Genomic DNA, 144,179 nt, shown 5'->3' on the forward strand with positions numbered 1-144,179 from the left:
TGCTCACTGACATGGCAAAAGTGGGTGGCAGCCTATTTTTCAGATTTTTACTGCACATTTTTGGATGATCTCTGGCGAGCAGCATGCTTTCCGGTGGCCATTATGATGTTTCCGCTGCCAGTAATGCATAGTTCTGTTGTAGGGCTTGGATGAGTGGGTTAAAACATCCCACAGCACACACAAGCACAATTCTACCCATTTTCACTGGGCTGTAGAGCAGTGATCCTCCAGATCTGCTCAAGCAGCGGAACCTGGCCTTCAGTAGGCCAAATGTCCTCTCAATTATGCCACGTGTGCGGACGTGTGCCCTGTTGTACGCCTCCTCATGCCTGTTCCTTGGCCTGCGTACAGGTGTCATAAACCATGGCGTGAGTGCATATCCAGCATCACCTACATGGGATGTAAATGTGTGGGACATGTCAGTGTTTGTGGTTCATCTCACGATCTGATGCAATGCAATATTGTGTCATCATACATTCATCCATATCGGAAGTGCGGGTGATTGCCATCCATGGGTAATTGTTGTAGATGGTGGAATTTGGACATTGCACTATTACTTGCTGTGCATATGAAGTGGACCTTATACACAATAGTGGTTGGTAAGTAAGGCACTGTGCAATGACAAGCACACATGGGGGAGTCATTCCATGGCCTGGGATGATTTGGCTGTTGCAGGATGTCTCATGTGCAGCCGTCATGTGCATTGGGGGGAAGTGGTCCTAAGTGTGGGTGGCTGGATTGAGTGGATCAACTTGTATGGCCTTGTGGTAGGATTGGTCGTATGTCTCCTTAGGCAGGGTGTGTACTGTGGCAAACTGTCATGTGTCGATATGTGATGTGTGGGTTATGCTGACCGTCCATTACATGGGCCAGGGGGTGATGCATGTGCAGTTGTAGCAGCCCACTTACACAGGTCATTGGCCTGGGCACTCAACACACTTCATGCATTGGCAGTTGTACTCACCCAATAGCCATGTGCTTTGTCCAGCGTAGCGTTCCATGTAGCGTGGCAATGTGGAATTCCGCAGGACCATTGAGTCATGTGTTGACCCCGGAAAACGTGCGCAGCAATGTGTAATCAGCAGTCTGGCATCACATACCATCTGTACATTCAGTGAGTGGTACTGTTTCCTATTGCGGTACACCATCTCCATTGCACGTGGTACTGCCAGCTCTATGTGGGTGCAGTCTAATGCACCTATGCAATTTGGCATGGCTACAATGGCCTGGAATGCCAACTTGATTGCAATGACCTCTGCAAGTGTACAGGGTAGGGCCATGTGTTCCGACACATGGCGCAGCTGAGCGTCCAGTACCTGTCCCAATATTTTTGAAAAACAGGGTTGTGAGAGCATGTGCAGCTCACCAACTGTGTGCTGATAAGTTCCAGTGCCTAGGAAATGCAGTACTGACACCACCTTCAGGAGGGGGGGGGTTCCGGCCGAAATGGCAATGTGGCTGCTGATGTCGTCCTCAATCATGGCAGTGATGTACATGATTGTTGGACAGTCCAGCCGGTATAATGTGTGGATCTGTCCTGGGGTCAGGTTCCAGAGTGAGGCCCTGATGCGGGGCATTGCAGGCTGCCTGCGGGGTCGTGCCGGCTGCGCATTTGGGTTTGGCATGGGTGCAGGGTTTGCTAACTGACACCTGTGCCTCCTCCGCCTCTGCCTCATCCTCCTCTGCACCATTGCTGCCATCATGTGCACTGCTGCCTGTAGGTTCAATAGTCCCAGTCCCAATGCTGCTGCTGCCTGCATTGTTGTGTTTGGAGTTGGCCTGGGAGTGGGTGTGGCCCTTTTGTAGCCTCCCAGTGACCTGCTGGGTCCGGCTGGACTCATATGGGGCACCTGTGGCCTGATTCACCTCACCTGGTACTGTTTAACATCACGTTTGCAGTGACGTTGATACCGCCGACGTGACAATGGTTTTTCCGCCATTTTTGTGGCGGTGTTTCCATGTCTGTGGTACTCGTGATGCCCATGGTGTTTTGTGTTGCCGGTAACTGGGTGGTTTCGCCACTGTCACATTCTATGGATCCCTGAACTCCCTGGCAGCGGTTTGTGCTGATGGTTTTTCCGGGTCCGTGGATCGTGATTGCACGGTCACGGAAACGACGCCGGTATGGTTTTACCAGTGGTGTTAAGTCCGGGTCGGCGGACTCGTAATGAGGCCCAATGACTACCTACACATGCCAACACGTGTTTCACACAAAACATGCATATGCCAATCCTAAAGGTTCGGACGAACAATTACCATCTTGACACGTGTTGTACATCGAGATGGTCCTCTGCATACTTTTTCTATATTATTAAATTAGAATGAATTTGAAAAATCCATTTGAATATATTGGAAGACACTTCAGTTATTAATTGACATAGTGACAATCTATTTTTAACCAGATACAAAACTGAAACTGCAGTGCAGAATGCATTGTGGAGGCTGGTGTTCTTATCCGAGTGTTCCTTCTGTACGGAGACCCATGTACTGGTGCGCTCATGGTTTGCTTATATTGCTGTATTCCAACATCTGCCGTGACTCCCTTCTACGGTGGCTGTCCCCTCCCCCACATAAAGAGCCAGCCCAGACCCAATGTCACAGTCATCATGGCGCAATCGTTGGAATTCGAGTGCTGGGCGGCTGATTATGAAAAGCAACATGCTTCCATCAAGGCGGCTCCTAAATGCGAACTAAGGGGTAGAAGAGAGGCTGTTTCCTGATGGCTTTCTCTCTCCTTATTTACGGGTTGTATGTGTGTATATTTAAGAGACGTACAGAGTATTTACGTTATTTAGCATAAAGTGCCACATGTGTCAGTAGGCAGCTTTCATGTTGATTGTGGAAGTTGTCAATTGTTTAGGAATGCAGCAAGGTTAAATAATATTGAGTGATGCTGGGGGATCAATAGTTAAACAGTCTCTGTAAGCTCATTGACTGTGGAGTCTGTGGAGTCTGTGGTCCTACTGTGTGTATTTCCCCGAAACGAGAACAAACTTTGCTTGGAACTCTCTCCCAAAATTCAAACATTGTGGGATAAAGAACGCCTACGGTCCATGTAAGGTTTTATAAATGGTGTTTTTAATGAAAGTGCGATTCGAAATGTAATGTTTGAAGAACGACATCATTTCTTTAGTTTAAACTGAATTTACTCTGCCTCTTTTACTAACAGTACTCTTGTATCATTATTTATGTATGCAATGTTTTTGTTTTGAGTTTTATATATCACTTTGGAGGCCGCATATACGTAGTTTGGTCACAGGAGTGAAACGACGAATAGCACATAAGTAAACAACACGTACAGAGAAGGCAAGCTGAAGCATAAACCCCCTTGTTCTTTGTTAGTGCATGGATGAACCCATTCTGAATAAACACATTTCATGAAGTGAACTGAATCGTGAAGATAAGCAAATAATACATCAACCGTGGTCACAATAGAAATAAACAAAAGCTAAGCAATTACCAGAGGACTGGCCAAAAGACATGGCTTTTTATGGGGAATTATGCTGTTTCCATTTTGATGGGTGAAAAGTGTGTGTGTGTGGGTGTGTGTGTGTGTGTATGCGCGTGTGTGTGTGATGATTCTCCTTAATATTACAGATCATTTACCTTTGACTGAAAACCAATGCTCCAATTGACTGCTTCAGAACTGGAAAGAATAATCTAGATGAGGTATCCACAATATTCAAGATATGGCCTTGAAACCAGGAAAAAACAATGGATTTGATCACCAGGTGTTCACATACATAAATCAGACCTTAAACAATCCCGAAAATGAACATTGCATAAGATATAGTAGGGGCTGTGTCAAAGTTCAGATACATGCAGAGTACATGGATATATGAATACATGGGTGTGGAAGGACGTGCGTCGTGCGGATCTGTGTGATTTGACCGTGTCAGGATTGTTTGCGGGGATTTGACCATAGAAAACTTCGACGCAAATACAATTTTACCGCGGCCATACCCTGCAACTCTATGCCCTTGCCACCCCCCCATACAAGTGCAACCTAATTTACCAGCAACTTCATAATTTCTCTTCACAAACTTAAATATCTTTCTCCCCTGAGCCACTGAGACATAATAGCTCTAACATCCAAGGAGTATCGCCAGTCCGCGGATGTACATGAGGACAGGTGACAATGATAATACTCAAAATCACAGGCACACAATATTCTTTTTTGGCTTAGTAGAAAAATGATACATAGAGCAACAATCCATCCAATCATTACAACCATATTTTACATCCATTATAACTTTGGAAAATTAACTACTGTTTTAAAAATGATAACACAATAATAGCAACCTGCGAGGGGAGCCAGCCAATCAGGAGGCTAGGATTGGGGTCGAAAATTGGCTATCTCAGCCTGCGTTCCAAGCCGCCCGGTAACAGAAATGGTAAACACTCTGGATTGGCTAGCGCTAAATTTCCCAAAATATCATATATTTGAAGAAGAACATACTAATGGTAATTCTTTTATATGTTTTACAAAACAATACAATTCTGTTATGTATAAATATACGATTAAACACCATCTATTACATATCTCGTATACCTCACAATCTAGAACAAGAAGAAGAAGAAACTAATCATGACAAAAAAAAGAAAAACACTTTAAAAATGCATTATCTAATATTGAAACTAAGGTTAACAAATTGTGTGTACATATGAATCAAGTTTCAAGTCAAATTACAGAACTATGTACATAACATTCAAAATATTGATATCCATTGCCCTACCTTTACCTGTGACCCTTTCCCCCATCAATCATCCCAATCATTTCAAGAAGATATCACCAATCAATGGTTTGCTGAGATTTCTATCCCCAATTCACCCAATCATGAACATATACCACCCCCAAATTCCCCTATTTTGGTTTCCCACAGTGATATTCCCATGTATCATAATATATTTGAAGTTAAATGTGATGTAACTATGTGTTCATTTTTTTTTAATCCACTATTTAAAGTCTGCGGTCTATATGAATGATCCTGTAGGCACCATCGTATTCAATGGCGTCACATGGCGTGCCAACGGTCTCGAATATACCGCCACATCTGCAGTGACAATGACGCACTTTTAATTCATTCAGTCATCGCAAGGCTCCCAGGTGATGTCACCAGGGTGCACTAATGCATGCGAACACCATAACGTGATTATGGACATCCCTAAAAGTCATGACATCGCCGTGCCTGTGCAGCGTGATGATGCGTCCACCGTCGATGTCGATGCTTCGTGGACATTTTGAAATGCAATTGGTGCCCATCCTACCGACTCTCAAGTTGAAACGTTATCCTTCCACAACTGATACTAAGTTTCTTAGTTCTTTTAACTTTGTATGCCCTTATTTTGCCTCTGAAGTTCATGGATGGGAAAACAGACCGTGGCTGGGTCCTCCAAGGGGCCCCACCCAGTTGTTATACTCATTCACAATCTGGCAGACCAGAAGAGAGACGCAACCTTTTGGGAGCTGTCAACAGCACACGTAAGATCAGTTGACAATAGCATCTGTCATGGCCATCCAACCCCTTCAGAGGCCACCACCACCATCACTAACACCGCCTGGAGGACCTGGAGAATAAACAGGGGCACCACAGCACTGCTGAAGGAAGAGGAGGATGAGTACACAGTGGAAGAGGTACCTTCTACATCTGGTGATTGGAGGAGTGCTTAAGACTCAGACAGCTATATGGATCACACTCATTTCTGGCCAGAAAGGGAAGTACCCCTTCGATACCACCTCCATGCATCACCACACCCAGGCATTTCACACGACTAATCTCAGAAAAACAGTTCCTTTCACAGGACATAGATGCACCTCTTCTACTGCACCCTCATCTTCCACTCCTGTAAACACATCTTCCATCTCAGTGGGGCAGAGGATTCCTGCTGCTGCATCACAGGCCATACAGGAGGAAGTTGATTCCTACCATCAGAGGACAGTTGTCTGATGTGTGTATTGTCTTGCACTCATCTGCAGAGGGAGCAATTCAGCAGCACCTTCAGGGCTGTGGTGAAGGCCCATTAAAGGAATTGTCCCCCTACCTTAATTTTATGACCAGTGCTCAACACCTTCCATTCTTCACCTATCCCTCCTTTACAGTGGTTGGTGCTCCTCCCCTCAAACACCCTACCCACCGCTCTTCTTTGTGCCCTAGTTTGGCCAAAAAAGGAAAATAAAATAGGTTCCACTGGGAACCACTGTTCAAAGTTTAAAAATAGAAGTTTAAAACAGGTGTACAATAGACCCGTATGGACTCCATCTGTTTTATATCTGTGGATAAAGCAGGCAGACGCCATAACAATCCATAAGAATATCCAGAATTTTCAACAGCATTGAAATCCATGCTGGTGCAAATACTAGAGCATTTGAGGAAAGAAGGACACAGAAATGAAATTCTGTTCCACCCTCTTCTCTGCTATGTAAATAATAACAAATCCAGTGTGACGTGAATAGAGGGTGTTAAAGCTGGACTCAATGCTTGTATACCTTCCATTCTCATTACACCACCATGTGCTCCCTTTCTGTGTTTTTTCACCTTTGATGTCTGCGGACAGGAGAATATCCCAAAAATAGTCCATAGGCACCCCTCTGCGAAAACGATCACGGCTAAATGATCTGGAGAACAGGGAGAATGGAAGCTGTATGAACTATGACTCATTTTTTTGTGCTCTTCAATTTTCGCTCTCAAAAGAGCCTTTTCCTCTTTTGATCGTAATATGTACATATATAATGTGAACTAATACATGTTTTCATTACATTCTTTTCTTCTTTCCGATTTTGTTTCTTTCACAAAAGGCAAGTCACTGCATTCCAAATATTGCAAAGAAAATGGTAATTTCTAACACTTGTAAAATGTGCTCCATCTCTTTTGAAAATGTTCACTTCATTTTGTTGCATATTAGATTTCTCAAAAGATGACATTCCAAAATATTGCTGAAATGCCCATACAATGTTATTTACATTCCACCTTGTTTTTTTTTTCCATTTGTGGACAAAGAAACTTGAATCTTCCACACTTGTCTGATTAGTGAAAAAATAAACATTGTAGAAAAAGCTTCATCAGACTTTTGAAAGTATTTTTCATGACAAACTACAAAGATACACCAGTTACATACAATAACCTATTACCTCCACTATGAACTACAATAATTTCTGGATGTTTCAAACCAACCATATCTTCACACATGTGTAATAGTGTACTCCATTTCATGTCACAAACTCCATTCCATACCACTTCCAATTTTTTGAAGACAAGATTATGAAAGATACCAAGCTTCTCTGCATACATCTGCAGCCAATGAATCCACAAATCTCCTATAATATAAAAAGTCTACTTTTTGAGCTCTATGCTTTCAGCAATTCAAACAAGAAATGAATCACATGCTGCCCTATTCTCCTCTGTAGTTCAACTACTCCTCCTCAAAGAGAAGGCCTGATTGGTTGGACTTTCTGACATCTGCGGTGTCCGTGATCTCCACAGTCCTCTTTCCCTGCAGGGCATGGAAAAAGGACCGGGATGGCACGTGTGATCCTTCCGCGAACCATTGTAAATGTTTGCGGATGTCAGGGCACAGTCCAGACTGTCATCCCTTTTTAACCTTATCTCAGCAACACTCTCTAATTCAAACAGTCACACATCCATCCATCAATCACATCCACAAACTCTTCATCTTACCCTCTCACCTTAGTTCAACATTTCAGAAGAATCTTTCAACTCTGAGAGTGCATTTGGGCCGTGATTCAGAACCTCCTCTATCACAACCTAAAGTCCAAACATTTACAGAATGCTTTCTCCAAAATCAACAGGATCTACGTGCCACAATTTACATTTAAGAAGACATACTAGATGTATGCTTTGATTTTCAAATGAGATATTTCTGTCCACCCTTTTTATAATATAACTTCAAGAATAAATGATGCTCTGTACTGCAAAACATACTTGAGTGCAACACGTATCCGAATACCTCATTAGTGCTTTTAAAAGTATTTCTGCATACATAGTGACTCACATGTACTACTGCTTATAGCACTGTCAAATTCCATAGTTGCCAGCGTGAGCCACTCTAATCTGTAGGTGCATATCCAGTCCTTTTTCTCCTTTGCATTCTGGAACTTGTAGTTCTGTATTTCCCTGTAGAAACCTCAGACTAAATCATCTAGACCGCAACACAAAACAGGACAGGATAAGCACAAACAGCTTGAATGGAAGATGTTGGCAACTATGCAATTCTATAAAAAAAATACCCCAATTGTCAAGCTACAGTACAACAAATAACATCTTGATTTAAAGAAAAATTACCTGCCTTCTGTCAAAGATATAACAGACAACCTTATATTACATACATTTACCTTTTACTTCACTCCACTTTAACAGTTTTTCTGTGCTACAAAACATGCTTCACTGCAGGACCTATCCCAATAGCTCATTACTGATTTTAAAAGGTCTTCTGCTTCCATAGTGACTGGTACATGTGATACTACTTATACCAGTGCAAAATTCGATAATATAAATACCTCAATTATCAAGCTACAGCACAACAAATAATAACATATTTTTAAAATAAATGTCCTGTCTTCTGTCACAACTATAGCAGACCTTCATATTGCACATCATACAACCTTGGCTTTAACTTCACTTCAACTGTCACTGTTTTTCTGTACTACAAATCATGCTTCACTTGTGCACCTATCCCAGTACTTCATTATTGCTTTTTAAACTACTTCTTCTTGCATAGTGACTGGTATCTGTAATACTATGTATACCAGGGAACAATTCCACAATAGAAAATATCTTAATAATCAACCTACAATACAAAAAATAATGACATCTTTTTAAAATAATGATCTACCTTCTGTCAAATCTACAGGACACCTTCATATTACAATGTATTATATAACCTTCCCTTTAACTTCACTTCAACTGGAAGTGGTTTTCTATGTTGCAAAACATGCTTCACAGCAGTAGCCATCACAATACTTTAATATTGTTTTTACAATTATTTCTGCTTCCATAGTGAATGTCATGTTCTACTAATTGTTCAAGTTGCCAACCTCTGGAACTCCCTATCTCCCACCATCAGACTAGAACCATCATTCAATGCCTTCAAAACCAGCATTAAATTCTGGCTTACTGACTAAACTATTAACTGCTGAGTCCAAGTGAACCCACACCACTGCGTCATTATTTGATTAGTATTCAGCTGTTCTCTCATCCTATTTGTACCTACTTTGAAGGCTAGACCAATATGTAACCCGGGTTGACCCATTCGCCTTTGCTTTGTATATGTATATCGTATTATGTAGATCCTATTATGTATTTATGCCTTTGTCTGTAACATGTCAAGTTTCCAGCGCCCAGTTACCACAGGGTTAGGTGTGAAATATAAATAATAAACAAACAAACAAACAAAATTATAGCAGTGCAACATTTTCAAAGTTGCCAACAATCTTTCTTTTACATTTCAGAAAAAAGATGACTAAAGAAACCTACTGAAGAAAGAGAACTCTTCCATTTCTACAAACTAAGGGGCCGATTCATGGAACCAACGTGCGCCGAAAATCTAGGCGCAAGCATGCGCAAGCATGCGCAAGCGGAAAAAAACAGGCGCACGCGCACGCGTGCGATTCATGGAAGTCCCTGCGCGTGTTCACCGCGGGATGTGCGCCAAACCCGTGCATGGCGCACAAGTCACTGCAACATCGCGAAAGGCGTGCGCGACGGTGCGCGACGCGCACAGTGAAAGCGCACAACCTCAGCGCACACAGCAGAAAGTGGGCGGGACATGGGGCGTAACGCGCGGAATGGGGAACAACACGCGAAAATAAGGGCGTAACTGGGGATGCACTGCACGGAAGCAGAGGTAACGCCCACACGCACACGAACCACACGTATTCATGGAATGGAATAGGGCAAACCCACGCACAGCCAAAGCCGCGCACAAGCTGAAACACGTCCGCCACACGAAGGCAGGCGGTAGAGTCCCAGCGCATCAAAAAAGTGGCGCCGCGGGAAGTAAAATACGCGATTGAGCGGGGTACGTGTATTCCGGGTGTGTGCGGGAAGTGACACACGCGATTGAGCGGGGTACGTGTATTCCGGGGGTGCGCGGGAAGTTACACACGCGAATGAGCGGGGTACGTGTATTACGGGGGTGCGCGGGAAGTTCCACACGCGATTTGGCCGGGTACGTGGATTCCAGGGGTGCGCGGGAAGTTCCACACGCGATTTGGGCGGGTACGTGTATTTCGGGGGTGCGCGGGAAGTTCCACACGCGATTTGGCCGGATACGTGGATTCCAGGGGTGCGCGGGAAGTTCCACACGCGATTTGGCCGGGTACGTGGATTCCAGGGGTGCGCGGGAAGTTCCACACGCGATTTGGCCGGGTACGTGGATTTCGGGGGTGCGCGGGAAGTTCCACACGCGACTTGGCCGGGTACGTGGATTCCAGGGGTGCGCGGGAAGTTCCACACGTGAGTTGGCCGGGTACGTGGATTTCAGGGGTGCGCGGGAAGTTCCACACGCGATTGAGCGGGGTACGTGTATTTCGGGGGTGCGCGGGAAGTTCCACACGCGATTGAGCGGGGTACGTGTATTTCGGGGGTGCGCGGGAAGTGACACACGCGATTTGGCCGGGTACGTGGATTCCAGGGGTGCGCGGGAAGTTCCACACGCGATTGAGCGGGGTACGTGTATTTCGGGGGTGCGCGGGAAGTTCCACACGCGATTGAGCGGGGTACGTGTATTTCGGGGGTGCGCGGGAAGTTCCACACGCGATTGAGCGGGGTACGTGGATTTCGGGGGTGCGCGGGAAGTTCCACACGCGATTGAGCGGGGTACGTGTATTTCGGGGGTGCGCGGGAAGTTCCACACGCGATTGAGCGGGGTACGTGTATTTCGGGGGTGCGCGGGAAGTTCCACACGCGATTGAGCGGGGTACGTGTATTTCGGGGGTGCGCGGGAAGTGACACACGCGATTTGGCCGGGTACGTGGATTCCAGGGGTGCGCGGGAAGTTCCACACGCGATTGAGCGGGGTACGTGTATTTCGGGGGTGCGCGGGGAGTAGCACACGTGAATTGCACGTGTGGGTCCTCCCAGGTGTACCCTCTACACCCTCCACGGCCCCTGCAGGTGGCTCACACCACAGGGGCCTACCCAGCACATGTCCTGCAGGCACCCCATCCACCATGGCCATGCCCACCAGCCAACCCACATATCAACTAGCACTACTGCCCACCAACGCATGTCCCCCTGCACCCCCAGCCACCAGGGGCAGCCTCCAGCAGGCCCCCACCCATGTCTCCCCCCACCCCCACCCCCCACCAGTGCAGGGGCAGCCTCAAACAGGCCCCCACTCATGTCCCCCTGCACCCCCACCCCCTAGCATCCAGGGGCACCCTCCACCAGGCCCCCACTCATGTCTCCCACCACCCCCACCCCCCAGCATCCAGGGGCACCCTCCACCAGGCCCCCACACATGTCTCCCACCACCCCCACCCCCCAGCAGTGCAGGGGCACCCTCCACCAGGCCCCCACACATGTCCCCCTGCACCCTCACCCCCCAGCATCCAGGGGCACCCTCCACCAGACCCCCACACATGTCTCCCACCACCCCCACCCCCCAGCAGTGCAGGGGCAGCCTCAAACAGGCCCCCACTCATGTCCCCCTGCACCCCCACCCCCTAGCATCCAGGGGCACCCTCCACCAGGCCCCCACTCATGTCTCCCACCACCCCCACCCCCCAGCATCCAGGGGCACCCTCCACCAGGCCCCCACACATGTCTCCCACCACCCCCACCCCCCAGCAGTGCAGGGGCACCCTCCACCAGGCCCCCACACATGTCCCCCTGCACCCTCACCCCCCAGCATCCAGGGGCACCCTCCACCAGACCCCCACTCATGTCACCCATCACCCCCACCCACCAGCAGTGCAGGGCACCCTCCACCAGGCCCCCACACATGTCTCCCACCACCCCCACCCCCCAGCAGTGCAGGGGCACCCTCCACCAGGCCCCCACACATGTCCCCCTGCACCCTCACCCCCCAGCATCCAGGGGCACCCTCCACCAGACCCCCACACATGTCTCCCACCACCCCCACCCCCCAGCAGTGCAGGGGCACCCTCCACCAGGCCCCCACACATGTCTCCCACCACCGCCACCCCCCAGCAGTGCAGGGGCACCCTCCACCAGGCCCCCACACATGTCCCCCTGCACCCTCACCCCCCAGCATCCAGGGGCACCCTCCACCAGACCCCCACTCATGTCACCCATCACCCCCACCCACCAGCAGTGCAGGGCACCCTCCACCAGGCCCCCACACATGTCTCCAACCACCCCCACCCCCCAGCAGTGCAGGGGCACCCTCCACCAGGCCCCCACACATGTCCCCCTGCACCCTCACCCCCCAGCATCCAGGGGCACCCTCCACCAGACCCCCACACATGTCTCCCACCACCCCCACCCCCCAGCAGTGCAGGGGCACCCTCCACCAGGCCCCCACACATGTCCCCCTGCACCCCCACCCCCCAGCATCCAGGGGAACCCTCCACCAGGCCCCCACCCATGTCTCCCACCACCCCCAACCCCCAGCCACCAGGGGCAGCCTCCAGCAGGCCCCCACCCATGTCCAACTCATGTTCCCCACCCAACATGTCATCACAGTCCAGATCCCTGGTCTCTATGGTCAGCCCCCAAATGCAAAACACCCACCCGAGTATTGCATCCACCCACTCATATTCTGCAATTACATCACAGAACACCAATTGCAAGTTCCAAAACAAACACATGTCCCTCACATACACCCAATGGGTGTCAGTGATTCTCTAAACACATAACATGAAATGCATGAAAACAATGAGACACCACACATTGAAGTGCAACAAATAAATAATGTATTAAAGGAAAGATGAATAGAAACAAAAATGAAGAAACAGAAATGTGAATGGAAAAAAATGAAAAGAAGCATGTCCGTTCAAAAAAAGAAAAAAATTAAAGAATATAGAAATCCAAAGTAATGTAGTACAAAGTCAATGTCCACCAAACAAAATCCAATGTGAAAAAAAAATTATAAGCCATTGATCCATGGATAATGTCAAAAAAGAAAGTATGTACAAGTCCACAACTATGTACAATGCAAGAAGCCAGGGTCCATCATCCCAACAAAATAAAGGAAACCTAACTAACTACACTAACTAATAAAAAAAACTATATACAAAAATGTGGCCAATGTCCAAAAGGTCCAAATGAAATAAAAACAAAAATGAAACTTAACACTACCTACATAACTATGTACAAGGGCAGCGGGCTAGTTCCACGGCTCACTTCTGGATGTGCCGGGCCAGGGCATCATCGAACTCCTCCTCAATGTCCCGGAGGCGGTCCTCCTCCATGGCCCCGAGGGTCCGCAGGGCCGTCGACGTGTCCACCTCCAAAGCCCTGCGGATTGCCTCGAGGCACTCGACCCGCCTCAGGGCCCTCTGCATGGAGTTCTCCGCCCTGACCATTGAGAGCCGTGCCTCTTCCGCCCGCTGCCGCTCCGCATCTATGGCGTGGCCCAACCGCTGCCACACGGAAGACACTTTTTGTCCTGGGTCCTCCTGCCCTCCGGCCGATGCCTGCCCCTCCGATGTCGAAGGCCCCGAGCCTTCATGGCTCCCACCATGGTGCTGCTGCTGCTGTGCCTCTGCCCCTGCACTGCCTCCTGCTGCCTGCACATCCTCCGCCGGCTGGGGTGCAGTCGTTGACGTGGCCACCCCTGCTGGACGTCCGACTCCCGACTGTGGCAGGGATGCCTCCTCCACCAGCCTGGCCGCACCGTCAGAGGCAGCTCCACAGGGCACCCAGGTGACTGATGGGTGGGAAGATGGCACAGAGGACGACTGGCGCGTAGGGGGTCCAGCTGAGGAGGGGGTCGTGGCAAGCCCCATCAGACGGAGGAATCCGGCCTGGGTGACCTGTCCCAGCAGGCTGACGTGGTCAACGAGCCATTCGAGATGACCTGCAGTCTCTTCATGAAAAGACTGCAGGTCACCTCGCATGGCCCGTTGACGCAACGCCACTCCAGCCAGGACAGGCTCAACCCGGGCCTGGATAGCCACGTCCGCAGGCAGAGGAAGGCCAGTTGACGTCAGCTCATCCCCTGCCTGAAAACTGGTCTGGACATGGGCATCCCTGCTGGTGCAAGATGATGCAGGGACAGGATCAGGGACAGGATTGCACACAGGCACCTCCGCTGCGGCCTGTGCTGCCTCCTGTCCCTGGTCCTGCACTGCACCACTAGCACCAGTGGGATCCCCACCCCCAGACCCGGTCTCCGGTGCTTGCACGGCCTCCTCCTCCACCAAACCCCCCACCAACCTGGATGACTCTGTGCCATCTTCCCCCGTTGGGCCCTGTGGGGTCCCAGCTGCCCCTTCTGCTGCCGAGGAGTCCAACTGCAACCTCCGCCTCTTGGACCTCCCCCCGGCAGCTGCGGCCTGGGACGCGGCACCGGACTCCTCACTCCCCGACGAGATGACAACCTGGGAGGGGAGCCGGGCCTTGCGTCTCCGGCTGGCGGTGGGATCCCCGCCGCTGTGCTCCACAGCACCTTCTCCGCCCTCTTCATCAGTTGACGCTGCAGACAGGGAGAAACAAAACACAGGCATCAGGGCACTGTACAATGTACACATACACACATGACAGTTGTACATGAGTGGCATTGGCAAACCTCTGACATGTCATCACAATCCCCAACACACATGTCATTACAACTTGCACACACGAGCCATACCACAGCCATGTTGCAACTGCCAACACCATCCATACACATACAACAGCATCAGCAGCCAAAGGTGAGCCAGACATCACATGCAACACAGGAAGTGCACCACACATGTACACACACCACCACACTTGCATGCATGTGTACACCTCTGCTAAGTGTCGCAGTGTTCAGACGGGCATCCATGTCACATCTGCCCATCAGGCTTCCACATACCGCTGTCACATGCATCCATGTTGCATCACTGTTGCACCCTTGTCAAATACACACACATGCACATGTACACAGCGCTGATACAATCAGCTGAAAACAACATACATGCGTGACATCACGGACATGTCTACTCACATACACATTCATACAAACTTGTGTGCCCACACAACTGCATTTGGCATGCAAGCCCACACACACAGGCACCATCCATGTCTCACACATTACAGCCCTCGCATGTGTCAGCCCCACGGCCCTGTACACCCGCACCCATACTCGACCCCATACAAACAGATGTGCAACCTGCACACTACTGAACAATCACCACACGCACTGCTCACAATCAGGATGCATGTACACTCACCGCTCGACTCCAGACGGGTCTGCCTCTCAAGGACCTGGACGTGGAGCGCTGGGGATATGTGTTCCAGGACCCTCATCTGTTCTTCCGACAAGTGGCCCCGGCGCCCCTTGGCATCCGCTGCCTTCAAGAGGCGCCGGGCCTTGGTCAGGGTCCTGGACCTGAAGTCCTCCCAGCGCTTCTTGACATGTTGGAAGTCGCGGACTGCCACCCCCTCCGCGTTGATGGCAGTCACGATGTCAGTCCAGATCCGAGTCCGTCCTTCCTTGTCGGCGCGGCAACTTCCGAAGAGGGCATCATACTGCCCCAGGACTTGCTCCACCAGGACACCAACTTCGGTGGCACTGAAGCTGGTGCCCCTCTGCCTCTCTGGCCGGGGGTTGTCAGTGGTCACAGATGGAGTTTGCCCCGACATGACAACCCCAGAGGCAGGAGTGGGTGGGCAACTGGGTCCTGGGGCTGGGCTGTGGAGCGATGGAATCCCAGTCGGGAGTCTTTGGTTCCAGCAGGGGTGGTCACACCAACAGCACCCCTGGCTGATGTGCAGGCAGCAAATGGCAGGGCACGTGGGCAGCAGGCAGTCAGGCAGCAGCAGATGGCAGGTGGGAGCGTGCTCGGGGCTCTGGGGGGCAGTAGTTCGGCCTTCTGGGCAGGAGCGTGGTCTTCCGTGTGCTTACGCGTGGCCAGCTTGATACGGAGTGATTTGGCACGTGAAAATTCTGCACGTCAGCGTGTAATTCGAGGAAAGGCCCTTAGCGCATAAGCGCGTCTGCACGCATACGCATTTTCATTGGACCAAAGGCCCTCAGCGCGTGAGCGCGTCTGTGACGTGACGTGCGAGGGAGTATCCCTCATTGCACGTGATGACAGTACACACGTGGATCCCAACCAATCGCGTGTGAAAGTTCACGGGACCCCGGAACACACGTACCCCGGCCAATCGCGTGTGGAACTTCCCGCGCACCCCGAAACACACGTACCCAGGCCAATCGCGTGTGGAACTACCCGCGCACCCCTGAAATACACGCGCCCAGGCTATTCGCGTGTGGAACTTCCCGCGCACCCCTGAAATACACGTACCCTGCTGAAATCGCATGTGAAACTTCCCGCGAACCCCTGAAATACACGCGCCCAGGCTATTCGCGTGTGGAACTTCCCGCGCACCCCTGAAATACACGCGCCCAGGCTATTCGCGTGTGGAACTTCCCGCGCACCCCTGAAATACACGTACCCTGCTGAAATCGCGTGTGAAACTTCCCGCGAACCCCTGGAATACACGCGCCCAGGCTATTCGCGTGTGGAAATTCCCGCGAACCCCTGAAATACACGCGCCCAGGCTATTCGCGTGTGGAACTTCCCGCGCACCCCTGAAATACACGCGCCCAGGCTATTCGCGTGTGGAACTTCCCGCGCACCCCTGAAATACACGCGCCCAGGCTATTCGCGTGTGGAACTTCCCGCGCACCCCTGAAATACACGCGCCCAGGCTATTCGCGTGTGGAACTTCCCGCGCACCCCTGAAATACACGCGCCCAGGCTATTCGCGTGTGGAACTTCCCGCGCACCCCTGAAATACACGTACCCTGCTGAAATCGCGTGTGAAACTTCCCGCGAACCCCTGAAATACACGCGCCCAGGCTATTCGCGTGTGGAACTTGCCGCGCACCCCTGCAATACACGCGCGCAGGCTATTCGCGTGTGGAACTTCCCGCGCACCCCTGAAATACACGCGCCCAGGCTATTCGCGTGTGGAACTTCCCGCGCACCCCTGAAATACACGCGCCCAGGCTATTCGCGTGTGGAACTTCCCGCGCACCCCTGAAATACACGCGCCCAGGCTATTCGCGTGTGGAACTTCCCGCGCACCCCTGAAATACACGTACCCTGCTGAAATCGCGTGTGAAACTTCCCGCGAACCCCTGGAATACACGTAGCCCGCTTGCCGTGCTGGTACAGGGTTAGCGCAGCCCTTTGCGCTGGATTGGGGATTTTGATGGCTTTTCCCTGCGCGGAAGGCGTTCTTGGGGGCGTAACTGGCGCTGCTGCAAGGTCGCTGCGCCACTGTGCGCCACGGCTGGTTTTGGTGGCTGGAATCCATGAATACGCTGTGCGCGGAAATGTGTTTCGGCGCACGCGGCTGGCGCAGACTACCGCACGCGCACACTGTGCGCCAGCCGCGTGCGCCACTTGTGCGCCGAATTCTATGAATTGGCCCCTAAGTATCTTTATATGGCATGTATGATATAACAATTATAATAACATAACTATTTTGTGTATTATCCTAAACTATCCATTTATACTATGACATTTCCCACTTCCTCATTCCATTGCAGCAGTCACACTCGTTTCCACTACAGCACAACATTCCTCCTTATAATATTCCACCACCACTCTCCAACCCATACCACTGCAAATACTTGATCACACAACACCCATCAACAATGCATACTTCTTCCACAAACCTCTTTCCAATTACAATCCATATCGTTTACCCAACACTCACAGTTCTACAACCTCTCACTCTACATATCCTTTCTACCACACCTGCTATCACCTACATATCACTCTGCCTCATTTTACTTACACAACAACCCTCTTTTTCATCCCACTACCCAACATTCATCTTTGTCTTTATGCTTACACCACTCTCTCTCATGTGGCTTTAGTAACAACAATTCATTCATTGCTGTATTTCCCCTTCCTCATACCATTACTCAAATCACATAATGTTGCATTCTCCCCACATCCCTCTTACTCATACAACTACACCAGAGGTCTACACTCTTTTTTTCTACAAATGTTTTACTCCATAGCTCCCGTTATCTACACATTACTATGGCACATCCTACTGCACAATTCTAATCTGTATTAATACTCCAACATCCCTCTTCCTCATCTCAATACCCAACATTAAGCTATATATTTATGCTTACAACACTCACCCTCATGTGAATTCAATAACAATGATACAATGCTTAATGCTTATCCCCTATCCTTATCCCATTACTGAAATTACATTATTTTACATTATCCTCACATCTCTCTTCCTCATACCACTACACCAGAGATCAAAAACCTCTTCATCTACAAATATTTTACTTCGTACCTCCAGTATCTATGCATTCCTCTTCCACATTGTACTGACAAATTATAATCTATATCATTATTCCATCATGCCTCTTCCTAATCCCAGTATCCAACATTAATATATATTGTTATGCTTACACCGCTCTCCCTCATGTGACTTCACTAACAAACTAACAACAATACATATATTCCTGTAATTCACTCTTCATCATACCATTACTAAAATCATATTATTTAACATTTTCCACATTCCTCTTCCTCATACCACTACACCAGAAGTCTAAAACCTCTTTCTTTACAAATATTTTAGCCACTACTCCCATTGTCTATACATTCACATCCTACTGCACAATTATATTCTATATTATTACTCTAATACCCCTCTTCCTCATCCCAGTATCCAACATTAATCTATGTATTTATACTTACTCTACTCCCACTCACATAACTTCAATAACACAAATGCATTCATTTGTATATTTCCCCCTTGATCATGACAATAGTGAAATCCCATGATCCGCATTATCTCCACATCCCTCTTGTGCATAACACTACACCACAGGTATAGAACATTTTCCCCTAATCATAATTTAGTCCATGCTCTCATTATCTAAACATTCCTCTTCCACATCCTACAGCACAATTATAATCAATATTATTACTCCAACACCCTTTTTACTCCATTATATCCACAGCCATGTTCTGCATATGACTTCAGAATTATAACTTATAGCATGACTCCATCACCCCTCCTCCTTGTTCCAGTACCCAATATTAAACCATATTATTACCCATACAACACACTTCCTCATCAATGACCAATAACACCCACAGAACCCTTTTGTAACATTAAAATACACACTTTCTTTTCTCCAACCGATACAAAACAATGCCTACTAAAACTAAGTTATAGATACAGTACAAGTGATCAGGGCAGACTGGAATATACTCTGACCCAAAGAGAATTTTTAATGAGTTTACCTAATTTTGAAACAGTAAACATACAAAGTTTAATTAATGAGTCTGGTACAAGACATTCAAAAACAATTATTGAGCAAAATGCAACACAGGAAAACAATATATAATAAACATATATTACAAACACAGACACAGAATTATACCATCTGCATAAATTAGTTTATACAAATACAGGCTGGTCCCTTTACATTTTCTTGGAACCAAAGAACATTGTTTCTGCTGAATAAGTCAGCATGGTGAGCAGTGTGAGCAATAAACACTGTGTTGTAATTTAGTTGTCGACACAATTGTGTTTCGGCCAAATGTAGTGGTTGAAATGTGCTGTGGATGAAATGGCCTTCATAAGGACAGTCAATTTGGATGTGCTTTCACTAAATGGGTTCTCATGTGTAGGTCTACAATAAACAAAAAAATGTCTGTAAGTGGAAGGGGTCTATATTCAGGTTACTTTCTAAGAACATAAAGCTTTAACTGCTTATTGATTTCTTCAAAGATTTGTCCCAGTTGGGCATAATGGGTTTACCGTGCAAGGACAATTTGTGCACGATGGACGATGATTCACAAGTACTTTATGTCGAGAATCTGTAAATGTACATGGATAATGCTTTAGGAAAGGTCTCTTTCTCATTCCCACTAGATAAGCAAATGTGTGAGTGAATACTTATCTAGATGGTGGAGAGGGCTGAATAACTGGGTCACCACCTAACAGTTTGGATCCTTGTTTCTGGTAATACGTTGCTGTAGGGGTAGGCCACTGCTGGAGTATATCTCAACCTGGTGGTCAAAAGGACAGTAATCAGACTCATACTCTGATTACTGCACATGCACATAAGAGTTCCGAATTCTAGAGGCTTCTGAATGACCCCTTGTTCTAAGTGTCCATTCGAAATCCTATGTGTGTGAGCTTCATGTATAGATCTTGAGTAAAGAGGATCATTGACACCAATGGAGCTGTCCATCTGGGACACTATGTGCGGTTGGGCGTGAATCTAAGTGAGCGATTGTATCCCCCTACATGCATATTAATGTACACACAATAAGTGGCCAACATTAATGATGGTCTTGTGTGCCAGAGTCCATGTGGAGCTATAGGAAACACATTGAATGTGCTGGCAGATACGTTACATTCCACCGCCGGAGGACTGAGTGCGTTCATGTCATCATGAGTGGATGGTGTATTAATAGAACCACAGCATATGCCCAGATCAGATACGTTTTGGCACAATTGCCTGCCCAATCATATGTAAATAAGGAACAGGGACCCCTTGTGCTGGGTGTGACTGCAGCTGCTACAGCCATGTCTGCCTGGCAGGGCTGGCAGAGAATGCAACCCCATAAACCTGGGCATGGGCTCTCTCAATCAGCAAGCCTGGAGTCGCACTCACCGAGATGGTGAGGTTCTCCGCGTTGAATGCAATGTTTTATGGTTGCTATGGCAATGGCTGAATGCCGATTCGCGTAGACTGATGGCCATCTCGGAGAGGCAAACAAACACTGTTTATTATAGCCTGAGTGGACATGAAAAGTAATGTTACTTACTAACATAAGATGTAAATTGTGTGCTATATGGGGCCAAGGAAAGAGTGAGGCCACACATGTCTACCATTGCAGTATCACAGCCATGGACGTACAGCCACTAATAAAGCAGTATGATTATTAAAAACCTGCACACACCGGTCAGGTGTGTCCCGTGTGCAGCAGAGGGAGAGTGGACACAGCTATTATTTCCCTATCGCTGGATGGTGTGCTTGCACTGCTAAAGCATTGTAACAGCCCTTTGATGCTCTGGTGCACCAGTGAAATGCCAGAACCCATAAAATAATGAATCTTCGAATAATCAGTGTAGAGATGGCAACCAGGGAGCATAGAAATGCCAGCCTGGTGCACTATTCGTCCATACTGATAATGTTCATGCTGTATGTGTCAGTATCGCTGGAGGTGGGTGTGTGTACACTAATTAGTTTTATGTTCCAGGGGCCCATAATGTGGTAGATCATATTCTTTATATAATAAACTGGACAGCATGGTCAGTTGGCACTGTGAGCAGAGAAGTGCCAGGGCGAGTGCATGCATATTGTTCTGTCATGAAGCTAACAGGCTGTTTCACTCGATTGAGATGTTCAGACAGCTTCTGGCAGTGTCCAATCGGTATATCCATTTTTGCTCGAGTTTCCTCAGTTGTTTGTCTGCATCTCCGTCTCTCCTTTGTGGTGTCAGCATCTATATGACATACCATTTCAGGTCTTTGTCTGAATATTTCTTTCGAGTGTAGTGATCAACTAATGTGTTTTCCTGGACTTCGTTGCGTATGCAGGAACGATGTTCAGAGATGCGTTTTTTAACTGCTCGTATCGTTTTACCTGCATACTTTAACCAGCACGGACACGCTATAATGTAGATTACCATTTTACGGTTGCAGTTGATATGCATCTTGAGAAACCAATGGATATTTCTGTGGTCGAAAGTCTGCAGGGTGTCTGTGAATTCACAGGCCATGCAGTGGCCACATTTATAATGCCCCCTAACTGGAGGGAGTCCCCAAAGTCTCTGGATGGATTGTGGATTTGCTGGTTCTTGGTAGGTAGGGACAAGGCTCTCGTGAAGGTTCTGGTTTTTTTAATGTGAAAACTGGTTTCTTGGCAGAGACCCAATGTTCTTTATTAGGTGCCAGTTTTTGTTAATGACACTTTTGAAGATTGAATATGCGGCGTAGGTGGTCACACATATCAGTCTTTCCAATGGTTCTTTCACATTGGGTATCAGACAGATTTCTCTGGATGTGTTGGCTGCTCTTTTTTTGGTTTGTTTACTCTAGCTACCCTCGAGCACTTTATACATCTATCCCCCAATTTGAATGATTAGACGTATTACGGACTGTCCTCAACAATAAACCAACCAATCCGATGGTACCCACCGACTTCATACTCAAATGTATCAGGTTGGCCATGACTGAGAATATTTTCTCATTCAAACATCAAATGTACAATCAGATAAAAACGCGTTTATAGACCACTAACAAAAGTATTGCTCCTGCATTTAAAAAAAAGCAACCGAATATGTAGCAAAAAAATACAACGGAAAATGAACCTCAAACTATATATAGCAATGCCATTGTAGTCACTGTAAAAAATTTAAAACATCAGTTTTACAAAAAAAAATGCAGATGCAGAGTTCTTATAAATCTCATAAAAAGATCTGTAAAGTGACATCCACACTTAAAAATTACCAAGGAAAACTGATACTTGAATCTCTGATTGACAGCACATTCAAACTAGAAAGAACATGTTGTATATGAGTTTTAAACAGAATAAAACTAACAAAATGAATTGGTAAACTACAAAAAAAATCTAAACATGTGCAATGTGAACATAAGTTACATTTATATCTTCTGTGCAGGGGAATTGTTTCACACCAGCCACAAAGAACCATAGTTCAATTAAGAAGCCTATAACCAACAACAAACAAACCCAATTGCCATAGTCACTAATGGAAGAGGTTATGTAATAGTAACTGTTACTATTGGGGAGAGAATCCCACTGGCCAAAAGGGAAGAATCTATCCACAACGGCAGTGGGGAGAGAAACTCATTGGCCAGGGCAGGTGAGTCATTTCTCCTAGCCTTGTGTTGAACTCTGTCAAAATCTACCAAGAAAAGGGAGGCATTCTCTAAGCCCTGAACTAAGAATGAATGTAAAGTAGCCAGGGGAAGGAAGTCCTTACCCCTGTCCTTGTTGCACATTGTATCAAGAGATACCAGGGTACTGGAGTAATTACCTCTGGTTTTACTGGAGGTTATGCAGAACCACACCAGGTGAAGGGAGCCGTTCTCCTGGAGAGAACATTATGTAAAGAATGTTTTGAAACACACAAAGCAGGGGAAGGGAGTCATTCCCCCTGGGTATTTTTGTTTTGAAGGAACATTTTGGTAGATGCCATCCAAGAGGCAGGAGAAAGGAGTCACTCTCCTTAAAGAAGGAACTGTATGTTAGTTTACTTTGTAGCTATATAGTGTGAGGAATAGAAGTACATTTTGACACAGGACAGGGAATTTACTTTGATGGACATCCTGACAGGCCCTTTTAGTTTTACTTTTGAGGCAGGGAAACTCCTCTTCGAAGTTAGGGATAGTGAGACCTCTTTTCCATTTCTAATTCTAAAATAAAAGTCTATAACCAAAATGATGCCACCTTTGCATCAGTCTCCTTCTTTGACACCCTTATAATATGCGGTTACCATTCCCAAGTCACAAGGCCTAACCCTTGTACAGGCACTTGTAGACATTGGCAGCACAGTCTTCAAAGAAGGTATGTGTTACGTGGCAGTTTCACATCTTTGTATACTTATTGGTCTATTCTTAGATAAAGGGTACATTGTCTCAGGAATTGTATTGGCCCAATGGACCAGGCATGTATTTCTCAGCATACATTGATTTATCACAAATTGTTTTCAAATCAATCTTAGTTTCTATTTTCTCACAATTAGACATGTGAAACTCACAGGTCTGAAACAACCATCTTCTGATCATTCTTTCCATTGATCCATCGCCCTAAGATCACATGGCCTCACAGCAGTAAATCAGACCATGCGCCCCTCAAGAAGACATCATTAGAAGATTACACCCCTTGTCACAACGCCAGTGCACGTCTCATTTGATCATCCTCTGTATGCAATCTATTGATATGTCTTCATGGACATTCCAAGACACTTATTTCCTTGATAAGTATCAACAAACCATTTCTGATCAGACAACATTGGAGTTTCTGCTGCCTTAGTGTCTGGGCTTCTTCAGGGGTAAGGCGGAGGAGCAGAAATGTGGCAGTAACACTATTACCACGCATTACCACTCCACCCAATACTGAGTTTGAGCAGAAAGTAGCAGATTTAACTCTAGCTTTGAGCTGGAGGTAAATCATGCCATTTTCTGCCCATTTGTGGCAATATTAGCTCTAGAAGTAATAGCGCCCAACATGCACCATAGAGTGCTACGGACACTTAAAAAAAATGGGACATCCCTCCTTAGTGCAATTTAGGATCCGGCACTAATAGCAAAAGACCAAGTGGCGGTAATGCTAGTTGCATTGGACAGTATCCCGGCAGATTCACCGCCAGGATACAGCCCAACTTGTGATGAGGCCCTCTGTCGATTTCATTATGAGCCTCCAAAACCTCTTTTTGATCTGTTCAACTACCTACCAACTATGACAAATTAAACTGAATTAAATACTTAAACTAGCTCAAGTGAATTTACTCTTAAGTGGTTTAAATTTCAATAATTATTAAATAATTGACAAATGTCCTTACCAAACTATATTTACATTGTATATTTAAGTCAGTTCTTTTTTCTATCTGCCAATGAGAACTTTCCAACTAGCCTATTCCTGTTGTCTTTGCACTATGGGTTTTTATAACATTTTGTTTCTTCTCTTTGTTTTCTTTTATTTGGCATTTTAAAATAAAACCTCAATTCATTCCTTAATCAAAATTTCTCATTTTCTATTTTTCTCCCACTGTTGATTTTCTACTTATTCAATACTCAATAATTGTGGCATCTATTCAGCCATACTTTTACGAGTCAGAGTATACCGAAGAGGGAATAGTTTAGAGGGAACGTATCCTAAAAGATGGTGAATTGAGTGAAAGTCATGATTATCGCTCCCAGGATCTTGATCCTCATTACATGGAAGACAATTCCATGTGGTGTTGTGTGGCCTTTGATGTGAGGTAATGCCAACATTGTGGGAGAACTGTTGTTGCTGAGAAAACTCTGGCTGCTTGACCTACATAGCCTCTACAACTATGTGTTAGCCAGGCGCCTGATTTCAGGGCAGCATGCCTTACAAGATCTGTGTTGCTAATGATGATGGTGCAGATGTATGAACTTAGAGAAACCGTTTGCACTTGTGCTCAAAGGAATTAGTAAGTTTTGTGTTTTTAATTTTGTGACAACCTCACACTGTAACCTTTTATGTTGTTCTCCTAGTACATTGTGATATCATGAGTAAACTCACAATACATAGTTTGATATATTAGAAAATGTATTGTTCTTTGTTCTTGTCAAACTATCCATATTCTATTTAGGGAGTTAACAATCCAATTTTAATTACTTTCAAACTATTCAAAAATCATTTTCCTATCTTTTTTTTTCTCAAAATGGCATATACATCATTATATTGCCCTTGAATCCAGATTATTGGACTGTGACTATTTTACCCACAAAGTATGTTTTTGGATTCATACCAATACCTTTTATTTTACAAGATAGGCCAAGCAAGATAAATTCAATTATTGGATTCATTAAAGAAAACTACACAGATGGTACATGCCTGTGACCTACTAAGCATTTAAATGCTGGATTCATGGAAGGCTGGGATTCTGTGTTTGATGAGTCATACATGCCTGTGTAGTTCGAGCAATCCGTGAGCAATTTCCTAGTTCCTCTGGAGAACACAGATGATGTTTTCAGATAGCACCACTACAAGATAATTATAATTTGTGGTTAGTATATAACATAAACCTTTTTTTTAAATGTGTATTTTATTAAAATATTTTACTTTCAATAAAAAACATATTTATCTAATCATTTTGCATTGCTTACTTTCTAATTATTTCAATTTTGTGTTTTTAATTACAGGTTTTTACTTTTCCTTGCACATTTAAAGTGTTCTCATATTTTCAACAGCAAAATACAAGGCACAAACCCTGGAGTCAAAATACAAAATACTCAATACTTGCATTTCTAAGGGCAATTGCATTTCTTATTCGTATTATATCTTTTCATGTTATTTCTTGGCTTCAGGTAGTCTAGATTCAATTCGATTTGATTTAGGAATACACAACTCTTTTATTAAATGTTAACAATGATCACACTTTGACCATCATAGGAAATAAAAGCAATGAAGTGATATAATAACACATGATTGAAAATGATTGTTCAAGTCACCACCACCATTAAATATACTAATAGAAATAGTATGCTATACCATCAAGATTGACACAGATTATTGCTACTGCCAATCAATACGTTTTCAATATCATTCTCACTTGATCATAATCTATTCAAGTACTTCTCTCTTTTAAATGCACTATCCACACACACCCAGTTTCATAACCCCTTCATCAACATGAGCACTCTTGGGCAGTCATATATTTGGGCATAGCCTCAGCAACATCAGAGTGCTTTCTCCTTACATCACACCTTGGGTAATGCTCTCATTCTTTATTCTGAAGCTACCACATCCATCTCCCCTTTTCCAGGTTTTTACCACTACTGCCACTCTGCTGTGTACCCTCCCCATCTCTTTCCAGTATTCAGTCCATTGGTGGAGAGTCCCATGATTTGTTCCCACTGATCTCCTTTCTTTACTGGTCCCTGTCGTATACTCATCCTCAAATACATTTTTAGTTTATGACATCTAATCGCATGATCCGGGTGGAGAGTATAAAATCTCCAACCATCAACTTGGATTTCATTGTGACAGTACTTCAGAGTTTCCAAGACTGAGGTGAATAATTTCTGTTCCTCTGTTTTATCCAGGGTTAATTAGCCTTGTTTGTGCCATCAAATAAGACCCTCGCATGAATATAGGTGGTGTTTAAGGGATTTTTTCTGGGTGGCTGCAAGTCTATAAGAGTGGCCTTCATAACATATAGGTAAATGAAAAGGATGAACTACCTTTTTTGAGTCTTGAACTCTTTGAACCGCTGTTGGGATTGTCAGTAGATTCGCTGGGATATTGTTATTTTATTGATCTTGTAGTATGTACTAATGTGAGATAAATCTACCTCAGAGTCGGTCAGAAGGTCACTTTGGTAGTAGAATTAGCTGGAACATTTTGCATGTTATTTCCCTGCATACCTATTCCCAAAGTAATTCTTCATGTCATTGATTGGTATGACTTTTAAAATCATTGGAACTAGTGCCAGAAACATTGCTTGCTGCAGCTTTAGAATTATTAATTCCACATCAATTGTATATTACACGTGTGTCAGTCTTTTGAGACCAGTTCACTGTCGAAGGGTTATATGTTTCGCCCATCCCGCGGAGAGCATCTCTTTACTGCTCCAAGCAAGACTGTAGCCCTTGAGGTTTGACTTTCTGAGTTTCTTTGTAATGGCGGGTTACCCCCTCCACAGGGAGACAGCCACACCAGGAAGGTGTAATGGGAAAATATTTCAAAGGGCACACTCATTCACAAAAGGAGTAGCCTTGCATTAGCATGCTGCATACCAAAAGGGTTTATGAATCTTTTGAGAAGGGAAGGGGATTGGGTTAGTATTGACAGAGTGATCACCTTACAGCTGTAGGAAGGTTAAGCCATCTTGTTTGTCTCTGCCTCTACCTTTCGTTCCTGTCCCCTCCATTACTTGTAACACAAATCACTGTGGGTGTTATGTCTGAGGGCAATGTGCACTTGTTCCAAGATCAGGGATTGGACCCTTAAAGCAGGTTTGCTTTTGTCCAATCACATGAAGAAGTTTTTCATTTCACTTCTTTGAATCATCTATGGATTTTAAATCTTCAATAATATTCCATTGGATCCTGTTGGGTAAGCAGTGCTTTCCAACATGCTGCAGTTGTGAGGAGAAGGCAGGTAGTCCCTTAACCATCCCCAGGGCACATTGGGGATGGCCTACTGAGGGAGCAAGACCTGTACTCCGGCCAACCACATTGCTGTCCAGGACAAAACCATGTTGAAGCACCCCTAAAGGGGTGCGACAGCCTCCCCTGTATTTGGGAGCCTGAGAGGAGGACTATTCTTGCCCCTGAGATACTGGAGTGGGCCTCTTGAGAGCCAATACAGCCTTGATTTCTGTTTTTTACTGTCAAACCACTGCAAACAGTGATTCAAGCTCAGTTAACATCAGTTTGAACAAACTGGACCTCCAGAGTTGTCTTTGTCACTCACCAACTTTCAAACTACAGTTCTGCCCACTAGAGTGAGTTTTCCGCAACACCACAGCAACGAAGGTCATCATTGCCTTGGCTCGAACAAAGAAGCATTGCTGCACTTGAATCATTCAAACTGCTGTTCAAACTGCCTGTCTCTTCATCACCACTTCAGTCGACGATCGAACCAACCCTAATATTCTTCCTAAACTACCTTCTTCAAGCACCCACACACATTGAACCGACTCAAGTGCATCATCTCGACAGCTGTCAAACCTCGACCACTGTACCAAACTTGAGTAATACTTCAAACCACAGCATTCCATTCAACCTCACCTGGACATCTGCTTGCTGCTGAACTATTGCACTTGCTGCCTTTTGACCCAAATCGAACCACCGAACAGCACTGAGAAGGCTGGTTCTCTGTGTTGTACTGCCAAATTATTTCAAATGTGTTTGTGATGAATTGCCATCTGGCAAGGGTATAAAGGCTCTGTTTTTTTTATTTGTATGAAATAATAAAATAATGCGGGTAATTCCATCTCTGAAAGGGAACTCTGCTAATGAGATGCCACTTTCATAGGCTCCATGCCAAAGGCTTAGTATGCACTTGTGCCCTGCTGCATCAGTATCCTAATTCACAGAACCTGCTCTATCAGTGGCACAGGTGAGGTCACAGGCGCCCTCTAGACAGCTCCTGTGTCATCCAAGTCTCTGGAGCACAGTGGCTGCCTAGTATGCACCCCTGTTCCAAAAACTAAATAACTCTGAAGGTCATATCCTGGTGTCATGCTAAACTGTAGGGTAGTCACAGGAACTCTCTTCAAGGGAAGGAGACTTCCACCATTTTGAATCTCTCTGCCTCTCTTTCTCTTTCCTGTGAATTTTTGTTTTTTCTAAGGGGATGGGTTTTTATAGTATTTTCTGATTAATTGGTATCGTACATAGTGTCTGATTGAAGTATATACTTTTAGATAACTTTGATTGTACATTCCTTTATTTTGGGCTGTTATATTTTGCTTTGTGGGTTTCTATTGAACCACAATCACATTCCATGTAAGAGCATAACTATCTCTCAGCCCATGTTACCACAAAAGGTGTAAGAGGTATATCTCTTAGCTGTGTCTGTTTTTATCTTCATGATTATGGTGAACAATAGACAGAAAGAAAGATACATGTCCTTTTGTATGTGCTCACAATGTTTTCTTTCTTGGTGTTCATAATCTTATAATTTTGTCGGTTGACAAATAATAATAATAATACAAAAAAATAAAATAAGGTTTGTGTGCTCACAATCACATAATTTTGCAAACATTCTGTGACACTTTAGCAAACTACTCATATTTGTCCTATGGGAGTAAATTATTGAACAATATGTATGGTTGCGCTGCATGTTCAACCTTGTGTGAGAGCCTAATCTGGAGATCTGGGATTCACGTACTCGACAAAAGCACTTAATCATTTTGGATGCAAATCTGATAATAGAATTAGAATAAAACACACATTCTTCTAAAATTAAATCTTCTTTATTCAAGGGTTCCTCAGAAAAGTACCATAGGCTCACAAAGAGGAATATACGATGATTAATCCACATGGAGAAAAAAAAAACGTGCACTGTATGTCGGTCCCACTGCCATCATCTTTCTCTTACGCTGGCTCTCTCAGTGGACCAGCTGCAAAGTCAGCAGCAAAAATGAGACAGACTGGATAGGGGGAAAGCTGGGTACCTGAATTCTTGTCTGTCCTACTGGAATGCCTGTCCCTTTGGCCTGGGAAAATGGACTGTCAAGGGGACCATCGGAATGATCATTTGTTGTACACTTTTCTTTCTTAGCATGCTCTCTAAGCTGTGCCCCCAAACCCTTGCCTCTGCACCAGTTCCTCTTCTGCCTATAGCGTGCACAGGGAGCAGGCAAGGATGTTATCATTTTTCTTTTATAACACGCTTAATACCAGGGATTGGTTTCTGAGCAAGGGATCGGCATTCAAACCTGTGTTCAAACCCTTGAGCTATCCCCCCTTCCATTGGCAAGTGTACTTCTTCAACCCCACTTTTGGGTGCTCCATAGAGGGACATGAGTAGAGTCTACAAATAGAGACCCTCATGACCGTCTATACGCACGCTCACTGAGGCCTTAATATGGATATTACAAAGAAGACTGCAGGGCTCCCTTCCTGAAAGTGCTTAGGGGGATGTTCTATCAGGAACAGCACTCTTCAGGAGGAGAGTTTTCAGTGTCAATCTGTAGATAATGACTCGTGCTATTACCCACCATCTATTAGACACCAGTGGATACTAGAAGGGACATGATGTGAGCACCTGCCAATTCATTGCCAGACATTGGCATTTCATGTGAGTAGCTAGCATTTGAAACCAATACCTAGCAGATAATATGATTAGCTGGTATATGATAATAATATCTGACATGTAATGCAAATATCTAACAATTATGACAAGGCAAGGTATATGATATAAAAAACCTGGCAATTGATGACAATACCATTCTTTAAAGTGCTGTTATTGGATGACAATACATTCAATTTAATGTGAGAGCCTGCCATTTGTGTGAAAGGCTAGGTATTGTGGGATGCATTGACCCACTAGGCTCTGCCCTGCGACTTCACTGTGTGCTGGTGGCACCAGAACCAGCGAAATGGCCGCAAAAAGCCCTATGCGCGCTAAATTGCACAGTGAAACCGGAAAAGTTGGCTGCCAATCTACTTTGCCTGTGTCAGTGGTGGAACAGGAGAACACACTGCTAAAACCTGTCATTGGGCTGCCCAAAGTATGAAAATGGAAACTACATGAAAGGCAGTGCATCATTGCAAGGAAACCCAGGAGTGCTCTGAAATCCATTTTTCCTTGGTTGCTGAAATTACAAAATAATGATTCCAAGCATCAGAAAATATCCAACATCCTTGCTGGGTGTTACCCGTCACTTTATTTAAAGAATCCACATACGCACACAATGTCAGGGAAAGCAGATTCCATCACAAGAATATCCACATACAAAAGTGTGCTTGTCTGTCAAAATCTGTCAGAAAATGGGCGCAGTACCGCCGGCTGCCTGTGTGACAGCTGCCAATTAATTGCATTGTAAGTTTAACTTGTGCAGTTAAAATCACATGGTTGAAATTAAGTGACTTGCTATTAAAAGCAATATAGGTTGCAACTATTTAATCTCTATGTTTGAAAAACTGGAATTAGAGATCTGTTTGCCTATTTTGAAAATGTAAGTTTATTTTATGAAAGACAATTTTAAACAAGGTAACCTCTGATGCCAGCCACATAACTTCAACGCAAATTCCACAGCGTGCCTCAAACAAAAGGCACCTTCCTTCTGCTCTCTGCCCCAGGAACTCCCATTCAGGTGTTATTGGAGAGGGGAGGAGATTTTGGGCCTGCTGCACTGGGGAGAGACAAAGGGTTTCCTGGATTGAAAAGAATATGCAGATGCAAGTGTCAACAGAAACTCCTGCCAAAGGAAAGAGGTGGGATTGCTCTTGACCCACCAAAACATTGGGGGCGGGACAGTCAGTGTTGTATATTCTAAAGCACAAGAAAAGTATATTTATGAAAAGGACTGACACAGAACGGTGCGAAATTGTAAGAATTGTAAAAAGACAGTATTGTTAATATGAAAATTCTGGTCACGTTTTAAAACTACTCAGAACTCTATACTATGTTCAGGGACAAGACTAGAGTATTTGTGGTTTTGTAGCAATTGTGGTGATGCCAGAAACATGAAACTTCAGATGATTATGCCCGGATATCATGCGCACATATGTGTAACAATGTGGACAAATCTGACATTCGGTACCAGATCAAAAGTGTGAAAAATTGCCAAAGCTAGACTAAAGCTCTCACTGAGATGGGGCGCAGATGAATACTTGCTCCACTAAATATGGGATATAAATATGCTAGTGCTAGCAAGTTTGTAAAATTGTAAATATGTCTTGTATGAAAAATAGATTTTCTGTGCAGAAACAAAGGGGAGGTTCTCCCTGGATCTATCCGGTCAAGTGGCATCGCGAGTAGAGCACTCGCTTTGACATCTGTGCAGAGCCTGCCAACGCAGGTTCGAATCCCGGCAGGGCCAAACTCAGCCTTTCATCCTTCCGAGGTCGATAAATGAGCACCACACACTGTGGGTAATAATAAGCAGCGCTCAGATACCTGAGGGTTCGTAGCGCTATATAAATGCCAAATTATTATTATTATTATTATAAAACACAGCGTCATGATGACATCAGGTTTTCTTCTCAAATCAAGCGAGAGGAAAGACCCTAACAAATAGAATACCTAGCGGTGTGCCTAGCATAATTCAGCATACCCACCCCTTTCGGAAATACATAAACAGAGATAGCTTAGGACCTAGACACACACACATTCACCTGCCAACCGATTGCTGGCAGATCACTTTGCAAGAGAAATCCATATCCAAGACTCCAGACCCCAGAATTTTGAAAGCAGAAGATTGTCGCTAGCATATGTATTTTCCATAAGTAATCCTATTCAAACCCATTCTATTATATCCAGAACTGCATTGTAGAAAATCTTTTGTCTTACCTGAACTCTTTCTCTCATCCCTATAGTCCTTTGTAAAAGTAGTGTTAGTAGTGTTAAAATCATCTTTGCGCCAATATATTGTCTGAAGAAAGGCAAGCGTCTTGGCAGCCTAAACCAACCAGTGATATCTTGGGCTGGGCCCCCTCCACCCTGCTCTCACATCAGTAGAGTACCTCAAGGACTATGGGCTCCTTCCTGCTATATACAGCCCAGTGATCCGGACTTTTATGGCCTTCCATTATGGCAACTGACCGTTCTGCGACCTAGGGAGTCCTCCATTTAGGCACCTGACAGCCTCAGTTCTTTTGCGACTCTATTCCCCTTAGATCTCTGTAGGTTGTCCGTGGTCCACATTATGTCACCCAACCCCTGACCCCACCATGACAGCTTTTCAACTATGTGCATTTATTTCTTTTGTGAATCTTTTACCCTGATTGGTGTGTAAGTAGCCTCAAAGAATCGATTTACTTGACCCCTTGTCTCACCAGGATAGCCCTTCAATTATGTATCTTCATTTCTGTTGTGAATCTTTCCCTCAGTTTTGTGTGGATGCAGCTTCCATGTTTGATTAAATGCTCATTTCAACTGACGCTCACTCGCACGATACTTTATCCCATCTTACATTTATGGGCAGCATTCGCACATCACGACTTCTTTCATACAGTTCGGCCACACTATAATTTTTTGGCCGGCTCTTCCTAGACACATCTGCATAACTACTGCCAGCAAATTCTTTTGCCGGTGACACCCACGTTCCCTTGACTACGTGACGCGAGCCGGTACCATCGTGGTTCCCCGCCCCCCGCACACATGCGCACAGGGGTTTTGCAAAACACTGCTCCCATGCGCATGTGTGCCATGCAAGGACTAGTGTAGCCCACAATCCACCATGCGCACTGGGACATTGCCAAACACTACTCCCCGGGCGCATGCGTGACACGCACGGAACCGTACAGCTCTGTGTTAACTACAGACAGCTCTCCTGCTGCCTCATTGTACTACGGCTTCGATAGGATTTAGACCTCCGGTCCACAGCAGGTATATCCCTTTGTAATCTCCTGATACATGCACCACTTACCATCCAGTGATTGCAGACTCTATAGTTAAGCCTGTGCTGTGCTCTTTTTCTGTCTCCTTCCCTTAAGATAGCGTCCATCTTTGGGCAACTAAGCTCCCACTCCATCGGACGCACTTCCCAGACTAATTACTGGTGGGATCCCCATTACCACCAGCACCTCACAGACATGCTTGACAGCAAGCATGCTTTGTAAGGTGAGCCCTATGTGTTTTTTAAGGTCCTTTGCACCTTTTCCTTTCAGAATGAGCATGTTGATCTCTTAGATACACAGTGCTTTAATACAACCCATAGGATGTTATTTATCCAACAGCAGCCTGTTGCTGCATTGAACAACTTTTGAAAAACTATGGACCATTCACTCAATACTTGACTCTGGTGGACCGCCTTCTGCAGGATCCACACAGCGATACTACCCCCAAGGTCAGTCCCGTGCCTACCTCTGGTTTTTAACTTCACTTGTGGTGTACCATAATTATGGAATTCTTTTAACTGCCATGTTCAATAGCCTCTCACCATCTCAGGCATTAATAGAGTCCCCTCCACTCTCTTTTTTTAGGGAGACCTATTCCAGGCCCTAGATGAAGGCACCTCACCGAAACGTCTGAGGACCAGCACCCCAGTGTGCACCCTTTGCCCCTTCCAACTACCTGATTTACATCCAGACATCAACCATGTGTTAGGTGACCCTCTAGCCGCCTGGCTAAATACAACCAATTGTGACACTATTAACTATGTTCCTTTGTATGGTTGTATTATGTATTTTAGCTATCACTTGTCACTATAGGTGGTGGTTAGACACAAAATTCTAAAGCACAAATCTGCTCTAGTTATACAAATTAAATTGTGTTATCATTTCAGTTGCTACAAAGGATTTGTAAATGTTAAGAAACGAATTACACTTGGTAAACTGAATTTTTATATAAAAAATCTATTAAAAAAAAGTTTAAATGCATGACTACGAAATGCATGAACAGCTAAATAAATAAAAGCTGTATTTAGTCTCTATCTTTGTCTGTACTATCAATTGATTGGTTGAGTACTACTACATACAAAAGAAATTTGAATGTATGTTACATGACAGAACAATTTTGCGTTTACAGTAATAAGAAAGTAGACCGTTTAAACACAGTCGTCAGGAGATCTCCTTTTGTACCACATATCCTGGGCTGGTGGCTGTGCTGTCGTGTAGTTGGCATCTTCATAGTCTCCCTAGTGTAAGGAAATCTTGTTTGTTAATTTTAAAAAGCGCAACTTTCTTTTGCTATTTTGACTCTATCTGAAAAAAATCTATCTCTACAAAAACCTTCATAACTTCTTCACCGTGTATGCTTAAAATGAAATGTGTGAAATAGCTGTTCATTGCATCTGACCTCAGAAGTAAGTGTTCAACCTGCTAGTTACTCAATAATCATTGCCAGCGTTTATCTGAAACCATACAAAGCGGCTCCCACTAGTATTGAAATAATATCAGTGAATTAAAATCCATTTTCAGTGTTTTTACCATTCATGCAAAGCCAACTTTGACCCATTTTTGACAAGTTGAAATCATTCCAGTTTTTCTTTGTGTTTGCTGGGGAAATTCAGATTCATACTATTTTATTGAATTCTGTATTCCTGAAACCTGTTTTTTCTCCTTCCATCTCTTTATATTCCATATTGGGGGGATTGAGAAGTGTGCAGGGGGAAAGAGTGATCACATTGCATTTTGATTGAACCCACCCAAAAGTATTATTCTATGCTGCATTATTTTTCCTATCATTACTCCTTCTGATTAAAGAGATTGTTTATTGTGATATCACCCCATTGGTGATCATTGTATAACCATTAAAGTAGTATGATATATATATTGTGCAAATCCATAAAATAAATATTTTTAACTTTGCAAAACAGCCTGCTTCCTGGTTCAGTGTGACCGGGGGGGATTCAAAGAGAGGGGTGAAGCCGACTAGACATAGAAAAAGGAGAGAATAATAAACTAATTCTGATAAACCTGGACACCCAGGCAGAATTTGATGAAGAGCACCAGAAAGCTGGTGCACTCCAAAGACAGAGGGATGACCTGGCTGCACAGAGGCATACTCTTGCTCAGGAAAGGGACACTTTAGGCCAGGAAGTCTGTTATTTAAATGAGAAGATAGAAGAAAATCACTTGGCCCTTCAGGGACTGGGTGATCTCCAGAAAGACCATGAAAAATTGTTAGAGCACACCAGGAGGGTGGAAGATGCTCTAGCAACGAAGGACCAGGCCAGTATGTACAGGACTCAGGAGGTAACCCTCCTGCAGCAAAAACTCGCCCAGTACTCTAATTTGACCCAGGAAACACAGAAAGACAATGAGGCTCTCTTTGAGAAAAATAACAGGCTCCACAGACAGGTAGCTATGCAAGAGCAATTGATAGAAACTAGCAAGGCCTTGACAGAGGAACAGAAAGCTCTGGTTTTTGCATGACAACAGGGAGCAGGGGCTGAGAGAGATGAGGTGCGCTGGGAAAGGGAAACACCTGAGCATAACTTCAGGAACCCTAGTACCAGAGGCCTTCATCTCTTCCAATCCCTGGACTCTGCCACCCCCATGTCCACTGGCAGAGATGAGCCAAGGGCCACGGGGATGACAGACTGCATTCCAATAAGGAACATGGGGCTCATGGATCAGCACCTCCCAGGAATGGATGGGCGGGCATCTGGGTATGGGTTCCCAAGTAATGTCAAATTTAGTGGTATAGGCCCACTAAGGGCATCCTGAAAATCTCTGCCCAGCTAGGACAGTGGGGAGTAGGGGTACTCATCGAATCCGGGGAGTAAGGAGGAATCAGAAGACTCCTCTGAGCACCCAGGACACAGGAAACTAGGCCCCCACATTCTGCCAGCCATTACCAGGCTCGCAGAATCCGGGAGAGCCTAGAAGATCAGACGGCCACCTCTGGTAGCAGTGCCTCTGAGTCAGAGGAAAAGTGGACCAGGGTCACCCGAACCAAAAAAGCAAACAAGGTCAGAAGGGCCTTGCTCAAGGATCCCCTAAAGCAAATCAAAGCGATAAGGAGTGTCATCATGCCCTATCATAAAAACGCAAAGTATTCAGTTTGGGAAGACCTAGAGCTCTTTGAACAGATGATGGAAACTTTCCATTTGAAGGACAGCAAAAGCTGTATTCAATATGTGAAATGGACCTTCTCTCCAAAGTACTCCAGCTTCTTTGCGGGGCTGGAGGACCAGAATCATTCTAGGTGGTCCAACTATAAGACAGCCATCTTGAAACATTTTTCTGTGCACAGGAATCCGCAGGAGGCTCGCAAGGCAGCCTACAACTTGCAACGTGGGGAAGATCAGGCCCCACAAGAATTTGTTCAAGAATTAAAGCGTGCGTTTGCACAGACCACCAGAAGGTTGCGCACTGACAGCAAAGAGTTTGTGAATACTTTTATCCATGCTCTCCCCAAGTACATCACTACCCAGGTAGTGAGAGACTTTCACGAGAAAAGATCACTAGACTGGGTCATTGAACAAGCCACACGAATTTATGAGGTGCAAAAGCCAGTAGAAAACAAAAATAATCCAAAAAGCCCAAAACCAACCAACACACCTGCTGCTGCTATGGTGGCAGAGGTGAAGGTTGCCCCCATTTTAGATTTAGAGATGGGGGGGGCCTAAAAACCTGCCTGCACAGAATCAAAGCAACCCCAAGCCCAGACGGCCCTCGGACCAGTCACAAACAGGGAGCCAGGGAGGAAATCCCACAAATGGGACCCCTAACTGTCCTGACTACATCAGCCCCCGCTACAAGGGGAATAGACCCATCCTGGGTTATGTGTGGATTGCTCCAGACCAAGGGGGGGATCCAACCAAACAGCAGCTAACCCAGGAAACTTCCCTCCTCACTTCCCCCAGTAGGGCAGTAATTCCCCAAATACTGGACAGAACTTCTTCCCCTGGTACCTGCAAAACTTTCAACCCCAGAACCATCCATCCTTCTTTCCCCAATTTCCTGAGCCCAGACAAACTAATCCGGGAGAGGGGAGGCCAAGGGTGGAAGGGTACCCAAACTTCACTAACCCGTAGTATTTTCGGAGAAGGGATAGCTACCCTTCCCGGGATCAGCCCAGGGGAGAAATGAAAACCCTGTATGAGCCTGAGCGGGTGCCACAACTAGAGCATCAGGTCCAAAACATGGCACAGGATCTGGGTCGCATGCTGAGGGCTCCACAGAGCCCTCAGTTGAGCTTGGCGGCACAGAATGCCTGAAACACAGGACCTGGTGCTCCAGAGCAATGAAGGGGGAAGAACTCCGACAGCCCACCGGTTCCCAGGGAGGAGGAACACGGGGAAGGGGGGTGTAAAGCCATGGAGGAAGCTTCCTTCCCCACTTCTAAAAAGCCCCTGGAAACCAGGAACCAGAACCAAAATCTCCTGCCCCTGAAAGTCTGCCACCCAAGGAGCAGAGAGGGGGTAGGAGAAATCAAGAACCCAAAAAGACCCATTTTAAGGAGGAAGTACAAATCTTCCAATTTGAAGGAGGGGGATCCTCAGAGGATCCTGGGAAAAGGATCTTCTCCTTCCGAGAAAAATGGGTCCCAACAGATTCAACTCCAGACTGGATAGATGTGGTGACTGAGTTAGCACCACCCATCATCCAACCCCAGAATCAACAGCATGAAAATCCCTTGGTTGAAACCCACCCTGGTCTCTGCCTCCAAAAAGGGTGGGGCAGCCCAGTATCAGAGTCAGGGCAACCCAAAACCTCCCCCGTATCTAGCTGTCACCTTTTCTTTTCAGATTCCCAAGACTACAAACAGAATTCTGCCCAAATCTCTTCTCTATTAGTGTCCAAAACTAAGAAACTAACCCACCAGCTATCCAAAAATGTACATTATCTGTGCCCCCTTGAGGAGAAGGAGGGAAGATTCTATGCCCCGGTCCAGATGCAGGGGCAGTGTACAATTTTGGCACTGGTGGACACTGTATCCCAAGCTACCCTTCTGTCAAAAAGGGACTTTGACCAACTGAATTCGGGAAGGGGGCAGAAATACCAAATTCCTCTCACCCCTCTTCCTGGACAACTTCAGAACTTCGACGGGAAGGAAATTCCTGTCAAGGCGACTGCGGATTTGGACATAAAAATTGGTTGACACAAGGTGAAGCACCCGGTCATAGTTGTAAATCCAGAGGGCACCCCTTGTTTGCTAGGGAATGACCACCTGCGAAGGTTGTCACCCCTAATAGATTGTGTAAACAAGGTCCTATGGACCCAGACTAACCGACTGATAAAATTGAAACAACCATATTAATTTAAACGGCACATGCCAACAGGTTGAACACAAATCTGACCAAGTAGAATTTCACTTCCAGAACAACCAAATCCCAGACGTCAAAGTAATAGCAGTAGGACAACAAACTGGTGATAGGGGGTCTTTTCTATTTCTGAAAATCAACCTTCCTCTGAAATTCTTTACAAATTCGCAATCAGAAATTCCCACTCCTATAGTCCAGAAAGATGAAAAATCAGCTCAAATCCTGGCTGATATTCAGCAAGTTGGAGAGCAGTTGTTCATCCCTATTCAGTTAAATGAAGGGAAGGACTCTGTTGTCGCCCGTGTGTGAACAACGGTAAGAGCTTCATCAGCCATGTTCCGCAAACATCTCCTGCCAAGCAGGTGTATGCTCAACATCTCCATAGGCAACAAGAGCATAGTCCATAATTGTTGGGTCGTGCGAGACGTCACTGCCAACTTTTACTTAGGCAGTGACATTCTCAATCGCTTTGCCATTAGTTTGGACCTAATAAAGTTCAAAGCTTGGTCCCGATTAGCAGATAATCCCATGAGCTTTGATGACCCAGAGAAGGCATTTAGTTCAGCTCAACTGCTGCCTTATGCAGTTGAAATTCAGATTGGAGAGGAAGTCACCATCCCAGAAAAGACCCGACAATTCTCCCTTGAAGTGAAAGTTAAAAGAGGACATACATTGAAAAACCCTGATGCCTATATTCATCTAAATGATTCTCTCCAACAGCAAAGGTTGGGGGCAAACCCAACACCACTAGTCAACATAGAACATGACACCATTCCAATATAGGTGGATCACAGCGACTTAAAGAGTATCACTCTAGCCGCAGGCACCATTATTGGATTGGTGGTTGATGACCGATATTTTTCCATAGATCTAGGCAATGAACTGTTAGGACCAATCCCCAAGGACTGTTTTGACAGTGATAGTGATGACAACATGACACCAGACAGGATCTTTACCAGGCATGGGGGGAATTTCCTGGTGTACACTTCCTGCCCTTATGGTAAGGGAGATGTGACTTGTGACTTTAGGAGGGATGAGGTGTTTTTCCAGGTCCACGAGGACTGCCTTCCCCACCTGAAGCCACCAGTCCAAATCAGCACTCTGACCAGGGACTTCTCCACCCAGCTGGAGGAGGCCGCTAAGATAGCAAAACCAGAAGTCTTTCCAGGCTTCAGGCAGATGGTTGAAGAGAGAGTCAACCTAGCTGATGCCTGTGAGACTCTGGAGCAGAAGCAAAAATTGAAACAAGTTTTCTTGGGTTTTTGCGGTGGACTCATATGACTGTGGTCGAACCGTCATACACACAACAACAATTTCCACGGACCCTGGCATGACTCCAGTGTTGGTGAAGCAATATTGCTTGCCTCTCGCATCAATGGAGTCCCTTACTGAAATAATTAAGAAGCTTGAGTCACGTGGGATAATCCGTCCAGTCCACAACACCTTCAATAATCCGGTGCTGGGGATTTTGAAGCCAAACGGCCAGTGGAGACTCTGCGCCGTCCTTAGGGAGCTCAACAAACGGGTCCATATGTCCCGATGGCCTCTTCCCTACATTGACCAAGAGCTGGCCCAGATCCAGGGGTCACAGGTATTCACTGCAATAGACCTGACCAATGGGCACTGGACTGTACCTGTCAGTAGGGAGGACTAATACAAGCTGGCCTTTACCTTCAGGGGGCAGCAGTACACTTGGACTCGGACACCCTTCGGATACATCAACTCCAGCAATGAATTTAACATTTTTCTACATAAGGCCACGCCCGACCTGGGTGAAAGGGGTAACCTGGCCTATGTAGATGGTGTTTTAGTCAAAAGCTCAACTGTGGAGGAACGCATAGCAGAGATCCGTTATCTTCTGACACAGTTGAGGGCTGCCGGAGCAAAACTCTCCTTTCAAAAGGCACAGTGGTGCAGAACCCGTGTCAATTTCTTGGGGCAGGAGATTACTCCTGAGGGTCTCTACCCCCAGGACAAGAAAGTGGAAGCACTCCAGAAGTTAAAAGACCCCCCAACTCTGCGGGAACTAAGGAGCCTCCTTGGACTGACTAATTATAGCAGAAAGTTCATTGAGGAATACACAGAGATCACAAGACTCCTGATCCATCTTTTGAAGGGGGGTCAAGAGGGAGTGGGGTCCAGAACAGGCTGAGGCAGAAAGACAACTCAAAAGAAGCCTCTCACAAGCGCCTTGCCTAGCTTACCCTGTCAAAAACAATGAGTTCTTCTTGGAGACAGGGTTCTCAAATACATGCTTGACTGCAGTATTATATCAAAAGCATGACAAAGTCAATAAAGTAATCTCCTATGTGAGTAAAACCTTATCCTCTCTGGAGGAAAAATTCAACGATTGTGAGAAGGCACTACTGGCAAAAGTGTGGGCATTGAAGAATTACCACCCGTTTATCCAGGGGGAACACATCATAGTGGAGACTCCACACCACCCTCTGCAATATCTTCAAAGTGACAGAAACCGGCCAGAAATTTGAGTAATTCCTGAATTACTTCCTGGATTCTGTCAATGCAAGGCTTTCCTGTGGAGCTCAGATATGACCAAAACAAGAAGAGTCCCCTCATGCAAGGTCTGGCTGACTTGCATGATTGTGCCAGAGAAAACTGTCTTGCGGACGAAAATCTGAAATCAAGGACAACATCGAGGCATACCTTAATTCCCCACACAAAGTCTTTGAAGAAGACAAGTGTGAGGGAATGCCCACTGTCTATGTGGATGGATGCTCCTACCATGTTGACAACAACGGGGAAAAAGAACTTGTGGCCGGCGTAGGGAATGCCTGGGGGAATGATGCCCCAGAACCTTCCGCTCGGTACAAGATTGGAGCCCGAAGTAGTCAAGTGGCACAGTTGATGGGTGTCCATCAAGCCATCCTCACTGCTGTCCAACACCAACTCCACGAACTGGTCATAATCACTAATTCGGATTATGTACGGAACGGGTTCGTGGAGCACCTGGTCAACTGGAAAACCAGAGGCATGCTATGTGCTAATAACAAACCATTGAAACATGGGAAATGAATCTAAAACATTAGGTGCCTTCCTGCTTCCCGCTCTTTTTCACCACTTAGCAACCCCTGCCCACCTGGTACCTTCCTGCTTGCCGCTCTTTTTCACCACTTAGCAACCCCCGCCCACCTGGTGCCTTCCTGCTTAACGCTCTTTTTCACCACTTAGCAAGCCACGCCCACCTGGTGCCTTTCTGCTTGCCGCTCTGTTTCCCTACTTAAGGAGCCCTCCAGCTTCTTTTCCTTTGCAGATGGGGAGCAGGTGCAAGTGGATCTAGGTTACCTGGCCTAAGCCCTGCCCACCTGGTGCCTTTCTGCCTGCCGCTCTTTTTCACCACTTAGCGAGCCCTGCCCAACTGGTGCCTTCCTGCTTGCCGCTCTTTTTCACCACTTAGCAAGCCCACCCACCTGGTGCCTTCCTGCTTCCCGCTCTTTTTCACCACTTAGCAAGCCATGCCCACCTGGTGCCTTCCTGCTTGCCACTCTGTTTCCCTACTCAAGGAGCCCTCCAGCTTCTTTTCCTTTGCAGATGGGGAGCAGGTGCAAGTGGATCTAGGTCACCTGGCCTAAGCCCCGCCCACCTGGTACCTTCCTGCCTGCTGCTCTTTTTCACCACTTGGCAAGCCCTGCCCACCTGGTGACTTCCTTCACCATCACTGTCTTGTGGCCAATGCTGGATTTGACTTTTATGGACTTCATTCATTCACAGTGTGTCACTCTTTCTCAACTCTCATGCTGGACTTCCTTTGCATCTTGTACTCATGGTGACCCTGAATCATGCTGTTCCCATCTTCATCTTGTATCCTGGCTTGCAACATTATGTGTTACTACTGACTTCTGCAATTGTATTCGCTCTCCACGCTTGCTTCTCCACTCTTGTTGACTGCTTAATCTCTTTTCTCTCCTCCTTTCCCTTCTCCCTTTTCCTATCTCCTCCCCTTACCTTCTTCTATGCACTTACTCTATCAGAATTGTCCCTGGACCTATTATGATAGCAACCTTGTCTGTTTCCTCCACCCTCCCATTACTGTTTTTTTCCTCCCCAACACTCCTCCAGCACTATCTGATTTATCGTCAGGCCTAGTATGATAGTTGTGTGTTTTGTTCCTCCCCTCCCTTCTGCACCCCTCTCCCTCACCTTTTGTTTTTCTCCGGCTCTAGCAGAAATGTCGTCAGGCCTAGTACGGTAGTCTCCTGTCTGTTTCCATTTCCTTCCCACTCTCCCCCTCCCTTCCTTATCTATGTCTTAGCTCTTGCACTATCTGAAATATCATCAGGCCGAGTACGATAGTTACTTTCACATCCTTACTGTTCATGGCCTTTAAGAATGTGGTTGTATTTTCCTTTGTTCCCTCCCTTGCCGTGAAGCGCTTTGACACACATTGTGTATATGCGCTATATAAATAAACAATCATATCATATCATATCATGATCTGGTCACCTCGATTGGGATGACCATCTACTGGAAAAAGATCAAGGGTCATTCTAAAGTAGAGGGACCAGACAAAACTGGGAATGCCCTAGCTGATCAGCTGGCCAAAACCAGAGCCATCCAAGGGGATCTACTTGAGATAGAGTCCTTGTTGGGGGAAATCCAGGTCACTGCTATCACTAGGTCCCAGACAAATGCTCACATGAACTCTCAACTGCACAATGGAGTAAGGAGACCCCAGATGCTGATTTGATTACGGCTCAAAGAGGGGATCCAATAATTGGTACATTTTATCAACACATTGAGGACCCTGAGAACTTTCCTCTGACGGATACCGATTACATAGGGAAAGAGGACCTTATAGTGTTGATGAAATGTCCAAAAATGTTCCAAATCCAAGGCGGTTTGTTGGTGAGGAGATCCCTAGCTGGCCATGATCAGTGGGTGGTTCCTACCTCATTTCGAAGCCTGATGTTAAGTCACACCCATGATGCGGCCACAGCCGGTCATAGGGGGTTTCATTCAACACTTGAAATCTTAAGAGAGGTTGCATACTGGCCACACATGGGGCAGGACCTTGACCAATACTTGAACGGGAGTCTTGTGTGTGCACAATTTCAGCCAACATCCCTCACACACCGTGCGCCTCTACAAAAGAGGGGGATGACACTGCCATGGCCAGATTTGCAAGTCGATTTTATCAGGCCCATGATTCACTCCTCTGGGGGAAACAAGTACATGTTGACCGTGAAATGCTTGTTCACTAAATGGGTGGAATGTCTCCCGGCCCCAAATTGCAAGGCGAAACAGCAGCTGACCTGACGATCAACTGCATCTTCTCGCATCTTGGACTACCCTAAAAGGATCGAGTCAGACCAAGGTAACCACTTCACTAGCGAAGTAATGACAAAGATGTGGGAGAGACTTGGGGTCAAAAGGAAATTACACATTGCCTACCAACCAGCCTCTAGTGGTGCGGTAGAGAGATACAACAAGATAATTGTGAGCATATTAAAAAGGTTTGTGGCAGATTCTGGGCCAAGTTGGGATATTTGATTACCTATTGTCCTAATGGCCATCAGATCTACTCCTTCATCTGCAACTAAACTGTCACCGTTCGAGCTCATGACTGGACGCAGTATGGTGCTTCCCCAGAATCTGCTCTACAGAACCCAAGAGCAGATATTGATCAATGCCTCCACAACTTATGAGTATGTTACAAATCTGAGAAAACACCTTCAACATGCTTTTGCCTATGCTCAGTGAAATCTATAGAGATCTGCAGACAACATGAAGACCCATTATGACTTAAAGACGACTAAGAAAGAATACCATGTAGGAGACCGGGTCTACTTAAACAATTTCCAAAGGAACCAGGCCAAACAGTGCAAATATTTGCCTAACTGGAGGGGTCCTTTTGAAATTGTAGACAAAATCTCACCAGTCGCCTACAAAATCCGAATCCCCAAAGGAAGTTTGGCAGAGGGGGAAGATAAGTGGGTCTATATCAACCAACTGAAGTGTTGCCATCCTAGGCACACTCTGCAGCAACCATAGGGGGTCACTCCAGCTGCCTAGATTCCCAACTAGAAAAATGATTCCACCTGTATAAGCAATAAATTGCAAATAGAGAAAATTGTCCTCATATGTTAAAATGCATGTGTCTGCCCCACTACACAAATAGTGGTGGGGAAATGTCTACAAATATGCTTTTGCTTTGTCATCCTAGAATTGGAAAACATGGAGACTAAAACCATGGAGTACTACCCAAGGACCGGAAGGAAAGATCCAAGGGGCCGGGGGTATCCCTCCATACTCTCATCAGGAATCGGCGAGGAGAACCAGTCGATACACCACTGATGGGAGAAGCTGATGAATTTTGACATTTGGACCAGAAAGAAAAGAAACTGATCATCCCAATCTCGCGACTTCCCCTTACGGGCGGTCAAAGCCAAATCGCGAAAAACTGGAATTAGAGATATGTTTGCCTATTTTCAAAATGTAAGTTTATTTTATCAAAGACAATTTTAAACAAATTGAGTTTTAAAGTAACCTATGATGCCAGCCACAGAACTTCAAACCAAATTCCATAGCGTGCCCCAAACAAGGCACCTTCCTTCTGCTCTCTGCCCCAGGAACTCCAATTCAGGTGTTAATGGAGAGGGGAGGAGATTTTGGGCCTGTTGCACTGGGGAGAGACAAAGGGCTTCCTGGATTGAAAAGAATATGCAGATGCAAGTGTCAACAGAAACTCCTGCCAGAGGAAAGAGGCGGGGATAGCTCTTGTCTCACCAACACTTTGGGGGTGGGACAGACAGTGTTGTATATTCTAAAGAACAAGAAAAGTATATTTATGAAAAGTACTGACACAGAACTGTGCGAAATTGTAGGAATTGTAAAAAGACTGTATTGTTAATATGAAAATTCTGGTCACATTTTAAAACTACTCAGAACTGCCAGAAACATGAAACTTCATATGATTATGCCCAGATATCATGCGCACATATGTGTAAAAATGTGGACAAATATGACATTGGGTACCAGACCAAAAGTGCAAAAATTGCCAAAGCTAGACCTAAGCTCTCTCCGAGACGGGGCTTGGATGAATACTTGCTATAAATATAATATAAATATGGGATATAAATATCCTAGTGCTAGCAAGTTTGTAAAATTGTAAATTGATCTTGTACGATCAATAGATTTTCTGTGCAGATACAAAGGGGAGGTTCTCCCTGGATCATAAAACACAGCGTCATTATGGCACCAGGTTTTCTCAAATCAAGGGAGAGGAAAGACCCTAAGCAAAAGAATACCTAGCGGTGTGCCTAGCATAATTCAGCATACCCACCCCTTTTCGGAAATACATAAATAGAGATAGCTTTGGACCTAGACACACACACATTCACCCACCAACGATTGCTGACGGAGCACTTTGCAAGAGAAATCCATATCCAAGACTCCAGACTCCAGAATTTTGAAAGCAGAAAGGCGCATTTCAAAAGCTGAACCATTCTCAGCTTGGCCTTTAATAAATCCTGAAACCAGATTTTACCCCAGACCTCCAAGCAGAACCAAAAAGAACAGCCTGGCTGTGCTGTTACTGCTTTCTTGCTAAGAATTCTTGCCTGAATCCAGGGATCCAACCCAGTAGAGCAGAGCAGTGACCAGATAGCTATGAACCAGAACCCGTCAGATCCAGACCTATCCCACCGTGCATTGTCCAGAGTACCTTGCTGATTGCAGAATCAGAGCGCTTTAAGTCCAGTCCGGTGTGCTAGCAGAATTCCAGTCCAGAAATCTTTGTCCAGATCCCTGACGGGTCCATTTTGAACATTGGTAGTGAGTATCCATTGCATAGGATTGTCGCTAGAATATGTATTGTCCATAAGTAATCCTATCCAAACCCATTCTATGATATCCAGAACTGCATTGTAGAAAATCTTTTGTCTTACCTGAACTCTTTCTCTCATCCCTACAGTCCTTTTTAATAGTAGTGTTCAAATCATCTTTGCCCTAATATATTGTCTGAAGAAAGGTGAGCGTCTCGTCAGGATAAACCAACCAGTGATATCCTGTGCTGGTGGCTGACCTGTCGCGTAGTTAGCATCTTCATAGTCTCCCTAGTGTAGGAAATCTTGTTTGTTAATTTTAAAAAGCGCATCTTTCTTTTGCTATTTTGACTCTTTCTGAAAAAAAATCGACCTCTACAAATACCTTCATATTTTCTTCACCGTGAATGCTAGAAAAGAAATTTAAGTGTCAAATTGAAGCTAACATCCTCCGCTTTCCAACGACCCCAAAACCACATCCCAACTTCTAGTTGTTCCGCAATCGCGCTTACAGCGCACGGAAAAGTTTGCCACAAATTTTTCATTTGCCTCAAATCTATCACGTGTGAAATAGCTGTTCATTGATCCGACCTCAGAATTAAGTGTTCAACCTGCTAGTTACTCAATAATCATTGCCAGCGTTTATCTGAAACCATACAAAGTGGCTCCCGCTAGTATTGAAATAATATCAGTGAATTAAAATCAATTTTCAGTGTTTTTACCATTCATGCAAAGTCAACTTTAACCAATTTTTGACAAGTTTGCAATCATTCCAGTTTTTCTCTGTGTTTGCTGGAGAAATTCCGATTGATACTATTTTATTGAATTCTGTATTCCTGAAACCTGTTTTCTCTCCTTCCATCTATTTATATTGCATATTGGGTGGATTGAGTAGTGTGCAGGGGGAAAGAGTGATCACATTGCATTTTGATTGAACCCACCCAAAAGTATTATTCTATGCTGCATTATTTTTTCTATCATTACTCCTTCTGATTAAAGAGATTATTTATTGCGATATCACCCCATTGGCGATCATTGTATAACCATTAAAGTAATGTGGTATATATATTGTGCAAATCCATAAAATAAATAGCACAAGCACAGAATAAGAGACAACCCAGATATTTTGCATATGTGGATTGTTCATTCCGCCTTTGATTCGGTATCAAGACCAAAACTCATGGATAAATTAATCAAGGCGGGGTGTCCTTCCACTCTTGTTGACATTATTTTTGCTCTCCACTTAAAATCTAAGGTCTACATAAGATTAAATGCAGAGGGCCTCTTATCTTCCCCAATTCTCACGTTTAGAGGGCTAAAACAGGGGTGTATTCTAGTGTCAGCCTTGTTCAATTTTTTTATTAATGATGTACACTGGATCTTTGACAAAATAATAACTGAGGCGCCTAAACTGAATGGTGTGAAAATTAGTGCTTTGTGGTACACGAATGATCTTGTCTTAGTATCAAAAACACCTAGTGGCTTACGCAATCTTCTGTCAGCACTTTGTTACTACTGAAAATGAATTGGTAGTAAATACTGGTAAAACACAGATTGTCACGTTTGTCCCTAAAGGTTTACGCAAGCACTTGCTAGAATGGCAAATTGAGGGTATCCCCATAAAGATGGTTCCATGTTATGTTTATTTGGGCCTTATTTTTTATGGTTGTCCTACATTAGATTTGCATCTGAAAAAAATCAAACAGAAGCTAACTATGGCGATCTGTCAAACACGGTTGATTGTTTCCAAATTTGGTAAATTTTCAATCAAGGCTGCCATTACATATTGGAATCAGAATGTTGTAGCAACTATCCATTATGGTCTTGAAACGCAAATCATTCCCACAGCCTTCCTCAATTTATTAGAAGCCAAGTTCTGGCGTGCCATTTTACATCTACCACAATGTATTCCTGGTGTGTTGTTGCTCTATGAATTAGGCTTAATTTCATTAATGACCTTACATAATTGGCGACTATGTGCCTTATTTCATAAATGCTTGCTATCTACACATGATAACTTTACATTATCTTCCATTTCTAGTTATTTACTTAACTCATCAGAAGTATTTCCAAAAAACTGTTCCACAAATATTTTAACAATTATGGTGAATGCTGATATATCATTTGACCTTCTCGTGTTTCACCCGGAGCAAGCAAAGAAGAAAGTGTATATGATGGACTGGATTGACACTAGAGCTCAATGCTTAACTTACAAAGATTTTGACTCTGCAATATTTGGACCTAAACGATACAGAGATACTGCTTCCTATTTATGCTTGTCTCCATCTGCTGCTATTAGAACTGCTACCCTACGGTTGCGATTCAACATCTGGCCCACTAGTGAGGTTAAAACAAGAAGGAAGCAAATTCCCTCGGACCTCAATTGGTGTAGGTTTTGTAAAAATGCAGCGATTGTCGAAACACTGCAACATATAATATTGGACTGTCCAGCCCTCACGAGCTTGAGAAGTTCTCATTTTGTTAATCATTTTGCGTACTTTGCACAAATTGACCCGAGAAATAGATGGGCCGCCTTGGCAGCAGCTGAATGCATGAGCATAAGAATTGCCACCATTAATTTTTTAAAGGCTTTGAACATGGAATGAAAATTGTGTCACACTGTTTATCTTCATAATGTTAAATTTGTCTGTAATCATTTTATCATGAAAATATTTTGTCAACTCATGAATTTATCTGAATGTGTTTTCTATCGTGAATATGAATGACCTTTTCTTGTTTTATGTTCATGAAATTTTTACTATGCATAAATTGAAAAAGTTGATGTAATTTCAAATATATTCAATAAAAAAAAATTAAAAAAAATATATATATTTTTAACTTTGCAAAACAGCCAACTTCCTGGTTCAGTGTGACCTGGGTGGGGGGGATTCAAAGAGAGGGGTGTGATATAAGGGTACATCATTCAGAAATAAAAGAACTTATAGACATAAATAAATAATTAAGGGTTTCAATTGTGCATCCCATGCTAGGCATTGACCTAGGTGAAGTGCCGGGTTGAAATCACTTACAGTATATATTTCAAGTACTACTAATACTACTACTACTACTACTTACTACTATTTTTACACTACTAATAGTACTACTATTAATACTACTACTACTACTAGTAATACTAATACTAATAATAATAATATAATAACAATAATAATAAGAATAAGAATAAGAATAATAATAGTGATCATAATCTTAATAACTTATTTTTGGGACATTCATGAAGTGCAACCTCGCCAAAAACTTCACAGCACATGTGTATCGTGCAATAACCAGCAATACCTGGGATGTCGTATACATCTGGCATTTACTACATGCCAATGGCATGAGATGGCAAATTGTGTGATAGAGTACATGCCATTTGAACATGATACCTAGCATCATGTGAGAGCTTAAAAAACTAGTGGCATCCCTAACATATAAGAAGTCAATTGATTAAAATTGCAATTGCGTGTAAGGCACAACCATTACCAATGTTCACACCTATGTACTGTAGGATCTACTGCATTAAACGATTAACTTTCAGAAAAAGAAGTGCAAATGGCAAGTGTAATTACAAGGTAAATCCCTGTACACTTTAATTTAATGTTGTGATAAATATAAATGCTGCCAGCTAAAAAATACATTTAAAGAAAAGTATGCTTTGTAAGTAAGAATTACAATGGATTCTTATGGAATTCACCTGCTTTTAGCTGGTGCTCAGTGCGGGTGGTGTCCTTAGGAATCAATTTGTTTTATGCCAGCATAGCTGTGGCATGCTGGTGCAATAAAACTGGGAGTGTTTGCAGGTGGACACAAAATATGAAGAGGAAACCTATTTGCCCTTCTCTCTCCCTCTCCACCTTCAAAGCATGTGAACAATCTCCTGGAGCGGTATATACACAAGCAAACTAATGTACACCTTGATGTCATGCTTTGCTATACTGCTCAGTCTGTTATACAATTACCCCAGTAGGCAAGCACCTAGCGTTTTCCATGACCTGAAATGTGCTGTGTGTACAGGCTTTTGATGGCAATACATGGCGTGTGCTGAAAGTAAATGGCATTTGATGGCATAACTTGACAGACGATCTAAGTACCTCGGATTTTAAGTTCAATATCTGTCATTTGCTATTTCCATATTGTACTTGATGGTAATATCTAGTATGGTGTGAAATTTGACAATAATACCCGGAAAATGATATGATAACCAGTTATAGCATGTTACTGTTTAGTATATAATGTGATTGTCCAGACACATGATGGGAATATCCGGCAAAATATAATTCTATGACAAGACAGGAGGCTTGCATTATGCTTTTCTTTCTTTAATACTGCCATAATAGCATTTCAAAAATCTAACTTTTAAACTTTAGTATTTGTACCTTTCTGTCACAACAAAGAAAAATAGCTAATCTGAGGCTTAAAAGTCCAACCACAGTGTCCATTTTCTTGAGATGAACATAAACTAAAACTCCCATAAAACCTATGGAGTGCTGTAGTCCTGACCCTAACTCCTGCTCCAATCAGCTCCCAGGTCAGTCTATAAGAACCTTGATCCCCAGGTCCTTTCCTCTTTCTTTTTTGCTGCCAAAAAGATAAGTACCTCAGGTTATATGTCTCGACAAAATTAGAATGATTGTAAGTGTATATTTATAGATTTAAACACTGCGTGTAAGCAGCGCGTATAATTGTATTTATTTAATTCATTACCATTATGATTTACCTACTCATAATTCGATCACAGCTCTAAGGCTTGCCGTGCACCGTGGCATTCGGTCGTTGTTCCGTATCAGAGTATTTCATTAGGCCTTCAGAAGAGGCGGGCCGGCGCCGTGAGCGAACGCGCTCACCTCAGGCACCCGACCCTGCTCCTTGGAACGAAAAGCCACGCCGGTGAACACGTTGGGAGGTAGGACCCAGGGGAGCGGGAGGAAGCCGAATCTCCCGGCATCCACTGAGGGCGTTCCTTGCTCGCGCGCGCAATTGTTTTTCATTGTGATCGCGGCGAGCAGAAAGAAAGCTACATCCCAATACCAGCACAAAGCATTAAAAAAAGAAAAGAAAAGGATATACTTACACCGGAGCGTGCTTGAAGGGGATAACTGTTTTTTTCAAGAAGCTTACATTACTTCTTCCTGAAGCAGCACCTTACAAACCTTGTCAGTAAACATATAACTGAAGAAAGGTGCCTAGCTGCATTTGTTCCCCTGCCGGCAGCCTAGAAGTTGGTTCTACCAAAACCAAAGATGGCACAATGCAACAGCCCCGGTGCTACACCTTCCACCTCACCAGAGTGGTCAGAGGAAGAGTGGGAAGAGAGCCCTTACCAACAAGACACTAATCTCTCTCAAAGTTTTAAAATGGTATTGGGAGATTCCTTATCAAAAGCGGTATCGCAAGGAGTGCAGCCTATTGCACAGAGGCTTGACATACTAGAATCCATGATTCAAGACCAGCAAGCTCAGCTTGCCAAGAAGAGAAAGGCAGAAGAATCTGAAGAACAGCTGTCAGCTAGACATCCATCTGATGGGGTTGAGCATAAGGGACAGACAGCATCTCGGAGGAGTAAACACTCTTTGACCCCCTGAGCAACTTGGAAAGGGAGGATACTGCTCCCCAAAGACCAGACAACCCTGTCGCTAGGCTAAAAAGAGCCTTCCTGGAAAAGTAAAAGCAAAGCCAGGACAGACCCCCTACCCCAGGGGTGAACAATTCAGGGGACAATGATGAAGGCTATATGCCAGATGACAAAGGTGGGGACGAGATTGACTCTGCTCAACACGCAGTGGATGAGATCAACCCGCAAGAGATAGACAACATCACTGATATTTTTGACCCAGAAGCGATCAGACACCCGAAATCTTCGGATTGGCTCCCATCGCCCAGAGTAGCGGCCTATATGGCACAACATATAAGGAAACCTCTGGACAGAGAGGTACAGTCCAGAATGCGCTCAGGGTGTCCTATGCCAGAGTTGCCATTTAAGCTAGCAGAGACACCAGAGCTCGACCCCAAAATGGTCACCTTTGTGACGAAAACAGCGCGGGATATCCGGAAAGGAATCGACCGTGCCTGGCGAGGATGCCAAGATAAGCTCCTTGACGTTGCAGGTCCCTTAGCGAAAATAATGGACCTTGCGGAAAAATCTAAGGACACTGGAACTCCAGTAGACGCTTCTGCCCTGGCTAACTGGGCGCAAAGGGCAACACTAACTGTGCAATGTCTTCTGAACGAAGAAGGGGAGTTCTTCTGAAAATTGACAATAAGCTAAGTGACTTAGCTTTATATGAAGCTGGAGAAGGTGCCAGAGGTCTGCTGTTCGGCGAGGCGTTCGCAAAAGAAATGTCACAATTTGTAGGTACATATTAGTCTCTGGAGAGAGCTCAAAGCTCGATCAAAAAGATCTTCCCTGGACGAGTTTTTTCCGGGACCGGACGTTGCAGGGGTCATACGTCCGGTCGCTTCAACTATCACTGTAGACCCCAGGGGCCGCACGCCAATACTGGGAAGGGAAGCAACAAGACACCTTAATCAAGTCCAGAGCCAGGTTTCCCAGAGGTCGTAGAGGGAGAGGCTCCTATCGACAACCGTATGCCTCAGGAGGTGAGTGTAATGAGCTTAAAAGTAGGAGGGAGAACCCTTCAGTTTCTGAGCGCATAGCAGCGTTATCACGTGATGCATGAGTATTGCAGGCATTAGCAAGGTTACGACTAGAGTTCATAGGGGACCCCACACAGAGCTCAGAACCCCATCCCATCCAGGTGTCCCGAGAAGAGGAAACGTGGTTACACAATGAGATACTCAGCCTATTAGACAAGAATGCTATAGAGAAAGATACACAAGGAGGACCAAGATTCCTCAGCAATATGTTGCTAGTTCACAGAGGGGACAAAATACGACCAGTAATAAACTTAAAAAGTTTGAACAAATGGGTTATTTACAACCACTTCAAGATGGAAGGCATCCATCTACTCCGAGACCTCCTTCGAACAGGAGACTGGTTGGCGAGATTAGATCTCAAAGACGCTTACCTTATGATTCCTATAGCTCAGGAGTATCGGAGATATCTGCAGTTCCGTTGGGACGGGGAGATATGGTGTTTCACATGTCTACCGTTCAGTCTGGCATCAGCGCCTTGGGCATTTACCAAACATATGAGGCCCGTAGCAGCAGCTATACGAGAAAGAGGAATCCGCATGATCGTTTACCTAGACGACATTCTTATCCTGGGCACAGACAAGATGACTCTTTCCAAGAACGTGCAATGGATATTCACGCTCTTGTCCTCTCTAGGTTTCCTAGTGATCTTGGACAAATCCCAGCTGATACCAGTCCAGAATATGGAGTTCCTGGGATTCAATATAGACGCAATCAAAGCTACCCTCGAGCTTCCGCACCACAAAGTGAGAGCGATAAAGAAAGAGCTCAGAATAGTGATAGCGAAGAAGATTATCTCTAAGCAATTTTTCTGGGCCCGCTCCATTATCGAGCGTTACAGAGGCTCAAAATAAAACACCCACAGGGAGGGCTCGGTTATCCCTAGCTTATAACTCTGGATCAAGAAGCGCTTTTGGAACTTCATTGGTGGCTCCACAACATGGAAGCCTGGAATGGCCGAGCGATCTTCTGAGACATCCCGGACATCATTATGGAATCAGACGCTAGCAGATCTGGATGGGGGGCCAGATGCGAGAATGTAGAGACAGGAGGAAAGTGGTCAGAGCAAGAGTTGCAACTACACATGAACTGTCTCGAACTACTAGCAGGTTCCTTCGCAGTACGTGCCTTTACGAAAGACAAAGTACAATGTTACGTGCTGCTCAAGATGGACAACATCTCAGCAGTACGGTACATAAACAAACTAGGAGGGACAAAATCACGGATGCTAGCAGAGTTAGCAAAAGACTTCTGCCATTATTGCCTGCAGAATCAGATAGCAGTCACAGCAGAATACCTGTCAGGAACTCTGAACGAAGTAGCGGACTGGAACTCACGATATCTAGTGGATTACAGCGATTGGAGAATACATCCAAGAGTGTTCAAAATGTTACTAGACCTCTGGGGTCCCATACACATAGATCTGTTTGCGTCCAGACTGAACGCTCAGACACAGACATACTTCAGTTGGAGGATAGACCCAGGTGCAGTTGGCACAGACGCGTTTCTACAATCATGGAAAGGAGTGCTGCATTATGCTTTCCCTCCATTTCTCATGATCACGAGAGCACTAGCAAAAGTTTGCAGGTAACAAGCAAACCTAATAATAGTGCTCCCCATCTGGAAATCTCAGCCCTGGTTTCCAGTAGTGATGGAATTTTCTACGGATTTTCCGAGGATGTTCCTCATCCTCCGGACCTTATACTCAACCCAGCCGGGAGAATGCACCCGCTGATCTTAGCGGGCACATTACGACTGATGGCCTGCAAGATTTCAGGAGAAAATGGGAGTTGCCTGGCATTTTGCAACTCACCGCAGACTGCATCAGAGATTCATGGGCGCCTTCCACCATTAGGAGCTATAACGCTGCATGGAACGGTTGGGTTCACTGGTGTTCAGAACAGGGTGTGTATCCCGTTTCTGCCCTTTTAGCGCAATTGCTAAACTTCCTAGCAATGAGATTTCAAGAAGGCAACGCCTTTAGAACTACAGGAGTATTATGGTCCGTGATATCGGCAGGGCATGATCAAGTAGAGGGTAACGCCATTGGCAAACACCCCACAGTTCTGCGACTCCTAAGGGGCATGAAATTGAAGAAGCCCCCAGAACCGAAATATACAACATTATGGGATGTTAAAGAAGTCTTTCTACTTTTTCTAGAGTGGCCAGATAACAGTAGTCTATCCTGATCGCAGCTTTCAGGCAAGCTAGCAATGTTATTGTGTTTTACAGCATGCTGAATTAGATAGGAAGATATCCTATCCAGAAGGAGTAGCCTTTACGATAACCAAGCGAACAAAATCAGATTCACAAGTTATTTCATACCCCTATTTTGCTGAGAATGAAAAGTTATGTGTTGCACAATGTATCAAAGATTACGAGACCGCCACAGCGCAGTACAGACCGCTAGGCGTTACACAGCTGCTAATAGCGTGTAGGAAGCCTTATCATGCAGCAGCATCAGCAACAATCGCTAGATGGGTACGCAAAGTTATGCAATGGGCAGGAATTGAATTATCTCAGTTTGGCGCACATTCTGCTAGGGGCGCAATGGCTTCTAGAGCTTTCTCCGCCGGAGTGCCACTTCAGGATATAATGAAAGCAGCAGATTGGTCCTCTGAGTCGACCTTTAAGACATTTAATTTTAAACCTTATCCGACATAACAAATAGAGTGGTGGCGAGCTTTGAACAAGCATAATGCAAGCCGCCTGTCTTGCCATAGAATAAAGATTGCCCACGCTAACAGCTCAGGAAGTCTTCATTCTATTAAAGACAAGGAGGCAAGCATTATATCCCACCCAGAGGAAGACGAAAGATGAATTTATGTGTGATTTATCAAAATTTTCAACTTTGTCTTGACACCCACCCTGATGCATTGTTCTCCGTTTCATCATAGAAGATGACCAGAAAGCAGCCTGATCACGAGCAATGAGACATCGGAACAGAGACACGTTATATTCGCCCAGCAATTCCAGGCAGTTACAGTTCATGGACACTGGTTGCAGTTATGTTGATGATTCTTGGTTGATCGTTCATAAGACTGCTGAGTGTGTTATTGGAGATCTGGATCGCAAAAAGAAAGAGGAAAGGACCTGGGGATCAAGGTTCTCATAGACTTACCTGGGAGCTGATTGGAGCAGGAGTTAGGGTCAGGACTACAGCACTTCATAGGTTTTATGGGAGTTTTAGTTTATGTTCATCTCAAGAAAATGGACACTGTGGTTGGACTTTTAAAACTCAGATTAGCTATTTTTCTTTATTGTGACAGAAAAGTACAAATACTAAAGTTTAAAAGTTATATTTTTGTAATGTTATTATGGCAGTATTAAAGAAAGAAAAGCATAATGCTCGCCTCCTTGTCTTTAATAGAATGGAGACTTCCTGAGCTGTTAGCATGGGTAATCTTTATTGGGCAAATTTGTGGCTCTGTTCCAGTATGTTCAAATCGTAATTAAGGTTCTTTCTGCATAAACGTGTGATTTCCCTCAAATATGCAATTACACATTCAGTGACAATAAATAAATTATACATTAAAAAGTAGGTACTCTCTTCAGATTTTGTAACTGATGTACAAAGAAAGAAGTGCACACTTTGGAGCTCATATTGATGCTCTGCGTATTTGGCGACGGGCCGTGGTACATTTGCCCTCTGGCATAGCAGGTTCCCCACTGCAAAATATTTCTCATTTGCAGGATGGGGTGCAAAGGGGAGGGCAAAATGTGGTGTACATACCTGCACCTGGCCTTTTGCCCTTCCCTTTTTCACTCTGCCGGGGAAAAAACGCTGACTTCCATCTATGCCAATGGATTCCTATGGAGTCTGCAGGCTTTTTGCCGGTGTAAAAAGCTGCCGGAACCGATAAGGATCCCCAGGATTTGCTGAAAATGCATGCTGGTGCAATTGCTGGAGTATTTATAGGGCAGAAAAGAAAGGAGCAGCGGAAGCGCAAAATGCGTTCCAGCCCTTCGCTCTAACATACACGTGCAGGAAAATGAGTTGTGATGGGAATTAACAGTGTGAAAGACTTATCCATGCCTTTTACATTGTTGATTCTGTTATACTGGGGTGGAAAATCGCCCCTTTTATGTTAAGATGTGTAACTGTTTCATACACTGAAGAAAATGGACAGAAACGGGACCATCCGCTACAGTTTCCATTTCCATCCAGTGGTGGACCCAACATACGCAACAGGGGAGGGGGACGTCCCCACTTGGCTCGCCCCTGGTGCCCAGTACGTCCCCAGCCTACTGCTGGCACCCTATTATCCGCCCCCCTCTGGCACCAGAAGCTGCCTCTGCTACTGGGTTCATCCATCTGTAAAAACAGATTGGATACATCTATTTATGATTCCCAATTAGAACGTTTTCCATGTTTCCCTCTGGGCAGATTGTTCTGTGTTTAAAAACGCATCCATTGACGTGTTTTCATAAGGCAGTCATGGCACGTACTACTTCCGTTTGAAGTTATCTGATTTATACATCAGTGTGTTGGCAGTCTGAGTCAGAGCGGCAATGGAATAAAAATCAAGTACCCTGAATATTAGCATGGGCCTTAAGGCAAATGCAGTCTGACTGAATAAACCATACCTCTTGTTTTTGCAGATACGTTTTAGATTGAAGATGATGTTGCTAGGCAACGCTGAATGGTCATTGACCAGTCGTAGCCACACAAACTTGAAATGAATGATGACTCACTTTTAAGGCAAGGAAAACTTAGAACGACAAGTACGAATGACATTTTATAAATGACTGTTGATATTCACGTAATATGATTCAGTTCATATATATATTCAGTGAAAACTTTATTTAAGAGAGAGTTAAGGAGATCTGATTTATTGCAAAGAAACCCTTGAAATTCAGCTGTTGTGGGAAATGATGAGCTTCTTAACTCGACTTCTCTCCTGGTGATGTCCTCCACAATGTCATTTTGTATGTAATTTTGAATTCCTTCTGTGATATCATGAATGTGATCATAGACTTTACAACAGATTGACGGGATGCACATGAAAACAAGTTTCACAAATGTCACCTTAATGTGAGCACCATTGATGGCAGGGTCAAACTGGTATTTCTATCCAATTTGAATTGCACAGAAAATATAAACATTGCCCTGATCCTGTTCAGAACAAGGATAGGGGGGAGGGAACCTGGCATCATGGTTGGGAGGGTTCTCATGACCATAATATGCAAACATGAAAATGCTCTGTGTTTTTAGAGAATCTTGCCCCATATGCATTTAAGTTCAAGATGACAAAATGAAGATTAAGAACCAAAAGTATATTATGTGCATATGTCATCATCAATAAAACATCTCTGGAAGTTGGAGTTGTTGAAATAAAAAATGCCAATAGTTGTTACCACCCAGTAATGTCCCGATAAGGGCAACAATATTGCTATCAGCACCTTGGTAATAGCCCCTGTGATTCAAATGGCAGGAATCTATTTTAAAGCCGGGGGATACAGCAATCTTCCACCAAATCCTCAAAAACAAGCACAAATAACAAATAAAACAAATGCAGAGGCTGTGCTTTTTTCAAAAACATTTGTGTGAGGACATTCGAAGATAACCTTACTCTGAAAGATGACTTGTGCATTTCAGGGGTGTTGGCCAGCAGCACACATGATGTGCTGGCCAATCAACATGTATAAATCACTTTCGGGAGCCTGCAGGCTCAAAACGGCTGCATGGGTGCTATCATTAATTTTCATATATTTTGTATTTGTATTTTGGGTTTATCAAATGTGAATTTAGATAGTAATTAACAGATTGCTGTGCAAGGGTAGCACATGTTTTAGCAGGGAAAACATCTGATCTTAGACTGTGAAAAACAAAATCCAAAAGCATTTCAGAAGCATAGTTTTACAATGATGCTAGTAGCTTTGTGCAATCTCACCCATTTGGTGTCTCCATGTCAACATGGCTTCCTACTTTAGAAAATGGAAAGTATGGATAATGAATGGCCTTTACAGTACACTTTACTATGTGTATGCATGCAGTACACATTTCACATCCAAAAACCACCCATCTCAAATCAGGAATGCATGTGTCGTATTTCTTTAATAACGTTTTTATGAACCTAGAGCTGCTATTTTTTTTTAACAATATGGATTGCCTACAACCTCCCTCACCTTTAGGTACAAGAAACAGAGTTGCACAGAATGTTTATTTATTTATAAAAATAGAAAAAGTAAACCACTCAGATTTGAGTGGTTCTTTAATTTGAGTAGTATCTCAATCTTCTTTTTCCGGAAATTGATTAATGTACCAGAATGTTTCTTTGGTTCTGCAATATTGGTCTTTCTGGAAAGATAATTTTGCACAGCCTTTTTGCAAGTGGGCTTGAACATTTCTTATTTCCACCAGATCTTCTTCCACAGTTGAGCTTTTCATCAACAGATATCCACATAGGCTGCATCTGATGTTCCACTCAGATCAGGCATAGCTTTGCAAATGAAAATGTTGAACTCATTTGCCTAATTGATGTATTCAATCTACACACAGGTCCAAGTATATTGTTGCTCCCCGATTGTAAAGGCAAGCTTATTCTGATTTTCTCTATTCAGTGGTACTGTCCAATAACAGTTTGTCAAGTCAAGGGGTGAGTACACTTTGGATCCCTAGATATGTGCCAGTCCTCAGACAATATAGGCAAGAGGCCACCTTCACATGTGGACCTGTTTAATCAAATCCCTCAGCTCAGTGCAAAGTCTCCACTGTACATTTGTTTTTAGGATCCACAGTACTGGATTGTTAAAGGTGCTGTGGATTGGGAAAATTATGCCATGAGATTTCACATTTTGGATCATCTCTGTGATTCCATGGATGCGAGAGTCAACCGGTATTGTTTTACAAACACAAGACACATTGCAGAGATAAATGCCCACAATCATAGGAGTCAAATGAGAAGATACTTTGGAAATCCAGGAATTCCTGTCTCAGTTCTCATTGTTCATTAGTCTCACAGGCATCAGTCAGATCGATTTGTTCTTCGACCATCTGCTGGAAACACAGAAATAACTCTTGTTTTGACTTTTCAGAGTTAAACTCCAGTTGGCTGTAGAGATCTATTTTTTGGTGTTGAACTGGATAGGGGGTTCAGTGGATTCAAGATGGTCATTATTAACTCTAAATACTACTTCATTTTCAAAGAGGTCACATGTAGCATCTTCTACCTCGCAATGGCACAAATAATACTCCAAGAAATCCTCCTCTAACCAGTAATCATTTTTGGTTGCATACTCTCAGTCTTGTTGTAGCACCTTGTTGTCGGCCTTCTGGGGCCTGGGACCAACATATATCCAGCGTTCTCTTCTGAAGTATCTTCCTACTCGAGCCCAATGCTCCTCCACCTCCAACTCCTTCAGGGTCAGGCGCTTTTCCAAGCAATGAGCTGGGGCAGATCCCTCTCCTCGGCGGGCACCTCCCTCTGGAACAGCCTCCTTCTCTCTCTGAAACTTGAGCACCACCATCACCGATTCCGGAAGCAGCTCAAGACTTTCCTCTTTGCTTATGCCTTCTCTCTTCTTCTTCCCTGCTGACCTCCTGTGTGATACTACAATGGTTACCTGGCTACCCTCTGAACCACGGTCGCAGGACCATGCCCTCTCAGTTGCACACCTGCACTGCCTCCTGGCAAACCTGCACTTTGGCCTGTATCTGTAACTTTACAGTCCCCTTACCTGCACTATCTATCACTTGCTGTTTGGCAGGCAAACTTGCACTGCCACTTGCTGGATGCACTTGCTCCTCATCGCGTTCGCTCTGCACTTTTCCCCTTTCCTCTACCCTGCACTTGCCCAATCTCAATGTGACTGGGCCTGATAAGATAATTTTCTTGTTCCCTGTTCCACTCCCCTGCCTCGTAGCACTTTGAAAAACTTAATCACAGGCATGCTATTAATAAAATATATCATATCATAGTAATCTTCAGGATTTTGACCTATAATTTCATTTTCTAAATCAATAAAGTAGTTTGGGAATCAACCATCATTCCAATAGAGGTGTCTAAACCAAAGTAGCACATTGAGAATCACCATCATCCACCAATATTCAAATGGTCTTCCCGTTTAGATTGACTTAATGTGTTGGGTGCAGTGTAAAAGTATATTTTGCATGAATAACGCCTGATAGTAAGCAATAGGCCTAAGCATATTCACATTGCACTATAAATTGCATTGAATGAACCCGAAACAGGCTGACTACACCGCCATGTTGAGTTATCTGCCATTTTGATTGCCTCTTGCTTTCTGTCCCTTGTTTAGAATTGTGTTTTTGGCTCCAGCAGAGCAAAATGAACTTTGTTCTGTTTCCATGATGTCAACGTAGATAAGAATGTTGAAGCTGCTAAAGTGGATTGTTTGTCCTACACTGAGAAACCTTGGAGTTAAACAAATGTCGTACTAATCAGTAATTTAGATACCATCTGTTCCAATAGGGCCTTCTCCGTTCGAACAGCAAAGTAGAATGATGAATAGTTGAACGTGCTCTTCTTGCAGAAATCTTTGTTTCCGCTCCTTGAAACTAAGGTGACTTTAAACTCAAGAACAAATAATAAACAAATATAAGCGAGCAAAATCAGAAATGTTACCTGTGTGTCTTATATTTGGAAAAATATGTGAAATGTTTAAAGGAAAACAACAAACTATTCAAAGATGTTTAAGCATGACTTAGTTATGTGGATAGGCCATGAACCCAAGGTAAATGTATGACACAAAGAGGGACTGGACGATTGTGGAAAATCTAGATAAATGTACATGTAGTTCAAATGCCCAGCACACTCTCATCTCACGGTGTCTGCTTGCACACATTGCAGGGTGTTGAGAGCCAGACAGCTTCCTGTTAATAAATGTACATTATACTTTGACATTGTGACCGGCATATTTCTCTTATGTGGTATTAAACCTCGATATTTTTAATCTTTCAGATGGCGCCCGAATAGGGACCCTCAAGATTGATGTCACATCGCTATGAAGACGAGGCTGCCGGACCGGGATCAGAGAGTGACGGGGCACCCTGCAAAGTGAGAAGCGATTCCTACGCAGTACTGCACGCCTGATCCCTGGACGGTGAGCAGCATTTAGTGGGCATTATGACGAGGGTCCCCGTATCGAGGCATGTTTTTCGAAAACGCCAGCCATGGTGATTTAATGTCCAATCAGAGCCTTTGATTTGAAATCAGGTGAGTGTCTCTGCAGAAACAAACGTAGCCAGGTAAGATCACGATTTAACTATGCCTGGGAAATTGTCATCCTGTTTCAGGGTATTATTCCACAGGGAAAGACAATCTTTGAAACAAGGCTAACCAGCGCCACCTGAAGGGTCACCGGCTTATTTAATGTATTGTAAGTATGGCCTGGGAGCTCAAATTTGGTACAGAAAGACCAGACATGTTTCTGAGCTTCAGTGGCCAGTTTGTGGTAGTTTTGAAATTTCCTGCCTAGAGCATTTAGCATCTGTATTGTTGAGAAAAAAGGCTAGGCCTGCAGCATTTGATGCAGTTAGAGATTGGAGGAAGGAAGCTATGCAGCAACTCAAAAGAAGAGAACAGCATGTGTGTAGACACTTGACAAATGCTGAGAAAGTATTATTGCATGATCAGTAGAATCAGTCAGAGTCGATTAGAGGTATGGACAGGGCTTTTCAACTAGATGTGCATAAGATATATGCCTCTCAGGATGTTCATACATCAGACAAATGAATTAATACATTATTGAATGAACGTAGGACTGTTTAATGCACCACCTCCTTATGTGCCTCCTCCCATTGTTGTTCCTCCTCTTCATGTTGTTGTTCCTCTTCCTCCCATTGTTGTTCCCCATCCTGCACCTCAACCCGTGCCAACAGTTGCCATCCCCATAATTCCATCTGCACCGTCAGCGGTATTGCCTCTGCTACCTATTGTACAAGATTTGTATGAACTCTCTTTGCCAGGTGGTTCTGCTCCACCTGTAGTGGTTGAAGGGGTTAGAGCTGATCCAAGAATAATGGCTTGTGGCACAGTATCTAAAGACAGAAAGAGAAAATTATACACGTGGGCTGAAAAGTACATAGAAGAGGGTGATGAATTGGCTGTTTTAGTGTGATTTCTGACTAAGGAGTTATTCCTGAACAGAATATATTGATAGAATGGATGGGAACGTATTTAGTTGATATATGGAGTGATTTGATGAACATAAATGTCCTACAGGGGTTGAGGGATTTGAATGTCCTTGCCCGCTCAAGGGACACTGTGGCGAAAGTATATGAGCATGTAGAGAAGGTATTTGAGTTTAAAAGGGAGCTAGATCGATTACAGGAAGATGAGATGGATGTAAATGGACGGCAGGCTTCATATGTGCAAGAGTGATTTTTTCCTCCATTGAAATCAATGAGTGAAGAAATGCGCATTTGAACAAGAGATGCCCTTAGATGGATTTCAGATGTTTCAATTTCTCCCATTGAAGTGAATGACACATTTAGTCTGTATGCTCCGGCAATGCAAAGGAAAGTGTTACAGGTGATGTTTGAGTATTTACAAGATGAATTTATGAAGAAAAAGGTATGCTGTCCCGCAGATTTGATGGTTATTTATAAAATAACATTGTCGGCCGATACTGCTTTGACTACTTTGTCACTCGATTTGGCCTTGTTGCTTAACAGATGCTCAGATTTGCCTACTTTACAATTGCTGATGAGGGAAGTTCCTCTGACATTTGTTCCGAAAGTAGAGATTCCAGCTAATGCTGCAGCAGCAACACCTGCCACTACTATTGAAGCACACTATGTCTCACAGTTTGTCCATGTCCCGTTTTCTAGACTGGAAGTGAACACCATTAGGCAATCAACTCCAGATATTAGGAAGAATCCAACTGGATTTTATAAAGAAATTGAATCTGTCTTGCATTCGTCAGTTTTCACGATGGGTGACATAGATTTGTTGTTTCGTGTGATCTTTCCTGCTGATTTATGGAAACTGATTAGAACTGTAGATGATAAGGCAGAGATGGGTTATACATGGGATGCCTTAGTATGAGCAGATGGGGAAAGGAATGCCGGTGAAAACCTCCACAGGTGATATTGATGTTGCCAGACAGAATAGTGACTAAATTAAAAACTCTGTTCATGAAAAAATAATTATTATGGATGAGCTTACGGCTTGCATGCAAGGGAAGTCAGAAGGTGTGACAGAGTATTTTAACAGATTTGAGCAAGTATTTTCGGATTTTAGTGGTCAAGATATAAGTATGGAGCCAGGAAAGAGGCTGTTCATTGATAAATTTATGCGTGGATTATTGCCTGAAATTCAATCACATATTATGACTTCTGAGAGTGCTCGGCAAGTGAAATCACAATCTGAAGTGTTACATATGGCTCAGTACTATGAAAATAGTGTTAATACATAGAAAGAGAAGGTGGAAAAGAAGAAGGGAGCCATGAAGACTAGGGTGTTATTGCAGCAGATAACTAGAGGAGCCAGAGTTGGGAATACACCGTTCAGAGGCCAATTTACACCACAGGGTGGCACACAACTGGGTCCTGTACACATAAACCAGTGTGCATATTGTAGACAGGAGGGTCATTGGCGAGCACAATGCTCGATCCTTCAGCAGAGAGCAAATAGCATGTATGATGCCATGAGTAGGCGATCCAGAGGCTGTCCTGGGATTGTGGGTCCTGGTATAAATCAGTTTGCACAGAACAAACAGACACCATCACAAAATAGGCAGCAACAGAGTGTTAATAGTGGGAATATTTTTGTTAATACTTAGAATGTCTACTTTTCTGAAGAGTTCCCCTCTGACGATATACTGTTCCGTTAGGACAGCCCGAAGCAGGGTCTGCAACCAGTACCTATTCCTGTCAATCAGAAAGGGCCCTATGTTGAAATGAAGGCAGGGAATAGGGAGCATCTCTTCTTGCTAGATACAGGAGCACAGAGGTGTTCTATTGATTATTCAAAGGTTCCAGATATTCCACTATCAGGGCAGAGCAACATTTCTGTATGGTTCTCTGCTACGCCAGTGGTTATTCTGGACTCTCAGCCGGTACCAATAGCACTGTGACCATTCACTGATTCTTGTCCATTTCTATTGACGATAAATTGTGATGAAAATTTGTTGTGATTACATTTATTAAAGAAATTGAATGCTGTGATTTACTGTTCTTCAGATGGAGTCTATTTAACTTTTTCGCCCCAACAAACTTTTGTCCCACAATTTCTGTCTATGCCTTTACCATCTGAATTGAATAAGGTTCCGACATGTTTATGGGCAGTTAATGATAATGAGGTTGGAATTTGACAAATTGAGCCAGTTAAAATTGTGTTGAAACCAGGTGTTAAATTGCTGCGTATACCGCAATATAAAGTTTCGATTGAAGGTGAACAGGCTTTGAAGAGTATTATTTCTGATTTCGTACACCAAAGTATAATTGAGGAAATTGCGGGGAGCGTGTGTAATAATCCGATTTTACCAGTTTCCAAAAAAGGAAACAATGCGATTCCTTTTCGTTTTAGTATTAATAAGGTTGTTGCTCCACAGTTTCCGATTGTACCTGATGTCATCACAATTCTAACTATGATTCCAGCCATGGCTACACATTTTAGTGTTGTGGATTTGAAAAACGCTTTCTTTAGTATTCCTGTGCATGTTGAAAGCAGATATTTGTTCTCGTTCACCCTAGGGGGACGCTCGTTCACATTCACTCGTGTGAAACAAGGTTACAGTGAGAGTCCAAGTATCTATAGTAGAGTGTTGAAGAAACAGCTTGATATGCTTGAGTTACCTTCCACTTGCACGTTTGCTGCTTATTCATTTAGTAGAGCATGGACATAAGGCTTCATTGAAGAAGTTTCAGTATTGCCGACAGGAGGTCGCCTGTTTGGGCTATCTCCTGTCGAAGGAGGGAAGAAGATTGACACCTGAATGGGTACAAAGCATCTCTGATATGCCTGTTCGAAATACACAGAAGGAGGTCAGAACTTTAATAGGCACGGCCTCAAATTGTATGTTGGCACTGACAAAGAAGGACATTTCTTTGCCTTTAGCATGGAACAGGATTGCCAGAACGCTTTTGATTTGCTTAAGGCTGCGTTGTGTTCAGCACCAGTTTTGGGCAGACCAAATTACGATAAAGGCTTTGTTTTATATGTGCATGAACGTGATGGATGTGCTTTGGCTGTTTTGACCAAGGAACATGGGGGCAAGAATAGGCTGTGCAGCTATTTTTACTCCACGTTAGACCCTGTTGCATGCACTTTGCTGAGAGGTTTGAGAGCTGTAGCTGCTGCTGCTGCATCCGTGAAACAAAGAGAGTGTATGGTTTTAGGTCACTCTTTAACCATGATGGTACCCCACTCCGTAGATGTTCTATTAAACAGAACGCAGACGCAATATCTCACATCAGCTCGACTAACAAGGTACGAGCTGATTCTATTTGCACTGCATATCCAAATTAAGAGATGTTGTTCATTGAATCCGGCTGAACTATTGCCTTCTCCACAAGAGACAGATTGCAGTGACAATATGTCACATGATTGTCTCTATAATACAGAACAAGAAACTATGGGCAGAATTGATTTAAATGATATACGCTTAAAAAATCTGCAAGGGGAGCTGTTCTGTGATGGCTCCTGTTTTAAACTTCCGGGCTGAGAGAGGATTATTGACCTCACATGGAACAAAAATTGAACATGGCACTCTGATAGTCCGGTTGCTGTCAGCACTTGCGCTTCCTACACAACTAGCAATAATGAAGTGCGCCGCACACCTGAAGTGACAGATGATGTAGGAAAAGGAAACACTGTTGCTGACAGAATAGCCAAACAGACTGCTACTAATTTGCACTCAAAAATGTATGTGCTCGGTCCAGCAAGATGTGTCACTGACACTTGTATGATGGACGAGGGGATTAGCTGTATAAAAGAAATTCAGGCTGGAGCTACTCCAGAAAAAATTAAACAATGGGCTGAGGGTCCAGCGGGTCTAGATGATGAGGGTTGTTGGGTGGATAATGAGAGGCAAAGATGGATGCTACACAATGCCTATGTTACTGCTTTGGTCACCATGTCTCATGGCCCAACACACATATGCGCTAAAAAGATTTGTCAACAGTTAGATCCCATCTGGTACAACACTAATATCCAGAAAACTGCTGAATGTTTGGTCCAGAGTTACATGATATGTTTGCAACATAACATTGGGAAGGGAACACTGACACCGAAAGGCAGTTTTGGACCCCCCCTCCGTGCCTTTTGAGGTGATCCATTTTGATTTCATTGAGATGGAACGTTGCCAAAATTATAAATAAGTCTTAGTTGTGATCTGTGCCTTTAGCAAATGGGTTGAGGCTTTCCCACTAAAAGACGCCACAGCAATGTCAATGGCAAAGGCCATGCTTAGGGCATATTTCCCTAGGTTTGGCTTGCTGAGAGTAATTTGGGCTGATAATGGCCCACATTTTATCGCTGCTGTCATCCTGGAAGTATGTGCGCGATTACAGATTAATAACCGGTTCCACTCTGCCAGACATGCTCAGAGTGCCGGCCTTGTGGAACTCCATAACGGAATTCTGAAGAACAAAATTCCTAAAGTGTGTGCACACTGCAATTTGAAATGGCCTGACACTTTGCCAATAGCCTTACTATCAATGCGGACGTCCGCACAATCAAAGACAGGGCTCTCCCCCTATCAGATTGGAAGATTGCATCTTCTTCTTCAATTTCTTCTTCACCGTCAATCGATCTTGTTTCTGCATCTTCATCTTCTTCAGGAAACAACAATGCTTTGTTCACTGATCATTCTGGAGTTTTAAGGTACAATCTGCGATCACAGAACATGATTTAGATTTAGGGACTGCTGACATTAGAATAGGAAAGTTCAGCTAGGGTTCTGTACCCACAAGAAACCCACAAGAAACCAACATTGAGCCAGTCCCTCGTCATCCCTCTGCTGCATATGATAAGAGGAAGGGACCAGCAAAGTTACCTTCAATCAAGAAAGGCCACGTTTTCAAGTGCCACCCACGGAGGAACTAAAAGAGCCTAACAGTGAGGCTTCTTAACGGACACTGAGAAACTATGCCTGGGTTTGGGGCCACTCATAGTAATAAGGAGACTGACTGTTTTGCTGATAAGGAGTCCACCCATCGAAGGGCATGGTCCCCTATGACCAAATGGACACTGATCACAATAACAGCTTGTATTGTAATTACATTGACACTTGTATTTTGGTATCTGGAGAGTGCACATCTGCTTGATATTGTATTGCCAACTGCACGTGTCTCCACTGTGTCTCCACCTTATGTGCATAGAGACCTCCAACACAGAGGGGGTTATCATAACAACACCCTCTTGATGATTATGAACGCCACACATGCCATTCTAAATAAGACCAATTGTTGGATATGTTCACATCTGCCACAACATGCCGAAAAAGGATTGGGCACGTATATACATCCTCTCCCTCTAACTACTGCTTGTTATGCTTCACTTAGGGCATTATGCTTTGGCAATAGTGCCACTGGGAATTTTGATGGGACTAAGTGAAACGAGCTTGAAAAACGAGTTTTAGCACCTTTAGGCTGTTCTCTGTTTGCTAATAGGAGCAAGCTAAACATTGCTTCTATTAGGCCTTCTGATAGACTCTCCAGACCGTTCCAATCTATGATTACCTTTAAAATGGCTCCTGTAGGTAATAGGGATGCCATGCATCCTTCCTATACCATTAACCATAGTCCAAACTCTGTTCCAATTTGCATACGAAGAGAGGGTTCCCAGCCAATGGGTACATCTGACGGAAGTATGACTACTGCCGTACTAACCAGTGAGGATAGGCCTCTGTATGTAGGAGATCCTGTTTACTTTGTTTGCTGTAATGAAGCATATCCATAGTTGCCAAGAGACTGGGAGGGTACTTGTTATTTAGGAATACTGTTACCAGGTGTATATATGGCGCCACCACTGCTGTAATTTCTAGAATTCATCCCAGGCGGGATGAGGATGGTGACACTCCCTCACAGATTCTGGGTGATGTTGCTAAATCCTTTGTGCCATTTTGGGGGCACTGAAAAACTCTCAAGATATTAGAACATTGGCAAGGGTTTTAGAAAAAAACATCAATGAAACTACTGACATCCTATATAACATGACATTAGAGCAAAAAGCTATCAGATTAGTGGCTCTCCAAAATAGGATGGTGCTAGACATTCTAGCTGAGCATAGTGGGGTGTGCAAAATGGTGGGATCCACGTATTGTGTTTTTGTACCCAATTCCTTCCCCACCATATTTAAGGCAATTAAGAAATTGCACACCTTAAGTACGGAAGTAGACTTCAAGAGGGAAACCCGGATATTGGCGCATGGTTCTGGGACTTGTTACGATCTTGAGGCTGGAAAATCTTTACAGTTCTGATGTTGATCCTTGGCATTGTACTGTTTTGCTGCTGTTGCATACAGTGTCTTCCTGTCATTTGTTCAATGACAGGGGGAAGATGTACACAAGTTGTTGGTAAATTAGAACCTAAGACACATAGGCCGGGAAAAATGACTAATGCCTTGGTAATGCAGGACATCGCCATAAAGGAATTAATGGCGATCAATATTTTTGAAGATAGCGATTCAGGATGCTCTGATGATGATACATGGTTTTCGGGTGATGCTAATGTTTGAGTAATGCTCTTGGCTTAGGTCAAAAGGGGGTTTTGTGAAAGTTTATTTTGCATTAATACCACCTAATAGTAAACGATTAGCCTAAGCACATTCGCATCACACTATAAATTGCATTGAATTAACCTGAAACAGGCTGACTATCCCACCACTTTGAGTTATCTGCCATTTTGATCGCCTCTTGCTTTCTGTCCCATGTTTAGAATTGTGTTTTTGGCTCCAGCAGAGCAAAATGAACTTTGTACTGTTTCCGTGATGTCAACGTATATAAGAATGTTGAAGCTGCTAAAGTGGATTGCGTGGATTGTGCGGCTCCTACACTGAGAAACATTGGATTTAAACAAAAGCCATACTAATCAATGATCTAGATACCATCTGTTCCAATAGTGCCTTCCCTGTTCAAACAGCAAAGTAGAATGATGAATAGTTGAACATGCTCTTCTTTCAGAAATATTTGCTTTCGCTCCTTGAAACTAAGCTGACTTTAAACTCAAGAACAAATGATAAACAAATATAAGCGAGCAAAATAAGGAATGCTACCTCTGTGTCTTACATTTGGGAAAACATGTGAAATGTTTAATGGAAAACAACAAACTATTTAAAGATGTTTAAGCATGACTTAGTTATGTGCATAGCCCATGAACCCTAGGTAAATGTATGACATGGAGAGGGGCTGGACGATGTGTCCGGGATTGTGGAAAATCTGTATAAATGTACATGTATTTGAAATGTCCAGCACTCTCTCATCTCACGGTGTCTGCTTGCACACATTGCGGGGTGTTGAAAGCCAGACAGCTGCTTTTTGTTAAATGTACATTATACTTTGACCTTGTGACTGGAGTATTTCTATTATGTGGTATTAAGCCTCAATATTTTTAATCTTTCAGCAGGGACAATCGTTGTTTAGGAAGCCATGTTTTAAATTTACAAACACTTCCTGATTTATCAGGCGTTCCCCTCCTTTTATTTTTATTGGTTTTGTAAACTATTGCACCTATCCTGGGATAGCAACCTTTTCTTTTACTTGGACTTCAACAGTAAACAAACTTAATGAAACACGTTCTCAACATCGTCAAATCCATTGGGTTACCCTACAGTCTTGACCAAACTTTATTATTAATTAAATCCAAATTAATTTCAAATCGATGGAGGATTTCACTATCTAGATAAAATTCAGAAGTGACATCTCGAATGATCCAACAATTTTCGCCAGTTTTAACGCCAATTGAACTTTTTGACATACACCTACCTGCTAGGTAGTATGTGCTGCGTATCTTGATTTTCCAAACATAATTCACTTTTATTTATCACATTAAAAGAGGCAATGGTCTGATCATTTTGGAGTTGCCATAACAGTAATTTTCTTATGAAGATTTTCTATTGTTTGGACAGATTCTGGAGAGCAAAGGATAGTTCCCTTAAATTTTCTAAATGGTGGCAAATGTTTGTTCACTCTTTTATGAATGCCGGTCCTATTATGAATATATTTTCTGGACTCTTTTCAGCAGAATTTTTGATTTGGGATTCTCCTGAGTGTAGAACTTCAAAGTATCTCTGTCCAATGTCGAAGACCATTTTATATTTGAGGCAAATTAATTGTCATGTGTTGAGATGATGTCCTTTCACTACTCTGTTCTCCTACTTAGATAATGGTGATCTCTGGAACATGATTATTATGAAAATGTAAATTAATTTGGTTGAGGTATTGTACATTCAAGTGGCAAGTGCCATTCAGGCTAACATAATTAGTACTCCACATCAGCTTATTTGTTTGGGTTCAGAGAACCTGATTCTTCACACAAGCAATCAGAGGGAAAAGCCTTAAAGGGAATCGCCCTCTATTGAACGGGGTCTGATATGATATGATATTTATAACGCACCTGTACACAAGTATTTCTAGGCGTCACAAGACAAGAAAGGAAAACAGAGAGAAGACAAGACAAACAATCCTACTAGGCCTTGAGACATTCGGATCTTGCAAATGTGACTGCAAGACGTGCAGGGGGAGGCACAGGGGGAATTGCAGAGGAAAGGAAGGGGGAAGAGTGATCAGGGCAGCATGGCTCTGAGTAAGTGCAGCCAGGGCATCATGGTTCTTGGTAAGTGTGCAGAGGCAGGGTGGCGTTAGGGTTAACAGTTATAGCCCCAAAGTGTGAGGTAGGCCAGGAGGCAGTGCAGGAAGACTGGTCATGGAGGTGCCTGGTACCCCGTAAGACTCTGAGGTTACCAAGCAAACCAGTCAGCATCACAGACAGGAAGTTAGCAAGGAATCAGGGCAGAGAGAAGCAGAGGAGAAAAGTAAGGCCTTGAGCTGCTTCCAGAACTTCAAGTGGTCCAGCTCATGTTTGAGAGGAACAGGGAGGCTGTTGCAGAGGAAGGCACCTGCAGAGGAGAGAGATCTAGCAGCCACTCTCTGCTTGGAGAAGCATCTGACCCTCAGAGAGTTAGAAGTAGCTGAGTGAAGGGCTCTAGAAGGAAGGTACTTATGCAGAGAGAGTTGGATTTAGTGAGGCCCCAGTCCCAGAAAGCCTTGTGAACAATGCAGAGGTTCTTGAACTTGATCCTTGCCGGTAAAGGGAACCTGTGGAGAGATTTCAGGGCAGGAGAGATGTGGTCCATGGGATTGAGGCCAAGGATAAGTCTTGCAATACTGTTAAGGATTAATTTCAGAGGGTGAGGAGTACAGTTAGGAAGATTGAGTAAGAGGCTGTTGCAGTAGTCCAGCCTGGAGAGAATCAGGGGTCTGGAAACAGTGAGCTTCTGGGGGAAGGTGAGAAAAGGTAGAATACCTCTGAAGAGTTGTGATGAGGCTCACACACAGAGATCACATCACTGCGGCAAGACATACTCTTTACTGGCTACCAGTTGAGTCCATAATTCTTTTCTGAATCTTGGCTATCATACAGAAATGCAGATATGGAAAAATGCCAGTATACCTCCAGCAATCAATTTCTGGCTACAAGAAGCTGTGGCAGATCACTGAGATCAAACAAACAGAATGTTTTCGCTGTCCCTAAATGTAGAACTGTAAAGGTCACTAAGGGAGCCTATTTTGCAATTGCTCCTAAGGCTTGGAATGATCTCCCTCTGGAGCTAAGAGTCATTGAATCCATATATATTTTCAAAAGGAAACAGGAGACCCACCTGTTTGCTTAGGAAATAAAAATGATTACCTCTACATGAATCTACAATCCTTATATTTCTAAGGATCCTAATTTGTTGTTAGTTGTTTTGTCTTGTTGCGCCCTTAAGCCCCAGGGTCCATGGCTGTGCATAATACATTTATTAAATTAAATAAAGTAAAGTAAAGGAGGTGCAGCTGGAAGTGGGCCATCTTGACAAGTTCTGTGATGTGAGGAGAGAACCAAGGTTTTTTACCTTACAGGGAGACGAGGGAAGAGAGCCCAAGGAGGGCAGCAAGAGAGAGAGAAAGGGATAGTGGGTTCAGGTGTCACAATGAGAAGGATCTCAGTCTTACTGGCATTAAGGCAGAGATCATTAGAGGTGCACCAATCCCGAATAGTGGATAGACAGTCAGGAATGAGCGAGGAAGGAGAGGAGGCTGAGGGAATCCTGATAGAGAGCTGAGTTTCATCCGCATAACATTGGAAGTTAGAAGAGAAGGTGAAGATCAGGTGGGTCAAAGGGGCAAGATAGACATTGAAGAGCCATGGAAAGAGGATAGAGCCCTCGGGGAAACAAATTGTGGAGAGAGAGGTGGTGGTGAGAAAGGACCCAAGTTGGACCTGGGGGGGTTGGTCCAGGAGGAGTGGGGAGGTCAGCCCTGACAGGGCCTGATCCGTGATGCATAGGTTTTCACAGAGCTGATTGATCAGGGTGGCATTATTGAATGTATCAAAAGCAGAGGAAAGATCAAGAAGGAGGAGGACAGAGCTGCAGTTAAGATTGGGGAACAGATATTCACAGGTGTTCAGGAGAGCTGTTTATGTGCCTCTGGCTGCTCTGAAGTCACACTGATGATCATGCAGACTACCAACAGATTCAGTTTGTAGAGTAAGCTGGGAGATGGGCAGATTTTCCATGGGTTTGCCCAGGAAAGGAGTGAAAGAAATTGGGCAATAGTTTGCTGGACAGGTAGGATCCACAGAAGACCTTTTTAGGAGGGGGTGCACAAGAGAGTGCTTGAGGAGAGAAGGGAAGATCGTGTGGTGAAAAAATTCTTACAGAAATCAGCCAAGGCTAGTGCAAGGGTGAAAATGTGGTTCTCAATCGTTCTAGAGGAGCAGGGGAGCACCTCTTGTTCAGAGAGAAGGTGGAGATAGGAAGAGAAGAGGGAAAGGTGGAAAAAAGGAAGCCTGGAAGAGGTAGATAGAGAGAGAGAAGAGGAGTAAAGCAAGGACAGGATGTCCTGAGTTTTAGTGGTGAAAGGAGACACCAAGGACATGCAAATGGCCTGGGAGGGTACTGGAGATGTGGAGACTGCAGTAAGGTTTCCCAGCTCCCTGCAGATTTTAAAGATTTCAGCCATGTTGTTAGTGGCCGTAGAGATAAAAGGTTGAATATGGACCCTCTTCTTGGAGACAGAGAGTCTGTACTGCCTTTGGAGCTTGCAGCAGGCCAGTTTATCAGAGGATGCACCCGAAGCCCTCAACTTCCTCTCAGCCACCCTGCACTTTCATTTCAGGTTGACGAGGTAGGAGTCAAACCAAGAGTTGCACTTGCAGGTAGGCTTTAGACGGATTCTTGTGAGAGGGGCATGGATATCCAAGGTGTTGGAGATGGGAAGATGCAGGTTAGAGAGGGCTGTCTCAAGGTGGGATTTAGCTCCAGGAGCAGACAGAGCAGAGAACATTGAGGCAAAGGCAGCCACTGACACTCGCTTCATGGGCCGAATGACTGAGAGGAGGGTAGTAGTGCTGGGGAGGGCTTTTTCTGGTGGGCAAGAAGTTTCGGGAGGGAGGAGATAATAAAGTGGTCAGTCCAAGAGAGAGAGGTAGTAAGGGGGTAAGAGAGGAGGATGTCTGAGGAGCTGAGAATATACAAGGTGTGTCTGGCAGAGTGTTTCAGACCAGAGGGTAGAATGGAAAAGGAGAGAGTCGCAAAGGTTGCAGAGAGCTTGATGGAAGGATTAGATGCATCGAAGTGGATGTTGAGGTCTCTGAGGAGGAGGAGTTGAGAGGTAGAGGCAAGGAGAGAAGAGGAGAGGTCAGCCCATTCTGAGAGGAAGAGGGTGATCTGTATCAATGCCATGTAGATGGTGGTCACAGTCAGAGAGCAGCCAGGAGAGACAGAGAGCCTGCAGGTCAGGCATTAAAAGGAGCAATTGGGCTGCATAGGAATGACAGAAGCAGGGACCCACTCTGGAAAGATCAGAGCCACTCCCCCTCTGGGACAGTTCGTTTTGGGCTTGTAGAGGATCATGTAGCTCTCAGGGAGGAGAGTGTCAAAACTTGTGACAGAGCTGGCTGTGAACCAAGTCTCGGTGAGTGTGTGGACATCCAGGTCAAGGTCTTCGAGGAGGTGTCAGATGTCAGAGGAGTGTTTGACAGCAGAGCAAGTGTTGAGAGTAGAAACATGGAGCAGGTTGCCAATTTTGAAAGACATCCGCGGTGTGGTACAGGAGTGAGGTACACGCAAAGGAAGTGGCAGAGGGGCCCGAGAGTGGGCGGAGGGAGTAGACCGAGGTGGAATAGGGTCCAGGGAAGGGGGTGCCGGAGTGGAGGCAGAGAAGGAGGATGAAGGTTGCAGAGTAGACAGTGAGGTGGTAGAAGGAGTAGTGGGAGAAGGGAGGAAGTTGATAAGATGCATGAGATGCCTATCAAGAAGGAAGAGATTACAGAGGAGGAGATGTGAGGGCCTGGACCATGACAGTACCATTTAAATAGACATTGATGATTGTCTTGGAGGATTGGAAGTAGTCCATGAGGGCATCCCACCAGGTGCCACCAATAATGGGAGAGGAGGAGAAATGGCAGAGCACAGAGACCCAGAGACGTCTTTATGGGAGGGCAAAAGGGGCCCTTGCCCCAGGCCCCTACCTTTGAAGGGGGCCCCAAAATGCAGCCTGATTAAAAGAAGTCAGTTCCAATTAGTCACCAAAATTAAATATCACACGTCACAATTTGTTATGGTGTGCTGGTATATTACCCGCTGTTGTTAAGTACATTCTGCTCTGAGCTTTTCATCCTGCAATGCTTTCAGTGTTCAAGGTATACATAGTTTGTGTGGCACGACACCTGTAGCATTTTCACCTTTCTGTGGGGATTATATTGAAAGTTGAAATGGATATTGATAAATGTGAGTGATGTGTTGTTTCAGAGGGTAGCTCAGTGTGTTAAGCCTCATTGCAGAGATTTGTGTTCATATGCAAAATTACAGAACCAAATTCCAGCAAAGCCTTTCCAATGAATGCCGTTATAAGCCTGCATGTATATGCACTTTGTTTGAAATCTGGACTTATAATCACAACTGTACTTGACCCAGATAGCATTTTATATAAAAACTAACATAGCATCAGTATAGTGAAGGCCTAGAAATACGTTTGTTCAGATGGGGAGCAAAGTGATGATAAACAAAGTGTTAAACCAGTGATTATGTACCCAAATTCCAGACTGTGGAACCAAATCATCATGCTCGGATCCTGGCTTTGCCAGCTGACCATACAATGATCCTGGACAAATCTTTTATCAATGACAGTACTGTGATATCTTCTATGAAAAGGTTTGTGTTGGTTCATATGATTTGCATGTTTTCCAAGTCAGTTCTGTAAAAAGGGATTATTTTAGTTCAGGGAAAGCACTAGAAACGAAAGTGGTAAAGTGCAGACATTACAGAGAGGGTGCCAATTCCAGCTTCACCTTTTAACCAATGTGTGATCCTGGCATCTCATTTAATCTTGTATTGCCTCACCTGTCAAAATTCCCAGTCAATAAACCTTTCCCAATTGTCAGCCCTTCAGAGTGATTTCATTCTCAGAGTATGATCTTTATAAAAGACTCACTGTGGTTTTATTGGCTATATACAGTGTTGCTCCCGCTATAATAATAGTGAGCATTGATATATTGCGCACCAGAGCCACTTGTTTATTTTCTCTCTAAACACTACTTGAAAAGCATGCCCCTCTTTTGATCTCAGTCTGTTTGGATACAGAAACATTTTTGGTATCTTCAAATTGTCACCCACTCTCTATGCTATGGTATGTGTAGCTTTTGCCTTGCTTCCCATTGGTTGCCTGTGTCCATGCTTGAACACGTTTGCATTCTGCAAGTTGGCTAATCTGTGTCATTGTCTATTCTATATTATATGCATCGTTTTCATACAATCTGTGTCCTGAATGTATATTATGTCTGATATACCTTCCAAGTGGCTCCTCTTGATGAAATGTTTCCTGTACCTATGCTAGAAAGCAATTCACCTTATCGTAGACTGCTATTGTTGACCTTGAAATGCTACCTGTTTATCATTCTGATTACAGCAAGAATGAATAGGGTAAGGAGACTGAAAGGGAGTTTGCCATGCTAATTTTGATCTCTGCTAGCAACAATCAAGCTAGGTTGTGATTGTGACATGGGGGGCGGGGGGGCAACATGTGTTTCTATATCCCTTCATTCCTTTGGTCCGGTGGAGGGGGGCCCCAACGTTGTCCATGCCCGGAGCCCCAATAGTTGTTAAAATGGCCCTGCAGAGACCATATGAGGGGTCCATATGTCTGGAGAAGGAACAACAGAGAGGATGTCAGTGAGATTCTGTCCAGAGGAAGTGCTGGTGTAGGTATAAGAGATAGGGAGGGCTTTGTTGGAGACCAAGATATCCCTTTTGAAATGTTTCCTTCCAGACTTAGTGAGAGGGATAGGATAGGATATAGAGTAGCAGTTTGAGTAGATGGGAGCGATTTAGAGCACTATATGGGGTGCAGGGAGGCAAGATGGGGGAGTGAAGAAGAAAACAAAGCACAGCCCACAGTCTCACATCACAGGAAGCACCAGGCAGGGATGTTCACTCAGAAGGAGGAATACCAGGAGGCTACCGGCAAGCAACAAAACACAGGGGAGTGGAGGAGCAGTGAGAACGGAATGCAGTGCGGGGGACAGCGCACTGCAGAGCACCCAGTTACAACTTTCCTAAATACCTATTTTTAAAACGGGGGCAATGCAATAATGTGACTTGCCTGGAGAGAAGTGAGAGATGGCAAATCTATGCAGTTGACTGAGATGCTTAAGAGTGGTGTGATAATAGAAATAGGAGTAAATCATGGGGTGGGTCACGTTTAGAGGGGTACAGTGATTGCTGCCTCCCCTGTCTGCACTGCACCTAGTTTGTCAGTTGCACCTAGTTGACAGCTGCAGGCTTCAGGCTTCCACAGCTGACACCAGCAGACATAATCTGGAGCTGCTTCTATGGTATCTGTCCTTTGCCTCAGGGTCCTTCATTGCAGGGAGCTGCAATGGGCAGTGGGGCTGCCCTACTGCAATTTCTTAAGGATTAAAAGTGCCCATTCAGGAGACAGGGGAGGGTTGGGGATGGGCAGGAACCTGGAAGATGGGGATGAATGGCCTGAGGTGGAGCTGTGAGGTGGCAAGACAAAATCAATTAACTATGTCCAGAAATGAAGCGGTGAGCGCACAGCATGTTGAACAGCACTCACCCCATAGGAGAAGCCTGGCAAATGCTGTGCTGTGCTGAGCATCGACAAGCCCAGATAGTGTTAGTTCTTAGACAAATGCCCAATAAAGAGACAGGGGTGGGCTGGGAGGAGGGCAGGAACCCACAGATGGGAAAGAATGGCCTTAGGTGGAGCCGGGAGGCAGCAAGACCAAATCAGTTAAGTATATCCAAAAATGAAGCGCTGAGCGCACAAGATGTTGAACAGCACCCACCCAAATGGACAAGACTGGCAAATGGTGCGCCGAGCGTCGGCAAGCCCAGATAGTGTTACTCCTTGGCAAAATGCCCAAGCAGGAGATGTGGGCAGGTTTGGAGGCAGTTGGGAACCCAGAAAAGGAGAAAGCATGGCCTTAGTTGGAGCCGTGAGGTGGCAAGACAAAATCAATTAACTGTCCAGAATCGAAGCGTTGAGCACCAAGATGTTGAGCAGCACTCACCCCAAGGGAGAAGCCCTGTGCCCTCTGGAGCTGCTATGATCAATGGATGTTTCAGACTGTGTCACCCAATTTGGATTCAAAGATCCACAATCCCATTGACATAAATATGCTTTCTGTCAAAACGTTGAAGTTCTGCCAGAAAGGTTTAACAGAGATGTTATGACTCTTCCACCTTCATAGGTTAATATTGTCAAAAGTCTGTTTTGAAATCAAGGTCACCTGTGTCCCTGTGTCTGCCAGAGCTTATATGTCACACAGACCATATATCTGAACAGGAGCACAGAACCAACCTTATTTAAACTCCAGTTTGCAAAGAAAGTATGAGTTTTTGGACAGCATAACATGCATTTTCTTGATGCTATTTTTCTCTTGGACTTGTCCTTGGGTTGCCATCATGCATGCACTTCCTTCTTTGAGATCAAGTTCACGTGAGTTGGCTTGAGAACCTGTCAGAATAAACACATATTTGGAGATTCAATATGCAGTAGGTGTGTCCCCCTTTCCACAGACTTTTTTCTGTCTTCTCCTTTCATAAAACACTTCAGAATCTGAAGAGAGAGTCCTAAATGTGGCCATCATTCCACCTATTCCACTCTCATCTCAGCGGCTTGAGAAATTAAAGGTGTATATCGTTCCTGGGTCCCTCATATCAATCATCGATGTACTGCAGGAGTGAGAAACGCAATTCACTCAGACAGCTATTTAGACCCTATCCTGATGACGTCACCATGGAGATTATCTTGCAATCAATGGAGCAGGTAGACTGATTGAGACCATGCAGAAGCTGATGATGTCATGACTGAAACTTTGACATAGATGCATTAGACATGAAGCACATATGCATCCCTGCATGAAGCTACACAGATACTCAGATTAAATTGCGTGTAAAAATGAAGAACATGCTTATGACCCACTTAGCTAGAGGATGGACACATTCTTGCTATGCAGTAACCGCAAGTTGCACAAGAAACCATATGAATTGCTTGCTGATGCTAAACTGAACTTACACAGGCTGCCATTTAAATCAAGATGGATTACATTGTAGTGAATGGAAGGTGCTTAAACGACTCAATAATACAGAGAGAGGCTGACATGATGATTTCATAGAGACATGCAGACCAGGTTTCCAGTGCAGCTACTAGGCATATTCTTGCCAAGGACCCCGAACGGGAAAAGTTTCATATTGGCAGATGAGCTAGGACACCTACTTGTGTAAAAGCTGAAAATCCTCATAAATGTAATTGGGAGAAATCAACTTTGTTTTCCCTGCACACGTGTTCTGAACCTGGGAGACAAGACCTATTCATTCGAGCCATGCTAAGGCATTTGTTTCCACCCAACCAAAGGCAGGATGATACAAAATGAGTACCAGGTTCAAAGCATGATGTTCTGTCTAAGGCCTAGAGGATCGGAAATGGTAACTTGTTGAGAAAATGCAGCACCTTTGGGGCCCTTCTTACCACCTTGAATAGTTGCACAAGGATGATAACTTTCCAAAGCTCCAAGGCTGAGAAGACCTTATTTGACCAATCCCTATTCACCTTCCATGCTAAGCTCACATTCTATTGCATAACTCAATTACAGCACACATTTAGATGGTGGTCCAAGGAGGAGCCGCCAGATATGTCTCACCCAATCAATGTACTAATCCCCTACATATTGTATATGTAATCTACCTTAATAACCTTGTTCTATGTTAGGTTTTAAAAATGCATCTTTATTGTGTGATGTCACACCACCTCAAAATGGGACGACGGGCCTGAGATAGATGAGAAAGTATTTAAGAATGCTCCATTTTCCATGTCTTGATCTCTGTTGAAGAATTTTGAAATACACTTTTATCAGATTGCTGGACTCTTCTGTTTTTTGAGTGCAGGAGATTTCCTTGGCCTAGTTACACTTTCTCGTAATGAGGGAGATTATAAAATCCCCTGCCTTAATTCAGGTAGTGGAAGAGGCTGGTCACTAAGACCCCCGACAAGTACTGTTATTTCCCGCCACGTGCCCGAAGGGATGCATTGTGGCTGATGAGGACCACACTAAAGAGCACGCGTATAAACTGAGAAGGTCATCAAGAGCCCTCTTGGTGACATTCCTGCACACTCCCCGTGGGACACCAAGTAGACCAGAAGGCAGAGTGGCAGATTGTGGGAATGACGGTACCCGAGGGCTTAGCGGATCCGCCCAGTGTAAGTATGAGTCTAGGCATTTGACAAAGAGTGTTGAGGGAAATTGTTGTCTTGTGATTTGTGTTATTTATGAACCTATACATGTTTCCAGACATTAGCAAGGTTACGCATGAAAAGATGTATACCTGTTTCTAGGCGGTTAGCTTAGTTTACGGATGACAAGATGTATACCTGTTTCTAGCTGCTAGCTTAGTTTAAGGATGACGAGATGGATCTTTATGTCTAAACGCTAGCTTAGATTGTGAAGGTGGTATCGTAGTGAACCTTTATAGATGTATTCCTATGCTGCGGTGCAGAAGAAGGGCCACATAATTTCAAGAGTTGGTATCCCATGTGTTTTAAAAAGCAGGATGTTGTGTCCTGGGGTATTGTCAGGTTGGAGAGAGCACTCAAAGTATGGTTTTTGCATAAGAGCTGGTGACATCCCAAAAGGTTATTAAAAGGACATAACGCATTGACGCGAGTATGAAGGCCCGCATTGGGGCACAGAACTGTAGGAAAAGGAAAATAAAATACATGAAAAAGATTGTTAATTACTGGACGGGGTGGTGTTGAAGCTTCAGAAGAGTGTTGTACCATTTGGGTTGGGCTCGAGGAGCATGTGGAAGAACTGTGGCTTGGCCTTTGAGGGCAGAGAGTAGAGTGTGGGCGGTGTGTGGAACACACCCTTGCTGGTATTAGGTGAGCCGCAGAGGCTGGTGGAACAAATTGGAGGTTGTGCTTCGGAGTTCATTACTGTTGTCAATAATTGTGACATTGACTTGGCACTGCTGAAGTGCACAAAAATCCCAACTTGAGGTCAAGAAAGTATCGCAAGTCCGAGGGTGGCATGCCACCATAGGGGACATGCCCATAAGCATCTGTGCAAGTCGATTCCATGGTATCAGGACACAATCCACAAGTATAGCGCAGAATAAAAATGGAATATTGATGGCAAAATGGCAAAGATGAGGCCCAGGGAAGGCTCTCTTTTGTAATCTGTGCTGCAGCACATGACCACATATCTACATGCTTTGTAGAGGGGAAAGAAATTAAGCAGCAGATTAGAAATATTTGAGCTATTGAAAATATTTGAGGACAAGGAAGAGGACCTGCGCAAGAAGGAGTGGATGCTCATCCAGCATGATGTGGGGGGCTAAGCACCTATGGCTTCTACTCCTCCTCCTCAAACCACAGACCCTCCGACAGGAGGCAATGGATTTTACCCCTTGAAGGAAGTAAAAGCATTGGCAGGATACACTAAACCCGTTTATGCACCTTCTGCGTATAGTAGATTAGACGCACTTAGTTGCGCTAAACTGGCGAATAAAAAAATAGGGACTTTGATTGATGAACGCAAGGAGCGCACTGATTTGTAAGCAAAGTTGACTGGAGCAAAGAGGTAACTAAGGGACACAAAGGGGATGAAGAGGAGACTGTTCCACAAAACAAGTGGGTCAGAGGACAGATTATACTTAAACTGGACAGAATGAGTGTAACTACACCCAGAGACATTGAGGAGGAATCTAATACGCAAAGGGTAAAAGAAGAAGAGGACAGATAAAAGAAGAAGTGAGCAGAAGAGAAAGGGAGGAGAAGAAGGAATAGGAACAGTTGAGAAAGGAAGCAGAGATAGAAAAGAAAGAGAGAGAGGAAAGAGAAAATAGCAGAAGACAGAGAGAAATAGAGGTGAAAGCGAAGAGAAAGGTGGAAGAGGAAAAGGAAAGGCAGACGCAATTAAGACGGGAAAAAGAATTGAAAGACTTGTTAAAGAATGTCGACACAGAGATGAAGAGGAGACAGAATGAGTGGGAGAGAGAGAGAGAAGTAGAGAGAGACGCCTCAAGGAAGTGGAGGACATAATGACAGAACCAAAACTTTTAAATGACGATGAGGAACAGAAAATACAAAGGAGAATTGGGATATTATTCAGGAGCAGTAGAGATAGCATTCCTGCCCCTAAGGCAAGTAGAAGCATACTGGGGTCCATACAGAGGTAGGGGAAGCAACACACTTTACAGAGCAGGGGGGAGACAACAAGGAAAGAGCATGCTGAGGAGGCTCAACTTTGAGGACAATAGAGGTGAGGACAGCAACAATAGCGTAGGGACAATAGCGTCAGATGAAGAACTAGGGGAGAGTAATGATCATGAGAGGAGCAGGCTATACCGCCCCTCAGAGAGAGGGAGCCCAAGGTGGGTCACACTGTGGGACAAAGGGGAAGACATAGAAAGGGGAAATCCGGACCTTGAGGGGCACCTTGAGCACTCCAAAGTTAGATTGCATAGCGCAGACGAAGTTACCCCATATGCACAGGGGTTGAGGGCATTATCCGGATGAAGGATGATGGGAGAATTTACAATTATGAAAGGCATAGGGAGACATGATAGCGATGTGGGGCTGACCGAGTTTCTATTGCTACAAAAGGGTGGTGGAAAACCGCAATACATACCATGGCAACAGATTGACAAGGACAATTTGAGGTGTAAGCTACCCACTCTGACTGCAGGAGTGGGGAAGTGTATTCATGAGTTAGAGAAATTGACGGCAGGAATGACATTAGCAGTGGGGGACATGAAGGGCTTAATCTCAGCCATTGACTGGGGCGGTAGCTGACAATGTTTGGAAACAAATAGGGTATCCCAGAATGACGGTACAGAGCACAGCACATGATGGATCACTGTTCAATAACTGCAGAGCAGTCATATGGCAGACTCTCAGAGTACAGTACCCAGACTCAACTGACATAAGAGCAATCCTGGCATGCAAAATGCTTGGGAACAAAGACACACTCTAATATATTCAGGAGATACAAGAATGTTGACATCTTGAGACATGTGAACCATGGACAAAATAGGGGTTTATTCTACTACATACTAAGCAAGGGATTACAAGAACAGGTACAGAAGCAATTGAAAAGATGTGTGGGGATAGAGGGGAAGCAATGGTCAGAAATTCAGGTGACTATAATGCATTACTGTTGACTAATGAAGGAGAACGTGAGAAAGAAACATGAGGAAAGAAAACAGGAAGAAGACAAGTTAGTTCAGAAAAAAAAGTCGAAGTATACAATGGAAGGGTTGATGTTACCAAGCGTAGAGGGCTTTTCTACCAATAACACTCAGTATCAACAGCCAGGAAAGGGAAACACTAAGTAATGGCTGAGGGGAAAGGAGGCTTGCCCATGTGGAGAGGAGAAGGGCACACAAGCACCCAGCGCAGCATCAAGGAGACAGGTTTAACAGGACAGCCCCAACCCATGGGAGGTCCACCACAGTTTTGGACATGTGGGAAGTTACACCATGTATCCAGAGTGTGTAGAAACAAAGAGGGAATGCAGCAGGGTGGGTAGGCATCATACCCGCAGACACACAGTATGGAGTAACCCGACTTCTATGCCCAGGATCACACACAGATGCTGACATATGTGACCCAAATGGCACAAGCACAAGCACAACATGTACCAGCCAAGTCACAACAGCATATTATGTATATATCATAGGCTTGGATATAAACACAGCCATCGCAAGCAGGATTGCAAGCACCAGCACAGCAGAATGCTGTAGCTGTGAGGCATGCAGACACTGCAATGCAGACTTCCACACAGAGACTAGGGGGATCGACCACAGTAGGGGTAATCCTTTCATGGGGACATGGATAACTTTATACCCACAATAGGATAGCCCACAGACTGACTTGATGTGTTCAATCTTATCCGTTACACCTGATCGTGCAACCACGTGTATGGATAACCATAGGTGACAAAACAATTTCATTTCTTGTAGATAAAGGGGTGACTAGATCCTGTATTAGGGACGGGAGATACCCGATGCCAGACATTACCATCAACGCTCAAGGTTTCTCTGGGGCTATGGATTTGGTTCCAGTAACTAACAAATTGCCAATCTCAATTGGGGACCATGACCTCAACATGTCACTATTATATTCCTGCCAGATACCAATTCACATAATGGGAAGAGTCATAAGAGAGTAAACTCATCCTTTCCATCTCATTTACTGAGCAATGGATAGTGTGTTCTAACCCAGGAATTTACTATGTGAATGTGTGAGAATGAATTCATGCATTTTGCGGTCAGACTACTCAGAGGAGGGCTCCCGTAAGCCATGAGCTATTTCAATATGACGTGGAAGTGCTGTTAGCATGGCGTCCAGGGATACAGGGCAATCTGCTTTGCTTACCCAACTAAGTGTTGTCCAGAACAAAAATTCCCTTAGACGGAGAGACAGTTATAGTAAGAGGCGAAAGGATAGTACTGCATGGCACAGATCATACAGGGCAAGTGTGGAGAGTAGTAATCACAGTAGGAGAAGGGCAGAGACTGGCTGACTTAACAGATGAAGAATTGTTAAAGAACAACTACTCAGACATTGAGACAGTGTTCTTTATGAGCATTACATAGTGGGTGAAGATTCATTACAGGGAAGTCCTGATGAACAATCTACCACAACCATTCCTCATGGAAGTTCATGCACAGGTACTAAGCATTTTTTATAGCAACAACCCATATTATGTTGGCCTATTGAAAGGGCCAGCCGCTGTTGAAATCAAGCTCAGGCTAGCAGCAATCCTGCTGAGAGCAAAGCAATATCCTCTATTCAATTGAATTGTATACTTATATAGCACCTGACCCTCAGGTAACTAGGTCCCTGTCTAAGTTACATAACAGGGTTACATATAGTTACAGTATAATACAGTATAGTACAAATAAGATACAAAAAACATATACCAAGTGCCACAGGCAAATAGGTTGTGTACAACAAGTGGGTAGATACATCGTAAAGCAGAGAAAATTCCAGTAAGATACATATTGCATAGTACAAGATAAGCAGATGGGTAATTTACCACCAATATGGATTATATGTGGATACATTAAGAACATATGCATTAAGGTACAGTAAAGTAGGTGGGAGATTAACCGTCAGGTGAGTCCCACAGAGGGAAAGGAGTCTTATTGAGTCTCCTGAGTGGCGAGCCAATTTTTTACATTTGTCCTAAATTGGGTGTATGAAGGTTCGGCTCTTAGAGTTATATGTAGTGAGTTCCATTGTTTTGATTCTTGGACAGGGAAGCTACTGCATCCTGATTTTTGTAAGTTAAATCTCGGGATTCTGAGACAACGTAGTTGAGCGGCTCTAGTTGGTCAGTCTGATTGGCTTTTGGTCAATTTACATGTCAGATATTTAAGCGCTGATTTGGACAGGCACTTGTGGGTAAGTGTGAGAATTTTGAAGGAGATTCTGTTCTTGACTGAGAGCCAATGGGCATTGCATCTAGTTTCAGATAAGTGATGGGATCTTGGAATATTGAAGGTGGATCTAAGTGCATTGCTTTGCAATACTTGTAGTTTGTTTAAATTTTGCTTATTATTTCCTGAGTAAAGTGCATTGCAGTAATCCAATTTAGATAAAATGAGCACTCTAGCTAGGGTAGAACAGCTTGCTGTTGAAAGGAAAAGTGTGCATATGTTTATAAGATTGCAGGTATATGCTGTAGCAGAAGGTGTCACATTCACTTGTTTAGTCAAGGTTAGGGATGAGCCAAGATAGAATCCTAATGTTTTGACTTCCTTAGAGACTGTGATATTAATACTGTCTATGTTATAGGAGTTGTTTCTAATGTCAAGTTTGTTTAGTTTGGCTTGGGAACCAGTTAGCAGTAATTTGGTCTTCTCATCATTGAGGCAGAGGCCATGTGTGGCCATCCAGGCCTGAATGATGAGGTATATTTTGTTTAGTAGTTTTATTTCCAGGTTGTAATTCCCAGAGATGGATATGAGGACATATGTGTCATGTGCATAGTTGGTGTGGGTGACACCCAAGAGGTAAAAGTCCTCGAACAAGAGCTTAGTGAAAATATTGTACAGCGTCGGTGATATGCAGGATCCTTGTGGTACTCCACAGGTTACTGGTGCTGGATCCACGGACGTTGTAGGTTTATAAATGTAGTTCTTTGGCTGCATATTTAATGATGTTTGTTGGGCATATGTTACCCTGACATCATGATGGTTTGAGGCTTCATATTATGTTTTCAACAGCTTTAATGGACAGAGGAGTACATTTAAATAGGCTGCAAGGTTTGGCAGTTGCCGGTTTAGGCTTGAATAGGGTAGGTTCAGAGGTGATGCTAAGTTTTTCTTTTAGATTTTAGATTGTAGCATTGATATTTTCTCTAGTAGTGCTGCTTGTATCTGAGTGCACCAGGTATTGTCTTTAGAACAAGTTTCAGTAGGGTGTGTGGGCAAGTCAGAATGGTAAACAGCTCTCTAGTGCACAATATGGCATTAGTAATTCTGTTTCTTGTATGTGTCATTTTTGGATTGGAGGATGGCTGACTTGTAGCAGCTGGCAGCTTTTGCGAATAAGTCTTTATTGATGACTGAAGGATCCTTTATCCAAGCAGTTTCTGCTCTTCTTTTGTTATTGCGTAGAGTCTATCCAGGGAGGCAGACAAATGTATTTTTGAGACAATTTCCACACTAGCTCAGCAGGATGTTTTGGCACCATCCGAATCTCAATGTAACATGGCTGTGTACCCGGTCAAGAAGGTGACAGGGGGATTGTGACATTTTGTCCAGGATTTGCACCCTCTAAATAATACAGAATTGCCATTAGTTCTCAATCCAGCAACAATATTATACTGCATCCTGCCAGAAACCACTCACTTCACGGTGATAGATTTAAAGAATGCATTCTACTCCATTCCACTCCATGAAGAATCACAGGACTTGACATTGTTTCTTTATAGAAATACACAGAAGACTCCCAAAAGGGTATAGTGAATCATCTTCTATATTTAACAGGGTTCTGCAAATGGACCTGTAGAACATACATCTAGACAGTACAGTTATCCAGAATGTTGACAACATTTTCATTTGCAGCAAGACAGAAGAGCAGTGCAGAAAGGACTCGGTACAGCTGTTGACACTTTTGGCTGAAACGGGTTACAAGGTAGACAAGGCAAAGTTATACTATTGCCAGAATGTGGTCCTTTACATTGGACAGCTGATATTTGTGAGGGGTCAGTAATGTTTGACTCATGACTATGTTTAGTTTTCTCAAGATTTGACATTTTGTTTTACACCAAATTATCAAAAAAAACTAACTAAACCTACTCTTTCTGTGGATTCCCTACCTATTCTAGAATCTAAGGGAAACCTCCTAACGTTCACAAGTCTGTGTGTCTGTCTTGGCTATTTAGGATCTTCCACAAATCTCTTGTATTTCAGCCTGCCATAGCCCTTAGCATTTCTGCTGCGTTGTTAAGTGTTCTTATGTTCTGCGTACTGCAGAGCTCGTTTTTATATGATTGCTTACATGATTTGTATGGGCCTTTCGCTGGTCTACAGGAAGATATATCGGGTGCACTGGTAAAAACCCATGAAATTCAAGGGACCCAGATATGTGAGTTCACAAGTGATGTCTTCAATGACATTTGTGATGTCATATTTCATGCCCTGAGTGTTAGCCTTAGCAGTGCATGGTGGTGGCACAAGTTATGGTTGCTTAGTTTACCATGACTGGCACATTTATAGGGTTGTTCTGTCTTATTTGTAACCATAACGTTTTTTGTTGGTGTAACTTAACCATAACGATCCTTTTACAACATTTTTTCACTGAATTTCACAGGATTTTATTAGTTCAATGTAACCATAACGTCCCTTTAATACAGTTTTTTCAGTGTATGTCATAGGTTTTTACCAAAGCAATTAATTTGCTACAAGTTCCTCATACCTATTTTTAAACAGTACACCTAATAAATCACACTCACCCACAATGTAGCTGCTGTAGAGTCCGTGGACAGAGCAAAAGTCTGTTAACATCAGGTGGCACCAACAAAACCCAGAAGCAGGTGGCAACACAACATTTTCTACCCTTCAACCCACAAAAACATATACATAAAACAAATGTACTTATATTTGCTACACCCACACATGCCTTTTTGTACAATTCAACATTTCAAAATGTGAAAAAATGTTTTTTCATTTACCACACAATTGGCCTCATTACGAGGTCAGCGGTAACCCCGGGTGCGAAGGGCGCATTGCCGCCACCTCGTAACACCGTTAGCGGCACCTAGCTTGCCGGTGCCACCGGACCATAGAAGTCCTGCAGGCCCAGTAAGGCAGACGCCGGGAAATGTAAGTCCCCATTCCCATGGAGTCTGAGGACTCAGTGGGAATGGGAACTCGGAAGTACAGGCAGCATTGCTGACAATGCTGATGCTTCCATGGCAACTCTGCCTGCCAGGGCCTCTGTGCCCGGCAGTGTCAGACCTGTCAGGTGCAGCAGCCCTGGGAGGCAGCCTCGTAGTGTGGCAGTTCAGAAAAAAGGGTGCCGGTAAACTTACCGGCACCCTTGTTTCCAGACTGCCACACTTGTAATGACGCCCAATATTATGGAATGCACTAAGTACAAACCATAACTGTACACCTCAAATTACTAGTTCAGTACAACTATTCATACAGACTAAGAAAGACTAGTAACTCAGTCCAAAACAAACTCTCACCAAATAGTAAGTACAGTCCATATATGTATCTATTATTACCATTCATTATATACACATTTGTCAAGATATATGACCATTTGTTATTTTTACAGAAATGGCAAGCACACTTCAGTGGCTCAAGGAACATTTCCCAAGAGAAGAAATCACTGATGATGCATTTTGTAATGGTGAACAATACATCTTTAAATAGAAACAAATAATGTACTTATATACAGCTAATTGAAATAATAATGTGTTCTTTTCTTATAGTACATACTTTACTTATAGAAAGTTCAATAATGAATTATGAAGAATCATAGAAATCCCAAACACTATCCCAGTCCCCAAAGGTACATAATAAAATAATAATGTTGTCTGAAAAATTGGGTACACTTAATAATCATTTTAAATTATGTAAAAAGTCATGTATTTGGAAATGTCAATTATCACTGTCTCACTTGCACCTGTCACTCTTGCCCCCCACAATCACCCCCATTAGATTCAGAAAATGTACAGGAAAGACAGTTTGATGAAAGTTCTCTCCCTCCCTCCCCCGATCATGACTTCCTACAAATTCCAAATTCTCCCTTTTATGTTTCCCATTCCAATACCCCATCCCTTTCATGGATATATTTTTTTCTACTATAAATGTCTTAAAAGCCCACCTAATAGTCAGCGGATAACACGACTGTTCAGGGTGTCCGTTTTTAAAAAAAGGGGGCACGGAAAGCGCTCCATGAATGGACATTTCTGTTTTTGCATGAAGCACTTTTAATTAGTCTCCCATTTGCGGACAACGATGCACATGCATGCAGCGTGCCGTGCTCGAAGTTGGTCCACGGACAATGCATTTCACCACAGACATCATCATGTGGCCGCACCCATGCCTGATAGTCTCTGTGCTCTGCAGAGTTTAAAACTGCATTTTCGGCCTATCTAGGATGTTTCAAGTTGAAAGTATACCCTTTCAGAGCTCCTAGACCCATTCCTAGTTGATCTGGCCACTCTTTACAACTTTCCAAGGCCTATTTTTGTCTGGGTTGTCCACGGACAGTTGTGTGGTCTGCAGTCAGTTCCTCTCAAGGGACCCCAAATTACTTTCAGTCCTTCTCAATCTGGCAGGAGAGAGCATCTCAGAGCACCTGCTTAGCAACACTTATAATCTGCTATAATGGCATCTGTTATGGCAATTCTTCCTCCCAAGCCACCCCAAGCACCACCACCACACCATCTGGAGGGCCTGGAAAGAGTAAAGGGTATGAGAATGCATTAGAGGATGAAGAGGAAGGTGAAGATGAGGTAGATGAAATGCCTACCTCCAGTGCCTGAAGTGAGTCCCAGGTGTCGTGGTTTTTATCACTGTTAGGGGAATACCAAAAGCTTGGGCAGATGTACTGAGTGCAGGATCATACTCAGTGGCAGAAAAAACAGTCTGTACTCCACAGGACCACCTCCATGTGCCACCACACCAGATACAACCACTCGGCTGCACTGAGATAGGTTGTTCCTTTCTTGGGAGAAACAAGTTGACGGCCTCTACCCCATCTTCTTCGACCACTCATGCCACCACACAGACTACTCCTGTGGTACAGAGGATCCTAGTAGCCACCTTGCAGGGCATACGGAATGCTGTTGACCATTAGCTTTCGAGGATCACAGTACTATGTTTGTACTGTGAGGAACTGATCTGCGGGTGGAGCATTTTCTAAGTGCTTTTGAGGCCGCAGTGAAGGAGCATGATAAAACATGCCCCTTACCATAAATGTAAGGCCCACCCAACATCTTACCCTGTCCACCTGCCCCTATGTCTCTGTGGTTGGTGCCCCTTCTCTACATTCTGTCCATTCCCTCCCCCTCACCTAAAAGAAAACAAAAAAAACCCAAAAAATTCAAAATCACAAAATACAAAAGAGACTGATACTTTAAGAGCTTACTTTCACAGTGAAAAACTAGAACAGAAAAAAACAAATCACAGGCCCCTTTGCAGCCTACATAGTCTGCAGACAGCACAGTAGTCCACGGACACCTGGAATATTCCAGGCCTGGGTGGGGGAATTAAAATAATTTTAATTGTTTTTTGTTCAAACATGTTTGCTCTTAAAATAACCTTTTTTCAATGTCTGGCTTTTATATATTTTTTTGATTCTTTGATTTTATGAACTGAACTAAAAAACTTTCCACTGAAATTAATTATTTTTCAAACTTTCACAAAAAGTGCTTCCAATTTAATTTTCTGTTTTTCCTTTATGTTTACTTCAACTACTAAAACATACTTGAATCCATAATGTATGTGTTCACACAAACTGCTTCAATGCATTTTGAACGTTTTCAAGAAAAGTCTGATTGCACACATCAGTCAGATGCACTCCATCTCTTAGAAAAATATTTTGACTATATCAAATTTGCTATTTTTATCATGAAAAGATGTCATGCCCACATCCAGCAAAAAGGCACATTCAACTTTGTTTACATTGCGCCTTGCTTTCTCAATGTTTGGACAAAATAAATTTGAACGCATCCATATTTGTCTCTGAGCTATCAGAAATAAAAATATTTTCGAATGTCGAAACCATTCCATCAGCTATACAAATGTATCCTTAATTGCAAACTATAATCATATTCCGGTAACATAGTCCAATCTGCTGCCTTCATAGGGAACTACAATGATGTCTGGATGCTTCATATGAACCATATTCTCACAAAAGAGGAGGATTTCCGCCCACTTCATTTCTCGAACACCATGCCATGAAACTTCAAATTCATCAAGATTTTCAGACAATCCACAGTGCGCAGAATATAACGTCAGCCAATGGATCCAAGAGTCTCCTAGAATCCATACACTGTTCTTCCTTAAGCACACAGCCATAGCCATCTTCAACGCACTCAACAAACAAAAATCCTGATACTGTCTCTTCCTGTATGCCACACCTAGGAAATCTGATTGGCTGATTCCCACCGGAGTCGGCAGACATCCAAGACTATCCGTGGTCTCTGCAGTCCGCATTCCATTTCTGGCATCCTCAAAAGATCCGGATGGCACGTCTGGTGTCCACTGACTACTGGAGTGACTGCAGACACAATAGCACAGGGACAGCCCTTTTACCCTTTCTACTTTCATGTTTGTAACCCTCCCTCAGTTGCTGCTTTCAGACAGTCACACATCCATCCACTAATCACATCCAAAAACTCTACATGTATTCCTGTGATCTCAGTTCAACACTTCAAACGTACTCTTGAACTCTTAGAGTGCATGTCTCCTGTTGCTCACAGCCACCTGCATTAACAACTACTGTAAAACTTTCCAATATTTCTATTTGCAGATTCAACAATATGTTGGCAGTACATGCATACCTGTCAACATGACCCATTCCAATCTATAGCTGCTTATCAAGTCTTGTTTTCTTTCTTCTCACTCAATAAAAAGGAAACCAGTGACCACTAAAAAAAGTAAGGCCCCTCTTGCAAAAATTAAATGTATACAAGATGTACAAACAAAGGCAGACCTACTAATGAACCTAACACTATATCTACTAATGTTATCGTAGCCACAGTAAAGCATTCCCAAAAAATAAATTTACAAAAAATCTCCCACCGTAGAGTTCTTCACAAGAACTCGAAACCAAAAACATCCCTTTAAATTGAATGTTACAGATTCCATACATGTGGAAACGTGCATGCACTTTCTGCAACCATGTTTCAAAAGAGCACATCCCTATTGAACGATGTGTGTATGTATCCATACCAAATTCTGAATCCATTCCATTTCACCATCCTCTGCAGAATGCATGTCATAGCATATTATGCCATTTTGTAACTCATGCAATCGCCCAACATACAAATAAACTCAGAAAACCAAATGACCTCACACAATATAAAGAACTGTGCCACACATGTTTCTTGTGAAAATATATTTTTTAGTGTTCAATTCACACAAAAAGAAATGCAGAAAAAAACAGTGCCCTTTTGGGATAACACGTGTTTCAACACAGCAGTGTCTTTATCAAATCAGGGCTGATTTTTGGCTAAACATTTTTCATATGTGTATTCGAGTCCGTAGAACAATGTAGTCTAAGGTATATATCCCTCCTAAAAAGTGCAAGCTCAGTCTACTCGCATCGGCAGAAAACATACCTGTGACACTTTGAGAATTTAAGTTTATTAGGACGCACTATCCAGTACAGTTGGCAAAAAAAAAACCACCCTTTTACTCTTCTTTAATAGGGACAACTTTCTACAAATAAACTCACATGGCCAATATGTGATACGAATGCTTCTAAGGTACAATCCAAATGGTATCAAAACAACTGTAAGCTTACAAGCTTCACACATGGCCAAGTATCTCTTGGCAAGAAAACTTTCACAACAGTGGGCACAATCTACCACACTGGTGCTACAACCACTTTAGGCCACTATATTGCACATATAACAATAAAGAGGTTGGTTTGAATGTAACAACATCTCTGTTACTTCAAAACATAGGTTACCAGTGAATCTAACACATTCCTACTTAATATTCCTTTAACCCAAATGTAGTCACTAAACTGTAGCACAATGAACAGTTAGAATACGCCAATGGGGATCTAACTATATCCATGCTACTAAAATAGTACTTTTAAATGGCAAGATAGTTAAAATAAGACAACAGGTATCTAAGTACTTCAAAAATACACTTCATTGCAATACACTTGAAATATGCCATCACCATTCTTGTTACTACAATACTTTATTGCAAATCCAACATAATTATAATATGTTAACATTACCACCAACTATAACAAATACCTGCTTAATATTCATTGACACGAAATGTACTTACTGAACTATAGTATAATAAACAGTTAGAATATGCCAACTGGTATCTAACTACATCTAAAATACTAAGATAGCACCTTTAAAACCCAAAACAGTTAGAATACGCCAACAGGTATCTAACTTCTTCTAAAATACCCTTCATTACAAAACACTTCTAATATGCCATCACATTATTCTTACTGTAAAATCTCTTGCAAACTCCAATGTAGTTAAAATATGCCAAAAGGTATCTAACTACTTTAAACATACTTCAAACAAACATATTATCACACTTACACTCACACAATTAGAATCGTTTTCTTTTAATCCTCTATGGATTTTTTTCTCCCAGTGACCCAATGATTATTCATGCCAATACAACAACAGTGTACCGTACACTAATGTTGTACCAAACATAGTACATAGAATGTACTGTTTATGAGGGTAAAAAAGTACATCTATATGTACAATTGCATGCAATTAAAGCTGTTAAACTATCCTGCTTAACATATTATATTGTGTTTTTCACAAAGAACCAGAGATTCCAGCCTTATTATCATATGCAACTAAGTAGCCCTACAAAGCATAATCCTATTTGTTATCTTCACAAAGAAACAAATACATATTCCATAAGCACTATCCTCAACTGTATCACAATGATAAATACTACATATATATCAATCCACCATATTACAAATACTGTTTACTTCCCCTACCGTACTTATAATTACAATATGCATATTACTATAATGTGTGTGGCCAGTGGCCAGATTCTTGTAATCTGGTCACTGAACTCAACAACCACAATATAATTAAACCATATATATAAGTAAGTACAATACACCTTCAAATGACAAAACTCACCCAGAACCCCCTGCCATCCAAATGATGTCTGCAGACACCAAAATTGACAGTGGACTCGGCAGCATCTGCAAACCTTTTTTTCACCCAGACAAACAGCACTATATAAACTTTATTCCACTACCCCTCCCTTTTCAGGCGCTCTTTCAGCCACCTAATAGCCTCAAATGTGTTTTCCAAACTGTTCACAGCGTTGTCCGCAGACTAATGCGGTGCCCATGGACTCGGCACTAACTCCACGCCCTTTTTTTCATCTATAAAAACAGCTCAATATCATCTTTATTCCACTCCCCACCCTTTCCAGGCCCTCTTTCGGCCACCAGATAACCCCAAAAGTGTCTTCCAGACATCTTCCTCACCACACTGTCTGTGGACACCGGCGGCTGTCTGCGGATCCAGCATGGCGACCATTTAAAAATATATGAAATACCTCACATTTTGTCTGCAGACATCACGTCACAACCTGATTGGTCCAGACCTTTCTGCGCACCCTGAATCGGGAAGTGAGTCCGCAGAACAGACCCAGATATCACAAACAGTTTTTTACCTACTTTTTGGCAGTTTTAAAAAAAAAACTACTGGACAGATTTTCACCAGATTTACAAACGCATGCTTTTGGGACCACGACGCCGCTTTTGGTGCAAATTTGGTGACAACCCGCCCAGCGGTATGGGCTCTTTTCAATTGCGTCTATGAGGATTTCCACAAATGTTGGGACCCCCCCTATAACTTTGCCCTCCAGACAACACTGCACCGAACTTCGAACAATCATTCCAAGGAGGTCATATATGTTTTTTGCAGTTTGGTGAGGATTCATCCAGTGGGGGGCAAAGTTATATGTCGTCCTAAAAGTGCTCTTTCTATGAAATGAGCAATTTAACCATAAATACAGGGCTGCTACTGCCCTGTAATATGTACATAATTGTTATGATTCATATTCATGTACTCGTTATTTATTAAGTCATGTGCAAGGTGTCATTTGAACCAAGAGCATGTAAGTAAATAAGTAGATACATAAATATCAGAACAGCTACAACATATATATTTCTGGTTTCTCCTTCCTGCTGAAGTCAAGTCTGTGTTCTGCTATGATGCTCGACACCCCCAATTTCAAGGGTCTCTCGCATTTATTTTTACAAGTTAGAAGCTGATATTTAAATAACATGTCTTAATTGTATTCAGTCACATATGGGAATAAAGAGTACATATTTTCAGTTCTTAAGTTTCATGTATGTTAGCAAATTTCTAACTCATTTCCATGAACAAACCCACAAACCTTTGTGAAATATCATCATATTTGTGTACAGTTGTTATTCAACATGTTTACCCATGAATACTCCTTCATAAAAGAACATCTCAATTTCCAAAGCTAACCATAGTCATACAATCACAATTGCATACCACAGATTTTAGATCACATAACTTTATACAGCAAAACTAGGTATCATACAAATAAACAAAAATAATTGTACACAGATAATATTTTTATTGAATGTGTTGTTAGTTAATGCACATTTTGTATTGCTATTTGCTTTCACAAGGGTATACTCAAGTATGTATGCTCTGTACAAATCGATTGTCCACAATAGTTTACATCTTTCTGTATTGTATCATTTTAAATAAAATAATGAAAATCAGATGCAATGTTCACCCTCTTTGGACTCACAGCTGAAAGTGTACCTATCCAAAAATATTCACGTTGTGCTAACAGTGATGCAATTTCCATCTTCATCTCTGGAATGCATTATTTACTAGGACTAAACACTGTAACATAACAATTAGATGACTCCATTTCATAAAGTGTGAAGTTACAGAACATTTCAAATTCTTCATCCTAATATTGGCATTATGTCCGGTCCATCGTTAATTTATTTTGCTATTTGTTAATCCAATAATATATATGGTATAAAGGCCACTGCAAGGCATTAATCAAATGTGTGGAATCACAGGCCGCATTATCATATGATGACATTGCCTCTGATCATATTGTTAAATTGATGATAGGTCATGCTCAGTAGGATGCATCATTCCTGGGGCCCCGTAATGCAAGTGTTGCTGTCGATGATGCAGGACCCATCTCTGATGCCATATCTTGTGGGGTACCACAGGGATCCTGTATCACACTGACACTTTTCAACATTTGCATCCTGCATTTCTTGATGCTTCTAGACGACCTGGGTGTCCAGTATACCAACAATGCCGATGACACCCAGGTTGTCCTGAAGCTCGCTGACACCTATGCACAGGATGCAGTGAGCATTAATGTGATCTATGGCGCTATTCAAGTCTGGGTAACAGCCAATGCTCTGGCCCTCAATAAGGACAAAACAGAACTACTGATTGTTGCCTCTGGGCGTTGGCAAAAAAACGACCTGCAGACTATGAGAGTTTGATATTTCTGGCTCTAACATTCCAGTGGCAAAGCGTGTGAAGACCCTTGTGGTCATGTTTGATGCTGAACTCACTATGAAATCTCATGTTGCCCTCAATTGGGCCCCCTGTGGCTATATAAATTAACTCGTTGGCCACATTCACTCTATTGTGTCACCCAAGAATATTTGTCTACTTGCTTCTGCATTGGTGAATTTGCACTTGGACTACAGTAATAGTTTGTTAATGGACACCCCGCAGGCAAACTTTACAGGCCTACAGGTGATTCAAAATGATGCTGTGCGTGCCACTGAGGATCTTGCACAAGTAGTTCACATAACCCATGCTAGGAGGGAGCTCCATTGGCTCCCGGTGAAAAATTGCTTGACACACAAGGCCTTAAAGCTGAGTCACAAATGTCTAAACCACTTGGCCCCCTCCTACTTTATTGAGTGCACAAAGGTCTATCAAGCAAGCCTCACTTTCAGGGTCTGTGACCAGGTGAACCTCCAACAACCCAAATTCAAGCTCAAAATGTTCAGTGGCACCAGGTTCAATGTTCAGGCCCCCTTTGTTTGGAAAGCCCTCCCACCCGATCTAAGAAAGATAACAACCTTGTCTGACTTAAAAAAAGGATTAGACCCATCATTTTAACCTTTCTTTATAACTGATTACTTGCTTCTCCCCTTTTGTACCATGATTCACGTTGTCAGTCCTGTTTTGTCTTGTGGCACCCTGAGATATGTGGGTGAGTGGCACATTAGAAAAATGAAAATAAATAAATATGTAAATAAATGCACCACTTCTTTTAGCAACAAACAAACTCCGAATTGTATCTGCTTTGACCAAAACAATTCTAAGGGTGTTATGTTTCCAGACCACAAATGTCAATGCCTCTGTTGATAAATATTATTTTATAATATCACTCTGTAGAACATGCCAGTTTTTGTAACTATTCTTCTTGGTCTTAGGAATTGCGAAGAAAATTTGACTCATATATCAAATTTGGAGGCTTTCTGACTACTTTGGGTATCCAATAAATTTACTTAGTCAAAGGGTTCAGTCTTTTCCATAGCCATTTCTTATATGTAGTCAAATTAATGTTCATTTTGTGTATCCATTTCTGCTGAATCATAGGCAATAATTTCAATTCATAACTACCAGGGGAGTCCACCAATGGTGAATATTCATGGTAATGCAGGTTGTTGGGAAAGGCTATGAGCAAGGTGGCATCAGCCAGACACAAATGTGAGAAATTAAAGCCCATCTGCAATGCTGTAAATTACTTGGTGGCATCAAATATGAGTCAGTTGGGAAGCATGAGTAATGTAACTGATAGAAAGATCTGTGCCTTTTTCAGATTACTATTAGTTTGGATGAGGAGGCATGGACATAATTCATTTATTTATTTAGTGTATGTATTTATTTCATTTGTATAGTGCACAAAGCCTGGGGATATCAAGGCACTGGTTACAGGCATTCATGTGGTAAGGGTAAAGCACAGTACAGTAAGGGTATGAAATGTAGGTTTAGTGGCTTGAGAGAGTCAGTGACAAGTGGGCCAGGGCTGGGGCAGTGTTTGGTCCTGGAGGTACTCATGTGAGCAGGAGATACAGTGTTTGGAAAGGAGGGAGCCCCTGGTTACCTCTTGTGAGCATTGTAAGGTCTTCAGGTGCTTGCAGAATGTCCAATGTGATTGTTGAGATCTCAGTGGTAGTGGCAATGCATTCCAGTTTGTTGAGGCAATGACTGTGAATATTAATAGATCTCTGGTGTCGGTATCTTGGGTTATTAAGATGGTGTACTTGGGTGGTGGGGGTGGGCCTTGCAGTCTGCGCTTTTTCGAACTTCTACGACAGGTAGGTTGGTGCAGAATTTGAGAGGCATTTATGCATGATGGCTAATGTTTTGAAGGTGTGCACTCTCTGATTGGCAGCCAATGCGTACTCCTTCTCACAGCTGAGTGTGTTCACATTTGGGGATGTTTAGAGCGGCCGTAAGAGCATTGTGCTAGATCACCTGCAGCTTGCTATGGTTGCAACCAGAGGTGCCTGCAAATAGAGCATTGCAACAGTCAAGCCTTGACCCAATGAGGGACCTGGCAATGTTGAGGTGGCTGTCAGTGGAAAGGAAGGGTTTGCAGGAGTTAATTAGTTTGGTGGTATAAGTTGCTGAGGATGTGATAGCATTGACCTGCCACGTGATTGAGAGTGTAGAGTCTAGGTAGACTCCCGGGGTCTTGACCTGGTTGGAGACTGTGATGGTGATGCCATCAATGGCAAAGTATTTGTATGCTTTGTTCAGTTAGTTTAGCGTGGTTGGTGTTCCGACTACGAGAATCTCAGTCTTATCATCATTGAGGCAAAGTTAATGGGTTGCCATCCACGGCTGGATGGTTAGATGGACTGTGTGAAGGGTGTTTGAGTCTGAGGCATAGTCGCCTGTGATAGGAAGGAGTAGTTGTGTGTTGTCGGGGTAGTTGATGTATAAGATAACTTGGGATACAAACTTAAATACAAACTTAAACAGATCAAACGAGCTAAAGAACGAATATGGTGTAAAAGTCAATCTCAGGATGACAGGGAGACTTGGAAATGCGCGGATGAACCATGTCGAAAGGCAATTAGAGAGGCAAAGTCCAACCACTATAACAAAGAAATAGAGACAGCTCCAAACTCGACTAGAAAACCTTTTGACATACTGAAGGATATGGAAAAACCCAACATTCTTTCCCCTCCACATATTCCTACGAAGGAGGACTGTGAGAGGGGACAAGAGGGTTTTGCTGCGAAAATAACAAAAGCAAGGAATAATATAATCCAGGCTAGAGATGCCATCAACACAGAAATCTCCCTGGAAGAAAACCCCATACCCATCGAGAGGGAGAGATTTAACTTTTCAGCGGCTTCAGAGGAAGAATTATGTAGGGTGATGTCAGGCATGAAACCGACCTCCTGCGCTGAAAACATCCTCCCTACCAAGATCATCTTGGATCACAAAGAACTTTTCGCCCCCGTCCTGACAAGGCTAGTTAATGCCTCCTTCTTAGAAGGTGCAGACCCAGACGATATAAAAAAAGTCACAATAACCCTGCTTGTAAAGAAGGCAGGCTTGGATCCTAAGGACCCCAGCAATCTCCGCCCTATTACAAACTGAAACTTTATTCTAAAGATCCTTGACAAAATATCCACCAATCAACTACAGAAATATGTGGAAACCGCAGAGGTGTTACACGTTCAACAATCGGGTTTCAGAGCGGCTCATAGTACAGAGTCTGCCATGTTGGATCTACAGACACATATGCTGGAACTGATAGAGAAAGCCAAGCCTGCGTTACTTATGCTGCTGGATCTCAGCACTGCGTTTGATTTAGTAGACCACCAACTGCTACAATCAGCCCTGGATAAACTTGTAGGGTGCTCGTCAAAAGCACAGGCCTGGCTTGCCTCCTTCTTCAAGGATAGGCAGGCGAGAATACATTGGGGTGAAAACTTCTCTGAAGCAACACTGATACTGTTTGGAGTTCCCCGGGGAGCGAGTTTGTCCCCACTCTTTTTCAACCTTTATATAAGAAGTCTCTGCTCCCTGCTTGAAAACATTGGCGTGTTTTTCATCAATTACGCCGATGACACGCAGCTAATCTTTGAATTAACAGGAAACTATGCAGTAGATAGCTCAGAGATTGAGGAAGTTTACAACATCATTGATAGTTGGATGCTGAGGCACTGGATGTGTTTAAATAACACAAAAACCGAACTAATGGTCTTCGGTTCAAACCTGGCCAGATCCAAGTTGGATTCCCAATATAAGACCTTCCATATCAAAGATGCTATTATACCAGTAGTATCTAAGCTAAAAACCCTGGGTATGATGGTTGAAGCCTCATTAGGCTCAGGGGCCCAGGTCAACTATTTGTACAAAAATAGTTTGTACTACCTGCGCCTTCTGAGAGCAATCAGACCTTTCATAAATGAGACTAACTCGGCGTCTATTGCAAGAGCAATCCTGTTATCCTGTCTTGACCATGGCAATGCCCTGCTACTGGGAGCCTCTAAAAGAGAGCTGTCGAAATACCAAGTAATGCAAAATGATGCAGTTTGCATAATTAAAAAGAAAAAACAAAGGGACCACATATCAGAAGGTAGAAAGGAATTACATTGGCTCAGAATAGAGGACAGAGTTATGTTCAAGGCAATGACAATCGTTCAAAGATGCCTTTATGGGGAGGCACCGGCCTACTTTAAAAAACAATTCTCCTGGTATGCACCCCGAAGATGCTTAAGATCAGCAGACACGGGTCTCTTAAATATACCAGTGGCTAAACGGGAAAGGTTAGATCTTTTCCTGTCAAGGCGGCTAAATATTGAAACAAGCTACCACCGAACCTAAGACAACAAGAAAACTACTTTAATTTTAGGAAGGCTCTGAAAACATTTTTATTCCAATAATTTAGAAACATTTTAGCACCCTATCCCAGTGCAGGATAGGCTCAGGCTCATGCCCCTGGGCTGCTTGCGCGCTATACACATTTAAATAAATAAATAAATAAATATGTGAGATCCAATCTGTAAATGGTACTTCTCTGTGCTCCCCGTGCCCTGATGCCCGCGGGCTTACGGCATGTTATAAGCATAAAGTAAAGTAAAGTAAAATGGGAGTCTAGAAGATCAAAGAGGGGATTTGGGAATATGTTGTACAAGGTGGGTGATACACAGAAGCCTTGCGAGATCCGCACACATAACCGGGACTCAGTTGGAGAGAAAGGGGGAGATCCAGGTGATGGCTTCGGTAGAGAAGTGAGCTGCTGAACTGTAGTGCTGACATAGTATTTGATGGTCCACAATATCAAAGGCGGCTGAAAGGTCAAATAGGAGACGGAGTGCTGCCTTCTCTGCATCTTTGAGATTGTCTATTTGATTTTGCAGGTCTATTAGAGCAGTCTCAGCGCCGTGACCTGGTCTTAACCCAGCTCGTTTCATGCCTAAGAGGTTCTTTGATTCTAGATGAGACTGAATCTGGAGGTATACTGCGCTTTCCAAAACTTTAGGTAGGAATGAGACTTCAGTATTGGGTCCCCTCAGTAGCCACCATTTAGTCCTAAGTGAGCAGTAGTCCTTAACAAATTTTGAACAGGGCAGCTGGACCCCACACACACACACAATGCAGGGACGAGCCACATAAAAAATGACTGTGAAACAAGCAATGGATCTTTTTGGGCTTAGGTAGGAAGGTATGTGTCTGTGATGAGATCATGTTGTTAGGGAATAGGTTAAGGGGTGTGCACAATCAGGTTTTGTTGGAATTAGAATGAGTGTGAGGGGTTGTATGATGGGGTCTTCAGTTAGAGTGGGAGCTGGGAAGAGTGACTTTCATGGGGTGTTGTTGGTTTTAGCAGAGGGTCGTTTTTTGGACATTTCAGAGCAAACAATTGTGTTGTATTCACTTAAAATATGGTGCCCATGTGTGTTCACCATATTATAGTGCGTCTTTCACCACACTATAGTTAAGATGAGTATCACAGTCCATAGAAAATGCACACATTGAATTGCTAATAACCTTTGACTTGCAGGATGGATTTGGCAGATATTTTTCAAACATAAAGTTTGTCAGTTTTATAGTTCTGCTGGAATCCGGGGAAAGGAGTGGGGAGTCCAAATGTCATGTAGCCAGTAATGTCCAAAGGGTCCTAACAGGTACCCATGCAAAATTTGGTGCAGATTGGTGAAACAGTGTGGAATTGTCGAAGGAGCAACACTTTGCCAAGCCACACACCCACAAACAAATTTTGACTTGTGATGAAATCCGGGGATCGGTGTGGGGGTGTCCAAATGTCATGTAGCCAGTATTGTCCGGAGGGTTCTAACAGGTACAATGCAACATTTGGTGATTATTGGAGAAACAGTGTGGAATTCCATAAGGAACAATGCTTCACCACAAACCCATCCATAAACCCACACATTTAAACTTTTATAAATATAGATATGTGTCCTAGAGAATGCATCAGAAAGGCTGACAGGTATTTTCAGAAATGGAAAACTAGCCATTTATCCCAAAATGCTATTGGTAATAATGTATGATTTGCTGGACAGATTTGGATGACATTTTCTAAATAAGATGTTCGTCAAGGCCCCCCTCCACCCTCCAAACTGCACATTTATGGAACAATATATTATGAAACAAAAATGTTATTAAGAAAACAGAACAACACAGTTTCACAGTTTTCAGCCCATTAATTTTCCCGCAGAGAAAAATTGCAGTTTTTGAACAGTCGTAGTGCAGAAACCACTCGGTAGATTTGGACCAAACAGGAAACAAGTTGGGCAGGGTTGACTTACATTTCTTGACTGGTTTAGGGTAAATCCATTCAATGGTATTTAAAAGATTCAACAGAGAAGGGTGTTCCCCTGCTCCTTACAACATTAATATCAGACTCTGTGCTTTTTACAGCATATAGGCTTAACTAAGGCTCATAACCTTTGACTTGCTGAATGGATTTGGATCACATTTTTCAAACAAAAGGTTTGTTAAGAGCATCACTAAATGTTGGGAACAATTCACTAGAAAATGAAATATTTATTAAGAAAACATAAAAAGGCTTTTTTCAACCTACTTTTTTCCTATAGAGAAAACACTGATATTTTGTAACAGCCATAGCATGAAACCACTCATCAGATTTGGACCAATTAAGAAACAATTTGGCCACAAATCATTGACTTAATTTCCTTAACTTATTTGGGGTAAATCCATCCACTAGCTTTTAAAATATTCGACAGAGAACGGGGTGCTCCCTGCAATTTAAAACCTTTATACCGGTCTTGGTGCTTTGCAGCAGAGAGGCTGAGAGAGGCTCATAACTATTGACTGGATGGATGGATTTTGTATGGCATTTTCTAAACCAACAGTATTTCAAGGGCTCCCCCAAACTGGAAATTTTGGGAACAATTATATTAAAAAATGAAAAGGTTATTAGGAAAACATGCAAACACACTTTTCAGCATTTGATGGATTCCCATAGAGAAAACAATATTTAATTTTAACAGCCATAGTACGAAAACTACTAGGCAGATTTGGACCAAATAAGAAACAATTTGGGCACAAAGCAATGACTTCATTTCCTTGACTGGTATGGGGTAAATCCATCCAGTAATGTTTACAATATTCAACAGTAAATGTTCCTTAAAACTTTTATATATATCGGCCTTGGTGCTTTACAGCAGAGAGGCTGAGAAGCATTTCAGAAACTGAAAGCCACCATTTGTTGTTTGCACTATGTGAGTGATTACAGTGATATTACTGGGAGAAAATACAAACTAAAGAGATCAAAATGCTATTTGGAGGCAGAAAAAGGATGTAAAATTATCGCAGAAATAAGGGGTTAGAAAAAACATGGTTTAACATCTGCAGTGCCTACATCTACTGAGCAGGGGGCAATGGGTGTTTGGTAACACATGAATGGTTTGACAGTGGCCATGGCTAGTGGGCCCAATAGAAATATATTGGTGCAAGATTCACAGATGGCATGGCCAAAGGCCATATATAGCTAGTGAGACCTCAAGAAACTATGCAAATTGTTCGACCATGCCCATCGGCTACTGGCCTGAGGGAACTGAGGTTTAGCAAAAACCTTGATATGCAATGTAAAACCATTTGTTAAGAGAGAGTGAAGGTGATCAGTTATAATCCAACAAATCCCCTGAAAATCAGCACACATATTTCAATCAAGTCCACCTCGGAGAAGAAAATGCATCACATGAACCAAACCATGATCGAGGATAATGGCCAGGAGAGGGCCATGGATGAAAAAAGAAATTGAGGGGAGTGGGCGAACCATGGAAAGTGGAGCGGGACAGTTGGTGAGTGCCTGTGAGGACAGGGAAAAGCTTGGTATTTTCAAGCATTATCGGGGGAATACCAGGGAAATCATTTGGATATGGGTAGTTCAATGCCGCTGTATGCGTAACCATACAGCGGCATTTTGGTTTTGGTTGTCATTGCCATTATCGGGGGGAATATCGGGGGGAATCCTGCGGGAGTGGAGAGATAGTAAAAAAAGTAATTTTACACCTGCAGTGATCACATCTCATAGCCAGTGGGTAATGGATCTCTGAGTCCAAGGGCATTGATAGTGGGCCACAAAGAAACTTCTTGGTGCAACATTTAGAGAGGCCATGGCTAAAGGCCATGGCTAGTGGGCCCCAATCAAACCTTTTGGTGCAACATGTACAGTGACCCCTGCCATAGGACATATCTATTGGGCCCCAATGAAATCTATTGGTGCATCATGTACAACATGTACAGTGGCTAGGGCCAATGGCCATGGCTAGAGGGCCCCAAAGAAACCTGTTGGTGCAACTTGTACAGTGTCCATTGCCAAAGGCCATAACTAGTGGGCCTCAAAGAAACCTATTGGTGCAACATGTACAGTGGCCATGGCCAAAGCCATGGCTAGTGGACCCAAAAGAAACCTATTGGTGCAACATGTACAGGGGCCATGGCCTAAGGCCAAGGCAACTAGCCCTTGGATAAACTATGGTATAACAAAGCCATAAATATTAATTTACATTTATTTTGTTAAGTGACTGTTAAGGCGATTGGATTTAACGCAACAAAACCCTTGAAATTCAGGGGATGTGGGAAGTGACGATCATCTTAACTCGGTGCCCCCTGTAGCAAAGCCTATGAGCACATACATAACAAATGGCATTCACAATGACACAGAAAATTAGAGGCCCCAAGATAGCTCAGTAGGTTGAGTGTTTGCTGCTGCAATCTGTGTGGGATCCGCAGGTCTCAGGTTCGAATCCCAGCAAGGCCAACCTAGTATTTGACCCTTTGGAGTCAATAAATGATAACCAACTCCATCAATGACATCACATATGATATTACTACTGTGTAACAATGCAAATGGAAGGTCTGTCTAAGTGGTACAGTTTACAGTGTAATTTACAACATATCAAAGGGGATCAGTTGCCTTGTCATAAACTACTCCCTCCATGTCACATAAAAGGTGCTTATTGAAAAAGAAACTCTGTAATGAAGTTGTTTTGTTAATACAGCAATCAGAAAATACATAAAGAGAAACAATGAATGCAGTATGGATAATAGATCTAAAGTATTCTTATGAAGGTATGTTTTGGTAGTACAATGAAATTTGAAGCAAATCACATTCTTGTGAAATGTATTATCTGCATGGGACCTGCTCCTTGTTCTGTGTATGTGTATTATGACCTCAGGGCAAACTCTAGGGAAAATAACTACAGAATATAGCACAAGGCCAAGCTCCACATACACAGTACCTTTATAGTATGTGTATCATGGTTTAAATGTAGTATGACCACATGAAGTCCTCAGGTTAAAATGAATACTGTCACTGAACAAAAACAACTACACCAGATATGTGATGTAATCAGTGGCATCATCGATGATGTCATTTGTGATGTCATCTTTGATGTCCTGGGTGTTAATGTTAGCAATGCATGGCAGTTCCAGGATCATGATTGCATAGCTTACCATAACTGGCGGATTTCTTGGGTTTTTCGATTTTACTTGTACCCATAATGTCCCTTAAACAACATTTTTTCACTGAATCATTGCCATTGTGGTGCAGTGCATTATCCTCCTCATCATCATCCTCGTTCTCAGCCTCTGGTGCCAGCATGTCCATGTCAGGGGTAGGGGGACATTGCGCCGGATGCACATGTTGTGCAACATGGCACATACCAGCACAATTTTGCCCACCTTTTCTGGGCGGTACATGAGGGCTCCCCCAGATCTGCTGAGGCAGCGGAACCTGGCCTTCAACAGGCCAAACGTCTGCTCAATGGTGCAGCAAGTGCGTACATGGGAACGGTTGTACGCCTGTTCGTGCCTGATGTGGGGTTGCCTTAGGGGATACCCGGCATCACCTGCACGGGAGCAAGTGAAAGATTACATGTCAATTTCTTGTGCATTTAATGTTGGCACAGGCTCTATGGTGTTAATTTTAAAAGACTAACATGCGTAGACAATAATTACTTTACACAGCATATGTTCTATTCTGTGTACCCCAAGGGAATATAGGCAGGATGCGTGTTGGGGGTGTGTGTTGAGCAGTTGCTTTCACATAGACCATTCACAGTCAACTTGGCCACTGTGATTTCCGTACAACTGACATCAATGGATGTAAAAGTCATGAATGTGTTACAAATGAAAGTAGACTGTCCCTGTACAATTGTACTTTTGACATTGACATGATTGGCATTTGTGATTTAGCGGTAGTCATGGTATGCAGTCTCTATTTGCAATCCTTCATCTAGACATCCTTAAATGTCGTAACCCATATGATGAGAACATATATATTTCAATTGTATGTTTGAGGGGTTAAGGGTGAAATATACCAATAAGGGTGGGTGAGTGTATTTATGTATGATAAATGCTGAATTGGGTGAGGCCGCCAACATTGATTCATGTATTAACAGTAGTAGAGGCATTTTGCATTTATTAACATCTGGTCCAAACGTATTCTACTTAAAGGTGTCCTTAAGGAGACATGAGCAGGGTACTAACAGGCAGTGTACCTGTGAAATGTGTGTGCAGTCACAAATTAATGCAGTACTGCAGCTAGTGAAATCTCTGGCTAAGCATCATGACTTGTGTGTTTCCTTGACTTTGTTTTTGCTAGTCATTCATGGCCACTATGGTATGGTGCATTCTGGTACATGTGGTTCTAGTTTTCTGCTGGCCCAAATACAGTTATGTACGCACTGCATGTATTACATGCCTGGAGACAGGGCTATCAAGACCTTGCGCCTTGGCATGCTTCCACTGTGTTTCACCTTCAATTACACCTACACACTTGCACATTTCATGAACACACAACACTGTGCATGATCATGTCCCATTCTATGTATGAGATTTTATCATGTGCAGGTTGCGACTAGTAAGGTTCCTAGGTCTTATTTCTCATCTACCTTTGCCTTTTGATGGTCTATCCAGCCTCTGTGCACTTTCACAAATGTTTGGTAAAGGTTAAAGGATATTGCAGTTGGAGTAATGCTGGATTAATGCATGCAGTGTGCACATCTGCTGGTAATGCATCTCATGCTGGGCTTATTTCAACACTCTACATGGCCTTGAAGCTGGACTCACCCAGCAGCCAGGTTGGCTATGCTGATTACTGCCTCCCACCCCCAATTCAACATTCCACATGGCCTTGTAGTTAGACTCACCCAGCAGCCAGGTTGGCTGTGCTGATTACTGCCCCACCCCCAATTCAACAGTGCACATGGTCTTGTAGTTAGACTTCCCCAGCAGCCAGGTTGGCTGTGCTGATTACTGCCCCCCCAAATTCAACAGTACATATGGCCTTGTAGTTAGACTCACCCAACCAGGTATGATGTCCAGTGTGGCGTGGCATGTATCGGGGCCGCGTGGAGTTGTGCAGCACCATGGAGTCATGTGTAGAGCCAGGGAATCTTGGTCAGCAATGTGTGATTAGTTGGCGGGCATCACACACCATCTGTACATTGAGTGAATGGCACAGATTCCTGTTGTGGTACACTACCTCCACACCATGCCTGACCACCAACTCCACATGTGTGCAGCCGACCACATCATTTACATTAGGCATGCCTGCAAGTGCATGGAATGCAACGTTTGCGTTATTCACCTCCACTAAAGTCCATGGTAAGCTGATATGGTCGCATACGTGGGACAGAAGTGCATATAGCACCTAGAAGAGCACACTGGAGAAACAGGGTTGGGAGACTCCATGCTGCTTCCCCACTGTGTGCTATGTGCCTGTGGCAAGGAAGTGTGGCAAAGACACTACCTTCAGCAAGGGGGGGTGGTTATGGTATCCCTGTCTAGCCTGTACAGGATGTGGATCTTAGAGGGGTGAGATTGAATGTGGTGGCCCTTAGATGAGGGATTGTTGGCTGCCTGGGGGGTACAACCTGCTGCACATTTGAGATTTGCTGGGCCATGATGGACCTCCTTCTCCTCATGAGCCTCTGGCTCACTGCATATTCAATCAGTAGCTCGGCAGGCATGTCCTCCAGCTCCAGTACTGCTAGTGCTAATGGTAGCATTGTGGTTTTGGAAGGGGTGTGGGGCATGGGAGTGGTGCTTATGTGCTGTTGCACAGCCCATTGGCCCTACCTGGGGTCATTTTGTGCACCTGTGGCATGTTTGAACACACCAGAATTCACTTAGTGCCTGGTCTGCGATGCCAGTGTTTTCTGGCATCATTTTCACATTATTACCGGCATGTCCATGCCGGTGGTTGTGTGTCCGTGCACCTCTGAATATAACCTTACTTACGCCATGCCGGTATCACTGGCAACGGAGTTGCCAGGTGCTGCGGGTCCCTGGAGATGCCGGTAATACCGGCATCGCAACTCAGACTATCAGACTAACTCAGATCGAACCAGAGGGAAATCCAAAGGAAGCCGTGAAACAGTATTGCGGTCAGCCAGGTGCAACAGTTCAAATGCAGGGCACCAGAACCAGAGGGATATTCAAGGGAAGCTGTGAAACAATGCCAAGGTAGAAAATCCAAGAAACAAGAGCAGGTAGTCAGCGCTGTACAGAGTTCCAAAGAAACAGCAGTGAAGCAACAAACAGTGCGCAAATCCGCGCTTTAAACCCGATCGCTTCCTCTGTTGGGCCTGCTCGCCGCATTTCATATCGCGAGCATTTCCTTGAATAAGATACAGCTGTAACGTGCATCTATAGATTAAGCTTGTTATATTGATTGTTATCCTCTTCCTACAGATTCCACGTTACGCTTACTAAGATTCTAAAGGATACAAGGATCTAATATCTTTGATAAATACACATAATAATTAAATATATATATATATATATTGCCCTGAGCTTTACTCTTGTACCATCTTAAAATGATGAGACTTAACACCGGCATGCCTTCATGTCACCCATATCGCATGCCTGTAAACTTAAGGCCGGGTTTTCACATCGCTGGTGCAGTGGATTATTCATCTCGGTGTCCAGCGCTGTGCCTGCCTTTTATGTGTAATCAACGGTTACCTAACGTTCTTTACTCAGCTGCCCCTAATGAAGCCTCGCAAGCTCAATTTCTTTCTGATCACACCATGCACGAATCTGCTCTAGGTGCAAAACCGGGACTGGTAGAGCCTGAAGCTTGCAAAACTGATGTTGCTCCTTTACATTCTTCTGAATTGGAGCCTGGATCCTCACAGCTCATGATTCCCCCCGACTCCTAATCCACTCTATTCTCACGTCCTGTCTGGTCATGCACCCTTGACTAAGCCTGGGAACTTGTGTGATATACCCTTATCTCAACATCAGAAGGCACCTCAAATTCCTAATGTTCCGTTAGTTCATTCTACCCAAATGCCGGGCCCCACCCCCGCCCTTATGGTGGAGGAATCCTGTTTGCCTCTTAAGGACTCCAGACTCTCAATTTCACCACATCTCTACCCCACTGACGGTCCTGATGATATAATATCTCCTCCTGTTTCAAATGCTTCTTATGTGACTTCCTTCGCCAAGCCAATGGCTCGGCCTTCTTTTGGTTTTCCTGCGGTGAATAATCCTGCACTAGAGTCGGCGCTAACGGCAATTAATACTTCTATCTTTAAACTTACAAAATTATTTGAAATAATCGAAGTCAGAGCGTCAACACAGGAAAATGCACAGTATTACTGCCGAACAAACTTGATTGGCTGGTACTAAACCTCCCGCATATATTAGAAAATGTACATCACTGTTCATGTAATGCTTTCGCTACAAAAGTGTCTCCAGTGCCCTCTCTAGAAGCTGAGCAAATTATTGTGATCACTCCATCTCCAATGCCTAAAGAGATTGAAGTATCTGGGGATATTTTCGTTGAAAACATAGGGGTGCCTCCTAGTAGAAAGCACACTAAATACAAGAACCCTGATTTATCTGTCCCTGAGATTCAACTATACGACGTCTTCTGCCACCCTTCACAAAACACTTGCAGAAGAAGAAAATAAATAGAAAAAGGACGTCTGACAGGGGAATGGATTTAAATTCTTCCTCTGAGCTGTTCAAATGGAAAAAACGAAAAACCTTCTGATCCCTAAAATAAATTAAAAAAGCAAATCAAAAACCAAAGCCTTAGTGGCTAATCTCTCTGATTTCAATTCCCCGCTGGATCTGACACAGAATTGTGAACCTGTTAAGAATTTGCCTCCCACTTGCCATGGGGAGAGTCACTTGTCTTCTAAACTACCTCAGCTGAAAGAAAGGACACTGGAAAGTGAGCGTCATATCGAGCCCATTGTAAACCCTCCAATTGCTGTGCCTGACACAATAGATGACTCTGCCTCCAAAGACGAGCTGATGAACCTTTCAGTATATTGTCACAATAATTCAAATATGCAGTATGCTATTCACCAAAGCTTACATGAAAACAACTGTGACCCCCCAATCTCTAAGTCCTAAATGTTGTGTCAATCTAAATTACTATGGGTCGGCCTTTAGAACTCTTGAGCAAAAGCAGAATGGCCTAATCACAAGACTACCGTTCATCAAATCTCCTGCCACTAATCTTGATAGCAGCAGGCCGAGTGAGCCTTTGCAGTCTGACCTTGCTCTGACTGTTCTTACTGCATCCGGGTCCGAATCTGCTCCTTTACCATCAAAGGGTGTACCTAACTGTCTGGAAAATTTGCATGATGAAATTATAAGAATTACTATGGTAGACAGTGTTTATTCGGGCCCAGTTCCAAGTAGATACACACTTATGGCAGTCTTTCATCTTATCCCAGCCCTACGACATATCAACTCTAAAGATATATGCAGGGTATCCTATCGTAAGCCTGCCTATCAAGGTATGGTCGACATCACAATACCATCTAATTCTAATTAGTATGTCTGGCAGCAGAGGCATCTTCTTCTAGAGAAAGGCTTAGCTTTGGAAATTGTTGCACCTCCGATAATAACAGCCATTTCAATCTCTCAGCCGATCCCGACGGGGTGTAAGGAACCCTCTAATAGCGGGAAGGTGGAAATTCAGAAGTGTTGTAACTGTAAAACTGTTCCGTCTATCCCTCCCCAAACGGTCCCCTCAAAATGGGCCTGGCTAGCTCACAGTAAGGATGGGGCTGTTAATAATCACTAGCTCTCAGCCTCACTATATTCCGAGAATGTTACATGGTTTCTTGGAACACCCCTGGGTTTTCCCATTTAATAACATCCAAATCAAAGTTCCTCAACCAGTATGATTTAGTATTGTTGCAAGAAACTTGGATGATGCAGCCTCCAGTATGGCCTGATCATCTGGTTGCCCTAGTTCTGGCCTCTAAGGCTGCCAGGGGCAGACCTGCTGCTGGCCTTCTAATTGCTCTCCATATTGATTCTCTGCTATCCATTGACCAATTGGCGTCTCCTGATCATGGAATTCAACCGGTCATCATTCGAACTACAAACAAAAATCATCCTTTTTTTCCAATTGTGACGGTTTTGAATATCTATTGGAATCCTCTGTCTCCAACAGAATCGCAGTTTATACGTAAAATTTAGACTCTGTTGGATCAAATATTGCTAAACGCTAATAATCCACTGACCATTATTGCTGGGGATTTTAATATGAATTTGATAAACACCTCTTTCAGAACACTTCCTAGAGCTGACAAGTGGGCAATGTTAATGGAAATAAGACACTTTTCCTACTTGAATGGCACGCACATAAAAGTGTCTCCACCCTATCAAACTTGGTCTAGAGCCAACTCTCATTCCGTTCTTGATTATGTGTACATCTCAAATCATTCTAATAAGTTTATTTCTGCCTTCAAAGTTATTCCTACACAAGTTAGTGATCACAACTTGCTGGAAGTTCTTTGCTTCCCCCTTCTTGCTTATCCGGTTTCAAACTTCATAGGTGACTTTGAAGTAAACAACGCTCAGATTTGGATTAGATGGAATACGAAACAAATTTCTTGCTTACATCAGAAAGTTGTACATCTGGCTGGAAAGAAAGAAAAGAACTCTCGGGCATGTTATAAAGATTGCATCCAGATTATTGCCCAGTCATCTAAAGATGGGAACAATCCAACTTTCACTCCTAAATATAAATGGAATCCAACCATCTATGATCTTAAAAAAGAACTGCGTAGAGCACTTCAAAGACTCCCTAAGAATGCAAATATGTCACAAAAAAAGTCATTGAAAACGGTATATAGAAATAAAATTAAACAGATTGTTCATACTTTGAAACAAAGAGAGGCTAAAACAATGCTTAAAGCTCTATTATTAAAATCTGCCTCTGAGATATGGAGAATTATTAATTCTTTCTCTGGGAATGCCTATAAATCAACTCAATTAAATGGCATTGATGAAATGGCTTAGAAAGCTCACTATTAAAAATGTATTTTTAAACAGGATCTAAACCCCTTGCCTATTGATTGTGAACTTTCAGACCTAGCTCAATTCAAGTTTGATTCTATTGACATCATATTAATAATTAGAAAATTCAGCTCGTCAAGGGCTCCGAGGCCTGATATAATAACGAATGATATCTTTAAAGCTCATCCGGAGGCCCGGTCTGAAGTTCTAAATCAAATTTTTCAAATTATAATTAAGTCCAAGGGAATTCCGCATTCTTGGCAGACTGCTATAGCAATCCCAATTTTTAAACAGGGTGATTGAACCAATCCTTGCAACTACCGCCCTATTGCGCTTTTAGATGCTCCTGGCAACATTTTAGCAATACTTTTAATACTTGATTTTAGTAAATGGCTTATTAAGGAAGACCTAATGGATCCACACCAATCGGGGTTTGTTTCTAGGTATTGGGACAGCATTAAATTTAATAATAATATCAGCTATCAAAGCGCAAGCAATAAAGGATAGACAACCTGTATACGTTGCATTTGTGGATTTTAAACAAGCCTTTGATTCAGTACAGAGAAACTTTTTGTGGAATAAGCTTTTAGCAGCTAATTGTCCTTCGTATATTATATTTTTAATTCATCAATTTTATTCCAATAAATTGATTAAAATTAAACCCTCAACTACAGGCCTCTTATCAGAATCCATTGAGACAAATGTAGGCCTGAAACAAGGGTGTCCTTTTGCCGCTATTATATTCAACTTTTATACTAGTGATTTTTATAATGTTTTGAAGAATATCTATACCTTTTCTCCAAAGTTGGGATCCCATCATATTCAGTATTTATTTATGCAGATGATTTGGTTCTTTTTGACATGACTCCGATTGGGCTCCAACGAAAGCTAACCGCCCTGTCAACATTTGCTGAACAAAACAATTTAGAAATAAATGCAAAAAAGTTGTATGTTTTAATATTTAATCATGTCAATAAAAGATCCAAATATAGATTCACTTCGGTTCTTGCCAAACAACCTCTAGAACACATAAGTTCTTATAAATATCTAGGAGTTAATGTGAACTCCCATCCCTTTGAGAAACCATCTAATGAGGAACTGATATTGAGAATGAGAATGCTTGTGATAAAAGCTAAGGCTCTCCAGAGAAAATATGGAAAATTCTCATTGTTGCCTGCCTGGATAAACTATTTACAAAACGCAGTTCCTATTATTTAAGTATGGGTGCCAGACTAAAATAATTAATCAAGCTGTGAAGTGGGATATGCTAGAAGGAATTTATTGGAAAACGATTTTACCAGTTTCTGCAAGTACGCCAATTTCCCTAATCCCTATAAATTTGGACTGATATCCTTAGAAGTAGCAGTTCATTGGTCAATGTTAACTCTTTATAGGAAAATTCAGCTGTCCACTAGCTCATCCAAACACTTGTTTCCTGTTCTAAAAAACCTTTTTAAAAATCAGCTTCAATACTCCTCTGACAGTTTGGGAAGCTCAGTGTCAAACATTTCTTATAGTTGCTGATATTAAAATAGAACTTTTAATCCAATTTCCAGATAAAGCTAAATTAAATTTATGTAGGAATGACTGGATTATTACTGGAAATAGATGCTCTAGTTATAATGCGTACAAGGCAGGTTCCTTTTTATGTAAAGCACTGAATGTGATTTCTTTTGTATATTCAACATTTCCCTGACAGATCCTATGCAGATACATTTCTACGACTGTGTTTTAATCTTTTAGCAACAAAATCTAGAATTACATTATATGCTAAAGAACGCGTCTTGTCGACTGACTGTAGATTTTGTAAAATAGACAAACAGCATGAGACTACTGCTCATTTAATTACAGAATTTGTCAGGCTGGCTCAACTGAGAAAACAGTACTTTATGGAATATTTTAAAGAAAGACCATTGCTAAAGAAAGAACAAATGTGGCATGAGATTTTTAAAGATTCATCAGTTTCGTTGATAATTGCGACAGTAAACTTCATCTTAAAACTGAATCTATGATCAGCCAACAATGTTATGTGGTCATGAGATTGAATTTTAATGTCATCTTAAGTTTAACGTTTCTCTCTCTCTAGCACTGTTATCAAAGGTCTTCAAACTGTAGTTTAAATCACTTATCTTAGTTGAACGGTTAGAAAAGGTTAAACATTGATCAAATTTAATGAGTTTTATGCAGATTTTAATTCTACAAATCATATGATGTGTTTCTATACTGTTTAAATTGGCCTAGTTATATTTATTTTAAAATTGAATCTGCACAATTGAAATGTCTATAACCTTGAACTTGAAGTGTATTTCTCACAAATTCCCTTTTCTATGCACTGTGCACTTTACCAATCTTAATAAGAAGTTCATGATTTGTTCTGATGATGTAATGATTTTGCTAATGTAAAGCATTATATTGAAGAAGTTGATTTATCAACTAAAACAATATTTTTTATATAAAAAACATAATCATTTTCAAGTGATATACCGGCAATTCTATTTCCGGAATGGCAACTTGTAATGAGGCCAAATATCTCTAAAAACCAAAAAGTTTAAAAAAATGTAAAACAAAAATAGACAAACTGAACAAATCACAAGATAAAATAAAACAGGATTAGGGGGAATCTGCATCAAAAGGAGGAAAAATATAAGGGGTAAAGTGCCAAAAGTGCTTGCTCTTACTCAGAAACCCTTTCTCTAGCAAGTACAGAAAGCAATGATAAATGTAAACTTCTTTTTTGTGGGTGTGGTAATTATTCAATGCTACAGAGTAGCCCGTCCGCTGATTGGACGGTATTGTATGCACAAATGTTGTGATACGGTGTGGGTGTTGCCACATCAATGAATCTGAGCGTGCGATTGAATGATCTTTGCACGTGACTAACAAAGACAAAACATGTAATATGATTAGCTGTAGGGTGGCTGACCTGGATGTGTAGCCACGTTAATGTAATTCAATATGTTATTGGTTGATTTTGCACGAATGCATGTCACGCAACGGCATGGGCGTAGTCGCGCCACTACATTTCGGTGTGCCATTGTCTCGACTGTTGGCGAGAGTATGTAACATAGGATTTTGCACATGTGGATGTTGCGGGATGGGATGACATGGGCATAGTTGTGCCAATACATCTAGGTGGGCCATTGGCTCGTATGTTGAGGCGGCTACCCCACAAAGGAGTTTGAAATGCGACTGGCTGGTAGAAAGAGGCGGGAAGCCGGGTCGCCACTTCAAAGGAACTTTGGGTTTTATATTGAAGCAGCTGCACCCTTTTCGTGGATAAACCATCTCTGCAGAAGCAGCTTTAAAACTATTTTTTTTAAAAAACATATATGTGGGTAGTTGTGTTGTAAAAAATGTGTTTTAAGATATATTGAATGTACCCTTTGAACACAGTTACTGTTACACTCATATTGAATATGTTTCTATTCCTAAACAGTAGATATAATTGCAAACACTTTTAAAACTTAAATTAATACGGAAAGAAACATTCTTAAGAATAGTATTATTTGGGGGAATATGGGTGCACAATTGCTTTTTATTTCACTTCATACAGATGATAAATCATTTTCATTTGCACAATTGTCTGTATTATTAATGTTAATTATCTATGGAATAACAAAACCCTCGAAATTCAAAGTAAAAACGTTAGTTGCAGGGATGTTAAGGTGAGTAATACATTGTAAAAAACAACTTTGAAATTCAAGGACAAAACTTTAGTTGCAGGAACGTTAAGGTGAGAACTTAACGCAACAAAACCAACCGAATTCAGCTACAGCCACCTTAACTTTGTTAGGCGGTTGTACAGCCTATGATCACAATGATGACATCACAGATCACATGACTGACAACATCACTAATTGCATGTTGTATGAGACACTGATGAGATTGCAAATCAGATCATTGATGCCATCACTGGTGACAACACTAATTACATTGTATATAACGGATTACATCAATAATGGAATTAGACACAACATCATTTATAAGTTATTTCATGAAAACTTTGATTACCTTAATAATAATTTAAGCCGTCGACTTGGCCATGACAAAGGCTGGGGTCACCGGCCAGCACCAAACGCCACAGCTATTGATTGGTTATTGTTCAACAATACCAATGTGCATGGTTAAAAACCATGCCTAGTAGCCCATCACTGGTTTAAAATATACAGTGGGCAACATTGAAAGCTGTAGTCAGTGGCCATGGCTAAAGGCCATAGCTGGTGCCCATTAATATGATAGAATATACATTCGGCACAGCCAAATGCCACAGATAGTGGCTGGTTAGAGTATACACTATACAGTGGGCACGGCCGAAGGCAATCACTAATTGCATTTCATTATTTTAAAATATACAGTGGACATGGCCAAAAGATGTACAAACTGCTCAAGGTCAAAGGCCATGGCTAGTGGCCCATTTATATGTTAGAATATAGAGGGGGCACAGCCAAAGATTGTGGCCACTGCCCAGTATTATGCTAAAGTCCATGGCCCTCATTCCAACCCAGGTGGTAAGATCCCTACTTTACCACCATGGTGCAAACTCCGTTTACACCATGGTGGATGGTGGATTTACCGCCCCATTCCAAGGTGAGTAGGGCGGTAAATCCCCAATCCCCATTTACCCTTCCCCATTCCCATTTTTGCCCCATAGGGCATAATGGGAGTGGGGAAGGCGCTAATTACGGCACCGTAAATTACAGTGCCGTAATTAGCGCCAAGGATGCTTAGCGCCTTGGTACTTAACGCCTGCTAAAAGCAGGCGTTAAGGTGGAAATCAGGCGTTAAGGGTTATTGGGATCACAATATAGACAAAACGATCGTATTGTGATCCCAAGCAATACATGTATTAATTCTTCACTCTGCCTACTAACCCACAAAAAAGCAGATATTTATGTGCTCAATGATGCACACCTTTAGTGCAATGGCACTCTTTTGAAAATATGTCTCGTTTTTGAAAATATGTCTATTGTGTTAGTGTTAATAAACCTTTTTCTTGATACACTCTTCCTTTTTAAGGTGTGTGTCTTTTCAAGCTAGCTACTACCTAGCTTCGCTGCAAATGCTGTGACCCCCTGTCACGTTTTGGGTTAGGGTAGCCTTTGACTCCATTTCCTTTCCATCCTACAATATACAGTGGACACAGTTGAAAGCTGTATCCACTGGTAAAGGCCAAAATCTGTGGTTGATAGCCTGTTAGTGTTATAAAATATTCAATGCAGATGGGTGAAGGTTGTGACCACTGTCCAAAACTGAAGGCCATGACTAGTACCCATTCATGAGTTCAAATATACTTGGCCATGCACACTGACCATGGCTGAAGGCCATGCTTAATGCCAATTACTGTTGTATTGTAATTAGTGATGTCATAAGTGATGTGAAATCTGATGTCATCATTGAAGTCATAGGTTGTGCAACAGGGGTGCAAAGTTAAGGTTCCTTCAGCTGAATTTCCGGGTAGTGTCATCTTAAGTTCTCATCTTAATGTGCCTGCAACTAAAGTGTTTTCCTTGAATACATATTTGCATGCACATCCGTCCTTACATTGAGACCTAGCTAAACTTCTGCACAGCGAAAGCGAACATTATCCCGAGACAACCTATGAACCCAAATAATGTGACAGCCATCCTAGCATCAGATCCCAAGTTTGAAGTTGTCTGAATCAGTATGTACGCTTCAATGTTATAAATATCCACTGGAATCCTGTTTGATTCTGATGCACCTCATTGCAAGATTCTTCTTCTTCAATAAGAACTGCTAAGGAATGCAATGTTTGCCTTCTGTCTAATATTCCCCATAATTAATCAGGAGAGCTAACAATACAATAAGATGGTGTTCTTATAAAGCGCTTCATTCCAGCCTCCCAAGCATTGTATAGCCGGTGTTAGCATTACCATATTTTGAGTAGTACTTGTTCTATCAAGGACAAAAGGATCAGGTTAAGTCAGTCCCCCTACTCTGGGATGTGTACTTGTGAAGTGCAGACCTCTGGTATGTTAGAGACCCACGCTTTACCAGGCTGCTATTATATGGTCACTGTAAGATTGTAAATGCCACTCAAGTTTAGGGATCATCTAAGCCAAATAGGCTGTGTTGACAATGTGAAATCAAAACATTCTGAGCTTTCGTTGCTGTCATAAGCTGTTGTGACTATTTACCAGATGACTTAAATTACGTTTAATAATGTTGAAAGAACAGGCAAGTCTTACAATAAGAGACATCAGATGGGTGATGTTATTTTGCAGCACCATGGGGAACATGCCTGTGCTCTTGATTTGTGACCGAAGCACAGGGACCACAGCAATGACGCATACTGGTTGGTAACCCCTTTCATCTCTAAGCTGATGTAATGCTGCAACATGCTGTTTTGGAATTAATAGATGCAGCAAAACAGATGGGGAGGCATTAATTGAAAGGAAACTATGCACTCACAAAGTACATGTAATAAAAACGCTCATATCGAGATGGAGCATTTTGAAAATGTGCACTCTTATTAAAGGTGCACTTGTGTCGTATATGAACATGTAGAACATTATCTAATCATTTGAATATTGTACAATTTTGTACTAAAAATTACATTTTTATTTGGTCTGTAAACAAATCATTAAAAAAATGTTGAATTAACTTTAAATATATTTTCCACATTTAAAATTATTTAACAGACTTCGTTTTCAGCAATACTTAAAGTAAAACTCAGCAATTGTTTTAGGAAACAAATGAATAAACCATGTTTGGTCAAACCATCTTTCATGTACGTACTGTACTGAAGTTGTAAAGTAAGTTATTCATCGACCCACCGATATGTAAGCGTACCGATGTGGGAGGGCAATACCTGTCAGGTAATGGCTCGGCCCAGAGTTACAGTTAACAACCTCTCATGGAGGAGTATGTTGCTATAAGCATCCCAGCATGATGAACGGGGTACTAATAGTGTGCTGTGTTTTAATTGGAGAAATTGCGGAATTGCTGTTTCTCCACAAAAAAAAAAAAAAAAAAAACATTGCCTCCAATGACTTAGAGAGAAGGAAACTACAGGAAGTCCCCTATCCCTTTCCATGGCGGCCATTGCAGCAGCAGAAAGTGCCAGAGCAGATAGTGTTCTTGTCTGAGCGGGGCAAGCCTGCTGCGGGGTAGAGGGCAGGGTTTGGGGTGGGCAAACGAGTTTGGGTGAGGTGGAAATTTTGTGAAGTAGGGGGAAAGGGGTGCAGGAACAATTACCTTGACCTGGCTGGGCAGATGGTGGCCTCCTGCTTCTGGGGAGGCTTGGAATGGTGGAAATACATGCGGTATAACCCAGATTCCAAGCCACTTAAATGTCCTGCAGCCCTGCTAAGGTACCTGTGCTTAGCTCACGTTTAAGCCAGGTTGTACATATTAGTTTGTACTGCAGACAAAGGTGTTTAGCTTCTAATCCTGCACAGAGGGTACATAGCTTAGCATTTTAAGCTTAAGTACTTCCATTGGTGGCAGCAATTATGAGGATTTCCATATCTATTATTTGTTTATGCATTTACACTTATTCATGCAACACCTATATCCAAAGCACTGATGAAGGGGTAATCATCTGCAGTTCAAAATATATGTCACTCGAGAATCAAGCAAAACACCAAAACAAGCCAACGTTTACACACACACACACACACGCACGCACGCACGCACGCCCGCACGCACACACACACACTCTCGCTCTCTCTCTCTCCCCCCCAACCCCTACCCCCCCACCCCTCCCCCATGTAAGGCCTAGTTGAATATCCAAGGGAGAAGTGTTCCACATTTTTGGGACCAAGAGTTGAAGAGAATGAAAGCGAGAAGGAGCATAAGGAGGGTGAAGAGAAGTAATACGAAATTGGAAGGAAGAGCAAATAGCCCGAGAGGGTTGATACAGAGAAACCACACAACAAAGACAATTTGGGGGAAGAGGATGAATGCATTTAAAAATAAGGGAAAAGGACATTAAATTGAGATCAGGTTGGAAAAAGGGAGCCAAAGTATCTGAGCAAGGTATGAACAAGAATTGCGGAAAAGCAAAGATCAAAGAGAACACGAACAGCCAACTGCAAAATAGGACAACATGTTATCAAAGCATGCATATGCAAATCACACTAGAGTGAAAAGCAATAGTTTAATTTTGAAAGGGAAGATTTGCAATCATTATTTAGCAGAAGAAAAGAATAGCAAATGGCACATTTTACAAATACTAACCAACTGAAAGCCGACAAGTGTTCACAACAGAAATAATGGGCCTCATTACGACCCCGGTGCTAAACCATGGTGCTATTAGCACCATGGTCCATGCCGGGGTCCGCCATGGTGAATGGCGGAATTACCGCCCCATTCCAAGGTTGGCGGGCAGTAATTCCCCATTCACCATGGGCCCTTCCCCATTCCCATTTTTGCCCCATTGGGCTCAATGGGAATGGGGAAGGCGCTAAGTACGGTGCCGCAAATTGCGGCACCGTACTTAGCACCAAGGTCCCTTTGCGGGTTGGATTTTAACACCTGCAAAAAGCAGGCGTTAAAATCGCCAACCCGCAAAGGGACCTCGTAATCAGGCGTTAAGGGGTTAACGGCGCCGCCACCTTTTGCGGCGCCATTAACCCCTTAACGTCAGGGTTGTAATGAGGCCCAATGTGTTCTTGTCCCGAGGTTAGAGTAAAGACAAACACGATTACAGGCCTTTTTATAGTTCAAAACTTGTAATGGGGGAACATGATAAATAACAGGCTGGGGTTTCATAGAAGCTGGGAAAACACATTTCTGTTTATTTTCTTGGGATTAAGACCAAGAAAGAGGGAATCCATCCAGACATTAGTAGATAAATACAAGAGGATAACGATTGTTGTAAGGAATCCGTAAAAGGAAGTATAAGAAAAGAACATCTGGGAATCCTCAGCATAGAAATGTGCTTGAAGCATGAAATGTGTCATTAGAGAAGATAGAGTAATACTATACGAGGTAAACAGAAGTTGTGCCATCTCTTTCACACCCCACAGTTGCAGCACATGACTCCAGAGTGACAGCTTTGCTGCACAGTGCCTTTAGCTTGACACATAAAACAGCACAGGAATAGAGATAGGTAGGGGTGGTAAGAGAATGGGGAGGGGTGAGATAAGGGGATGAGAATGTGGGGAGCGCTAACGATGGGCAGGAATGGGGCAGAAATGACTGGGAGGAAGGGACAAGCAGAGACAAAAAACAAGAAGAAGGAGCAGGGCCAGCAGAGAATGGCAGTGAGTGGAGGTGGACAGAGGAGATGCACAACTGGAAAAGGGGTGGGACCCCCTTCCAAAAAGTGGGGCAAGCTGATGAGGGAGAGGAAAGTGTTCATACAATGGGTGGGAGGAGAGGCAGCAGGGAGTTAAAAGTGGAACTCTTTTAAAAAAGTTGGCACCACAAATAGGCACTTTACGGCGTGAACCTTCAAACAAAGGGAGTAGAGACTGGAACTGTATTATGTCTCTAGTGGCCTATATATACATATTTCAATTGCTAGTGGACCTTGCAACTAGCACCCCACCCTCTTGCTTCATGCAAATACCGACCCTCAACACATGTTTTCCCATCCTCATCCTCCTGTTTATTCTATCATTACCATGTAACAGGGTACTCAAGGCACTAACCAGAATGACCCCTCTACTCTTCCTTCCCCTCTGCAATCACCAACCTACCAATATCCCCGCTGCTGAACAAGCTTTACATCCTTCTGATGATACCTTCAGTATCTTTATCTACAAGTCTCGCCTCCCTGCGGGATTAACCCCACCCTGCATGGTTCTCTCCTGCAATCAACTAATATTACCAAAGGGTTGTGGAAAGCTCAATTTATTGCATAGTTTCTTTTCTAAGTGACCATTTGTACCCAGAACCAGCACCTAGCAGTGAAGGATGTCACCAATATATGGATCATCTGCATGATGAATCGAAGCACCTCAACATTTGGGGGAGACATCAACCACCTGACGGTTACTATCACCCAAAATCTTCAGTTAGGTTATGCTTTCCCAGAACACTCTTTGTTCACCCCCAAAACCCAGTTAACCTACACACATATTTCTCTTATTCTTTCACCAATCCTCACCCCATCTATTGATCCTTCATCATGCTTCCGAGCCTTACTGTTCTTTACTTTACTGGACTATCATCCACTCTGGTCTCTTCCTCCCTCGCTCCTCAATTACCAACCACACATACCACTCCATGGCTCACTTTCTGTGAGTAAAGAGAGCATCTCTCTCAGTGTGCTCCCTAACCCCCTTTCCAACTCCACTGATAATGCCTTCAAAGATGTCAAATTAGCAAATGCTGCTGCCTCAAGTTAACCTATCATGCGTGCACTTACACACTCTGGCACTCATTTCATGAACCCTGCATGTTCCCAGCTATCGAACTGCTGGTGGCAACAAATGAACATATCTTAGGTTACAACTATAATTTGTCCTACACTCCTAAGAACAGCAGTAGCAAATCAAGGTAACGAATAGTAAGCCAAGTGCCCACTCTGTTCTTAGTAAAGTTGGATGAAAAAGGTTTATGCTTTTCAAAATAAACCTTTAATTAGGCATGTGCTAACCGGTTTAAATCAGATCCAAGCTTATCTGAACAATGAAGGTTTGAATCTGCTTGATTAATGTAATCACTGTGGACCTGCAACTCGAAATGGTTCTAAACCTTCTAACCTGAATTTGCTCATATACGTATTTGATGGTTTGATTTGGCTGAAATAAAACTCAAAGGCAATACTGAATTCTGGGATACTTGGGGTCAGGAAAATTATACAAAAGGGCCATCAATTTTCCTAACTGGCCCCATTTTTAAGAAAAAACATTTTCTTTTGGTGCACCTTTGATTTTATTTTATTTTTTAACATTGAGGAAAAGAAATAGCGGCCTGGTTCATTGAACCAGTGCTGAGTCTGCAAGCAGCTGACTCAGTCAGTGCCTTTTTCAATTTAGTTTGAGAACATTGTTGACAGTAAAACAAATGATGTGTTGGTTAAGTTTAGAATTAATCTGAACCTCTGGCATTTCTCTGGGAAACCCACCAGATCATCGTTCTTCACCTGCCAAGCCATTACAGAACAGGAAAGACCATATGAAAATCATGGGTGGTCCCTCCCCATAAGCGTGCAGTCCAGGCCAAACTACTTAGTCACAACTCTTCTGTACGTGACAAGCAACGCCAGGCATCTTTCAGCCTCATGAGGAGTCATCATTGAGGTATAGCTTGGGCCTCTAGGCCCAGCAGTCATGGGACGCACATCTGGGCGTATCCGTCCTGCTCGGGGTGACTAAAGAAAAGCAAAGTATGTGATGACTGGAAGCTTTAGACTTAATCTGAAACCCTGGCATTGCTCTTTGGCATTGTTATTTTCCATTGTTCAAGTTAGACAAATTTACAGAAACGTTACATTCTGCCCTGATGAGCAGTGGAAACCAGACTGTCCATTTACCAAACCAATATTTGGAGCAGCTCCAAAACAGCATGTTACACGTGATTCACTGCACTCTGGGTGCTGTTGAAATCTAAAGACCAAGACATATCTTCTTCTGAGATGTTGCCTCAAAATGCTCATCCACCAGCAAACCATTTCATGATATGGTGAAAATGGCTGCTCTCTTCATTCATTCATTTGGAATAACACACAGCAAATAGAAGAGCTCCAAAATGTTGTCTTGGAGTTTCTGCAGCAGCCGAATCTAGGTGCCAGTTTTGTGGCATTGGTTAATGGGACAATCGTGTCTGCATTTCTGAAGTGCACATTACACCATATATCATGCCTTGCCCACTGTCTGAATGTTCTGCTCCATGAAGAAGAATTACAGCAGCATTGTTCCCTTGTGAAAGATGTGCCCACAAGCCAGTATCAAAGAATGGTAGAGCAAAAGAAGGCAGCACAGGAGTACACCTAGTAGCATCTAGTGGCATATGATGTTATTTTTAAAAGTGGCTCATTTGATAGGTCCTACCACAAAATTCAGACCTTCTGAAAGAGCAACTTGCCAACATTCCAAACTAAGTACAGTGGTACCACTAGCACATCTGTAAAAGCAACACGTTGAGACACAGAGCAGTGTCTTTCACAGAAAGGGATATTTATTTGCCATACCCCTTGCTGACCAAATGAGTCTGCTGCTTCAAATTTGCAAATAATTTTAAAAACGGATGGACACAGAACAGTGTAACCTAGCAACCCTTCTTGGTCCTCAGTTTAAAATGACACAGATACCAAAATATCTGGAAGATGTACCATATACTTACATGCACGCTTCTGAAGTACCCGAATACATGGAATGTTTGGTAAGTGATTGTGACCAGCCCACCGATATCCAAATCACCACTTCCACCCACGATCACCAGTCAGCTATTAGGAGTAGCAATCTAGATACAACACATATGTTGGCAGGTAGTCAACAACAGATGCACCGAACAGTACCTGGTAAGAAACTATTTTAGGGCAAGCTACTCATGTCTCTAACAGATGGCAATATTGTTATTTAATGGGAACACTCTATACGATACATGGTTGATAGCGGTCACAGGGAATGTATATACCACCCGACACTGATCCATTCAAACCCAGGAGAGAACATAATCAGATAATGCCCTGCATTTCTAGATTAGCTTGTACGATGGTGAGCTGCCAACTACACGTTTGCTGCAAGTGGATATTTAGCACAGTTGGGCATGTCATGTCTGAAACACGTAATCAACACATTACCAAAAATGCTCAGTGCCTTTCTTTAGTGAACTGCAAATGGGAAGTATTTTCCCCAACCACTGATGTCCAAGGAAAGGGTTGCATGCTTTCCAAGTCACACACCCTGTGACCATATAGGCACACTCTCACTCTTTCAATTTATGAGTAGAAGCATAATGATGATTAACCACTGCAATATCTGATGGAAAGCATGAAAACATATTTAAGTCTCAGAAAGTTTAAAATAGGTTAACCAAGCAGAACACTTATAATTATAGCATATCACATTAACACATATGTATATTAGGGCCTGTGGTAATATAGCTTTTAATTCACCACAGAACAGTTTCTCTAGTGCCAGGACAATTTTTCAGATAGTGTTTTTTTTTCCATAAGAGGGAGCCAGAAATATGTTTTATAATGCACAAGTATACTTCCACTCAACCCAATGAAGACGTGTGTTTCTTATTCCAGGCATTCAATTGTACTTTACAACCGACTTGAATTAATTCACTTCACTTAGATTATTTATTCATCAATGTACAAAGACCGTATCTAACCAAAAAGGTGTCATAAGAATATTTTGACAGGGGAGACCAGAATGTTGTGACAGAGGAGACCAGCTCGACAAGAGTATTCCTTGTGTTCCCCTCTTGAATGAATTAGGCAACCATGAGCAGTTTTTCAGGGAGTGGCTTTGCCACATGGATGGCCCTTACCATTTTTTCAAGGACTGGTCACATTACACGGGATGACCCATAACAACGTTTTGAGCTGTTTCTCTGCTAGAAAGCATGACCCATGAAAATGTCTCAAGGACTAGCTTCTCTACAAGGGATATACTTAACAGTTTTAATAAAAGGTGCTTCTTGTCCACGGGATGCCCCCTATCATTTTTTTTAGAGGAATGGCTTGACTACAAGAGATGGCCTTAAACATTTTTTTCAGGAGTGTCTTCGCCACAGGAGATTACCCTAAAATGACAGGATGTCCTTTCAGGAAAACAAAACAATTTCAGAAGTTTTTTTTTATTTTAATTGTTTTACCTGAACAAAATGGTAAAATGGAACTTGAACATAAAATCAGAAATGGAGAAGAGATCCGGATGGAATACTGCATAACTCCATATTTTTGAGGTGGGCCTGCCATGTGGCCGAATGGAATTGTAACACATGTGCCGCACTAGCGTCTCCCCACTCACATGCTTTCAAACCATGCCCTCTAGAGAATATGGTGTGACAGATAGTGTACACCTGGGAATTTAAAAAGAGAGGACAGGTGGTGGGGCATACTTCTGGTCCCTAAAGTCCTGCTAAGTGTGGGATCCCTACAGGCTTCCATATGCATTTGCTGGTGACAGAACCAGAAGATGTTCTTCTGCAGAATCACCTCCATAGAAAACAATGACTTATTTGACTTATTTTCTCTCAATGTGCCTCAACATGCTTGTCAACATGAAGACGGGCCCTCTTCCCTGTCCCACAATGTCCTCACAAAGGTGGCACTTCATCAGAAAAACCTTTTTCATTTGCAGTTTTCTCTGATATTGAAGAATGTATTTTTAATCCAATGCCCACTAGATTCTCCTGCACCACTAGGAGTACTTACAGAAACCATTAGCAGATACATTGGCATTCCAACCCTTGTACTTAAGGGTTCATAAAACACTGTACTGTACCCCAGACTCAGGTGTTGTTCTCATGCATTTTGATCTACCTCATGCCTCATCATACAGATAGACATGTGTTAGTCTTGGAGAGTAAATATTGACGCAGGATTAGGGGTATGGTGGGGGTCCTGGAATAGTCACTGGGATGGGGGTCAGAGGTGTATCTAAGGGGGTCGAGGGAGCATGGGCAGGTTAGTGGAGATGGATGGGCACATGAGCTGGCGCCTACTCCGGTCTCCCAAAGTGTAATGAGCTCATCTGCTGCAAAGATATACTAAACATTGCAACAACAAATAGCAGGACCTTCGTGAGAACAAGGCTTGTGTGGAGCTAGCAAGGGGCAGAGGCTTGGGCTGTCTGCACGATGTGCTGGGGATGGGAGAGCCGTGCTTAGAGATAATTTGTTGGGCCTAGTAAATGATGGCGTCTGGTGTGCCACAAAATGGAGCCTCTGTGCATTTTAGTAAAGGCTTGGTTATTTGTTTGTTTACTAATATTATGTAGTGCAGAAGATAGAGAGGAGGGTGGGGGCATCTCTCCCTTCAGCATATGCTGTGCCTAGTCATTGCGGGAATGGTCTGGGGGTGGGAAAGACCACTCTCTCCCCCAACACGCTTCAAGTCAATAGACCTGAATTAGCTCAAATAGTTTGTATTCCACTTGAGCCAATACTAAAAATACAAACATTATGTACTCAAGTGGACTGGACATGGTTTGAGCGAGTTCATGCCTATTTGCCTGTAGTGTGGTGAATGGGTACGAGCTAGTATCACTGGCTGAAGTACTTCCTGTTACTTTTTTAGCTCAAGCTGACTCACCAATGTTTGAGAAAAAATTGGTGCCTATTGGCCAAAAGAGTGTTAAATGTTCCTGATCTAGTATAGTCACTGGATAACACAGAACGTCCGACTCAGATTATGAGTAAGTGTGCAGAATGAACAACTATACTCCACTTTTAACCTATAAGAGGATACCGTACGCACACCCAAAAGAAGTTACCACTTCAAAATCTTACTCACAATATCACCATATGCATATATTGAATTCTACTCTAAAACAATTCTTTACCTCCAACTATTCCTGATTCTAGAAATGTTGTATTATTACCTACATAATGATATGATATGATAAGTAATTTATAACACGCCTGTACACAAGTGTTTCTTGGTGCGACAAGGAAGGGAAGACAGAGGAGGACAAAACAACGATCTTACTAGGCCTTGTGTCATTCAGATCGTGAACGTGTGATGGAGTGGAGGGGGAGAAGTGCCGGGGTTGGGGATTAAGGGCGGGGGTGCAAGGAATTCATAAGTGCTGTCAGGGTGGTGGCTCATACGTTCAGGGAGTCAGGGGACTGTAGGGTTGCAGACATAGTCCCTAAGTGGTTGGGAGGCCCGGAGGCAGTGCCAGGGCAACTGGTTGTGCAAGAGCCTGGTCCCATAAGTTCAGTGGGTAGCCTTCACTGACCTTATATTATTCTGTTTAAATAACTTGTTCACTGTTCAAAAAACGTCTCCACCAATGTTCAATTATGTACCAAAGACATATAACTCTAGTTTAAGGTCTTTCAGAGTATCATTTATTTTAATATTCCAGATCTGTTTGCTGATTTTTCAATCTTACCTCTTTGAGAGTATTTTACTTGAGTTTAGTCTAACCACAGTCAGATCATTAATCTCCTCATTCTGCAGTATCCAAATGTCACTAAGTTTGAAACAAAAATAAATACTAAGTGAACCAAACCACTGTCTTTTTAAAACAACCACCCCTTTCACCAGTAAACTCCTTCATCATCCTCTTACCTCCTGCCAGATTATTAGGGTACAGCAAGTAAAGTGACTAAACATCGTTCCTCTGTGCACTCAATATTTATACAATTTTAAATGGCCACCAGACGTGCTAAATGGCATAATATTTCCCACAGCTATTAAATATTGGTTCCTTGATATCCAGCACAAATAGTCTTCATGATTATAGTATCTTCTGGTTATAGTACAGTAAAGATAATGGGCCTCATTACGACCCAGGCGGTAAGTTACCGCCTGGGTCGTACCTTTACCACCATGGCGTAAACTACGTTTACGCCATGGTGGTTGGCGGATTTACCGCCCCATTCCGAGGTTGGCGGGGCGGTAAGTCCCCATTAACCCATTTACCCTTCCCCATTCCCATTTTTGCCCCATAGGGCATAATGGGAGTGGGGAAGGCGTTAATTACGCCACCGTAAATTACGGTGGCGTAATTAACAACAAGGTCCCTTAGCGCCATGGATTTTTACACCTGCTAAAAGCGTAAGGGTCGGCGCTGTTTACGCCGCCGTAAACCCCTTACCGCCTGGGTCGTAATGAAGCCCAATGATTAAAATAGATTGTAACATAGGATGATGGTCTCTTAGAGTCTCTATATATGAATCCTTATATCTAATCCGTATCCATATCTAATTTTTGGATACAATCTAACAGTGCCACTTATATGCATACCACTAAAGGTAAATCACCTCTAACTTGTCTATGTTCTCAAGCTAAATCCATCCTCCTCAACCACAAAACTTTATGAATGTAAACCAATTCAATAATACGTCTAAAGAGTACTCTACATTTCAAAACCTGCCTAAGCTGACGTTCATGAACACCACAAGTGCCAATGACATCCCAATACTTCAAAACTCTTTATTCTCAAACAACCTGTAAGATGACCACTGTCCTGCTACATTCTCTATTGTTCAGTCATGTGTTCCACCAGCATCACACATCATAATTCACTGAATACTCAATACAGTGTTAATGAATGCAAATAGAGATACAATATTAGAGGAATGGTGTCAGTTCCCATTCAACATTCTTCCCATTTGGGACCCGTGTTTCCAATTTATTGATCCAAAAGGTTTCCATTCTCGTCAATAATGTTCCCAAATTACCTCCTCTCAATGGTAATGTGACTTGTTCTAAAATTACGAATCACATCTGTTTTATTGTGTGTTTTGCCTATACAAAGAGTTTAGCTACCAGTGATTTCTCATGTTTAGTTCTAACATTCGCCTTGTGTTTGGTCCATTGGACCTTTGCTTTTCTCATAGTCATGCCTACTGTGATTAATCCTACAGATCCCTCACTTAACCCCTGCCTAACATCTCCTCCCAGGTGGCCAGAGAAAGGCAGATACTTCCTGATCCTGACATTGGGAGTGGTGCACTGTGGGAGGATCACCCAGGGTGGTGAGGACATCCTGTGGGATGAGACGCTGTATTTGCCCTTTAAAATGGAAAACCGTTTGAAGTTGCCAAAACACGTAATGGCTTATTGTCATTATGATGTATCTGAACCACATATAAGATCTGTGGTTCTGGGCACAGATGCAATAACATCTAAACAGACCTTAAAAACAGAAAGTCCATTCAAGATACTTCAGGATAAACATCCTCCTTACTCCCGAAGCTATAATGGAAATGAATTTAGAAATATTGCATTTAATAGGATGTATTTCTCTGTAACAATGACTTCGAATGGTTCATCCTTAAATAACCCTAAGTGAAATACATCTACCCTTAAAGTCAAAAGTGACAAAAAAAACAGATTTTGTTGTTGAGGACTACAGGTCCCATAATCCCATAAGTACTGGGACAAAGAAGAGGGATGAAGATTCATGCTGTAGTAGTAGTCAGACAATCGTGATAGCCCACACCCAAGGGAAGCTGAGAGGCTTAAAGGGCCCACTCAAGGGCAGGAAAGTAAAGGGTATCCAGTGATCTTACTGGAAAAAATACTGTATGAAATATTACAGAAAAAGCATGACCCATGAAAATGTCTCAAGGAGTAGCTTCTCTACAAGGGATATACTTAACAGTTTTAATAAAAGGTGCTTCTTGTCCACGGGATGCCCCCTATCATTTTTTTTAGAGGAATGGCTTGACTACAAGAGATGGCCTTAAACATTTTTTTCAGGAGTGTCTTCGCCACAGGAGATTACCCTAAAATGACAGGATGTCCTTTCAGGAAAACAAAACAATTTCAGAAGTTTTTTTTTATTTTAATTGTTTTACCTGAACAAAATGGTAAAATGGAACTTGAACATAAAATCAGAAATGGAGAAGAGATCCGGATGGAATACTGCATAACTCCATATTTTTGAGGTGGGCCTGCCATGTGGCCGAATGGAATTGTAACACATGTGCCGCACTAGCGTCTCCCCACTCACATGCTTTCAAACCATGCCCTCTAGAGAATATGGTGTGACAGATAGTGTACACCTGGGAATTTAAAAAGAGAGGACAGGTGGTGGGGCATACTTCTGGTCCCTAAAGTCCTGCTAAGTGTGGGATCCCTACAGGCTTCCATATGCATTTGCTGGTGACAGAACCAGAAGATGTTCTTCTGCAGAATCACCTCCATAGAAAACAATGACTTATTTGACTTATTTTCTCTCAATGTGCCTCAACATGCTTGTCAACATGAAGACGGGCCCTCTTCCCTGTCCCACAATGTCCTCACAAAGGTGGCACTTGATCAGAAAAACCTTTTTCATTTGCAGTTTTCTCTGATATTGAAGAATGTATTTTTAATCCAATGCCCACTAGATTCTCCTGCACCACTAGGAGTACTTACAGAAACCATTAGCAGATACATTGGCATTCCAACCCTTGTACTTAAGGGTTCATAAAACACTGTACTGTACCCCAGACTCAGGTGTTGTTCTCATGCATTTTGATCTACCTCATGCCTCATCATACAGATAGACATGTGTTAGTCTTGGAGAGTAAATATTGACGCAGGATTAGGGGTATGGTGGGGGTCCTGGAATAGTCACTGGGATGGGGGTCAGATGTGTATCTAAGGGGGTCGAGGGAGCATGGGCAGGTTAGTGGAGATGGATGGGCACATGAGCTGGCGCCTACTCCGGTCTCCCAAAGTGTAATGAGCTCATCTGCTGCAAAGATATACTAAACATTGCAACAACAAATAGCAGGACCTTCGTGAGAACAAGGCTTGTGTGGAGCTAGCAAGGGGCAGAGGCTTGGGCTGTCTGCACGATGTGCTGGGGATGGGAGAGCCGTGCTTAGAGATAATTTGTTGGGCCTAGTAAATGATGGCGTCTGGTGTGCCACAAAATGGAGCCTCTGTACATTTTAGTAAAGGCTTGGTTATTTGTTTGTTTACTAATATTATGTAGTGCAGAAGATAGAGAGGAGGGTGGGGGCATCTCTCCCTTCAGCATATGCTGTGCCTAGTCATTGCGGGAATGGTCTGGGGGTGGGAAAGACCACTCTCTCCCCCAACACGCTTCAAGTCAATAGACCTGATTTAGCTCAAATAGTTTGTGTTCCACTTGAGCCAATACTAAAAATACAAACATTATGTACTCAAGTGGACTGGACATGGTTTGAGCGAGTTCATGCCTATTTGCCTGTAGTGTGGTGAATGGGTACGAGCTAGTATCACTGGCTGAAGTACTTCCTGTTACTTTTTTAGCTCAAGCTGACTCACCAATGTTTGAGAAAAAATTGGTGCCTATTGGCCAAAAGAGTGTTAAATGTTCCTGATCTAGTATAGTCACTGGATAACACAGAACGTCCTACTCAGATTATGAGTAAGTGTGCAGAATGAACAACTATACTCCACTTTTAACCTATAAGAGGATACCGTACGCACACCCAAAAGAAGTTACCACTTCAAAATCTTACTCACAATATCACCATATGCATATATTGAATTCTACTCTAAAACAATTCTTTACCTCCAACTATTCCTGATTCTAGAAATGTTGTATTATTACCTACATAATGATATGATATGATAAGTAATTTATAACACGCCTGTACACAAGTGTTTCTTGGTGCGACAAGGAAGGGAAGACAGAGGAGGACAAAACAACGATCTTACTAGGCCTTGTGTCATTCAGATCGTGAACGTGTGATGGAGTGGAGGGGGAGAAGTGCCGGGGTTGGGGATTAAGGGCGGGGGTGCAAGGAATTCATAAGTGCTGTCAGGGTGGTGGCTCATACGTTCAGGGAGTCAGGGGACTGTAGGGTTGCAGACATAGTCCCTAAGTGGTTGGGAGGCCCGGAGGCAGTGCCAGGGCAACTGGTTGTGCAAGAGCCTGGTCCCATAAGTTCAGTGGGTAGCCTTCACTGACCTTATATTATTCTGTTTAAATAACTTGTTCACTGTTCAAAAAACGTCTCCACCAATGTTCAATTATGTACCAAAGACATATAACTCTAGTTTAAGGTCTTTCAGAGTATCATTTATTTTAATATTCCAGATCTGTTTGCTGATTTTTCAATCTTACCTCTTTGAGAGTATTTTACTTGAGTTTAGTCTAACCACAGTTAGATCATTAATCTCCTCATTCTGTAGTATCCAAATGTCACTAAGTTTGAAACAAAAATAAATACTAAGTGAACCAAACCACTGTCTTTTTAAAACAACCACCCCTTTCACCAGTAAACTCCTTCATCATCCTCTTACCTCCTGCCAGATTATTAGGGTACAGCAAGTAAAGTGACTAAATATCGTTCCTCTGTGCACTCAATATTTATACAATTTTAAATGGCCACCAGACGTGCTAAATGGCATAATATTTCCCACAGCTATTAAATATTGGTTCCTTGATATCCAGCACAAATAGTCTTCATGATTATAGTATCTTCTGGTTATAGTACAGTAAAGATAATGGGCCTCATTACGACCCAGGCGGTAAGTTACCGCCTGGGTCGTACCTTTACCACCATGGCGTAAACTACGTTTACGCCATGGTGGTTGGCGGATTTACCGCCCCATTCCGAGGTTGGCGGGGCGGTAAGTCCCCATTAACCCATTTACCCTTCCCCATTCCCATTTTTGCCCGTTAGGGCATAATGGGAGTGGGGAAGGCGTTAATTACGCCACCGTAAATTACGGTGGCGTAATTAACAACAAGGTCCCTTAGCGCCATGGATTTTAACACCTGCTAAAAGCGTAAGGGTCGGCGCTGTTTACGCCGCCGTAAACCCCTTACCGCCTGGGTCGTAATGAAGCCCAATGATTAAAATAGATTGTAACATAGGATGATGGTCTCTTAGAGTCTCTATATATGAATCCTTATATCTAATCCGTATCCATATCTAATTTTTGGATACAATCTAACAGTGCCACTTATATGCATACACCTAAAGGTAAATCACCTCTAACTTGTCTATGTTCTCAAGCTAAATCCATCCTCCTCAACCACAAAACTTTATGAATGTAAACCAATTCAATAATACGTCTAAAGAGTACTCTACATTTCAAAACCTTCCTAAGCTGACGTTCATGAACACCACAAGTGCCAATGACATCCCAATACTTCAAAACTCTTTATTCTCAAACAACCTGTAAGATGACCACTGTCCTGCTACATTCTCTATTGTACAGTCATGTGTTCCACCAGCATCACACATCATAATTCACTGAATACTCAATACAGTGTTAATGAATGCAAATAGAGATACAATATTAGAGGAATGGTGTCAGTTCCCATTCAACATTCTTCCCATTTGGGACCCGTGCTTCCAATTTATTGATCCAAAAGGTTTCCATTCTCGTCAATAATGTTCCCAAATTACCTCCTCTCAATGGTAATGTGACTTGTTCTAAAATTACGAATCACATCTGTTTTATTGTGTGTTTTGCCTATACAAAGAGTTTAGCTACCAGTGATTTCTCATGTTTAGTTCTAACATTCGCCTTGTGTTTGGTCCATTGGACCTTTGCTTTTCTCATAGTCATGCCTACTGTGATTAATCCTAGAGATCCCTCACTTAACCCCTGCCTAACATCTCCTCCCAGGTGGCCAGAGAAAGGCAGATACTTCCTGATCCTGACATTGGGAGTGGTGCACTGTGGGAGGATCACCCAGGGTGGTGAGGACATCCTGTGGGATGAGACGCTGTATTTGCCCTTTAAAATGGAAAACCGTTTGAAGTTGCCAAAACACGTAATGGCTTATTGTCATTATGATGTATCTGAACCACACATAAGATCTGTGGTTCTGGGCACAGATGCAATAACATCTAAACAGACCTTAAAAACAGAAAGTCCATTCAAGATACTTCAGGATAAACATCCTCCTTACTCCCGAAGCTATAATGGAAATGAATTTAGAAATATTGCATTTAATAGGATGTATTTCTCTGTAACAATGACTTCGAATGGTTCATCCTTAAATAACCCTAAGTGAAATACATCTACCCTTAAAGTCAAAAGTGACAAAAAAAACAGATTTTGTTGTTGAGGACTACAGGTCCCATAATCCCATAAGTACTGGGACAAAGAAGAGGGATGAAGATTCATGCTGTAGTAGTAGTCAGACAATCGTGATAGCCCACACCCAAGGGAAGCTGAGAGGCTTAAAGGGCCCACTCAAGGGCAGGAAAGTAAAGGGTATCCAGTGATCTTACTGGAAAAAATACTGTATGAAATATTACAGAAAAAGCATGACCCATGAAAATGTCTCAAGGAGTAGCTTCTCTACAAGGGATATACTTAACAGTTTTAATAAAAGGTGCTTCTTGTCCACGGGATGCCCCCTATCATTTTTTTTAGAGGAATGGCTTGACTACAAGAGATGGCCTTAAACATTTTTTTCAGGAGTGTCTTCGCCACAGGAGATTACCCTAAAATGACAGGATGTCCTTTCAGGAAAACAAAACAATTTCAGAAGTTTTTTTTTATTTTAATTGTTTTACCTGAACAAAATGGTAAAATGGAACTTGAACATAAAATCAGAAATGGAGAAGAGATCCGGATGGAATACTGCATAACTACATATTTTTGAGGTGGGCCTGCCATGTGGCCGAATGGAATTGTAACACATGTGCCGCACTAGCGTCTCCCCACTCACATGCTTTCAAACCATGCCCTCTAGAGAATATGGTGTGACAGATAGTGTACACCTGGGAATTTAAAAAGAGAGGACAGGTGGTGGGGCATACTTCTGGTCCCTAAAGTCCTGCTAAGTGTGGGATCCCTACAGGCTTCCATATGCATTTGCTGGTGACAGAACCAGAAGATGTTCTTCTGCAGAATCACCTCCATAGAAAACAATGACTTATTTGACTTATTTTCTCTCAATGTGCCTCAACATGCTTGTCAACATGAAGACGGGCCCTCTTCCCTGTCCCACAATGTCCTCACAAAGGTGGCACTTCATCAGAAAAACCTTTTTCATTTGCAGTTTTCTCTGATATTGAAGAATGTATTTTTAATCCAATGCCCACTAGATTCTCCTGCACCACTAGGAGTACTTACAGAAACCATTAGCAGATACATTGGCATTCCAACCCTTGTACTTAAGGGTTCATAAAACACTGTACTGTACCCCAGACTCAGGTGTTGTTCTCATGCATTTTGATCTACCTCATGCCTCGTCATACAGATAGACATGTGTTAGTCTTGGAGAGTAAATATTGACGCAGGATTAGGGGTATGGTGGGGGTCCTGGAATAGTCACTGGGATGGGGGTCAGATGTGTATCTAAGGGGGTCGAGGGAGCATGGGCAGGTTAGTGGAGATGGATGGGCACATGAGCTGGCGCCTACTCCGGTCTCCCAAAGTGTAATGAGCTCATCTGCTGCAAAGATATACTAAACATTGCAACAACAAATAGCAGGACCTTCGTGAGAACAAGGCTTGTGTGGAGCTAGCAAGGGGCAGAGGCTTGGGCTGTCTGCACGATGTGCTGGGGATGGGAGAGCCGTGCTTAGAGATAATTTGTTGGGCCTAGTAAATGATGGCGTCTGGTGTGCCACAAAATGGAGCCTCTGTGCATTTTAGTAAAGGCTTGGTTATTTGTTTGTTTACTAATATTATGTAGTGCAGAAGATAGAGAGGAGGGTGGGGGCATCTCTCCCTTCAGCATATGCTGTGCCTAGTCATTGCGGGAATGGTCTGGGGGTGGGAAAGACCACTCTCTCCCCCAACACGCTTCAAGTCAATAGACCTGAATTAGCTCAAATAGTTTGTGTTCCACTTGAGCCAATACTAAAAATACAAACATTATGTACTCAAGTGGACTGGACATGGTTTGAGCGAGTTCATGCCTATTTGCCTGTAGTGTGGTGAATGGGTACGAGCTAGTATCACTGGCTGAAGTACTTCCTGTTACTTTTTTAGCTCAAGCTGACTCACCAATGTTTGAGAAAAAATTGGTGCCTATTGGCCAAAAGAGTGTTAAATGTTCCTGATCTAGTATAGTCACTGTATAACACAGAACGTCCTACTCAGATTATGAGTAAGTGTGCAGAATGAACAACTATACTCCACTTTTAACCTATAAGAGGATACCGTACGCACACCCAAAAGAAGTTACCACTTCAAAATCTTACTCACAATATCACCATATGCATATATTGAATTCTACTCTAAAACAATTCTTTACCTCCAACTATTCCTGATTCTAGAAATGTTGTATTATTACCTACATAATGATATGATATGATAAGTAATTTATAACACGCCTGTACACAAGTGTTTCTTGGTGCGACAAGGAAGGGAAGACAGAGGAGGACAAAACAACGATCTTACTAGGCCTTGTGTCATTCAGATCGTGAACGTGTGATGGAGTGGAGGGGGAGAAGTGCCGGGGTTGGGGATTAAGGGCGGGGGTGCAAGGAATTCATAAGTGCTGTCAGGGTGGTGGCTCATACGTTCAGGGAGTCAGGGGACTGTAGGGTTGCAGACATAGTCCCTAAGTGGTTGGGAGGCCCGGAGGCAGTGCCAGGGCAACTGGTTGTGCAAGAGCCTGGTCCCATAAGTTCAGTGGGTAGCCTTCACTGACCTTATATTATTCTGTTTAAATAACTTGTTCACTGTTCAAAAAACGTCTCCACCAATGTTCAATTATGTACCAAAGACATATAACTCTAGTTTAAGGTCTTTCAGAGTATCATTTATTTTAATATTCCAGATCTGTTTGCTGATTTTTCAATCTTACCTCTTTGAGAGTATTTTACTTGAGTTTAGTCTAACCACAGTCAGATCATTAATCTCCTCATTCTGTAGTATCCAAATGTCACTAAGTTTGAAACAAAAATAAATACTAAGTGAACCAAACCACTGTCTTTTTAAAACAACCACCCCTTTCACCAGTAAACTCCTTCATCATCCTCTTACCTCCTGCCAGATTATTAGGGTACAGCAAGTAAAGTGACTAAATATCGTTCCTCTGTGCACTCAATATTTATACAATTTTAAATGGCCACCAGACGTGCTAAATGGCATAATATTTCCCACACCTATTAAATATTGGTTCCTTGATATCCAGCACAAATAGTCTTCATGATTATAGTATCTTCTGGTTATAGTACAGTAAAGATAATGGGCCTCATTACGACCCAGGCGGTAAGTTACCGCCTGGGTCGTACCTTTACCACCATGGCGTAAACTACGTTTACGCCATGGTGGTTGGCGGATTTACCGCCCCATTCCGAGGTTGGCGGGGCGGTAAGTCCCCATTAACCCATTTACCCTTCCCCATTCCCATTTTTGCCCGTTAGGGCATAATGGGAGTGGGGAAGGCGTTAATTACGCCACCGTAAATTACGGTGGCGTAATTAACAACAAGGTCCCTTAGCGCCATGGATTTTAACACCTGCTAAAAGCGTAAGGGTCGGCGCTGTTTACGCCGCCGTAAACCCCTTACCGCCTGGGTCGTAATGAAGCCCAATGATTAAAATAGATTGTAACATAGGATGATGGTCTCTTAGAGTCTCTATATATGAATCCTTATATCTAATCCGTATCCATATCTAATTTTTGGATACAATCTAACAGTGCCACTTATATGCATACCACTAAAGGTAAATCACCTCTAACTTGTCTATGTTCTCAAGCTAAATCCATCCTCCTCAACCACAAAACTTTATGAATGTAAACCAATTCAATAATACGTCTAAAGAGTACTCTACATTTCAAAACCTGCCTAAGCTGACGTTCATGAACACCACAAGTGCCAATGACATCCCAATACTTCAAAACTCTTTATTCTCAAACAACCTGTAAGATGACCACTGTCCTGCTACATTCTCTATTGTTCAGTCATGTGTTCCACCAGCATCACACATCATAATTCACTGAATACTCAATACAGTGTTAATGAATGCAAATAGAGATACAATATTAGAGGAATGGTGTCAGTTCCCATTCAACATTCTTCCCATTTGGGACCCGTGCTTCCAATTTATTGATCCAAAAGGTTTCCATTCTCGTCAATAATGTTCCCAAATTACCTCCTCTCAATGGTAATGTGACTTGTTCTAAAATTACGAATCACATCTGTTTTATTGTGTGTTTTGCCTATACAAAGAGTTTAGCTACCAGTGATTTCTCATGTTTAGTTCTAACATTCGCCTTGTGTTTGGTCCATTGGACCTTTGCTTTTCTCATAGTCATGCCTACTGTGATTAATCCTACAGATCCCTCACTTAACCCCTGCCTAACATCTCCTCCCAGGTGGCCAGAGAAAGGCAGATACTTCCTGATCCTGACATTGGGAGTGGTGCACTGTGGGAGGATCACCCAGGGTGGTGAGGACATCCTGTGGGATGAGACGCTGTATTTGCCCTTTAAAATGGAAAACCGTTTGAAGTTGCCAAAACACGTAATGGCTTATTGTCATTATGATGTATCTGAACCACATATAAGATCTGTGGTTCTGGGCACAGATGCAATAACATCTAAACAGACCTTAAAAACAGAAAGTCCATTCAAGATACTTCAGGATAAACATCCTCCTTACTCCCGAAGCTATAATGGAAATGAATTTAGAAATATTGCATTTAATAGGATGTATTTCTCTGTAACAATGACTTCGAATGGTTCATCCTTAAATAACCCTAAGTGAAATACATCTACCCTTAAAGTCAAAAGTGACAAAAAAAACAGATTTTGTTGTTGAGGACTACAGGTCCCATAATCCCATAAGTACTGGGACAAAGAAGAGGGATGAAGATTCATGCTGTAGTAGTAGTCAGACAATCGTGATAGCCCACACCCAAGGGAAGCTGAGAGGCTTAAAGGGCCCACTCAAGGGCAGGAAAGTAAAGGGTATCCAGTGATCTTACTGGAAAAAATACTGTATGAAATATTACAGAAAAAAATACTTAATAAATATATAGGGGTTGGGGGTAAGGGGTTACAAGGTGTGGAGGGTTGCTTGGTGGTGGGGAGTTATATGTGTAGATAAAATGGGGGTTGAGGTAACCCCCAATTAAACAAATAAATCAATATTTTATTTTCAGGAACATTTTATTTAGGAGCATTTGGTTCGGTAAAATCACATGGAACCATTAGATGGAGCTGGAACTGGAACTGCAACTGCAGTACATGCACTAGAAGCAGAAGCAGAAGCAGAAGTAAGAAGACACAGTGTTGGCAATCCAGGCAGAAGAGGCAGAATCAAAGGGACACCAGGTCTCTGATGCAGCAGATTTCACCTAATTGTCCTGTGAGGTTCTTGTTCCCCCAAACGGTGCATAGGCTGTGCATGGAATGCATGCAGGAAGACTGCCTTTCCCCATTTGAGTCTAATTGCAGAGACTGCGCAGCAGGACGCATATCGGAGAGCATGTTGGGGAGCGGTCGTGCAGTGGTTGGTCTCAGGAGAGACAGGGGCTCCTTAATTGAGTGATGGGAGATGCCTTCAGCGAGGAAGCGTGTGGATACCAAGTGTAGCCAGAAGTTGTAGAAGCTGTGCAGGACATAGAGAAAGGAATTCAAAATCCAGTGAGTTAAACTTGGTATTCTGATCCCTTGCGTGAGCACTACCAGCAAGAATATCCAGCTTTATAATCCCTCATAAAAGAGTAGAAATGCTGCAGAGTTGTTTGTTGAGTCTTTAACATGGGACACTTCAAATGTAGCACTTGAAGAGCAAACGCTACAAAAAGCAATTGTTAAACTTTGTAAATCCCATGAATAAGTGGACAAGTGTGCCTAATTAAAATTCTGGAGGAAGAGTTACCTCTAAATCTTTATGAAAGCAGGCAACAATTTCTAACAAAGAGAAGTCAAGTGGTTAAACATTTTTTGTTGGAGTTAGAGAGAGCAAGCATTTCCCAAGCCAAGAGTGAACACAGTATTTCCCCAATTGAGACTGAAATCAGCCTTTCCCAAAGCCAGGAACCAGTCTGAACAATACTGCCAAATAGAACTTTAACAGTGCTTTAGATACATGTGTGCAAGCATGACCTGAAACTTGAGTGACAACAAAGCTTCTGGGTGATTATTCTGGCTAACAGTGGGGGCAAAGGCATGGTTAGGGTAGGGAAACTTGCTGCTGATAAACATTCTTTGAAGTTGATACAAACTGCATTGGCAGAGACTGTAGGAGGAAGAAAGAAGTGTGTCCCAAAGGCAAGTCTAGGTTGTTGGTTGCAGATAGACAAGAAAGGCACAGAGGTTGCCCCTCGGAAAAAGGAAAGGTCGAGAGGAAGAGTAGTTTGTCTACTTGAAGCTGTTGAAGTACCCAAAGGTGAAACATGTTCTAACTGATGAATATTTCAAGTTAGAAAATACTGAAGTTGTGCTGGTGAGCTATTCTAGACAGGCAAGAGAGGTAAAGTGGCTTTCCCTCTGCTTAGAGGAAGGGTGCCTTGCCTATTTTTAAGGTGTTGAAGTACCTGAAACTAAATTTTGTCACTACTAACATTTGTTTTAAGTCACAAAGTACTGAAGCTGTGATGGTGTCACAAAGTACTGAAGCTGTTTGTGATGGTGTCACAAATAACTCAGGTTATAGTGCTGTATTTGGTTGTCAATATATTTGAGACTGCAGTAGCAAAAATGAAATACTATGAGGCAAAGGAGTGGGTCCTCATGGTACACTCATGTAGAAGTTGGAGTTGTTGAAGTGGAAGTAGAAGTGCTGTGAAATCATCCTGACAACTATACCTACTGTGGTTCCTAATCTTGTAAGGAGAGACTTAACAACTGTTAACGAAGAACTATGTTTCCTTAACATTTCCAGAAGTAATATTTCATTCATATTAAATTGTGATAATTCTTCTTGGACAAAACATTGTGGTTGGGAATTACATTGATGCTGTTTTGGTAGGGGGATAGTCTAAGCACCAAGAAGAGAAGCTTTTCTGTTATGGGAAATTATGGTTATCAAAACTTTACTTTGAGACTGTATTACCTACATGGATTTCCTTGTTTAAACCTTGCCAGTTTTTATAAATTATTTGTTTCCTTTTCTTACTTTGTAACAAGTAAGTTGTCACATACATTGACTTTGTGTGACACACACCTCACTCTTCTTCATAACTGCCCCCCACTACACACACTTCACTCTTCCTTACCACCGTCTGCCACTATCACCAACTCACTTTTCCATGTCACAGTCGCCCACTACCCCACTTCCTTCTCCCTCCTCACAGCCCCTATTCGCCACACCTCTCTTCCTTCTCACATTCC

This window comes from Ambystoma mexicanum, chromosome 7p (assembly GCF_040938575.1).
Source record: "Ambystoma mexicanum isolate Mex_15411 chromosome 7p, UKY_AmexF1_1, whole genome shotgun sequence".
Taxonomy (NCBI): domain Eukaryota; kingdom Metazoa; phylum Chordata; class Amphibia; order Caudata; family Ambystomatidae; genus Ambystoma; species Ambystoma mexicanum.